Below are 129,034 nucleotides of genomic sequence, written 5' to 3' on the forward strand. Positions count from 1 at the left end.
AATGTTGGTGGCGACAAGTGTATGTAAGTGCTGAGTGTATCTGGACAGCTAGTGATTTTATTTAAAATTGGTATTGATTTAAAGAGTGGGAGAGTTGTCAAAATTAGTTTGGTTACAATTATTGACATTATTTGTCAAAACAGGAATTTGTTGGAAAAGCAAAAGATTTACGTCCCATTCGATGCAAAGTGAATAATAAAGAAGTTTTACTATGTGCTATGCGTGATCTATAACTTAAAAAACAAAAATTGTAAATAAAACACTTGTGTTTTTCCGAATTTTACTGTGAATTGACCGTTTTGGATTCGTTTAATTGCTCGTAAGTTTAAAAACCAAGCAAGTGGAACTAATAAATATGTTTGAATAAAAACGAAAAGACGACATTATCAACATCTCAAATTTCGAAGATTCTTTTTGTTTCATGTGCAACGAACGGCAATGATTGACATCTCAACGTAAGGGTTTCAATTTGAAAATCGAAATGAGCCAAGTCATAATATAAACATTACTTGCACCCAGTGCATCTTCTTATCAAAAGGCGGAAATAGATTTGCAAGAAATCTCGCCTGAGTTTCTGTCGGACAGTGCTGTTCCTAATGTAACTACCGCTGCAAGTTGACCCTCTGGAACTCGCGCGAGAGATTTTCTGTCCAGTGTATACAAGCATTTTTGATCTTGCTCAAGTTCTTTCAAATAAGGGGTCTGTGAGAAATTGCAAAAGCCAGAAGTCACCAGATTCTCGCGAGAGAAACTTGCAGTATTTATTCCAAACAGTGTAAACACATAAGCAAGAACTCGCGCTAGAAGTGTCGCAAGATTCTCTCTAATCTATTCCAGGCTTAAAGTGTTAAAAACTGGCACGATTAGATTAAGTTCAACTACAACCCGTTTGCTGTTACATTGGAGGTTTCATTATACCCAACCTAAAGTCACAATATTAAGACAGGAAAAGCTCTTCATGTAACGAACAACATTGACGATTAGTCTCTAAATTTGTGCAAAATCAAAAATAATTTCTGGTTTCTGACAGGTTGACGTGTTTGTCAATATTTCAGATATTAACAGCAAACCCAACAAAAGTAAAAATGTAACTAGGAGATACAGTCCTATACACAATTTCGTGTACAGTCCCAAAATTTGGGCTTGTGTTGAAGTTTGGACCACAGATTCAGTTGAAATATGGTGTATTTACTGCTTTAGAACGATTATAAGTTGGCCGAGTCGTAAATGGTACTTGCGTTTTGGGGTACCTATTTACGATGAACGGTTCCCTTTTCTTTTTTTGTTAAACTACAATAAAACGACCATCAGGACTTCTTAATCCCTTGTTAATTTATTGTTTTCGTCCAGTTCATATTTGTTTATTACGACTATCGCTGTGTGATGGTCGTTGTTTTAGTTGTGTGAAGAGGAATGCAGTGATGTCGATTTAGAATTAAGAATTAAATTATAAAGAATATTTTATTTATATCGTCAGAACAGAATAAGTTAGGATTTATTTGTAGATATGTTTTTTTTGTAACTTCTCCCCGTACCAAAATCACACGCTTGGAATAAAATTTAATTTAAAAAAACGAAATTGATTACACGTTCGTTTCTTTGATTATGCTTTAAGTAATAAAGTCTTCGTCACCCGAAAGCGGCGGTCCAGTTTGTTTACCACTTCAGATCCCAAGAAAAGAGGTAAAAAATACAGTAGTATTTGAAGCTTCGCTGTCAAGTTACAACAGGTACCAAATAGTGATTTTATGGCTTAATTGCAGTACTCACTATACAAAAGCATTAAACCAGTAAATTAGCAGATTCTGAAATTTTCTTATTTTTTACTCCTTTTGTGTAAAGATTTCCCGCATTTTTAGTCTCTCTGATATCAACGATTAAAAATCGACCGAGTCGTAATAAAATTCGATAATCGTCACGTTCATTTCATTTATCTGTTGTACTTTCGCATAATACTTGGTATTTATGCAAATTTTTTATACAGAGTATCAAGAAATGTTTGTCCATCAAATGATAATCTGTGATTAAATAATGAATTCGCGCTTGTAAATTGGAGTTTTGAAATATTCTTAAAGATTTTCAAGTGTAAGTTACACATACCCAAAACACACCTTGATGGTCAAAGAGATCCTGTATTAAAAATAAGTCGAATTCGATTAATAAATCAATCTCCGCTAATGTTTCCTTCGTTGCTCGAACCGATTTAAATAAGTGCCGAGAAAAAAAGCCGCTACCGTACTTGTTATGTATACAAAAAATCAGACCCTTTTGAGATGTTTATGACTGAGCCTCTCGACTTAATGGTCATGGTTTTGTCCCCACGAACATTAAAGCATTTTGAAACATCTACCACGTCAGCAAAGCCGGACGAACGAAAACGATTTTCAAAAGTCTCTCACGCGAAAAGCAAAAGTCGGAAAAGGACCAAACCACACCCACCGTAATCTCGGGAAAGTGTACGTTTGGGAAAGAAAAAATCGGTGAAAGAAGGTACTCGCGCAAAACTACGTCACTCGTTCGCCGGTATTCTCGTTTTAAAAGAGGGGTTGCGCCTGTACACGTTTTATATATATAGTAATTCGCGAGATTCTGTTGTATTTTTTTTTCTTGCTATGACGTGGTGCCCAAATGGGAGACTACACCGTGTGTCTTATATTTTTTCTTCTCATATTGTATGAGTAATAAAATTTGCAATAGGCTCAGAAACCACGAAAGACGAAGCCTGTCTGATTTTTTAATAGCGAAGCCCGTAGGTTCTTAAAACCTTTTATTCTTTTTTTGATTCTAATGTAGATTTTCCTACATTTTGCCATGCGTAATTAATTTGTATCAGAGTTTTAAAAAACGAAAACCACAAAATATGAAGTTATCTTAACACTTTCTTTGCTAAATGTTAAATGACAAAATGCAATTAACTAGATGGCCATCGGAATTCTTTAGAACTCGGTTTTTTTGTAAACCTAATTTTTTCGAGGCCATCTTTGTTTCATAGTATAACAAATAAACAATCTCAAATTAAAATCCAACGCCACGGAAAAGCGAGGTTCACGAAAAAAGCGAGTCTACAGAATTCCGAGGGCCACCTAGTAATATACTATTTTGCCATGACCGTAAAGTTACCGAACATCCTGTATAAAGAAATGAAATCAGCCACCGCACCTATCTAGTATAATAAAGGATCGATAAATTAAAAAATCACACGTATCTCAAAAGTTTAATTTTAAACATTAAATTACCACTTTTTTCTGACAATGAATTTAGATATAACAATTTCGCTTCGAAAATTGTCCGCATTTTGTTATTTCTGTTGAGTTGTGGTTAAGGACGCTTTTAAAATTCTCCACGATATGCGAAATAATTATGTCTATTTATAAAATGCAACATATAAAGTGAAATATGTTAATATGCAGATAATGGAGTTGTCAAACAACTAACGTTAGTCTGAATTCTCTTTACCGCCGTAAAATCCACTCTCTACTAATCACTCACCAATTTTAATAAATGTTTTGGATGAAGTAGCGTCGAGCGCATGGGAAAATTTTCTTTTGGTGACGTTACTACTCAGTCTATTGAAAAGTATCGATAACATATGCAGGTAAGCTGACGAATTTACTTTTATTACCTCATTATGAGCACCGAATTAATTCAAAATTTTCTTGAAGAAAGGAAAATGAATGGAAAAATGCCATAATTCCCACTAGTTGTTACTGTTATCGTGCTAAAATCTATAAAAAACAAAATGTAACGTTTTATAAAACAATTTTAACTTTAAGTAATTTGTCGGTTTATAACGCAGTTTACGACGGAGGTTTTATTTGCACGGCTCGTTTTTAAACGCTAATTTTTATTGTTTTATTTGTATCATTGTTTTTCCATTATTTCAAGTTTCGATTTTTATTTAGTAATATTTGGAGAAGCAAAGGAGGCAAATTCGTTCAGACCACCGTAACTTGAGAACTTCCTAATACATTATAATAATTATTTATCCAATCTAACGGTGAAATCATCACAATGCTAACCAACAATCTGTTTTTAAAATTATGAGCTTAGTCAAATAAGCAGTCACGCGTTATCTGCTAAAAAGATAAAATAGAAACGGTGTTGTTATCTAAATATTTCTAATTGTCTTGCAATTATAAAACTTTTATAGACATCCTCTCCTCCAGTTGTGCTTGAGTCTCCCAAACGCACCCAGTGATTCTCCAGTGCCAAAATGTCCGAAAACAAAGAAATAACACCCGTCATCGACAACGAAGTGACTGACATTGAACCCAAAGACGCCACTTTGGAAATCCCCGACAAAACCGCGCCACCAAAACCCAACAAAGTCATATCATGCCTAAAATCAAACATCTTAACATTAGCAACAATAGGCGGAGTCGTGCTTGGAGTGGTCGTTGGAGTAATTTTAAAAGAAACCGTGGGCACCTTCACTAACAGAGAGGTGATGTACGTTAGTTACCTGGGAGATCTCTTTTTACGAATGCTCAAGTCTTTGATTTTACCTTTAATTGTCTCTTCGCTAGTCTCTGCGATTGCAAGCTTAGATTTGTCATTGTCGGGTAAAATTGCTGCAAGAGCCATTGCGTTTTATTTAACCACCACTTTTGCTGCTGTGGTGCTTGGAATTGTTCTGGTGGCTACCATACAACCGGGGGCGAATCATGGCGGCGGGGATGCGGGCGAAGAGAGCGAAATTCAAAGAAATGTGCTCACTGTGGACACTCTGCTGGATCTAGTGAAGTGAGTCTCGGTCTGTTTTTGGTTTTGGGGTGAAATTTTCTGTTTTAGAAACATGTTTCCTCCGAATGTCGTACAAGCTTGTATCCAGCAGGTAAACATGTCGTTAGAATTTTTATTGCAGATATTGTTGTATTAATTGATTGATATTACTTGGGTTTAAAGTAAGCCGAAAATGAAACAATTACTTAAGATTTTAAGCTGAGATTAAGAGTAATTGGATTTCGTCATTTTTTATCTTTGACTTATTTTCAAATCTTAACATCTGGCGGATTTTGAAATTTTTTTTTTCGAATTTGCCGCTTTAGTTGGTCCATTAAAGTACTCAATTTGGAGTCGTTTATAGGTATCTATAAAAGTACTCAAAGTAGGAAATTTTGTTTTTTAAGAGTTGGCAGAACTAATTAGTCTGGCTGTCAGCTGTTGCCTGTCAAGTTTTTGGTCAATTTGGATTTTACGATTCGTGTTTAATAAATTGCTGCGTGAATAAAAAATGTATCAATATAATTGAATTGTCCCTTGCGGCCAACAATAATTGTACCTAAATACAATAGATGTGAATGGAGTGCGGGCACTACCGCCTGTAAAGTATGCAACCTCCCACTCTGGGGGATCAACAAGCCCTGCCGGTCCATTTAAATACCATTGAAAGCGTTGTTTAGATGCAGTATTTAATTATTTTTTGAATTGTAGTACTTAAAATGTATTGCCTTAATGATAATTTTGATCGGTGAATAATAAATGTTTAATTTCAGCCAGAATACAAGCTGCTATCTCTATTAATTTTTGGCATATTTTGTTAAATTTTGATAAAATCGTAAATTTCTTTTTTATGGATATGTATATGCAACTTGCAACTTTGCATAATCCATGACGATACTAAATACAGCAGATATGGCAAATTCAATCTATTAGGTTTTTTTAATAAAGCTATTTTTTTGTAATTTACTTCGCGTTAGGAATATCTCTAAAAATTAGGTATTATTCTAAAAGAAGTTGCTTAGAATCGAATTTTAAATTCATTTATACCAAAGGAGGAGTTTTTAAACGAAAAATTTCCTTTTTTTATCGCATACTGTTCTTTTAAGCAGTAATATATTGTATAACAAGAATTGCCAAACCAAAATCTTTAAATTTTGAGTTTCTATTAAGTATAATTTTATGCAAACTAAAAAATAAACAAAATCATTTTTTTAGCAGAAATGAACAAAATAATATTTCATTATCAATAATTAACGATCGAATTTAAAGATTTTAGTATCTTAAAAAAATCGAAATAAGAATCTTAAGTTGAAATTTTGTAAGGAATGTATTCTGAGCAACTTTTCTTAAAAATCGAAGATTTCCAACACCAAGGAAATGTTCACTTTATTCAAAAACTCGTGGACAATCAATCTATCATTTTCAAATAATATTTTCAAAATTTCTTCTAAAACTAAGGAAGATAAAAGCTTATTCATTTAAAGTACAAAGCACTGTATTATTTTTTTTGTCTAATCTGCAGATATTTTAATTTTATTTTAATTCGTTAAGTCGTCATTCGTTGGCGTTTTTGGGCCACTAATTACGCCAAAAGTGTCCTAAAATAAACAATTACTACTCAATGGCAGTATAGATAATACATATTAAAAGATTTCAACCCAACCATAGTAAAAACACAGTCAAAAATTATTAAATACTGCGTCCAAACAACGTTTTCAATGGTATTTAAATGGTTTGTTGATCCTCCAGAGTGGGAGGTTGCATACTTTATAGGTGGTAGTGCCCGCATTCCATACAGGTTGTGAGGTTAGGTTAAAATTCAGTGACAGTGAAACTCAATAAATGTCAAGTTTTAAATTGAATTTGAAAATCAAGTGGCAAGTCGTGGTTACAAAACCATTACCAATCGTGTAACACGAAATCTCTTAGAATTGGAAAATTTAAATTGTTTATTAAAAAAAGGGTGCAAATTCGAAAAAATAGAATAAAGAACTTGTTTTATAATGGCATTGGTGCACTCGTCCCATACAAAACTCCCTACGCCTACGGCTCGTTTTGTACCCCGGGAACTCGTGCACCACATTGGCCATTATAAAACACGTTCTTTAATATACTATTTTCTATTTCGCGTTCATAATGAAGATATTTCGATACGCGTTTGAGCGTATTTCGGTATCGTAATGGACCAATCCCGTGCCAATATTTCCAGGAACATATATTTTTCTTAGGTTGGCAGCAGACAAACCGTCAACCTGCTGTCAACGTTGACAATTTAGATTTTGGTTTTAACAAACAATGATAAATCGATCAATACACTATTATTTCTTGTTGTACTTGGCCTAATAACCTCAAAACGTCATACCTGTCAAACTGACTGAAATTGGATTTGGCTACTTCGATTTTTCCATGATGCCAACTAAAATTCCCTAGATTTCGAAATCAAGTTTTTTCGTTTAAAATAAGTCGAAATAGAAAAAATAGCGTATGATACTTGTTCATAATGCATTTTGCCGCACTTATTACTTTATGACGATTTTAAAACGTGCGTGCGGCAAAATGTTCATTATGAAACGCGTTTCATAATATACTATGTTGTAGTCCCGCACACACTTGGTTCCTCCGTCCGACAATGTCAACGAAACAGGTATTTCCTCAGTGAAACTCACATTTTTCCAACTGATTTTTTAGATTTGTACAAATGGGACATTGGAGAAGAGATTGTTAATGGCACTAATATCCTCGGACTGGTTGTCGTAGCTGTAGTAATAGGCATAGCCTTGGCACAATTAGGAGAAGAAACCAGAACCTTAGCAAATTTTTTCCACAACTTAATGGCGTTGAGCATGAAAGTAACATCATGGATAATTACGTTGTCTCCTGTTGGTATTCTTTTTTTGGTGACTGCGAAGATTATAGAAATGGACGACATGACAACAGTTTTGGGTCAATTAGGATTGTATTTTGCGACTGTTATGGTGGGACTGCTTATCCAAGGGGTCATAATTTTACCACTGATTTACTTCGCTCTTACAAGAAAGAACCCGTTTTCGTATATTTCCAATATGAGTCAAGCCATTGCTACAGCTTTTGGAACAGCTTCTAGGTGAGTTTGGAATTTTATCAAGAAATTTGATCCAATTTATTTTTATTGTTTAATAATCTGTGGTAATGAAAATAAAATCATTTTCTAAATGCCGTAATCATAATAAATTTTATCTACAAGGTGTTTATAAATGTTTCTAGCACCAAGAGTGGCTGTGCACTATTTTTCCGCTTTATTTTCATAATAAATTTTACTATCTTCAAAATTATTTGCTATGTCACTTTGGTCAGTTTAGTGTCTAAGTTTAGTGTCTAACTTCTTTGACATTTCATGAGCTCTTCTTTGCAAATTCAAGCCAGATGACAGCGAAAATCAGCGAGAAATCGTCGTTTTGCATCAAAATAAGCGGATTTCTCTAAGAACTTTGATGATTTCGTGCAGATTTCTGCTGTTTTCTGGCAATTCAGCCGTAGAATCTTGAAAAAAATTAGTGGTTTTGTAGATTTCGAGCTCTTCTTTGCGAATTCAAGCCAGAAAACAGCTAAAATCAGCGAGAAATTGTCGTTTTGCATCCAAATAAGCGGATTTCTCTTAGAATTTTGATGTTTTCGTGCTGATTTCTGCTGTTTTCTTGCAATTCAGTCGTTGAATCTTGACAAAAATTTGTGGTTTTGTAGATTTCGAACTCTTCTTTACAAATTCAAGCCAGAAAACTGGAAAATCAGCGAGAAATCGTCGTTTTGCATCCAAATAAGCGGATTTCTCTAAGAATTTTAATGATTTCGTGCAGATTTCTGCTGTTTCCTTGCAATTCAGCCGTTGAATTTTGATAAAAATTGGTGGTTTTGTAGATTTCGAGCTTTTCTTTGCGAACTGAAGCCAGAAAACAGCGAAAATCAGCGAGAAATCGTCGTTTTGCATCCAAATAAGCGGATTTCTCTTAGAATTTTGATGTTTTCATGCTGATTTCTGCTGTTTCCTTGCAATTCAGCCGTTGAATCTTGATAAAAATTGGTGGTTTTGTAGATTTCGAGCTTTTCTTTGCGAACTGAAGCCAGAAAACAGCGAAAATCAGCGAGAAATCGTCGTTTTGCATCCAAATAAGCGGATTTCTCTTAGAATTTTGATGTTTTCGTGCTGATTTCTGCTGTTTTCTTGCAATTCAGCCGTTGAATCTTGATAAAAATTGGTGGTTTTGTAGATTTCGAGCTCTTCTTTGCGAATTGAAGCCAGAAAACAGCGAAAATCAGCGAGAAATCGTCGTTTTGCATCCAAATAAGCGGATTTCTCTTAGAATTTTGATGTTTTCGTGCAGATTTCTGCTGTTTTCTTGCAATTCAGCCGTAGAATCTTGAAAAAAATTAGTGGTTTTGTAGATTTCGAGCTCTTCTTTGCGAATTCAAGCCAGAAAACAGCTAAAATCAGCGAGAAATTGTCGTTTTGCATCCAAATAAGCGGATTTCTCTTAGAATTTTGATGTTTTCGTGCTGATTTCTGCTGTTTTCTTGCAATTCAGTCGTTGAATCTTGATAAAAATTAGTGGTTTTGTAGATTTCGAGCTCTTCTTTGCGAATTGAAGCCAGAAAACAGCTAAAATCAGCGAGAAATTGTCGTTTTGCATCCAAATAAGCGGATTTCTCTTAGAATTTTGATGTTTTCGTGCTGATTTCCGCTGTTTTCTTGCAATTCAGTCGTTGAATCTTGATAAAAATTAGTGGTTTTGTAGATTTCGAGCTCTTCTTTGCGAATTGAAGCCAGAAAACAGCGAAAATCAGCGAGAAATCGTCGTTTTGCATCCAAATAAGCGGATTTCTCTTAGAATTTTGATGTTTTCGTGCTGATTTCTGCTGTTTTCTTGCAATTCAGCCGTTGAATCTTGATAAAAATTCGTGGTTTTGTAGATTTCGAACTCTTCTTTGCAAATTCAAGCCAGAAAACTGGAAAATCAGCGAGAAATCGTCGTTTTGCATCCAAATAAGCGGATTTCTCTTAGAATTTTGATGTTTTCGTGCAGATTTCTGCTGTTTTCTTGCAATTCAGCCGTTGAATCTTGATAAAAATTGGTGGTTTTGTAGATTTCGAGCTCTTCTTTGCGAATTGAAGCCAGAAAACAGCGAAAATCAGCAAGAAATCGTCGTTTTGCATCAAAATAAGCGGATTTCTCTTAGAATTTTGATGTTTTCGTGCAGATTTCTGCTGTTTTCTTGCAATTCAGCCGTTGAATCTTGATAAAAATTGGTGGTTTTGTAGATTTCGAGCTTTTCTTTGCAAATTCAAGTCAGAAAACAGCGAAAATCAGCGAGAAATCGTCGTTTTGCATCAAAATAAGCGGATTTCTCTAAGAACTTTGATGATTTCGTGCAGATTTCTGCTGTTTTCTGGCAATTCAGCCGTTGAATCTTGATAAAAATTGGTGGTTTTGTAGATTTCGAGCTTTTCTTTGCAAATTCAAGCCAGGAAACATTGAAAATCAGCGAGAAATCGTCGTTTTGCATCGAAATAAGCGGATTTCTCTAAGAATTTTAATGATTTCGTGCAGCTTTCTGCTGTTTTCTGGCAATTCAGCCGTTGAATCTTGATAAAAATTGGTGGTTTTGTAGATTTCGAGCTTTTCTTTGCGAATTGAAGCCAGAAAACAGCGAAAATCAGCGAGAAATCGTCGTTTTGCATCAAACTAAGCGGATTTCTCTAAGAATTTTAACGATTTCGTGCAGATTTCTGCTGTTTCCTTGCAATTCAGCCGTTGAATCTTGATAAAAATTGGTGGTTTTGTAGATTTCGAGCTTTTCTTTGCGAATTGAAGCCAGAAAACAGCGAAAATCAGCGAGAAATCGTCGTTTTGCATCCAAATAAGCGGATTTCTCTTAGAATTTTGATGTTTTCATGCTGATTTCTGCTGTTTTCTTGCAATTCAGCCGTTGAATCTTGATAAAAATTCGTGGTTTTGTAGATTTCGAACTCTTCTTTGCAAATTCAAGCCAGAAAACTGGAAAATCAGCGAGAAATCGTCGTTTTGCATCCAAATAAGCGGATTTCTCTTAGAATTTTGATGTTTTCGTGCAGATTTCTGCTGTTTTCTTGCAATTCAGCCGTTGAATCTTGATAAAAATTGGTGGTTTTGTAGATTTCGAGCTTTTCTTTGCAAATTCAAGTCAGAAAACAGCGAAAATCAGCGAGAAATCGTCGTTTTGCATCCAAATAAGCGGATTTCTCTTAGAATTTTGATGTTTTCGTGCAGATTTCTGCTGTTTTCTTGCAATTCAGCCGTTGAATCTTGATAAAAATTGGTGGTTTTGTAGATTTCGAGCTTTTCTTTGCGAATTGAAGCCAGAAAACAGCGAAAATCAGCGAGAAATCGTCGTTTTGCATCCAAATAAGCGGATTTCTCTTAGAATTTTGATGTTTTCATGCTGATTTCTGCTGTTTTCTTGCAATTCAGCCGTTGAATCTTGATAAAAATTCGTGGTTTTGTAGATTTCGAACTCTTCTTTGCAAATTCAAGCCAGAAAACTGGAAAATCAGCGAGAAATCGTCGTTTTGCATCCAAATAAGCGGATTTCTCTTAGAATTTTGATGTTTTCGTGCAGATTTCTGCTGTTTTCTTGCAATTCAGCCGTTGAATCTTGATAAAAATTGGTGGTTTTGTAGATTTCGAGCTTTTCTTTGCAAATTCAAGTCAGAAAACAGCGAAAATCAGCGAGAAATCGTCGTTTTGCATCCAAATAAGCGGATTTCTCTTAGAATTTTGATGTTTTCGTGCAGATTTCTGCTGTTTTCTTGCAATTCAGCCGTTGAATCTTGATAAAAATTGGTGGTTTTGTAGATTTCGAGCTTTTCTTTGCGAATTGAAGCCAGAAAACAGCGAAAATCAGCGAGAAATCGTCGTTTTGCATCCAAATAAGCGGATTTCTCTTAGAATTTTGATGTTTTCGTGCAGATTTCTGCTGTTTTCTTGCAATTCAGCCGTTGAATCTTGATAAAAATTCGTGGTTTTGTAGATTTCGAACTCTTCTTTGCAAATTCAAGCCAGAAAACTGGAAAATCAGCGAGAAATCGTCGTTTTGCATCCAAATAAGCGGATTTCTCTTAGAATTTTGATGTTTTCGTGCAGATTTCTGCTGTTTTCTTGCAATTCAGCCGTTGAATCTTGATAAAAATTGGTGGTTTTGTAGATTTCGAGCTTTTCTTTGCGAATTGAAGCCAGAGAACAGCGAAAATCAGCGAGAAATCATCGTTTTACATCGAAATAAGCGGATTTCTCTTAGAATTTTGATGTTTTCGTGCAGATTTCTGCTGTTTTCTTGCAATTCAGCCGTTGAATCTTGATAAAAATTGGTGGTTTTGTAGATTTCGAGCTTTTCTTTGCGAATTGAAGCCAGAAAACAGCGAAAATCAGCGAGAAATCGTCGTTTTGCATCCAAATAAGCGGATTTCTCTTAGAATTTTGATGTTTTCATGCTGATTTCTGCTGTTTTCTTGCAATTCAGCCGTTGAATCTTGATAAAAATTCGTGGTTTTGTAGATTTCGAACTCTTCTTTGCAAATTCAAGCCAGAAAACTGGAAAATCAGCGAGAAATCGTCGTTTTGCATCCAAATAAGCGGATTTCTCTTAGAATTTTGATGTTTTCGTGCAGATTTCTGCTGTTTTCTTGCAATTCAGCCGTTGAATCTTGATAAAAATTGGTGGTTTTGTAGATTTCGAGCTTTTCTTTGCAAATTCAAGTCAGAAAACAGCGAAAATCAGCGAGAAATCGTCGTTTTGCATCCAAATAAGCGGATTTCTCTTAGAATTTTGATGTTTTCGTGCAGATTTCTGCTGTTTTCTTGCAATTCAGCCGTTGAATCTTGATAAAAATTGGTGGTTTTGTAGATTTCGAGCTTTTCTTTGCGAATTGAAGCCAGAAAACAGCGAAAATCAGCGAGAAATCGTCGTTTTGCATCCAAATAAGCGGATTTCTCTTAGAATTTTGATGTTTTCGTGCAGATTTCTGCTGTTTTCTTGCAATTCAGCCGTTGAATCTTGATAAAAATTCGTGGTTTTGTAGATTTCGAACTCTTCTTTGCAAATTCAAGCCAGAAAACTGGAAAATCAGCGAGAAATCGTCGTTTTGCATCCAAATAAGCGGATTTCTCTTAGAATTTTGATGTTTTCGTGCAGATTTCTGCTGTTTTCTTGCAATTCAGCCGTTGAATCTTGATAAAAATTGGTGGTTTTGTAGATTTCGAGCTTTTCTTTGCGAATTGAAGCCAGAGAACAGCGAAAATCAGCGAGAAATCATCGTTTTACATCGAAATAAGCGGATTTCTCTTAGAATTTTGATGTTTTCGTGCAGATTTCTGCTGTTTTCTTGCAATTCAGCCGTTGAATCTTGATAAAAATTCGTGGTTTTGTAGATTTCGAGCTCTTCTTTGCAAATTCAAGTCAGAAAACAGCGAAAATCAGCGAGAAATCGTCGTTTTGCATCGAAATAAGCGGATTTCTCTTAGAATTTTGATGTTTTCGTGCAGATTTCTGCTGTTTTCTTGCAATTCAGCCGTTGAATCTTGATAAAAATTCGTGGTTTTGTAGATTTCGAGCTCTTCTTTGCAAATTCAAGTCAGAAAACAGCGAAAATCAGCGAGAAATCGTCGTTTTGCATCGAAATAAGCGGATTTCTCTTAGAATTTTGATGTTTTCGTGCAGATTTCTGCTGTTTTCTTGCAATTCAGCCGTTGAATCTTGATAAAAATTCGTGGTTTTGTAGATTTCGAACTCTTCTTTGCAAATTCAAGCCAGAAAACTGGAAAATCAGCGAGAAATCGTCGTTTTGCATCCAAATAAGCGGATTTCTCTTAGAATTTTGATGTTTTCGTTCAGATTTCTGCTGTTTTCTTGCAATTCAGCCGTTGAATCTTGATAAAAATTCGTGGTTTTGTAGATTTCGAACTCTTCTTTGCAAATTCAAGCCAGAAAACTGGAAAATCAGCGAGAAATCGTCGTTTTGCATCCAAATAAGCGGATTTCTCTTAGAATTTTGATGTTTTCGTGCAGATTTCTGCTGTTTTCTTGCAATTCAGCCGTTGAATCTTGATAAAAATTCGTGGTTTTGTAGATTTCGAGCTCTTCTTTGCAAATTCAAGTCAGAAAACAGCGAAAATCAGCGAGAAATCGTCGTTTTGCATCGAAATAAGCGGATTTCTCTTAGAATTTTGATGTTTTCGTGCAGATTTCTGCTGTTTTCTTGCAATTCAGCCGTTGAATCTTGATAAAAATTCGTGGTTTTGTAGATTTCGAACTCTTCTTTGCAAATTCAAGCCAGAAAACTGGAAAATCAGCGAGAAATCGTCGTTTTGCATCCAAATAAGCGGATTTCTCTTAGAATTTTGATGTTTTCGTTCAGATTTCTGCTGTTTTCTTGCAATTCAGCCGTTGAATCTTGATAAAAATTCGTGGTTTTGTAGATTTCGAACTCTTCTTTGCAAATTCAAGCCAGAAAACTGGAAAATCAGCGAGAAATCGTCGTTTTGCATCCAAATAAGCGGATTTCTCATAGAATTTTGATGATTTCGTGCAGATTTCTGCTGTTTTCTGGCAATTCAGCCGTTGAATCTTGATAAAAATTGGTGGTTTTGAAGATTTCGAGCTCTTCTTTGCGAATTCAAGCCAGACAACAGCAGAAATCAGCGAGAAATCGTCGTTTTGCATCGAAATAAGCGGATTTCTCTAAGAATTTTGATGATTTACTGCAGATTTTGTGCCGTTTTATTGCAATTCAGCCATTAAATCTTGATAAAAATTGGTGGTTTTGTAGATTTCGAGCTTTTCTTTGCGAATTGAAGCCAGAGAACAGCGAAAATCAGCGAGAAATCGTCGTTTTGCATCCAAATAAGCGGATTTCTCTTAGAATTTTGATGTTTTCGTGCTGATTTCTGCTGTTTTCTAGCAATTTAGCCGTTGAATTTTGTTAAAAATTGGTGGTTTTGTAGATTTCGAGCTTTTCTTTGCAAATTCAAGTCAGAAATCAGCGAAAATCAACGAGAAATCGTCGTTTTACATCGAAATAAGCGGATTTCTCTAAGAAATTTGATGATTTCGTGCCTTTGATGCTAGAAACATTCATAAACACCTTGTATCAATTATGTTGCACTCGAACCAAGTAAACGAGAAATAATTTACCAACGTAAATTCGGTTCTTACACTGTAGCAAGAAACGTAACGTGTTATTACTCACGTCTGGTACAAAAAACTCAAACACGTCTTGAAGGCTACAAAACTAATCTACTTTATTTAGCTCAGCGACCCTCCCCATTACCATTCAATGCCTGGAAGAAAAAAATGGAATTGACCCCAGAGTGGCCCGTTTCGCCTTGCCCATCGGAGCGGCCATCAACATGGATGGAACAGCTCTTTATGAAGCAGTTGCTGCCATTTTTATCGCCCAAGTTCGGCAGCTTGACTTATCAATTGGAAATTACATTGCCATCAGTATTACAGCCACAGCTGCTAGTATAGGAGCTGCTGGAATTCCTCAAGCTGGTCTTGTTACTATGGTCATGGTGTTGGATACAGTGGGGCTTCCTGCTGAAGACGTTTCTTTGATTTTGGCGGTCGATTGGTTATTGTAGGTAACATCAAAGAAAGTTAACAGAGAGACAAAGTTGGATTTCAGGGACCGATTTAGAACTGCTATCAATGTGATGGGCGATGCGTTTGGTGCAGGAATTGTGCATCATAGGAGCAAAAAAGAGTTGGGGAAAATTTCAAGTGATGAAGGAGAAGTCGAAGATAAATGATTTAGTTAATTCCACTCTTATTTGTGTCCCCGTCTATTGTTTTTTGCTAATAATAAGATATTCAAGTAGTATTAAATGTATAAGAAATTGAAACGATTTGAAGTGTGGTCATAAATTAACTATGACTGAAGTGTCTGCATGAAAACAAAACGATTTTGTAATATATGAGGGGATTTAGATAAGATTTGATCGGCCGGATTTGTACAAACATTGTTGCCATATTTTTTTACCAATCATAACAAAATAAAAGTGACAAATTGTTCATTAACTGCAATTTTTGTTATTTCTAGATTTGTTTCTTTAATTTTTGTTTATCTTTGCATCCTCCCTCCTTTTAAGTTCACATTTTCTTGGATCTTCAGTATTATCTTCTGGATTTTTTCAATTTTGAATCAAAGCCATCCTAGAATTTTTTTTTTATTAACGTCAAACTGACAGTTATTATTTTATACCAGCGGCGTAGTTGGTTCATAATTGTGAAAATAAACTTATTTGCAATACAATAAGGCTATCGTTATTACGGTGGTTACATGTTTGTATTATTAAAAATTTATGATGATATTAAACTTTTATTAAAAATTTTGTTTTCTCCATGTTTTTAAATCAAATTGCTGTAATTTTTCTTCCTCTTATTGACGCCACTGATTTCAGTGAGAAATTATTCATTTGATCAAAAGGTCAAAAGACTACTTGGATTTTTTAAAAATTCAAAATTGAATGAAATGAATGATTTTAAAGCCTTGTATATTTTCAAACAAAACAAAAAAAATTAAAAAAATGGCTGATTCTAAGATTCTAAGATAGTTTGGTTCGTTTTTGTTTACTTTACGCCATTCATACAAGACGAATAATTTTCTAAGAAACTCCCATTCGCATAATAATAATAATTTTTCCTGTTTTAAATGATTTTGAAGAAGTGTAAACTGTGTTTAACCTCCAAATTTAGTAAGAAAAAATAATTTATGCACTTGATTTCCTTTAATCTTTTATTGTTAATAAATTATTGGTTTGAAGAAATTTTGCTCTATTTATAAAGTACAAATTTTTATTATAAAAACGTTTCTGAAAATTTGAATCCTCTCTATTAAGCGGACACTTCCTCTCGTGTCCGCTTAAGAAAAGTTCCACTGTATACAATTTTCATGAGTAACTTGAAATTTTTAATTGCATTATTTATTTGTTCTAAAATTTCGACACTCCTATAATTAATGCTAATTAAATTGTGCTACAGCTCCCTTAGCCCTCCCCTTAGGTTCAGGTTTCAGAGCCAAATTAAGGTCGGTTAAGACTGCGGACACATTCTTTTTTTCTTTCCTTTAGATTGTTTTTAGATTTTCTATACCTAGTCAGATGTTTTACTTCTTACGATTCTCTTTACATTATCTCTACATTTTTTAGATGCATTTTAAATTTTTCATCTTCTTATTTTTTTATACTAGAATCTTCTTATTTAAATAGATTTTTTTTATTCTTCAAAATCTGAAAATTCAATTTTTTCAGTTAATTGGAATACCACAATGAAATCCGCTTATTTCGATGCAAAACGACGATTTCTCGCTGATTTTCGTTGTTTTCTGGCTTGAATTCGCAAAGAAGAGCTCGAAATCTACAAAACCACCAATTTTTATCAAGATTCAACGGCTGAATTGCAAGAAAACAGCAGAAATCTGTACGAAAACATCAAAATTCTTAGAGAAATCCGCTTATTTCAATGCAAAACGACAATTTTTCGCTGATTTTCGCCGTTTTCTGGCTTGAATTCGCAAAGAAGAGCTCGAAATCTACAAAACCACAAATTTTTATCAAGATTCAACGGCTGAATTGCAAGAAAACAGCAGAAATCTGCCCGAAATAATCAAAATTCTTAGAGAAATCCGCTTACTTCGATGCAAAACGACGATTTCTCGCTGATTTTCGCTGTTTTCTGGCTTGAATTCGCAAAGAAGAGCACGAAATCAACAAAACCATCAATTTTTATCAAGATTCATCGGCTGAATTGCAAGAAAACAGCAGAAATCTGCACGAAATCATCAAAATTCTTAGAGAAATCCGCTTATTTCGATGCAAAACGACGAATTCTCGCTGATTCTCGCCGTTTTCTGGCTTAAATTCGCAAAGGAGAACTCGAAATCTACAAAACCACCAATTTTTATCAAGATTCAACGGTTGAATTGCAAGAAAACAGCAGAAATCTGTACGAAAACATCAAAATTCTTAGAGAAATCCGCTTATTTCAATGCAAAACGACAATTTTTCGCTGATTTTCGCCGTTTTCTGGCTTGAATTCGCAAAGAAGAGCTCGAAATCTACAAAACCACAAATTTTTATCAAGATTCAACGGCTGAATTGCAAGAAAACAGAAGAAATCTGCCCGAAATAATCAAAATTCTTAGAGAAATCCGCTTACTTCGATGCAAAACGACGATTTCTCGCTGATTTTCGCTGTTTTCTGGCTTGAATTCGCAAAGAAGAGCACGAAATCTACAAAACCATCAATTTTTATCAAGATTCATCGGCTGAATTGCAAGAAAACAGCAGAAATCTGCACGAAATCATCAAAATTCTTAGAGAAATTCGCTTAGTTCGATGCAAAACGACGAATTCTCGCTGATTCTCGCCGTTTTCTGGCTTAAATTCGCAAAGGAGAACTCGAAATCTACAAAACCACCAATTTTTATCAAGATTCAACGGTTGAATTGCAAGAAAACAGCAGGAATCTGACCGAAATCATCAAAATTCTGAGAGAAATCTGCTTATTTCGATGCAAAACGACGATTTTTCGATAATTTTCGCTGTTTTCTGGTTTAAATCCGCAAAGAAGAGCACGAAATCTACAAAACCACCAATTTTTATCAAGATTCAACGGCTGAATTGCAAGAAAACAGCAGAATTCTGCACGAAATCATCAAAATTCTTAGAGAAATCCGCTTATTTCGATGCAAAACGACAATTTCTCGCTGATTTTCGCCGTTTTCTGGCTTGAATTCGCAAAGAAGAGCACGAAATCTACAAAACCATCAATTTTTATCAAGATTCATTGGCTGAATTGCAAGAAAACAGCAGAAATCTGCACAAAATCATCAAAATTCTTAGAGAAATCCGCTTATTTCGATGCAAAACGACGATTTCTCGCAGATTTTCGCTGTTTTCTGGCTTAAATCCACAAAGAAGAGCTTGAAATCTACAAAACCACCAATTTTTATCAAGATTCATCGGCTAAGTTGCAAGAAAACAGCAGAAATCTGCACGAAATCATCAAAATTCTTAGAGAAATTCGCTTATTTCGATGCAAAATTGCTCTCGAGCATTTGTGCAATCTTTCTTTGAATTTTGTTGATTTTTGTGTTTTGAGACTAATTGAATTTTTTATAAATTTCCTAAGGAAGTTTCTTTAGATTCCTCGTACTCTCAATAAACTCTGTCTAGACATAACATTATCTATAGAGTCTTTACCTATAATTACTTATTTCCGATTCGATTCTGTTTAAAAAAAATTTGTATCTCCTAAAGATTCTGCATAAGGTTTCATCTGATTTTCTAAATTTTAATTGTAATTGTAATTCTACATAATTACTCACTCAACTTCCAGAGTGAATCGATATTAATTTTTTATAATATAAAACCAATTTAAGCTTTGATTTGAGTGTTTTGTGAGGACTTTTTTTGCAATATTTTATTCGGGGACAGATAGTTAACATAACATAATTGTATGTTTGGTTGCTTAACCCCTCAAATCATTTTAAACTTTTAAGTATTTTGACCACTTTACCAAAACAAACTTTATACCCATACTTCTGTTTATATTTAGAAAAAATAAATAAAATTATTTATATGTTATTTTCGTACATAATTAATTAATTAATAACGCTAAATTTTACCTATTCGTAACGCAAACATGATAACGTTATTTGTTTAGAGTGCAAACTTCTACGAATATTTGAGACGTGTTTTATTGCACAAAAATGTATTAATAAATTCAGCGAACAACTTAAAATGTACGGTTGTGAAGTTTCAGGTTATTTTCCATTCGATCATTTTTAATATAAAATTCGGATGTATCGATCTGTTATATCCATAAGAACCTACAACTGAATCCAACCGCAATATCCTTATCTGGCGATAACCCCTGATTGAATCCCCTTTAGATAAATCGATGAGAAAATCAGCAATCCCCCAATAATTGCTTTTCCTCTTAAAGACTGATTCACTCATCTGTTTACTCCATTCAGATCCACTAAATCATTAAAACCCCTTATAAGTGTCATGAAATCCAAACAAAACATCGAGCGGCTTTCCACCCGTTATGCGCAACTCCAAGCGCCGCGACGCTGACATCAGCTGGGGTTTGACGCCCAGTCTCGGCAGGTGCACGGTGCCTGCAGCCGGCTGCCTCCATGGCAGTCCTCGCGCGATCCTAAAACATATGTGATGTATTCACTTCAACACGGCGTAAACCTGTCTCGTCGGGCTTGTAAGGTCGGTTTGATTCTGCTATGGATGTCCATGGCTGTTGCCAAACCACCCGACCATGCCTCCGACACTGTTATGCACCCTCCTGTCAACCGCGACGTCAACCCTCGCGACAACACTCTTTACATGGGGACGGTGGTGAATCCCAAAAAAGCGACGTCGGCGACGACGACGACGTCGACGACGGAAGCCACTTTGACCACGACTGAAAAAACAGTTGAAAGATATCCAGTGCTGTCGGTCTCTTTTCATAGAATCGAAACGCCATTCATCATAGGATTGTGGATATTCTGTGCCAGCTTGGCGAAAATTGGTGAGTGGAGGATGAAATTTTTATTACAAAATAGGTGAAGGCAGTCAGGCAAGTAATTGAAAATCGAACTTTCTTCAGGAATATCGTTTTTCGCTTAGTTTCCTACTATCCAATCAAAAGCGTTAGAATTATTTGTAAAATTATTGTCTGAAACCGATACACAAGGTGTTTATAAATGTTTCTAGCATCAAGGGTGGCTATGAAATGTCAAAGAAATTTGCCGCTCGTTACTAATATGGGTTCAGATTTTTCAACTGACATTTGTAGTTAACCTCAATCATTGAACAAAGTTAGTTTTAAAAACAAACTGTTCAAGTTGTGGTTTGAAGCCTGAAAATCTAAAATTTTGACACAAAACCGTAACTGAAAAGTCGTAGACGTAAAGTGACAGTTGAAATAATTGTGAACACTATGAGAACAATGCGGCAAAATAGCGCATGACAGAAATTCCAAAGCCCCCCCTTGATGCTAGAAACATTTATAAACACCTTGTATTTCATCTATAAGTTATTTAATTTTTGAAAAGAAACTATAATACATAAATATGTACATTAAATAAAGGAAATAATATAATATATATTTATATCTATTCAAAATTTCACTTATTTTGAAAAATATAGAAATGCCTGAAAATTAAGAATATAAAATTTTTATTCTAAACCACTTAACAAAGATATGAACTTGTTTCATTTTAATTACAAAATTAACGCAAAATCGACTTTTTCTTATTTAACATAGAATAGTAACCGTCACAAAAATATAGGTCAATTAAATAGTATATTATGTAACAAGTTTTATAAACGTCCTTTTAGTCACGAGTACATTTAGGCACGAGCGCATCGAGTAATTTATAAACGAGTTACATACTATATTTTTTCTACGACCTCAAATTGCTACTATACTAAATATTGAAACTAAAATATGAAACACCAACTTTATTATGCGACGTGTTTAAAATGATGGCAATTTAAAACGGTAAGATGTGAAAATTTGGAATAAAATTATTAATTTATATGTCTCAAATATTTGCGATATTTATCCGTTTGAATTTGGATTTTACTTTTTATTCTTCTCACAGTTTTTAGACGATACTTCGTTAGTCTCTTCATTATTTGAAATTTATTAAATTTATCTTTGACAGCGGAGAGATGCAAATCTAAATGTTTATAAATGTTTCTAGCATCAAGGGTGGCTATGAAATGTCAAATAAATTTGCCGCTCGTTACTAATATGGGTTTAGATTTTTCAATTGACATTTGTAGTTAACCTCAATCATTGAACAAACTTAGTCTTCAAAACAAACTGTTCAAGTCGTGGTACTTGAAGCCTGAAAATCTAAAATTTTGACACAAAACCGAAGACGTAAAGTGACATTTGAAATAATTGTGAACATAGTTATATTCGCTATGAAAACAAAGCGGCGCATGACAGAAATTCGAAAGCCCCCCTTGATGTTAGAAACATTTATAATCACCTTGTACATCGACAGTTATGAGCCATAATAGCCTCCAACTCTTTAAATTTCGAATCTACGAAATGGGCGACACATTTAAGGCTGTTATGGTTCATGACTTAATCCATTAACGCCCCCTACTAGAAATAACAATTTTTTTTTCATAAATTTTATATTTGAAGTTTAGTTTAAATACATTACATATTAACAAAACAGGTATTCTAAAAAATCACAGTGTGTTATTAATCTCTTTTCAAATATGCAATTTAAGAGCAAATTGCGAGTTATTGATGACTATTTATTTCAAATCGTGCGTAATAGTCGTAACCTTTGATCCAAAAATAATTGTTTCGGCATATTTTCACACTTGGTTCCTTATGCTTCTAAGAAATATTCAATTATCTAGACTTTAGCCCCACTTAGTATAAGAAACTTTCAAAAAAAATTAACAATGTTTTTACAAAAAAAAGGTATTACGTTATTAGATATAAAGGATATTAAAATTAACCGAAATTTAGCAACTTCTATGACTATTTAACTTTAAAAAAAACTCCCACAAATTTCGTTCTTGTGACACCAAAAATGTCGAAATTAAAGCGCGTTCAAGTTTTTTTTGTATTTTTTTTAGCTGCTCGAAATAAAAATTTCTACAAATTCTCCTTTTCGCTCTAAATTTTTCTAATTCGACACTCTTAATAAGACAGTCGAGAGTGATAATTTCCACAAATGTAGTTAAAATCGCATAAAAAGTAAAAAAAATACAAAATCTTAAAAAAAAATTGGCATATTTTTGGTCTTACAACAAAAATTTCTAAAAATTCGACATTTTGATCTAAATTTTTGTAAATAAGTGTTATTACTAAAACAAACAAAAGAAACAACATGCATAAATTTCGTTTCTGTCGCACTAAAAATACCGAAATTACAGTGTTGAAGAAAATTGACATTTTCACAGTTGTCCAAATAAAAAGTTCTAAATATTCCCTGTTTTGATCTAAATTTTTCTAAATCGGTACTTTTAATAAAACAGTCAAGACCTATAAACTGCACAAATTTGGTTATAATGGCATTAAAAATGAAGAACTTAAAGGTCATTAAAAATTTTTGGTGAAAAAACAAAAATTTTTTTTGACTTCTCGAAATCAAAATTTCTAAAAATTTTCTTTTTTGGTCTAAATTTTTCTAATTCGACATTGTTAATAAGACAGTTGAGAGTGATAATTTCCACAAATGTTGTTAAAATCGCATAAAAAATAAAGAAACTACAAAATTTTAAACAAAAGTGGTGAAATTTTTTTAGTTTTACAACAAAAATTTCTAAAAATTCGACTTTTTGATCTAAATTTTTGCAAATTAGTGATATTGCTAAAACAAACAAATGAAACAACATGCGTAAATTTCGTTTCTGTCGTATTGAAAATACCGAAATTACAGTGTTGAAGAAAATTGACATTTTCACAGATGTCCAAATAAAAAGTTCTAAATATTCCCTGTTTCGATCTAAATTTTTCTAAATCGGTACTCTTAATAAGACAGTCAAGACCTATAAACTGCACAAATTTGGTTATAATGGCATTAAAAATGAAGAACTTACAGGTCATTAAAAATTTTTGGTCAAAAAACAAAAAATTTTTTGACTTCTCGAAATCAAAATTTCTAAAAATTCTCTTTTTCGGTCTAAATTTTTTTAATTCGACACTCTTAAGACAGTCGAGAGTGATAATTTCCACAAATGTTGTTAAAATCGCATAAAAAATAAAGAAACTACGAAATTTAAAAAAAAAAGTGATGGAATTTTTTTGGTCTTACAACAAAAATTTCTAAAAATTTGACTTTTTGATCTAAATTTTTGCAAATTAGTGATATTACTAAAACAAACAAAAGAATCAACAATAAATTTCGTTCCTGTCGCACTAAAAATAACGAAATTACAGTGTTAAAAAAGAGACATTTTTCCCGTTGTCCAAATAAAAATTTCTAAATATTCTCCTTTTTGGTCTAAATTTTTCTAAACCGGTACTTGAAAAAAATTGTAATATGGCTGTCCTATATATAGGACACAGGGCGGTAATGGGTTAATTTCTTACTATCCGATCAAGAGCGTTAGAATTATTTGTCAAATTATTGTCTGAAACCGATGTACATCGACAGTTATGAGCCATAATAGCCTTTAAATTTCGAATCTACGAAATGGGCGACACTTTTAAGGCGGTGTTCACGTAAAAAAATGTGTTTTAGTTCTGTGTTCGCGTAAAAAAATTAATTTACGAAGTCTTCCTGACTGATAATTTAACCCTTTAACTGTTGTAAACGTAAATGCAAATGATAAAAACTTGAAATTTTGGGGACAAAAGTAAGCGGATTAAACGACGCTCAAAAAAATGGATTCGTATTTGCCGGAAGTGACAGTCAACTTGCTTATTTTAAATAGAACACCCTATATTTTATTGCAGTTTTGAATTCTATATGCAAATTAGAGATCACTTTCTAAAGTCCAGCTCATTGCTATCAGTCCACTCTCTAGTGTAAATTTTCAAAAATTTTTGGGTGTAAATCTGGAGTTCAATTCCTTAGGGATAAAATTTGAGGTTAACACGTTGTCAAAGTTAAGTGTATTAATCAATAATTAATTAAAAATTTGTTGCAAAAGAATGATTTTAATAGAAATTTAATAAGTTTTTTCAACCTTATGTAAACGCTTTTACTGCCAATTGTTATTATATTTTTAAGTTAAGATATTTTTAACACATTTATATTGAAAAATAAATAAATTAGGGGTTGATTTCACAAACCCTCCCGATTAGCTAAAAAATGCATATTTAAGACGTCGCGACGCCAAAACTATCAGTGATAAAAAACGAATTTTTGCGTCGGTTTCTAGAGCTTTGTCTACTATGAGCGTATGCAAATTTTCAAAATTTTATCTTTAAAATTAAAGATGATTTTAGGGGTGGACACAAGTGTTGCCGGACCCTGTATATGGGGTGTTCCATTTTAAATAAACAAGTTGTCTACTACTTTCGGCAAATATGTGAATATTGTCATTTTATTTCTTTTATTCGCTTATTTTTGCTCCCAAAATTTCAAATTCTCATATTTTGTAGTTTATGAGAAAAATGTCCAAACGTATATACAGGGTGGTTTTTAAAAAACGGCAGGCGTTGTAGAATTTTTATTTATGAACCGATTTCAAAAATTTAAAAAACAATTTGAATGGTTTTTAATTTACTATAAACTGATGATTTTAGAATTTTTTTAGATGTTTTAGTATCTTTTGGGCGATATTCAAATTTCTTATTTTAAATTGGCACCCAGAGTTTTTTTTCATAATTCGGAAGATATTAATTTTCTTGATTCAGAAATGTGTAGTATGTTTGACTTTTAGAAAAAATATTTTTAAAAAAATTATTAAAAATATATACCGTGCTATACCTAAATAGTATCATTTCTGAAATATCTCAATTTTTCAAAAAAAAATAATTAAATTTGCATTACAAAAAAATTTATTTCCACAAACATTTTTGAAATTTTTTTTATTTCTATTAGACCACCAAATTTGTTTATAAAAATTCCACATAAAACTGAATTGTCACCATTCCAAAGCATGCTTGAAAAAATTGGAAACAAGAGTAAAAACACTTTTTTTTTTCGTATTTTTAGAAGGCAATAGGTGTCCAATACAAAAAGTTAATGCAAAATTTCATTGTACGTTTGTATTTTGCTTATTTTTTTTTACTTATTTCGGAAAAAAAGTCACATCTACTGTGCAATTCTTTTAAAAAAATCAAGATATCTCTGAAATGGTTCAATTTATGTATAGCACATTTTACAAAAAGTCACCCTTAATTTGGATCTAAAATCAGAAAACGCAATAATATAAGGGGTGTTCGATTTTAAATAAGCAAAATGACTACAACTTCCGGCATAACCGGAAGTGTCACGAATATGTGAATATTGTCATTCAATTTGTTTTATTCGCTTATTTTTGTTCCCAAAATTTCAAATTCTCATCTTTTGTAGTTTTTGAGAAAAATGTAAAAACGTATATACAGGTGTCCCAGAACTCATGACCCCGAGAGCAAGGGAGGGTGCCGACAGCAATACAGATGGCAAATTTCTAAACAAAAATTAATTAAAATTAATAGTATTCGAGAAAAAATAAAAAATTAAGTACTAATTTTCAAAAAATTAGAGCATTGGCAAGTATTTTTTTGAAATTTTTATTTTAAGGATCGATAAAAAATACAAAATGTATTTTATCACTCTGCAAATCTGTAATTTATGAAGCTACAGGAGCAAAATTTCTGGACAGCATTTCCCTTATTCACAGTACTGTTTGTAAATTTTTTTTTAATTTTAGACTATTGACAAATTTTTTTTTATAATTTTATTTTAAAAATCCATGAAAAATTACAAAATTTGACTTATTACTCTGTAAAGTAATATTTATTATTTACGAAGCTGCAGAAACAAAATTGTTGGATTTAACTCCGTTTACCTTCAGTACTATAAGTACCAATTTCCAAAAAATTAGACCACTGGCAAGTATTTTTTTGAAATTCTAAAAAAAATTTAGAAAATTTGTCTCAACACTCTAAAAAAAAGAACTGTTATTTACGCAGCTAAGAATACAGAATTGCTGGTCATCACTCCTCATTTATTCAGTACCATTAGTACTAATTTTCAAAAAATTAGAGCATTGGCAAGTATTTTTTTGAAATTTTTATTGTAAGGATCGACAAAAAATACAAAATGTATTTCATAACTCTGCAAATCTGTTATTTATGAAGCTACAGGAGCAAAATTTCTGGACAACATCTCCCTTAGTACTTCCCTTAGTACAGTACTGTTTGTAATTTTTTTTTAATTTTAGACTATTGACAATTTTTTTTTATAATTTTATTTTAAAAATCCATAAAAAATTACAAAATTTGACTTATTACTCTGTAAAACTATTATTTACGAAGCTGCAAAAACAAAATTGTTGGATTTAACTCCTTTTACCTTCAGTACTATAAGTACCAATTTCCAAAAAATTAGACCACTGGCAAGTATTTTTTTGAAATTCTAAAAAAAATTTAGAAAATTTGTCTCAACACTCTAAAAAAAAGAACTGTTATTTACGCAGCTAAGAATACAGAATTGCTGGTCATCACTCCTCATATATTCAGCACCATAAGTACTAATTTTCAAAAAATTAGAGCATTGGCAAGTATTTTTTTGAAATTTTTATTGTAAGGATCGATAAAAAATACAAAATGTATTTCATCACTCTGCAAATCTGTTATTTATGAAGCTACAGAGAATTTCTGGACAACATTTCCCTTATTCACAGTACTGTTTGTAGTTTTTTTTTTAATTTTAGACTATTGACAAATTTTTTTTTATAATTTTATTTTAAAAATCCATGAAAAATTACAAAATTTGACTTATTACTCTGTAAAACTATTATTTAGGAAGCTGCAGAAACAAAATTGTTGGATTTAACTCCTTTTACCTTCAGTACTATAAGTACCAATTTCCAAAAAATTAGACCACTAGCAAGTATTTTTTTGAAATTCTAAAAAAAATTTAGAAAATTTGTCTCAACACTCTAAAAAAAGAACTGTTATTTACGTAGCTAAGAATACAGAATTGCTGGTCATCACTCCTCATATATTCAGTACCATAAGTACTAATTTTCAAAAAATTAGAGCATTGGCAAGTATTTTTTTGAAATTTTTATTGTAAGGATCGATAAAAAATACAAAATGTATTTCATCACTCTGCAAATCTGTTATTTACGAAGCTACAGGGGCAAAATTTCTGGACAGCATTTTCCTTATTCACAGTACTGTTTGTAATTTTTTTTTTAATTTTAGACTATTGACAATTTTTTTTTTATAATTTTATTTTAAAAATCCATAAAAAATTACAAAATTAAACTTATTACTCTGTAAAACTATTATTTACGAAGCTGCAGAAACAAAATTGTTGGATTTAACTCCTTTTACCTTCAGTACTATAAGTACCAATTTCCAAAAAATTAGACCACTGGCAAGTATTTTTTTGAAATTCTAAAAAAAATTTAGAAAATTTGTCTCAACACTCTAAAAAAAGAACTGTTATTTACGCAGCTAAGAATACAGAATTGCTGGTCATCACTCCTCATATATTCAGTACTATAAGTACTAATTTTCAAAAAATTAGAGCATTGGCAAGTATTTTTTTGAAATTTTTATTGTAAGGATCGATAAAAAATACAAAATGTATTTCATCACTCTGCAAATCTGTTATTTATGAAGTTACAGGAGCAAAATTTCTGGACAGCATTTCCTTTATTCACAGTACTGTTTGTAATTTTTTTTTTAATTTTAGACTATTGACAAATTTTTTTTTATAATTTTATTTTAAAAATCCATGAAAAATTACAAAATTTGACTTATTACTCTGTAAAACTATTATTTACGAAGCTGCAGAAACAAAATTGTTGGATTTAACTCCTTTTACCTTCAGTACTATAAGTACCAATTTCCAAAAAATTAGACCACTGGCAAGTATTTTTTTGAAATTCTAAAAAAAATTTAGAAAATTTGTCTCAACACTCTAAAAAAAGAACTGTTATTTACGCAGCTAAGAATACAGAATTGCTGGTCATCACTCCTCATATATTCAGCACCATAAGTACAAATTTTCAAAAAATTTGAGCATTGGCAAGTATTTTTTTGAAATTTTTATTGTAAGGATCGATAAAAAATACAAAATGTATTTCATCACTCTGCAAATCTGTTATTTATGAAGCTACAGGAGCAAAATTTCTGGACAACATCTCCCTTAGTACTTCCCTTAGTACAGTACTGTTTGTAATTTTTTTTTAATTTTAGACTATTGACAATTTTTTTTTATAATTTTATTTTAAAAATCCATAAAAAATTACAAAATTTGACTTATTACTCTGTAAAACTATTATTTACGAAGCTGCAAAAACAAAATTGTTGGATTTAACTCCTTTTACCTTCAGTACTATAAGTACCAATTTCCAAAAAATTAGACCACTGGCAAGTATTTTTTTGAAATTCTAAAAAAAATTTAGAAAATTTGTCTCAACACTCTAAAAAAAAGAACTGTTATTTACGCAGCTAAGAATACAGAATTGCTGGTCATCACTCCTCATATATTCAGTACCATTAGTACTAATTTTCAAAAAATTAGAGCATTGGCAAGTATTTTTTTGAAATTTTTATTTTAAGGATCGATAAAAAATACAAAATGTATTTCATCACTCTGCAAATCTGTTATTTATGAAGTTACAGGAGCAAAATTTCTGGACAGCATTTCCTTTATTCACAGTCCTGTTTGTAATTTTTTTTTAATTTTAGACTATTGACAAATTTTTTTTTATAATTTTATTTTAAAAATCCATAAAAAATTACAAAATTTGACTTATTACTCTGTAAAACTATTATTTACGAAGCTGCAGAAACAAAATTGTTGGATTTAACTCCTTTTACCTTCAGTACTATAAGTACCAATTTCCAAAAAATTAGACCACTGGCAAGTATTTTTTTGAAATTCTAAAAAAAATTTAGAAAATTTGTCTCAACACTCTAAAAAAAAGAACTGTTATTTACTCAGCTAAGAATACAGAATTGCTGGTCATCACTCCTCATATATTCAGTACCATAAGTACTAATTTTCAAAAAATTAGAGCATTGGCAAGTATTTTTTTGAAATTTTTATTTTAAGGATCGATAAAAAATACAAAATATATTTCATCACTCTGCAAATCTGTTATTTATGAAGCTACAGGGGCAAAATTTCTGGACAGCATTTCCTTTATTCACAGTCCTGTTTGTAATTTTTTTTTTAATTTTAGACTATTGAGAAGAATTTTTTAAAATGTTATTTTGAAAATCCATAAAAAAATACACAATTTGACTTATTACTCTGTAAAACTGTTATTTACGAAGCTGCAGGAACAAAATTGTTGGATTTAACTCCTTTTACCTTCAGTACTATAAGTACCAATTTCCAAAAAATTAGACCACTGGCAAGTATTTTTTTGAAATTCTAAAAAAAATTTAGAAAATTTGTCTCAACACTCTAAAAAAAAGAACTGTTATTTACTCAGCTAAGAATACAGAATTGCTGGTCATCACTCCTCATATATTCAGTACCATAAGTACTAATTTTCAAAAAATTAGAGCATTGGCAAGTATTTTTTTGAAATTTTTATTTTAAGGATCGATAAAAAATACAAAATATATTTCATCACTCTGCAAATCTGTTATTTATGAAGCTACAGGGGCAAAATTTCTGGACAGCATTTCCTTTATTCACAGTCCTGTTTGTAATTTTTTTTTTAATTTTAGACTATTGAGAAGAATTTTTTAAAATGTTATTTTGAAAATCCATAAAAAAATACACAATTTGACTTATTACTCTGTAAAACTGTTATTTACGAAGCTGCAGGAACAAAATTGTTGGATTTAACTCCTTTTACCTTCAGTACTATAAGTACCAATTTCCAAAAAATTAGACCACTGGCAAGTATTTTTTTGAAATTCTAAAAAAAATTTAGAAAATTTGTCTCAACACTCTAAAAAAAAGAACTGTTATTTACTCAGCTAAGAATACAGAATTGCTGGTCATCACTCCTCATATATTCAGCACCATAAGTACTAATTTTCAAAAAATTAGAGCATTGGCAAGTATTTTTTTGAAATTTTTATTTTAAGGATCGATAAAAAATACAAAATATATTTCATCACTCTGCAAATCTGTTATTTATGAAGCTACAGGGGCAAAATTTCTGGACAGCATTTCCTTTATTCACAGTCCTGTTTGTAATTTTTTTTTTAATTTTAGACTATTGAGAAGAATTTTTTAAAATGTTATTTTGAAAATCCATAAAAAAATACACAATTTGACTTATTACTCTGTAAAACTGTTATTTACGAAGCTGCAGGAACAAAATTGTTGGATTTAACTCCTTTTACCTTCAGTACTATAAGTACCAATTTCCAAAAAATTAGACCACTGGCAAGTATTTTTTTGAAATTCTAAAAAAAATTTAGAAAATTTGTCTCAACACTCTAAAAAAAGAACTGTTATTTACGCAGCTAAGAATACAGAATTGCTGGTCATCACTCCTCATATATTCAGTACCATAAGTACTAATTTTCAAAAAATTAGAGCATTGGCAAGTATTTTTTTGAAATTTTTATTGTAAGGATCGATAAAAAATACAAAATGTATTTCATCACTCTGCAAATCTGTTATTTACGAAGCTACAGGGGCAAAATTTCTGGACAGCATTTTCCTTATTCACAGTACTGTTTGTAATTTTTTTTTTAATTTTAGACTATTGACAATTTTTTTTTTATAATTTTATTTTAAAAATCCATAAAAAATTACAAAATTAAACTTATTACTCTGTAAAACTATTATTTACGAAGCTGCAGAAACAAAATTGTTGGATTTAACTCCTTTTACCTTCAGTACTATAAGTACCAATTTCCAAAAAATTAGACCACTGGCAAGTATTTTTTTGAAATTCTAAAAAAAATTTAGAAAATTTGTCTCAACACTCTAAAAAAAGAACTGTTATTTACGCAGCTAAGAATACAGAATTGCTGGTCATCACTCCTCATATATTCAGCACCATAAGTACAAATTTTCAAAAAATTAGAGCATTGGCAAGTATTTTTTTGAAATTTTTATTGTAAGGATCGATAAAAAATACAAAATGTATTTCATCACTCTGCAAATCTGTTATTTATGAAGTTACAGGAGCAAAATTTCTGGACAGCATTTCCTTTATTCACAGTACTGTTTGTAATTTTTTTTTTAATTTTAGACTATTGACAAATTTTTTTTTATAATTTTATTTTAAAAATCCATGAAAAATTACAAAATTTGACTTATTACTCTGTAAAACTATTATTTACGAAGCTGCAGAAACAAAATTGTTGGATTTAACTCCTTTTACCTTCAGTACTATAAGTACCAATTTCCAAAAAATTAGACCACTGGCAAGTATTTTTTTGAAATTCTAAAAAAAATTTAGAAAATTTGTCTCAACACTCTAAAAAAAGAACTGTTATTTACGCAGCTAAGAATACAGAATTGCTGGTCATCACTCCTCATATATTCAGCACCATAAGTACAAATTTTCAAAAAATTTGAGCATTGGCAAGTATTTTTTTGAAATTTTTATTGTAAGGATCGATAAAAAATACAAAATGTATTTCATCACTCTGCAAATCTGTTATTTATGAAGCTACAGGAGCAAAATTTCTGGACAACATCTCCCTTAGTACTTCCCTTAGTACAGTACTGTTTGTAATTTTTTTTTAATTTTAGACTATTGACAATTTTTTTTTATAATTTTATTTTAAAAATCCATAAAAAATTACAAAATTTGACTTATTACTCTGTAAAACTATTATTTACGAAGCTGCAAAAACAAAATTGTTGGATTTAACTCCTTTTACCTTCAGTACTATAAGTACCAATTTCCAAAAAATTAGACCACTGGCAAGTATTTTTTTGAAATTCTAAAAAAAATTTAGAAAATTTGTCTCAACACTCTAAAAAAAAGAACTGTTATTTACGCAGCTAAGAATACAGAATTGCTGGTCATCACTCCTCATATATTCAGTACCATTAGTACTAATTTTCAAAAAATTAGAGCATTGGCAAGTATTTTTTTGAAATTTTTATTTTAAGGATCGATAAAAAATACAAAATGTATTTCATCACTCTGCAAATCTGTTATTTATGAAGTTACAGGAGCAAAATTTCTGGACAGCATTTCCTTTATTCACAGTCCTGTTTGTAATTTTTTTTTAATTTTAGACTATTGACAAATTTTTTTTTATAATTTTATTTTAAAAATCCATAAAAAATTACAAAATTTGACTTATTACTCTGTAAAACTATTATTTACGAAGCTGCAGAAACAAAATTGTTGGATTTAACTCCTTTTACCTTCAGTACTATAAGTACCAATTTCCAAAAAATTAGACCACTGGCAAGTATTTTTTTGAAATTCTAAAAAAAATTTAGAAAATTTGTCTCAACACTCTAAAAAAAAGAACTGTTATTTACTCAGCTAAGAATACAGAATTGCTGGTCATCACTCCTCATATATTCAGTACCATAAGTACTAATTTTCAAAAAATTAGAGCATTGGCAAGTATTTTTTTGAAATTTTTATTTTAAGGATCGATAAAAAATACAAAATATATTTCATCACTCTGCAAATCTGTTATTTATGAAGCTACAGGGGCAAAATTTCTGGACAGCATTTCCTTTATTCACAGTCCTGTTTGTAATTTTTTTTTTAATTTTAGACTATTGAGAAGAATTTTTTAAAATGTTATTTTGAAAATCCATAAAAAAATACACAATTTGACTTATTACTCTGTAAAACTGTTATTTACGAAGCTGCAGGAACAAAATTGTTGGATTTAACTCCTTTTACCTTCAGTACTATAAGTACCAATTTCCAAAAAATTAGACCACTGGCAAGTATTTTTTTGAAATTCTAAAAAAAATTTAGAAAATTTGTCTCAACACTCTAAAAAAAAGAACTGTTATTTACTCAGCTAAGAATACAGAATTGCTGGTCATCACTCCTCATATATTCAGCACCATAAGTACTAATTTTCAAAAAATTAGAGCATTGGCAAGTATTTTTTTGAAATTTTTATTTTAAGGATCGATAAAAAATACAAAATATATTTCATCACTCTGCAAATCTGTTATTTATGAAGCTACAGGGGCAAAATTTCTGGACAGCATTTCCTTTATTCACAGTCCTGTTTGTAATTTTTTTTTTAATTTTAGACTATTGAGAAGAATTTTTTAAAATGTTATTTTGAAAATCCATAAAAAAATACACAATTTGACTTATTACTCTGTAAAACTGTTATTTACGAAGCTGCAGGAACAAAATTGTTGGATTTAACTCCTTTTACCTTCAGTACTATAAGTACCAATTTCCAAAAAATTAGACCACTGGCAAGTATTTTTTTGAAATTCTAAAAAAAATTTAGAAAACTTGTCTCAACACTCTAAAAAAAGAACTGTTATTTACGCAGCTAAGAATACAGAATTGCTGGTCATCACTCCTCATATATTCAGTACCATAAGTACTAATTTTCAAAAAATTAGAGCATTGGCAAGTATTTTTTTGAAATTTTTATTTTAAGGATCGATAAAAAATACAAAATGTATTTCATAACTCTGCAAATCTGTTATTTATGAAGTTACAGGAGCAAAATTTCTGGACAGCATTTCCTTTATTCACAGTCCTGTTTGTAATTTTTTTTTAATTTTAGACTATTGACAAATTTTTTTTTATAATTTTATTTTAAAAATCCATAAAAAATTACAAAATTTGACTTATTACTCTGTAAAACTATTATTTACGAAGCTGCAGAAACAAAATTGTTGGATTTAACTCCTTTTACCTTCAGTACTATAAGTACCAATTTCCAAAAAATTAGACCACTGGCAAGTATTTTTTTGAAATTCTAAAAAAAATTTAGAAAATTTGTCTCAACACTCTAAAAAAAAGAACTGTTATTTACTCAGCTAAGAATACAGAATTGCTGGTCATCACTCCTCATATATTCAGTACCATAAGTACTAATTTTCAAAAAATTAGAGCATTGGCAAGTATTTTTTTGAAATTTTTATTTTAAGGATCGATAAAAAATACAAAATGTATTTCATAACTCTGCAAATCTGTTATTTATGAAGTTACAGGAGCAAAATTTCTGGACAGCATTTCCTTTATTCACAGTCCTGTTTGTAATTTTTTTTTAATTTTAGACTATTGACAAATTTTTTTTTATAATTTTATTTTAAAAATCCATAAAAAATTACAAAATTTGACTTATTACTCTGTAAAACTATTATTTACGAAGCTGCAGAAACAAAATTGTTGGATTTAACTCCTTTTACCTTCAGTACTATAAGTACCAATTTCCAAAAAATTAGACCACTGGCAAGTATTTTTTTGAAATTCTAAAAAAAATTTAGAAAATTTGTCTCAACACTCTAAAAAAAAGAACTGTTATTTACTCAGCTAAGAATACAGAATTGCTGGTCATCACTCCTCATATATTCAGCACCATAAGTACTAATTTTCAAAAAATTAGAGCATTGGCAAGTATTTTTTTGAAATTTTTATTTTAAGGATCGATAAAAAATACAAAATATATTTCATCACTCTGCAAATCTGTTATTTATGAAGCTACAGGGGCAAAATTTCTGGACAGCATTTCCTTTATTCACAGTCCTGTTTGTAATTTTTTTTTTAATTTTAGACTATTGAGAAGAATTTTTTAAAATGTTATTTTGAAAATCCATAAAAAAATACACAATTTGACTTATTACTATGTAAAACTGTTATTTACGAAGCTGCAGGAACAAAATTGTTGGATTTAACTCCTTTTACCTTCAGTACTATAAGTACCAATTTCCAAAAAATTAGACCACTGGCAAGTATTTTTTTGAAATTCTAAAAAAAATTTAGAAAATTTGTCTCAACACTCTAAAAAAAGAACTGTTATTTACGCAGCTAAGAATACAGAATTGCTGGTCATCACTCCTCATATATTCAGTACCATAAGTACTAATTTTCAAAAAATTAGAGCATTGGCAAGTATTTTTTTGAAATTTTTATTGTAAGGATCGATAAAAAATACAAAATGTATTTCATCACTCTGCAAATCTGTTATTTACGAAGCTACAGGGGCAAAATTTCTGGACAGCATTTCCCTTATTCACAGTACTGTTTGTATTTTTTTTTTAATTTTAGACTATTGAGAAGAATTTTTATATATTTTATTTTGAAAATCCATAAAAAATTACAAAATTTGACTTATTACTCTGTAAAACTGTTATTTACAAAGCTGCAGGAACTAAATTGTTGGATTTAACACCTTTTACCTTGAGTACCAACTTCCAAAAAATTAGACCATTGGCAAATATTTTTTTCAAATTTTTATTTTGAAATTCTATAAAAAATTACAAAATGTGTTTCACTCTAAAAAAAAACTGTTATTTACGAAGCTAAGAATACAGAATTGCTAGTCATCAACACAAAAAAGTTAGGATATCTTGCTTTTCTTAGTCAAATTTTATTTTGTTTACTTCCTGTTTTCCTGTTTTAAATTAGTTTATAAGTTTTTCATCAAACCGGCACGTGTCTAAATCGCGCTGACAGAATTTGTCGTTGTCCACAATTTACGAAATAATAATAAATTAATTTTTCCGGCGATTGTTTGTTTTAGGTACTATTAATGCATGATTTGTCGGCTGAAATCATCCATTAACGTGGGCTATTTATGTGGGTTTGATTAGAAATTAACTGTCTCATTTTTATTAATGTAATTTAATTAATTACACTATAAATAATTTTCAATATATATTCAATAGTGCACGGCAGGAATTCCAGAGCCACCCTTGATGCTAGAAACATTTATAAACACCTTGTACAACTAAAAGAGTTTTTTTTTCAAAACTTACTTTTCTCCACGATTGAGGTTAACTACAAACGTCAGTTGAAAAACCTAAACCCACATCTTTAATGAGCGGCAAATTTCTTTGACATTTCATAGCCACCCTTGATGCTAGAAACATTTATAAACACCTTGTAGAATCAATTGACGAAAAATGCTTTATGTAAAAGTTTTTTCGTTTTCGAGATAAAATTAATTGAGTATTTAGTCAAAAAATCCATTTCGTCACTGGATTAAAGAATATAATCTTGATTGCTTAGCAACAATGAAAGGTTAGTTTGTTTTAATATCCATTCACAAAACATAAAAGTTACTATTGGTTGGCGATAAAAAATAACCCTAAACGGAACAGTTGGTGAGATTTGTACTTGTCTTCACCAATTACCGTCTTTTGTTTGGTAGTGTATATAAAAAACACCTTGTATATTAATTTTCTACTATGGCAATTAAAGGCTTGTAAAACATTCCACAATAATTTATATTCATACTGAAGGTAACATTTCAGAAAGTGTTAAAAGTAGACAAAGCAGATATTTATTCTTCTATTTTAAATCTCCCTAAACGTGTAAGTAGCATTTCATACAATTTGTGACGTTTTATTGCCTTTACCTAGATGACATTCAACATAAATTAAGCACAAAATAAAGATATACAGATTACGTTTTTATTATGTTTTTGTTTAAGATTTATACCTCAGTCGCCAACTGGTTTATGGCGGATTTCAACAGGAATTTAACAGAGCTAAATTTAAAATGAACTTTTCAATGATTCATACAAAATGACACTTAATATTAACTTTCAATTGCTATTTGCATCTTGTCTGTCATTTTTTCACTTTTCGCGAAATTTTGTGGTTTTATGGAAATTTGTTTGTCTTATTTTGTAATGTTTTGTGTTTGGCATGTTCGTAATTAATTTTATAATTGATTTCTATTTCTATGGACGGTTACATCTAGACTTTACACAATTATATTTATGGCTGCATCTGACGTGCGTTCAGTTAATTTTCAATTTATTTATGATATTAATAAGTAGGCTTTTATACAATTAATTTGTAAACAAAGGTCTCAATTTCCTTCAATTCAACTAACATTAAAAAAATAAAGATGATTTTGTCATTGACTTATTATGATTGATGAAAGGCGAATTCTAAAAATAAGAATTAGAGATATTAAAACCGAATATGTATACATTTAATTTACTTAGCTTATTAGTCAGACTTTTTAGAAATAATATGATTGTATTGTTTTACTTGCGTTACTTTCAACAATATAATGTATGGTAAATATTTTCCGTAAGGATTTAGTGAGAAACATAAAGAGAGATTCATATTGTTTCTTAAATTTTTCCTCGTGTTAGCTCTCTTTCACAAAATGAAGCGAGAAAAATCGACAAAACTTAAAACCTCAGTTCTTCGCTGTTCTGATTACTTCGTCATGCCATTAATTTTCATCGTCAAGCGACAAACGCCTGTAACTTTTTTTTGCGATTTTTAAAATATCAAATTTGGAAAGTTGTCATTCGTTGGCGTTTTTGGACCGCTAATTACGCCAAAAGTGTCCTAAAATAAACAATTATTACTCAATGGCAGTATAGATAATACATATTAAAAAATTTCAACCCAACCATAGTAAAAACACAGTCAAAAATAATTAAATACTGCATCTATAAAGGATGCAACCTCCCACTCTGGAGGATCAACAAACCGTGTCAATACCATTGAAAGAGTTGTTTAGATGCAGTATTTAATTATTTTTTGTATCGTAGTGGGTTGCAACTTCTGAAAATGTATTGCCTTATTGATAATTTTGATCAGTGAATGGTAAATGTTTCATTTCAGCCAGAATACAAGCAGGAATCTCCATTAATTTTTGGCACATTAAGTTAAAATTTGATAAAATCGTAAAGTTCTTTTTTAGGGATTTTTATTTGCAACTTGCATCTTAGCAAAATCCATGATGATACTAAATACAGCAGATATGGCAAATTCAATCTATTAGAATTTTTTGAATAAAGCTATTTTTTTGTAATTTACTTTGCGTTAGGAATATCTCTAAAAGTTAGGCATTATTCTAAGAGAAGTTGCTTAGAATCGAATTTTAAATTCATTTATACCAAATAAAGAGTTTTTAAACAAAAATTTTCCAATTTTAATTTTATCACATACAGTTCTTTTAAGCATGGTATAATAAGAATTGGCGAACCAAAATGAGCCATGATTTCTTTAGTACATACAATTCTCTTACACAATTTTGAACCACTTTCAACTTTAGATTTTGAGATAAACACCTGTAACAATTACGCCAAAAGTGACCTAAAATAAACAATTACTACTCAATGACAGTATAGATAATACATATTTAAAGATTTCAACCCAACCATAGTAAAAACACGGTCAAAAATAATTAAATACTGCATCTAAACAACTCTTTCAGTGGTATTTAAATGGATCAGTACGGTTTGTTGATCCTCCAGAGTGGGAGGTTGCATACTGCTAAAATGTCAAAATGACAGTTGAGTCAAAAATTAAAAGTTTGGTTATGAACAAACGTCCTCCGTAAGGCCCGGTTTAGAAATTATGACAATCAAATGACACTTCTGTCCAAGATTCAGTGTACACCATAGTACGATCGCGATAAAAAAAAATAAGACAAGATGTTCCTATAAACACTTCCAAAACTGAAATGTTCATGTAGACACTATTATAAATTTTCCTATTTGAGAGTTTCTTTCTATAGTTCGTACATTGAGAGATTAAAGGACCGAAAAGTCACTAAATTTACGCGCGAAATTTAAAATAACAAAATAAGCCCACTTACTGTCAACCCTGTCAACTCAGTTCGCGTAGGAATTTAGTGTTTTTAAGTGTATTTTGTAGCATAATTTGCTGCCAACCTATATGTCAACTGTCAAAATCTCCCAATCTCTCACCGGATATAAAGTGCAGCTTATTCTGCTCAGACGACTCCTGTGTAAATTTTCGAAAATTTTAGGGTGTAAAGCAGGCTTTCAATTCCTTAGGGAGAAAATTAGGGGAAAATCGAATGTATAGTTTGTACAGTGAGAGATTGAATGACCAAAAAGTCACTAAAATTACGCGCGAAATTTAATAACAAAATAAGCCCACATACTGTCAACCCTGTCAACTCAGTTCGCGTAGAAATTTAGTGTTTTTAGTGTATTTTGTAACATAATTTGCTGCCAACCTACATGTCAACTGTCGAAATCTCCCAATCTCCCACCGGATATAAAGTGCTGCTCATTCTGCTCAGTCGACTCTCCTGTGTAAATTTTCGAAAATTTTTGGGTGTAAAGCAGGCTTTCAATTCCTTAGGGAGAAAATTAGGGGAAAATCGAATGTATAGTTTGTACAGTGAGAGATTGAATGACCAAAAAGTAACTAAAATTACGCGCGAAATTTAAAATAACAAAACATACTGTCAACCCTGTCAACTCAGTTCGCGTAGAAATTTAGTGTTTTAAAGTGTATTTTGTAGCATAATTTGCTGCCAACCTATATGTCAACTGTCAAAATCTCCCAATTTCTCACCGGAAATAAAGTGCAGCTCATTCTGCTCAGTCGACTCTCCTGTGTAAATTTTCGAAAATTTTTGGGTGTAAATCAGGTTTTCAATTCCTTAGGGAAAAAATTAGGGGAAAATCGAATGTATACTTTGTACAGTGAGAGATTGAATGACCGAAAAGTCACTAAATTTACGCGCGAAATTTAAAATAACCAAATAACCCCAGTTACTGACAACCCTGTCAACCCATTTCGCGTAGTGTTTTTAGTGTATTTTGTAGCATAATTTGTTGCCAACCTAAATGTCAAGTGTCAAAATGTCCCAATCTCTCACCGAATATACTATAGATTGTTAAATTTGATATAAATTGCTGAGAAATTTTTGCTTGCACGCTTTTTAGAAACTTTTAATAGGCACCAAAATACCTAAATAAATATGGAAAACAGCAACGGTTGTGAAAAGCGAAAATTTGTGTAGGCGTTGCCGTTAATTTTGTAAAGTTTTTCGATCGTGAGTTGTCAATCCTAATAAAAATATAAACATAAGCAAAGCGGTCGTTATTGAATTGACCACCGGTCGCGGTCAGAGCCAAAGATGTCTCTAAATTTAATCCCCACGATTTAGATTTATTAGGTCGCTATATTCACGTGGTTACTTTGTGCCAGAATTTCACGTGTATTATACCTACACTGCAGAGTTTAAGGTCAGACTATATCGATCTTGTAGACGCAGTGTTCTTGCATCCAACAGATTGTCCTTCATGAAAGTTTATTTAGGTTAAATATTTAACAGGTAATTTTTAATCTAGCAAGGAAGAGGCCTATATGTACGATTAACTAAGTTTCCGCAAGTTAAAAAAATAAAAATTAATCGATAAGAAAGTATTAAATAAGCTTGTAATTTTTAAGATTGTCTTCTTTATTTTCAAGAAACAAACTTATTATTCTTAGTGATAACGATTTTATTTCACTTTTTATTCAGATTTTGGCGTTTTTATTACATTATTATTGTCGAGTACGTTTTAATGTATTTTAAGTATTTGATTATGTTACATAACGTATTCTGTAATATTTATGTAATTTTCTAAAGTACGATCAAATTGGAACTTCAGCAAAATATAAATGGTGATAATGCAATTCTTTTTCCACTTGTCAAATAAGATTATGTTATGTCACTCAGTTTTATAATTCACTACATATCGGCCGCTGAGTTTTGTTGTGGTCAGTGCATTTGTCTAATGTTTAAATTGCAATAATTAATTAATAAACGACTGATAATACTGAACATTTAATTTTTTATTAAGAAATTTTACGCTTCGTCTCGCTACTGCAATTTAATTGCTCGACAAAAAGTACCACTTTTCTGCCGTATAACAAAATCTACTATTATAAGGTCATTATAGCATTTTATAAACTTGAATTCGTGCCTTATAAAACTCCGTGTTTTAATACAGGTGTCCCAGAACTCATGCAACTCATGCACAGCAATACAGTTGGTAAATTTCAAAACAAAAATTGATTAAGTTTAATAGTATTCGAGAAAGTATTAAAAATTAACAACCAATCCCGGAAGCTTATTCTAGAGGTGGAGTAAAAAGCTCTCCCAATTTCCTAGGCAACGAGAGTCTGACCAATGGACGATAGTTTGTCTCCATAGTTACCGATGTTCAAATCCAGTTCAGCTTCCGGATTGGCTACCGTTTTTTTGTCTTAACTCGATTATTTTTTGAGCTAGAAAATTTTTGTTCAAAATTGTTGCCTTTTTTCTCTGGGTCACGAGTTCTGGGACACCTGTATACGGAGTGATAATTTTAATTTGTGATCCAGGCGGCTTTAACCCAAATTAACGTAGGCCTGCCACCAACAGTTTTGACAGCATAAATATTTTGATAAAACGGATTTATACAGGGCGATGAAAAAAGGCACCCAATGCTACTTACCATGTTGCAGTAAATTTTTTAATAATAAAGATAGAAGCTTTCTTTTTTAAACGACCAAATAGAAGTTGGTCATTATTAAAGAAACAGAAGAAATTCAGACATCAACAGTTTATGGTTGTTATTTTGCTTATTTTTGTTTGAAGAAATGTTTTTGCTCATTGGTTGAAAGCAAAGATGAGCACGTCATGAGTTGACCATGTGATGTCCAGTAGCCAATAGTAGAGAAGATGCGCAGACGCTACCGCGCAGAGCCCGGCAAGCTCGCGACGATTTCTGACTCGCGTTTTTCGACGCGCGGCATAGAAGATTGACCTCCTGTATACAAATCTCCTTGGTTCCAACGAACATCTCACGATAATAGTCGAGATTGGCCGAAGTAGTAATTCGTTCATCTGCGCTTAGTGTCGCTCTATTCGGCGATATTCTTAATTTTTTTAATGGATTAAATCGTCTTACTATTCCTTAATCGTCTATGCTTTTTACTACAAATATTCATAGCAATTTAGAATCCAACACCAACTTCGAAATCTGAAAAATTTATGTTTTTGATTCGATTTTCTGAATAATCGTGCAATAACATTGGATACTAATAAAAATGGTTGTCGAATGAAGAACCTTCTAATTAATTGATTGATTAATTCTTCCTTAGAGACAGTAGATATTTTAGCTTCAAGTAAATACATAGTTTCTTGGATTTTTAAGATTCTTCTTCTCAAGGTCTTACAACTCTTGAATACAAAATTTATGTTGAATTCTAATTTTAATTCTGTATTGTTAAAAGAATTTTGTTTTCAGGTTTTCACATGGCTCCAAAGTTAAGCGAAATTTTCCCCGAATCCTGCCTGTTAATCTTCGTTGGAGTGGTCATCGGTGTCATTTTAGTCCACGTAGCCGACAGCGTCCACATGTCTCCTCTTACACCAGATACATTCTTTTTCTACATGCTTCCACCCATCATTTTGGACGCTGGTTATTTTATGCCTAACAGACTGTTTTTTGATCATTTAGGCACCATACTACTGTTTGCCGTAATAGGAACTATTTTTAATACGTTAACAATAGGTAAGATATAGTATATTATAAAACAAGTCTTTTATACTATTTTTTCGAATTTGCACCCTTTTTTTAATAAAAATTTTAATTTTCCCATTTTAAGAGTTTTCGTGTTTCACGATTGGTAATGGTTTTCTAACCACGACTTGCCACTTGATTTTCAAATTCAATTTAAAATTTGACATTTATTGAGTTTCAGTGTCACTGAATTTTAAACTAACCTCACAACCTGTATTCACATCTATTATATTTAGATACAAATTATTGTTGGCCGCAAAGGACAATTCAATTATATTGATACATTTTTTATTCACGCAGCAATTTATAAAACACGAATCGTAAAATCCAAATTGACCAAGAACTTGACAGGAAACAGGTGACAGTCAGACTAATTAGTTCTGCCAACTCTTTAAAAACAAAATTTCCTACTTTGAGTTCTCTACTATAGTTTGTACAGTGAGAGATTGAATGACCGAAAAGTCACTAAATTTACGCGCGAAATTTAAAATAACAAAATAAGCCCACTTGCTGTCAACCATGTCAACTCAATTCGGGTAGAAATTTAGTGTTTTTAAGTGTATTTTGTAGCATTATTTGCTGCCAACTTATATGTCAACTGTCAAAATCTCCCAATCACTCACCGGATATAAAGTGCAGCTCATTGTGCTCAGTCGACTCTCCTATTTAAATTTTCGAAAAATTTTGGGTGTAAAGCGGGCTTTCAATTCCTTAGGGAGAAAATTATGGGAAAATTGAATGTATAGTTTGTACAGTGAGAGATTGAATGACCGAAAAGTCACTAAATTTACGCGCGAAATTTAAAATAACAAAATAAGCCCACTTACTGTCAACCCTGTCAACTCAATTCGGGTAGAAATTTAGTGTTTTTAAGTGTATTTTGTAGCATTATTTGCTGCCAACTTATATGTCAACTGTCAAAATCTCCCAATCTCTCACCGGATATAAAGTGCAGCTCATTGTGCTCAGTCGACTCTCCTATTTAAATTTTCGAAAAATTTTGGGTGTAAAGCGGCCTTTCAGTTCCTTAGGGAGAAAAGTAGGGGAAAATTGAATGTATAGTTTGTACAGTGAGAGATTGAATGACCGAAAAGTCACTAAATTTACGCGCGAAATTTAAAATAACAAAATAAGCCCACTTACTGTCAACCCTGTCAACTCAATTCGGGTAGAAATTTAGTGTTTTTAAGTGTATTTTGTAGCATAATTTGCTGCCAACCTATATGTCAACTGTCAAAATCTCCCAATCTCTCAACGGATATAAAGTGCAGCTCATTGTGCTCAGTCGACTCTCCTGTGTAAATTTTCGAAACTTTTTGGGTGTAAAGCAGGCTTTCAATTCTTTAAGGAGAAAATTAGGGGAAAATTGAATGTATAGTTTGTACAGTGTGAGATTGAATGACCGAAAAGTCACTAAATTTACGCGCGAAATTTAAAATAACAAAATAAGCCCACTTACTGTCAACCCTGTCAACTCAATTCGCGTAGAAATTTCGTGTTTTTAAGTGTATTTTGTAGCATAATTTGCTGCCAACCTATATGTCAACTGTCAAAATCTCCCAATCTCTCTCCGGATATAAAGTACAGCTCATTCTGCTCAGTCGACTCTCCCGTGTAAATTTTCGAAAATTTTTGGGTGTAAAGCAGGCTTTCAATTCCTTAGGGAGAAAATTAGGGGAAAATCGAATGTATAGTTTGGACAGTGAGAGATTGAATGACCGAAAAGTCACTAAATTTACGCGCGAAATTTAAAATAACAAAATAAGCCCACTTACTGTCAACCCTGTCAACTCAATTCGCGTAAAAGTTTAGTGTTTTTAAGTGTATTTTTTAGCATAATTTGCTGCCAACCTACATGTCAACTGTCAAAATCTCCCAATCTCTCACTGGATATAAAGTGCAGCTCATTCAGCTCAGTCGACTCTCCAGTGTAAATTTTCAAAACTTTTTGGGTGTAAATTAGGCTTTCAATTCCTTAGGGAGAAAATTAGAGAAAAATCGAATGTATAGTTTGTACAATGAGAGATTAAATGAGCGAAAAGTCACTAAATTTACGCGCGAAATTTAAAATAACAAAATAAGTCCACTTACTGTCGACCCTGTCAACTCAGTTCGCGTAGGAATTTAGTGTTTTTAAGTGTATTTTGTTGCATAATTTGCTGCCAACCTATATGTCAACTGTCAAAATCTCCCAATCTTTCACCGGATCTTAAAGTGCAGCTCATTCAGCTCAGTCGACTCTCCTGTGTAAATTTTCTAAAATTTTTGGGTGTAAATCCGGCTTTCAATTCTTTAGGGAGAAAATTAGGGGAAATTGAATGAATTAGTTAAGAATTAATCAAAGGTTAGTTCCAAAAGAGAGATTTAAATAAGGATTTAACAAGTTTTGGTTAACTTGCGCAGGACGATTAGCATCTGCGCATGTCACAATTGCTTCAACGTCAAACGATGTTTCTGCCAACTCTATAGACGACTCCAAATTGCGTACTCTAATGGACCTATTAAAGCGGCAAATTCGAAAAAATGTTGAGCAAAATTAAGGTCTGTTTTTCAAAGTGAATTTTTCCAGGTGCTTCCTTGTGGGCAGTAGGACTGACAGGCCTCTACTCCTGTGATACTCCGCTGCTAGACATGTTCCTTTTTGGATCTTTGATATCTGCGGTGGATCCAGTAGCTGTGTTAGCTGTATTTGAAGAAATTCAAGTTAACGAAATTTTGTACATAGTGGTGTTTGGTGAATCGCTCTTGAATGATGCCGTTACTGTAGTGTTATATCATCTTTTTGAGGCGTACACTGAGATGGGCCTAGAAAACATCATCTACAAAGACCTTCTTGCTGGTCTAGCAAATTTCTTTGTTGTGGCCCTTGGCGGTACTGTGATCGGTGTGATTTGGGGACTTGGAACGGGATTTGTTACAAAATTTACGAATGAAGTGCGTGTCATAGAACCTATTTTTATATTCGTTATGGCCTATTTGGCGTATCTCAATGCCGAGATTTTCCACATGTCAGGAATTTTGGCGTAAGTATATAAAGTGGACGAAAAATTCCCTCCTTGCTCCAATTTATGACGAAAGCCACCAAAGATGCAACAGCCCATTCCATAAATCAATTTATCAACTGCTGGTGGCACTCGCGCAATCTTTCAGAGGAATTTAATCAGACAAAGTCGTGGCTCCAAAACAGCGGCTGTCACGCTCTAGTTTCACGACAAATTATTAACTTCTTCGCTTGGAGTCCCTTTAGAACGATTGGCAGAATGGATACACGCAAGTGTGACATTTACGATGTACTAATCAAATTTATTGTGTGATGAGTACTTTCGACAGAAATAAAGAAGTTTGTGTGAGAAAACTAAACTAGTCGAAAAAAGTTAGAGATATTAAAAGAATTCACAAAAGACAATACATACTGTAACTCACTCGCCCTTAGCATAAAATCCATTTTAATAGAGCAAAAAAGTTCTTTACATAAGAAACACACTACGTGGAAACAAAATTTTATTTAATTATGAGTTTTTCTACTACGACGGACGCTTTAAAACTTCTTTCAAAAATGTCTGTTGTATAGTTTGTACAGCGAGAGTTTGAATGACAGAAAAGTCACTAAATCTACGCGCGAAATTTAAAATGACAAAATTAACCCCAGGGCTGCGTTCATAAAAATCACTCTGTGTAAAATGTGACACAAAAGCGTTCATAAAATGTACATTTTATAATATCAACCAGATTCTCCCGCTCCAATGATGTTGGTCAAATTCCTAAATCGAAAAAGAAGCACAAGATCTATCTAATGGCCAAATTTGAGATCGATCGTACTAATTAGAAAAAATGAGGAAAAATAAAAATCAACTTTTCGAAACTTTGATCGGCCATAACTCAGTTATCTGTTGTCGGATCTAAATTTAAATCCCAGATTTGGAATCTGCGTAAAATTCTACGTACACTGATGTATAATAACTTCAGTTTGCTTTAAAAAATAAGCCAAATATCGCTATCACACATTTGGCATAGTTTTAGTCATGAATTTTTGAGAAAATTTGCAAATTTCGACTTTTGAAAAATCTATGAACTTTTTCTTATGTAAAAAATCGCGAGAAGAACGATCCCGCAAACCGCATCTTAATATCTCAAATAGTTTCCGAGATATCGAGCACGAATTGTTTTCTAACCTTCAAAAATTTGGCTTTCTGGCGACAACCCAAAATTTCAAACGGCTATAACTCAGTTATTTGTTAACGAAAATTAGAAATTCTTATGTTTTTGGATTCAGCGTGACATTCTGCGTAAAATGAGACCCAAATTTGTAGAGTTTGCTTAATAAATAAACGAGGTATCGGCCAAAAACTGTTTTGGAAACATCATTTTAGGGTGATTTTCAATCAAGATTTTCAAAATGAAAAGGACGTTTAATAGCTTTAAATTATACATCAGTCGAAAGAGGAGCTCAAAATCTATCTAGTGGCCAAATTTGAGATCTGTCGGACAAATAGTTTACGATTTATGGCCAAAAATAAAAAAAATAAAAATTTTCATCGCTTGAGTCGGAATTTTTTTTCCCGAAAAATCGACTATCGAATTTTGGGCTTTTGATAACGTTTTCTAACGTAAAATGAGCCGAGAAAAAGAATGGCGCAAACCGCATCTCAATATCTCAAATAGTTTCCGAGATATTTAACTTTAAAAATTACGAAAAATGAGGAAAAATAAAAATCAACTTTTCGAAACTTTGATCGGCCATAACTCAGTTATCTGTTCTCGGATCTAAATTAAAATCCCAGATTTGGAATCTGCGTAAAATTCTGCGTACAATGATGTATAATAACTTAAGTTTACTCTTAAAAATAAGCGAGATATCGATATCGGAAATTTGGCATAGTTTTAGTCATGAATTTTCGCGAAAATTGCGTTTTGTATGTAGGTGATGTACCTATTTATCAAACATTTAAATAACCACGGAAACCGTTCATAAACGCAACAACACTCTGGCGAATCTCAGTGATAATCACATCACTCTGACGTCACACGCTCCAACAGACGTCCTTTATGAACACACCTCAGTTACCGACAACCTTGTCAACCCATTTCGCGTAGGAATTTAGTGTTTTTAGTGTATTTTGCAGCATAATTTGCTACCAACCTATATGTCAACTGTCGAAATCTCCCAATCTCTCACCGGATATACTATATTTCAATTAAAATAGACGAATTGAAACATAACCTCTCATATCACTTGTCACATGAACAAAAAATGTGGAAAACGGAAAAAGCCAAATCGGACAAAATTTAAGTAATGCCAATGGTCACTGGATTGAAAAATTATGTTATTCTACAGGGTGATTTTTTAAAAAACGCCAGGCGTTGTTGAATTTTTATTTATGAATCGATTTAAAAAATTTAAAAAACAAATTAAATGGCTTCTAGCTTAATATAAACTGATGATTTTAGAATTTTTCTAAATGTCTTAGTAGTAAGAAAGTTGGATATCGCCCAAAATATTTAATTTTTGACATTTCTGCAGTTCCAGACCTACCACATAGATGGCGCCACTTTTGAGTCAAAATAAGCGCTAAAATTCAAAAAAATTATGCAATTAACTTAAAAACCTGTAATTTTTGACATTTCCATAGTTCCAGACTTGAAACATAGATGGCGCCACTTTTGGGTCAGGTCAGGTCAGGTCAGGTCAGGTCAGACGCCTTAAAAATGTAATTTTTAGTTAATTGTGAGAGTTTGTGATATCAGCCCCTAATTTAATTTTGTTTTAATATAAATGTGTAAAAAATATCTCAGCTGTTGAAAATGCGGTTTTATCAAGTTAGTTTCCAATTTCATTACGTCAAATTTGGGAACTACGTTTACACCCATCTGTCAACATCTTGTGTCACTTTAGATTGTAACGAAAGTCTTGTTAATTAACGATTTCTGGTGTTCATAAAGTGCATCATGCCCGTGTTAATCAAAATTAACCTTTATAAGAGTGAATGAAGTGACTTGTGAAATTTTGGTGTAAACGTAGTTTGTCGCTGCGCTGTCATAATTTTGAAAACTAACTTGATAAAACAGCGTTTTTTTCGCAAATTTTAAACACAATTTGCATTGGATTTAAAATAAAAACTCAGATATTTGTACCACAGTTATGTTGAAAAAAAAATGAATTCGCGAATATTTCCACAAGAACTGAAATATCGCTAAAAATTATACTTCTTAGGCGTCGCGACGCCAACCAAATTTTGTCAACTTTGCTTGTCAACTATGAGCGAATTTTCAAAATTGTGACTTTAAAATTAAAGACGATTTTGGGGGTGGACACAAGTGTTGCCGGACCCTGTATGTATATATATAGAATTATTCTAAATTAAAAGCCATTTAAATCAATTTTTAAGTTTTTGAAATCGGTTCATAAATAAAAATTCTACAACGCCTGTCGTTTTTTAAAAATCACCCTGTATAAAAAATGATTTTCTATGTGATGAGTTTTCGATCTAGCACTGCTAAGTAGCACGACACCGAGATGAAATGTCAATCTACAAAAGAAAAATGTTTTTTTTTGTTAGTCTGGACTTTTTGAAAGCGAAAATGTGAGCGAGCAAAGTGTCCAGGGGCGCAGTGGATTTTGTTTTTGAGCTGGTTAAGTGGCGAAATGTGCTAAAAAATCCCAAAAACCGAGCAAATTGCGTATACGGCAACACGTCCAACGTAGCACTGGTTTGGTAGCAACAAATTAATTCGATTTTCCCGGCATTTTGCTCGCTCCAAAAAGTGAGCTCGGGCTAACAAAAATTTACTATGGTTTAATTTAAATCTGGGAACATCGAGTAAAAAAATCGATGTTGAACTTAATTTCAACAAAAGCACAATTACATCGATCTCCAATTCATCGGAGAAAACATCGATTTTGAAAAATAGTAAATAAAAAACTCAATATAGCATAGTTTATTGTGAAAAACAAAAATAAATAAAATTTCTAATAAAGCAACAAAGTAATAAGCAAATACGAGAAAAACAAAAATAAATAAAAACCTTTAGTAATAAACAAAATAATAAGTTAATAAATTATAAAAAAAAATAACAAATTCAATATTAATAAGAAAAAACAAGATTCTAAAATATAACTTCCTTAAATTAAATTCCAGTTTTCTTTATAAATATCACCAAAATCAAGAGTGTAAAATAAAATACATACATCGAAACCGCAATTATCGATTTTTAATGATACATACATCGAAAATAAAAATATATGTATTTAAAATCGATATTAATAAAAAAAACGATGTAAAAGTCCCAGATTTATTATAAATCTGGGAACACCGAGTAAAAAAAACCGATGTTGAACTCAATTTCAACGAGACCACAATTACATCGATCTCCAATACATCGATTTTGAAAAATAGTAAATAAAAAACTCAATATAGCATAGTTTATTGTGAAAAACAAAAATAAATAAAATTCTTAATAAAGCAACAAAATAATAAGTAAATAAATTATAAAAAAATAACAAATTTGAGATTAATAAAAATAAACAAAATTTTAAAATATAACCCTTCAATTAAATTCCAGTCTTAATAAATATCACTAAAATCTAGAATGTAAAATAAAATACATGCATCGAAACCGCAATTATCGATTTTTAATGATACATCGAAAATAAAAATATATGTATTTAAAATCGATATTAATAAAAAATGGATGTAAAAGTCCCAGATTTATTTAATATTGACTTATTTTCCACAATATTATTGAAAAAATCCCTAACTTTTTTCGATCAGTTTATTACGACCCCTTTTGAAAATAAGAGCTTTTATTGATATTATTGAATAAATTTCTCACCAGGTGCGATATATAAATTTGTTTGCAATCAGCGCTGGTCCCACTATTGACGGAAGTGCTTTGTATCAACTTCTTGCTATCAAGTTTGTTGTCATTTTCCGTGCTGTTTACATTATTGCTGCTATTTTTATCACGGGGATAATTAACAATTCATCTTTGAGACATTCTATAAAATAGCATCAATTTTTCTGTATTAACATCGCACAATAAATTTCCACCGTGTTCGTGTCCTAAATTGAACATTATTGCTTATAAAATAACAATTTTGTGCTTCGACCACACGTGATCATTAAATATACATTTCAAACATAATTGATTCGCCGAGATGAGCTTCCGCTGTAAATGTAAATCGTTTCTGACAAAAAACTTTGTTAAATTGATCATATTTTTGGGGTGGAGCAACAGTAATAGGACCAGGGTCGATAATTTTTGAAACCAAAAAAAATCTTAGTAGAATGAAACCTATTGGAAAATGTTGAGAATATTACAAAAATGAAAGGAAAAATAAATTACTGTCGATTCGAGATCGGGAAGTCGGAGAGGGTGGGTTTTTAAGGGTTAAAATCGTTTTATCTCGATTTCCGGCAAAACTACAAGTCTTATGGAAAAAAGTTAAATGGCAAAGTTGTAGGTAATAAAAAGATCTACAACTTTTGTAGTTACACTTTTTTTTCATAACCTCAAAATTCACATGAAAAACTCAAAAAACCACGTTTTTGGTTTTTTATTTTTATTTTTTACAATTTTTTTTTTTTATAAAATTTGATGAGAACTTACCTTTGTATATACCAAATACACAAGAATTTTTTGGATTTGAAAAATTCATTTTTTCTCCTTATTTTTATTTAATACCGAAAAAGCACCCTAATTTTTAATCGCAAATTCACGCGTCAAAATATCAGCTTTTTTAAAAAAGTTGGTGGGCTTTTTATTCGTTGAAATCTCTACTTTCTGATAGTGTAATAAAAAATATACGTCACTATGGAAAATATTTTCAAAAAATTTAAAAAACGAAAAATGTCGAATCGAAAATTTATTTTTCTATCATTATGTACAATTTTGAACTATTTATTAATATTGACACTGTAATTACTTATTTAGCGTATGATTCTATGTTACTTTGATAAACAAAAAAATTTTCAATCCATCAAACATTAAGATTGCAAAATAAAACATGGGAAAATGGTTGTTAAAAATATTCAAGATAGGATTTAAAAGGAATTTTATCTAAAAAATGAGGATATTATTTTTTTTTTTCAGTAAAAAGCTGGTTTATTACAGTTTTATTATATTTTTGTTATAAAAAAAATCTCATACTATATAAATGTTCTTCGGAATATTTTTTAGTTCAAAAATTTCTGTCTCTTTGATGATATTCCTTCGTCGTTTTCCGATTCTAGCAATGAAATTTCGGGAGGTTTTTAATCTAGACTTATTTATTAATTGTGCCAAATTACAAAATTATCGATCAAAAGAAACACATTTCGAAATTTTTTAAATTGATGGAACTAGAAATTTTTGAAAAAATATGTTAATGCTTGTAACTTTAACAATTTTAATGCCAAAGCAATTAAATTTGGCAAAGTTACTAATTTGGACTTAATTACTAACCATACGAAACTTTAAAGTTATGCAGCAAAAGATACTGAATTTGAAATTTTTTTATAATTTTTTTGAATGGACCAAAAACTGTAAAAATTATTTATTAGGGGTTTTATCTCGGTCAGTTTTAACGCCAAACAATAAAATTTGAGGAAGTTACTAATTTAGACTTATTTATTAACTGTGCTAAATTGCAAAAATATAAACCAAGAAAGTCAAATTTTGGATTTTTTATTTTGAAAAAGAACCAAAAACTTTTGGAAAAAATATATGGGTCTATTTTAATGACAAAACAATGAAATTTAGTAAGGCTATTATTTCAGATTTAATTACTAAATATGCCAAATTTCAAAATTATACAGCAAAAGGTACTAATTTTGGAAAATTTAATTTTTTGATTGAACCGAAATCTGAAAGAATTGTCTAATAAGGGCTGCATCTCTAACAATTTTAATGCCAAAGCAATCAAATTTGGCAAAATTACTACTTTGAACTTAATTACTAAGTCTGCTAAATTTCAAAATTCTACAACAAAACGTACTAATTTTGGCAAATTTAATTTTTTTTTATTAAACCGTTAACTGTTTAAATTATATATGTATTAAGGGTTGTATCTTTAACAAACATGAAAATTGAGGAAATTACTAATTTAGACGTACACTAATTAAAATACAATTAACTGCGAAAAAAAAATGCTATTACAGATCAAAAATGTCAAATTTTGGATTTTTTATTTTGGGAAATATAAACTTTTGGAAAAAATATGTTAAAACTGTAACTCTGTTAATTTAAATGCCAGAGCAATCAAATTGTAGATGTTTTATCAAATATACACATTATTAACTTAGTTGTTTGTTAATTATACTAGTATCTTTTGATTGAAAATTTTTTTGTTAATCAATGTAACTTAGAATCATACGCTAAATGAGTAATTACAGTGTTAATATTAATAAATAGCTCAAAATTGTACATAATGATAGAAAAATAATTTTTCGATTCGAGTTTTTTTCGTTTTTTAAATTTTTTGAAAATATTTTCCATAGTGACGTTCGATTGAAAATTAGGGTGCTTTTTCGGTATTAAATAAAAATAAGGAGAAAAAATTAATTTTTCAAATCCAAAAAATTCTTGTGCATTTGGTATATACAAAGGTAAGTTCTCACCAAATTTCATAAAAAAAAAATTTTTGTAAAAGATAAAAATAAAAAACCAAAAACGTGGTTTTTTCAGTTTTTCATGTGAATTTTGAGGTTATGAGAAAAAAGTGTAAATAGATAGTAGATAGTAGATCTTTTTATTACCTACAACTTTGCCATTTAACTTTTTTCCATAAGACTTGTAGTTTTGCCGGAAATCGAGATAAACCGATTTTAACCCTTAAAAACCAACCCTCTCCCGTAATTTATTTTTCCTTTTATTTTTGCAATATTCTCAACATTTTCCAATAGGTTTCATCATACTACGATTTTTTTGCACTTTTTACCTTTTTTAAAGGCTTTTCGACACTGGTCTATAAGATTTATCTTCTGCAAACTGCTATAATTGAGTTTTATTTTCAGAATTACTTTTTGTGGAATAACGATGAAAAACTACGTCGAAGCAAACATATCTCACAAGTCCCACACGACAATAAAATATACGATGAAAATGCTTAGTAGTTCGTCGGAGACTATAATTTTTATGTTTCTGGGTGTGGCAACTGTGAGTTCAGACCACGTCTGGAACACTTGGTTTGTCATTCTTACAATTCTATTTTGCTCAGTTTACAGAGCAATAGGTAAGTTCTCGTTGCGCTTGACGTCTTGCTCAACATGCTTTCCTTCTAGGTGTAATAATATTCACAGCAATAGCAAATCGTTTCCGGCTGCATCAACTGAGTAGAGTGGAGAAATTTGTAATGTCCTATGGTGGCTTACGAGGGGCGGTGGCGTTCGCCTTGGTTCTTTTAATCAGTCCAGAGATTGTGCCACTTCAGCCCATGTTTATGACCACGACCATTGCAGTGGTCTACTTTACTGTGTTCTTCCAGGGCATAACGATAAAGCCGTTGGTGAAAATCCTCAACGTTAAGACCGCCGAAAAAAGGAAACCGACGATGAACGAGCGGATACATGAAAGGGTAAGGGGAACGTGCATAACAGAGTGTGGAAACTAATTTTAATGGCTCGCTTCAAAAGCAAGCAAAAAAGGAGGATGTTTTATGAAAAGCTTTTTATCTTATCTACTTACTTATTTTCCTTCATCAATTATGGCGGTATTTTAATTTATGATTAGCAAACACCTGCAATAATGATGTATTTTTTCCACGACTATCTCAAATAGAACGTGTTTATAAATGATTCTAGCATCAAGGGTGGCTATGAAATGCAAGGAAATGTGCCGCTCATTACAAATGTGGGTTTCGATTTGTCAACTGACATTTGCAGTTAACCTCAAACATGAAGCAAAGTAAATTTGAGAACTAAAACCGTAACTAAAAGGTCATTGAAGTAAGTAACATTATAAATAATTTTCAAGATAGTTATATTCACCATGAAAACAAAGCGGCAAAATAGTGTACGACAGGAATTCCAAAGCCACCCCAGAAATATTTGAAATTTTCTAAAATCGAACTGAAATTAGATCTGCATTATTACTCATTAAAAAGGTTGAAATTGTACAAGGTGTTTATAAATGTTTCTAGCATCAAGGGTGGCTCTGGAATTTTGCCGCTTTGTTTTTATAATGAATATAACTATATAGAAAATTATTTATAATTTAACTTACATTCAGACCAGTTTTGTGTCCAAATTTTTGATTTTCAGGTTTTAAACCACGACTAGAACAGTTTATTTCTCCAAACTTACTTTGCTCCATGTTTGAGGTTAACTGAAAATGTCAGTTCAAAAATCGAAACCCAAATTTGTAATGAGCGGCAAATTTCTTTGACATTTCATAGCCACCCTTGATGCTAGAAACATTTATAAACACCCTGTATCTACTACAGGTATCAAATTTATTCTTTTCGAATCCTATTGTTGTTTTTTTGGTGATAATTATATTATCTCTGCACTCGAAAGAATCTAGACCGAAATCGCTGCTGATTTCAGCAGGTAGCAAAATATCGAAAAGTTTTTGAAAATATGGCAAAACCAAATAAAATATATTATAGAATTCCACCCTGAAAAGTACGTTATGTAACTTTTGCACAATGGAATGTGTTTATTAGTGCCATATAGCCTTAGCCCAGTCTTGATGCAGGTTATTTCAATTTCTAAAATTTGTATTTCTTGTTCTAAATTATGTAATTTTGTGTCGTTGATAAACAAATCGAGTTTAATAATCCCCTAAAATTTCATTATTTTATCATTAAAATTGACAAAGTTATCAAAGTCAATAAAATTTTAAGAAAAAAATTCCCTTCAAAAATAAAATTTTCTAAAATTTTTATGACTTGTTCTAAAATTTTCTAATTTAGCGCAGTCAATTAAGACTTTTTTAATTGTAAAGTCCCAAAATATCATACTTTTTGCGTTAAAAATGCAAAAGTTACAGAATTTAATAGCATTTTGTGCACTTTGAGATCGTTCAAAAAATAAAAATTTCTAAAATTTGTATTTCTTGGTCTAAAATTATGTACTTTGGCAACAATAATAAGGGAGTCAATTTGAATACCCCTCTGAAATTTCAATATTTTATAATTAAAATCGACTGACTTACAGAATATAATAAAATTTATGGAAAAAAACGGTTTGCACCAAAAATATTATTTCCTAAAACTTGTGTCTTGTTCTAAAATTTTCTAATTCAACACAGCTAATTAAGAAGTTTACATAGCAATATTTCCAATTTTGAAATTTATGCATTAAAATTGTGAGAGTTATAGAATTTAACAGCGATTAGTGCATTTTGAAGACGGTCTAAAAATTAAAATTTCTAAATTTCTTGTTTTAAAATTATCTAATTTCGAGTAGAAAATGAACAATAAAATTTTACTTATGTCCTAAAATTTTGTTCTTCTAGCATCAAAATTAGTAGAGTTACAGAATACTATAAAAATTTTGGAAAAACGATTCTTTCCAAAAATACAAAATTCTAAAATTTTTGTCTTTTGGACATTTTTTTTAATTTAGCACAGCTAATTTGAGTTTCTTAGATAGCAATAGCAAATTTTGAAATTTTTTATATTAAAAATGTGCAATTATGCACTTTGAGGTCGTTCCAAAAGAAAAAATTCCTAAAATTCTTAATTCTTGTTCTAAAATGATCTAATGTGACGTGAATAATAAACAAATCAATGTTACTAACGTCCTGAAACTTCGTTCTTCTACTATTAAAATTGGAAGGGTTACAAAATACTATAAAAATTTTGGAAAAACGAGTTTCCCCAAAAATAAAAATTTCTAAAATTTTGGTTTTTTGTTCTAAAATTTTCTAATTTAGCAAAGTCAATTGAAGTGCTTTAGATAGCAATATCTCCAAATTTCGGAATTTTTGCATAAAAATTGTGAGAGTTAAGGAATTTAACAGCAATTTGTGTATTTCGAAGTCGGTCTAAAAATGAAAATTTCTAAATTTCTCATTTCTTGTTCTAAAATTATATAATTTAGCCTAGATAATAAGCAAATCTATTTTACTAACGGTTTGAAATTCCATTCTTCTAGCATTAAAAATGGCGGAGTTACAGAGTTTAATAAAAATTTTGGGAAAAAACGGTTCGCTCCAAAAATAAAATTTTCTAAATTTTTATTTTTTGTACTAAAATTTTCTATTTGACCACAGTCAATTAAGGCCTCTTTAATAATGAAACCCTCAAATTTCTTATCAAAATCTTATGTCAAAGTTATGGAATTATTTGTGCATTTTGAGGTCGTTCTAAAAATTTCTAAATATGTTATTTCTTGTTCTAAAATTATGTAATTTGGCGTCAACAATAAACGAATCAATTTTAAAAACTTCCCAAAATTTCATTGTTCTAGCATCAAAATCGGCAGAGTTACCGAATTTAATAAAAATTTTGAGATAAAGTGGTTTGTTCTAAAAATAAAATCTTCTAAAATTTGTGTCTTTTGTTCTAAAAGTTTCTAATTGAGCACAGTCAATTAAGACTTCTTTAATAGTGAAACTTCCAAATTTCCTACATTTTGCGTTAAAAATGTTAAAGTTATGGAATTTAAGAGCAATTTGTGCATTTTGAGGACGTTCTAAAATAAAAATTTCCAAAATTTCTAAAATTTTTACTTCTTGTTCTAAAATTATGTAATTGGGCGTCGATAATAAGCAAATTGATTTTAAAAACTTCCCGAGATCTCATTCTTCTAGCACCAAAATCGGCAGAGTTGCAATCAGCAAAGCAAATAAATAATGCTTTCCTAATTGCGGAACCATTTTTCCCTATGTTCAATAATAGTATATTAAAGAACGTGTTTAATAATGGCCAATTTAGTGCCCGGTGTACAAAACGAGCCGTGCCATTATAAAACAATATTTATACTATTTTTTCGAATTTGCACCCTTTTTTAAATTTAAATTTTCCAATTCTAAGAGTTTTCGTGTTACTTGATTGGTAATGGTTTTGTAACCACGACTTGCCATTTGATTTTCAAATTTAATTTAAAATTTGACATTTTTTGAGTTTCACTGTCACTGAATTTTAACCTAACCTCACAACCTGTATTCACATCTATTATATTTAGGTACATATATTGTTGGCCGCAAAGGACAATTCAATATATTTGATACATTTTTTGTTCACGCAGCAATTTATTAAACACGAATCGTAAAATCCAAATTGAGCAAGAACTTGACAGGAAACAGGTGACAGCCAGACTAATTAGTTTTGCCAACTCTTTAAAAACAAAATTTGAGTTCTCTTATATTAGATACCTATAAATGAATCCAAATTGAGTAAAGTCCGTTTTTTTTTTAAACCACCAACACCGCAATCTTCCCCTGCATTACAACCGGCAACGTTGCCTAGATTTTTGGTGAGAAAATAATTGTCAAATTTTTGACATTTCTGAAAATTAGGCAGTGTTTTCGTTAAAAACGTTTCTTTTACACGTGTTGGTGGTTTTTTTAAAAAAAACGGACTTTACTTATAACACGTAAAAGAATCGACCGCTAAATCTTTTGGTTTTCAAAAACGCATTTGATCCAAAAATTTACTTAGCAACTTAACAACTTAAGCCGCCGATATTAAAAAGTGTGGAAACATAAGCGGATAAACTTTGCAATTTTGATTTTATGACAATGGAATTGACACTAAAAGAGCAGAATTGGACTAGCAAAATTAAAGGCCAAAGTTTGAATCGTTTTTTTTTCACTTAACTTATTTTTTTGTCATTTAACTTATAAGTATCCAAAAAATCCAAAAATTTTAATTAGGAGGTGAAATAAAAATCTAAAACAAATTGCACATAAATACACTTTAAAACTAATAATTCCCATTGAAGGCGCAGGACTGGACTGATTGCAGTTGGGCCCGAAATCTAATAAGTTGTTTAATTTTTTCCAATTTTCAATCTTGTATGCATGCATTTGTATTTTTTGACTTCTGTAAATTTATCTCAAACCTTTCTGAAAAACAGAATCGTAACCAAAAAATTAAAAATTATTAGAAATAGATATTTTAGCAATTTTTATTTTAAAATTACCAAAATATTCTGCCTATTTCTGCTAAATTTCGTAACTTTTGAAGTTCAAGTGGAAGAACAATGAAATTTAGAGACGTTACTATTTTAGATATGTTTACAAACTGTGCCAAATTACAACATTTTAGGACTAAAAATAAACATTTTAGAAATTATCGTTTTCAAATTTCCAAAATATTGTTATATTATATTCTGCCAACTGTGGTAACTTTTTTGGAAGTTTTAATATTTTGGATAATTTAGAAGCATTTGTATTGTAGTTACGTTGGTAAACTGTACCAAATTTCAAAATTTTAGGACTAAAAATGGAATTAAAAAAAAATTGTTTTGAAATTTGCAAAATAGGTCCACAATTTTCTGGTAAATTTCGTATCTTTCGTACTTTAAGTAGTAGAACAATGAAATATGGTGGCGGTGCTATTTTGAATACATTTTTAACAGTACCAAACTTTAAAAATTTTAGTACTAAAAATAAAAATTTTAGAAATTTTCGGACTCAAATTTTCAAAATATTCCTATAATTCTTTACAACGTAGGTAGTTTAGGTGGTAGAAAAATGAAATTTGCAGATGTCACTACAGATCTACTATTTGAAACCAGTGAAATAAAAATCTATAACAATTCGCAAATTAATACACGTTAAAACTATCTTTAGAATCCGAAATCCAGATCGTGAATTTTCTTTAATTGTAAGTTTAAAAATTACAAATGTGCTCAGAAACTTTGGGTTCCTGAGGTGTACAACTGTAGTTAAAATTTTAGGACCGTATTAGAAAATATTCAAAATTCATAACAATAAAATAATTTTTGGTTCTAATGGTCCAAATTTCAAATATTTTCGAAGGCTCTTTTACTTTTTACTTTTCTCAGATTTTCTGGGTTTTTAGAATGTTATTACAGTGGACCAAATAATAAATGAGTAGTAATGGGCAATTAATGCAGTTTCTAAGCAAACTTGCAATTTTGTTTAAATATCGCAAATTTAATCTTGGAATTAAAAAAAATAACGATCTGGATTTCGGGCCCAATTGTTACCAGTCCAGTCCTGCGCCTTCAATGGGAGTTATACAACTCTAAATACGTATAGATTCAAAATACATGTTTTTGCTATTTATTTTAGATTTTTATTGCACTTGATCCAAATTAAAGTGTTTAGATTTTTTGGAGACGGCACTGTGTTTTCCAAAAATGTTAGAAACCAACTTATAAGAGTCAAAAAAACACACAAGTCTAAAAACTGGAAAAAATTAAACGAGCCCTACTTTGGAATTTAATTTTGCTAGTAAATTTTGTAGTTTTGAGGAAATCTGAATTACAATTTAAGCAATGTTAAAAATTCAGCTACAAAAAATTCTACAATTTTTAAATTCATTTATTGGTGGTCAAGCGGATACTTTCCTCCGCCAAGCTTCAATTGAACAGTCTATTTATTATTAGAACCGACACGTGTTTGCTCGAACATTCTGATTCGTTGGTTATTGGTTTATAATTAACCTAAAAGCGATAATATTGGCATCAATTTTGATTTATTTTGTAAACATTCAGTGGGCGAATATTTATGTTAAGCTAAATTACTTCTACTGTTGCTACTCGTGGAATTTCTTGCGACCAAAAGGTGCTTTAGCCTTTGTTTTAAATTGAAAATTTTATATAATTTTCACAGCGTAATTTATATTTATAGTTATTTACATTTTACAGCGCGAAATCAATAATTGGGTTTTTCAAAATTCATGAGAACTGTCACATCTGACATTTATAAATTTCGTCATCTGTCAATTCTGTCAATTCTGTAGTTGGTGCACAAAAAATACACAAGATGGCGCTGTATAAAAAAAAATGTTTTAATATAACTTTAAAAATAGAAATATTGTCTTAATTGAGATAATAATTTAGGTAAATACCATTTTGGTGATCAATTTTCATTGTGGTAAAGTGATTTTAATTTATAAACGCACTGAAGAGAAGACGATTTGGGCAGTTTTTACCGCACCGCGTGTGTAAAAGTCCAAGGCGCTTGCAAATACAATGTCATTTGAATGTTAATTTACGTTTGGCCAAAAAATTATTTAAAATCTATGAACTTCATTTTGGGAGAAAAATTGAGGCCGCTAAAAGTAAAGAAAATAAACCTTGACAACGAACATACAGTGACCCAAATATAGCCAGGAGTAGAGATATTTATACTCCTTCTGTTTAGATCTTTGAGCTTGACAGAGTTCCCATTGAATGTTAACATTATTCAACAATAAATCATTTCTCTTCATGATTTCTGATTTTTAAACTATATTTTAGTTGATGGATCACGCCATGGCAGCGATTGAAGACATACTGGGTCAACATGGCAATTACCACATCAGAGATAGGTAAAGAAGTTCCTCCAATTCCCTCTTTTCTGACAGTTTTTCTCTTAGATTTAAGCGATTTGATAAAATTAAAAAAAAATATGTAAATTAACCGAAAAACTTATAATTTTTGACATTTTTAAAGTTTCAGACTTGACACATAGATGGCGCCACTTTTCAGTAATAATAAGCGCTAAAATTCAAAAAAAAAATTTGTAAATTAACCTAAAAACTTGTAATTTTTGACATGTCTGCAGTTCCAGACCTGGCACATAGATGGCGCCACTTTTCAGTCAAAATAAGCGCTAAAATAAATTCAAAAAAAATATGTAAATTAACCTAAAAACTTGTAATTTTTGACATTTTTGAAGTTCCAGACTTGACACATAGACGGCGCCACTTTTGAGTCAAAATAAGCGCTAAAATTCAAAAAAAATATGTAAATTAACCTAAAAACTTGTAATTTTTACACGTCTTCAGTTCCAGACTTGACACATAGATGGCGCCACTTTTGAGTCAAAATAAGCGCTAAAATTAAAAAAAAATCTGTAAATTAACCTAAAAACTTGTAATTTTTGACATGTCTGCAGTTTCAGACCTGGCACATAGAGGGCGCCACTTTTGAGTCAAAATAAGCGCTAAAATTCAAAAAAAATATGTAAATTAACCTAAAAACTTGTAATTTTTGACATGATTGAAGTTCCAGACTTGACACATAGATGGCGCCACTTTTGAGTCAAAATAAGCGCTAAAATTAAAAAAAAATATGTAAATTAACCTAATAACTTGTAATCTTTGACATGTCTGCAGTTCCAGACCTGGCACATAGAGGGCGCCACTTTTGAGTCAAAATAAGCGCTAAAATTCAAAAAAAATATGTAAATTAACCTAAAAACTTGTAATTTTTGACACGTCTGCAGTTCTAGACCTGGCACATAGATGGCGCCACTTTTCAGTCAAAATAAGCGCTAAAATTCAAAAAAAATATGTAAATTAACCTAACAACTTGTAATTTTTGACATGTCTGCAACTCCAGACCTGACACATAGATGGCGCCACTTTTGAGTTAAAATAAGCGCTAAAATTCAAAAAAAATTTGTAAATTAACCTAAAAACTTGTAATTTTTGACACATCTGCAGTTCCAGACCTGGCACATAGATGGCGCCACTTTTCAGTCAAAATAAGCGCTAAAATAAAGTCAACAAAATATGCATATTAACCTAAAAACTTGTAATTTTTGACATTAATGAAGCTCCAGACTTGACACACAGATGGCGCCACTTTTCAGTCAAAATAAGCGCTAAAATTCAAAAAAAAAATATGTAAATTAACCTTGAAACTTGTAATTTTTGACATTTCTGAAGTTCCAGACTTGACACATAGAGGGCGCCACTTTTGAGTCAAAATAAGCGCTAAAATTCAAAACAAATATGTAAATTAACCTAAAAACTTGTCATTTTTGACATTTCTGAAGTTCCAGACTTAAAACATAAGCGCTAAAATTCAAAAAAAATTGTAAATTAACCTGAAAACTTGGAATTTTTGACATGTCTGCAGTTCCAGACCTGGCACATAGAGGGCGCCACTTTTGAGTCAAAATAAGCACTAACATTAAAAAAAATATGTAAATTAACCCAACAACTTGTCATTTTTGACATTTCTAAAGTTCCAGACTTAAAGCATAGATGGCGCCACTTTTCAGTCAAAATAAGCGCTAAAATTCAAAAAAAATATGTAAATTAACCAAAAAACTTGTAATTTTTGACATGTGTCTGCAGTTCCAGACCTGGCACATAGCGGGCGCCACTTTTGAGTCAAAATAAGCGCTAACATTCAAAAAAATATGTAAATTAACCTAAAAACTTGTCATTTTTCACATTTCCAAAGTTCCAGACTTAAAGTATAGATGGCGTCACTTTTGAGTCAAAATAAGCGCTTAAATTAAAAAAAAAATGGGAAAATTAACCTAAAAAGTTGTAATTTTTGGCATTATTGAAGTTCAAGACTTGACACATAGATGGCGCTACTTTTGAGTCAAAATAAGCGCTAAAATTCAAAAAAAATATGTAAATTAACCTAAGAACTTGTAATTTTTGACATTTCTGAAGTTCCAGACTTAAAGTATAGATGGCGTCACTTTTGAGTCAAAATAAGCGCTAAAATTAAAAAAAAAATATGGGTAAATTAACCTAAAAAGTTGTAATTTTTGGCATTATTGAAGTTCAAGACTTGACACATAGATGGCGCTACTTTTGAGTCAAAATAAGCGCTAAAATTCAAAAAAAAATAGGTAAATTAACCTAACAACTTGTCATTTTTGACATTTCTGAAGTTCCAGACTTAAAACATAGGATGGCGCCACTGCTGAGTCAAAATAAGCGCTAAAATTCAAAAAAATATGTAAATTAACCTGAAAACTTGTAATTTTTGACATGTTTGCAGTTCCAGACCTGACCCATAGATGACGTCACTTTTCAGTCAAAATTAGCGCTATAATTAAAACAAAATATGTAAATCAACCGAGAAACTTGTAATTTTTGACATTTTTGAAGTTCCAGACTTGACACATACAGTATGTCCCCGGATTGAGTTCACAAGAGGGGAAAAAAGTTTATTTTCCATTTTACAAAAAAATGACAAAGAAATAACATTTTTTGCGTATTTCAAAACAGATAAATCTGCAATTAAAATTTCAAAATTATTAGTTTGTACTCTTAAAATTAATTTTTTCATTATTTTTATTTATTAAATTTTGTAATCGTATTTAAATAATAGCAGGATTCACAATATCAAATAGTGCGTTAAATATTAAAGAAAAATTTACCCAATAATGTGTCAGTATTAAAAAATGAGAAAAAAAATGCAATTGCATTCTTAACAATAATTGAGAAAATTCGAAACAGTCTTAAAGAATTACGAGTTAGAATTGAACTATGTGCTAAAACAGGTAATGGGTCAATCAAATAGTGCAATTCGGTTTGAGTTAAGGAACAAATTTCATTCCTTTGACACTTTTTGCAAATTTAAAAATAAAAAAGTTCTTCGTTATTTTTTGTTTTTTCGATTTTAAGAACACAGCTTCATAATATTAAAGTTCTAATTAAAGATTTATTTATTTTAAATTAAGCAAAAAATATTATTCCTTTGTCATTTTTTTGTAAAATGAAAAACATTTTCTTCTTGTGAACTCAATCCGGGGACATACTGTAGATGGCGCCACTTTTGAGTCAAAATAAACGCTCAAATTCAAAAAAAATATGTCAATTAACCTAAAAACTTGTCATTTTTGACATTTCTAAAGTTCTAGACTTAAAGCATTTGAGTCAAAATAAGCGCTAAAATTCAAAAAAAATATGTAAATTAACCTAACAACTTGTAATTTTTGACATGTCTGCAACTCCAGACCTGACAGATAGATGGCGCCACTTTTGAGTCAAAATAAGCGCTAAAATTCAAAAAAAAATATGTAAATTAATCTAAAAACTTGTAATTTTTTTCTTAGGTTTAAGCGATTTGATAACCAATTCATACGGCCTTATTTACTACGAAATCATCAAGGAGCTGAACCGAAAATCTTGGAAACTTACTCGAAACTAGCCATGAGGGACGCTATGGAATATATGCGTAGGAATGCCTCGACCATAGGTAACATTTCTGGTACTGAAAGCATGTCGGCTATTTTCAAGAATTATACGGCGGGCAACCTCAACGGCAGGTGCGCCACCACATTACTAACCTGGTAAACTAACAGCACTGACCACTTAATAGATAGAGTTAAAAATGTTCATTTTATAACAGTACTCGCTGTAGTCAGTGCTTTTATGCCTTTTGTTTGTTGTGTTTATTTGTTCTTGCAAAGGTGAGTTTAGCAAACTAAATCTAAAATTAGACTAGAGTTTGGTGGAGGCGCGGGTATACCAGGCCAATTCGAAGACGATCTCTCTTTTAATTCTAGTAGTCTTGCTTAGTGGTTGCTTTTGGTGTTCGCTGCTTTCGTCTTTCCAAAACTCATTGCTCCCATTTTTACAGCTCCAGTTTTAGCCATCTAGATACAAGCACCTGGAACATTGACATGCAAGAGTTGGAGTACAACCCTTCGAAGAAAGACCTCACAGACGCCAAGATCCATCATCTCTTGGCCGAAGAACTCGTCAAACCGTCCCGAAGGGTAAGAACTTTCCACGTGTTGTCAAAAAATAAGCGCTCTTTTCAGCATCGGAGATTGAGCTACAGTCGACATGCTGTCAACGACCGCGATCTTACCACACAACAAGTCAATTACCGCATGCACTTCAACATGCGGCGGCTGGTCGCTGACAAGAAGCATCACCATAAGCGACACAGCAAGAAGATGAACAAAGTAAGTAGCGGAAAATGTCATGTCAGGGTGCAGCAAAAGACATGAAGATCTTAATTTGTGAATGCGCACTATGTTTATTTACATAGCCGTGAATTCATGAACGCCGATTTTGGCAATCATAATAACCAATTGCCAAGTTTGCTTACATTTGTAATTTAAATTGCTGAAATCTCATGATTTTGTTGCTTTCTTGAGTGGAAAATTTGACTTTTTCGAAAAAAAAAAATCATGATTAAAACTATATCTTCTGCCCTTTTTTTGAGCAAACGTGCGTTATTGGGGCTCATTTTACGCAGAACATTGCTCAGATTCCAAATCCGGGCTCAAAAACTACGGTCGACAACAAATAATTGAGTTTCAGTTCCGAAATTTTTAATGCTCATTATTTTTGAAACTACGACAAATAATACCAACTCCAGCGTAAATACATATAACGTGTATAAATAACGTAAAATTGTAAATAACATTGTAAAGCAAAACATACAAATTTAAAAAAAATATATTTGTAAGAAATACTAAAAATTTTCGACATCCTCTTCCAAAATTCGTAATTTTGGTAATTTTAATTCTACAGCGACGAAATTTTAAGATATTACTACTTTTTAGTAGTGTTTACTATAATAAATTGCAAAATTTTAAAGCAAAAAACACACATTTTATAAATTTTTGTTTGTAAGAAATATCAAAAATTTTTGAAATCCGCCACTAAAAGTTCTATTTTTGGGAATTTTAGAGCTACAGTTATGAAATTTGGAGAAGTTACTACTTTTGAGAAGTGTATTAATTCTACTAAATTGTAACATTGTAGAGCAAAAGACACGAATTTTAGAAATTTTTATGTGTAAGAAATACCAAAAATGTTTGAAATTTTTCACCAAAATTCGTAATTTTGGTAATTTTAGTTCTACAGAGACGAAATTTGGTGATATTATTACTTTTTAGTAGTGTATTCAATCTAATAAATTGCAAAATTTTAAAGCAAAAAACACACATTTTATAAATTTTTGTTTGTAAGAAATATCAAATTTTTGAGATCCGCCACTAACATTTGTAGTTTTGGTAATTTTAGAGCTACAGCGACGAAATTTGGGGATGTTACTCCTTTTTACTAGTGTATTCACTCTAATAAATTGCAAAATTGTAAAAGCAAAAAACACAAATTTTAGAAATTTTTGTTTTTAAGAAATATCAAAAATTTTTGAGATCCGCCACTAAAATTTGTAGTTTCGATTTGGAGAAGTTACTACTTCTTAGAAGTGTATTTACTCTAATAAATTGCAAAATTTTAAAGCAAAAAACACTGATTTTAGAAATTTTTGTTTGTAAGAAATATCAAAAATTTTTGAAATCCGCCACTAAAAGTTCTATTTTTGGGAATTTTAGAGCTACAGTTATGAAATTTGGAGAAGTTACTACTTTTGAGAAGTGTATTAATTCTACTAAATTGTAACATTGTAGAGCAAAAAACACAAATTTTAGAAATTTTTATGTGTAAGAAATACCAAAAATGTTTGAAATTCTTCACCAAAATTCGTAATTTTGGTAATTTTAGTTCTACAGAGACGAAATTTGGTGATATTATTACTTTTTAGTAGTGTATTCACTCTAATAAATTGCAAAATTGTAAAAGCAAAAAACACACATTTTAGAAATTTTTGTTTTTAAGAAATATCAAAAATTTTTGAGATCCGCCACTAAAATTTGTAGTTTCGATTTGGAGAAGTTACTACTTTTTAGAAGTGTATTCACTCTAATAAATTGCAAAATTTTAAAGCAAAAAACACTGATTTTAGAAATTTTTGTTTGTAAGAAATATCAAAAATTTTTGAAATCCGCCACTAAAAGTTCTATTTTTGGGAATTTTAGAGCTACAGTTATGAAATTTGGAGAAGTTACTACTTTTGAGAAGTGTATTAATTCTACTAAATTGTAACATTGTAGAGCAAAAGACACGAATTTTAGAAATTTTTATGTGTAAGAAATACCAAAAATGTTTGAAATTCTTCACCAAAATTCGTAATTTTGGTAATTTTAGTTCTACAGAGACGAAATTTGGTGATATTATTACTTTTTAGTAGTGTATTCACTCTAATAAATTGCAAAATTGTAAAAGCAAAAAACACACATTTTAGAAATTTTTGTTTTTAAGAAATATCAAAAATTTTTGAGATCCGCCACTAAAATTTGTAGTTTCGATTTGGAGAAGTTACTACTTTTTAGAAGTGTATTCACTCTAATAAATTGCAAAATTTTAAAGCAAAAAACACTGATTTTAGAAATTTTTGTTTGTAAGAAATATCAAAAATTTTTGAAATCCGCCACTAAAAGTTCTATTTTTGGGAATTTTAGAGCTACAGTTATGAAATTTGGAGAAGTTACTACTTTTGAGAAGTGTATTAATTCTACTAAATTGTAACATTGTAGAGCAAAAAACACAAATTTTAGAAATTTTTATGTGTAAGAAATACCAAAAATGTTTGAAATTCTTCACCAAAATTCGTAATTTTGGTAATTTTAGTTCTACAGAGACGAAATTTGGTGATATTATTACTTTTTAGTAGTGTATTCACTCTAATAAATTGCAAAATTTTAAAGCAAAAAACACACATTTTAGAAATTTTTGTTTTTGAGAAATATCAAAAATTTTTGAGATCCGCCACTAAAATTTGTAGTTTCGATTTGGAGTAGTTACTACTTTTTAGAAGTGTATTCACTCTAATAAATTGCAAAATTTTAAAGCAAAAAACACACATTTTAGAAATTTTTGTTTTTAAGAAATATCAAAAATTTTTGAGATCCGCCACTAAAATTTGTAGTTTCGATTTGAAGAAGTTACTACTTTTTAGAAGTGTATTCACTCTAATAAATTGCAAAATTTTAAAGCAAAAAACACACATTTTATAAATTTTTGTTTGTAAGAAATATCAAAAATTTTTGAAATTCGCCACTAAAAGTTCTATTTTTGGGAATTTTAGAGCTACAGTTATGAAATTTGGAGAAGTTACTACTTTTGAGAAGTGTATTAATTCTACTAAATTGTAACATTGTAAAGCAAAAGACACAAATTTTAGAAATTTTTATGTGTAAGAAATACCAAAAATGTTTGAAATTCTTCACCAAAATTCGTAATTTTGGTAATTTTAGTTCTACAGAGACGAAATTTGGTGATATTATTACTTTTTAGTAGTGTATTCACTCTAATAAATTGCAAAATTGTAAAAGCAAAAAACACACATTTTAGAAATTTTTGTTTTTAAGAAATATCAAAAATTTTTGAGATCCGCCACTAAAATTTGTAGTTTCGATTTGGAGAAGTTACTACTTTTTAGAAGTGTATTCACTCTAATAAATTGCAAAATTTTAAAGCAAAAAACACTGATTTTAGAAATTTTTGTTTGTAAGAAATATCAAAAATTTTTGAAATCCGCCACTAAAAGTTCTATTTTTGGGAATTTTAGAGCTACAGTTATGAAATTTGGAGAAGTTACTACTTTTGAGAAGTGTATTAATTCTACTAAATTGTAACATTGTAGAGCAAAAGACACGAATTTTAGAAATTTTTATGTGTAAGAAATACCAAAAATGTTTGAAATTCTTCACCAAAATTCGTAATTTTGGTAATTTTAGTTCTACAGAGACGAAATTTGGTGATATTATTACTTTTTAGTAGTGTATTCACTCTAATAAATTGCAAAATTGTAAAAGCAAAAAACACACATTTTAGAAATTTTTGTTTTTAAGAAATATCAAAAATTTTTGAGATCCGCCACTAAAATTTGTAGTTTCGATTTGGAGAAGTTACTACTTTTTAGAAGTGTATTCACTCTAATAAATTGCAAAATTTTAAAGCAAAAAACACTGATTTTAGAAATTTTTGTTTGTAAGAAATATCAAAAATTTTTGAAATCCGCCACTAAAAGTTCTATTTTTGGGAATTTTAGAGCTACAGTTATGAAATTTGGAGAAGTTACTACTTTTGAGAAGTGTATTAATTCTACTAAATTGTAACATTGTAGAGCAAAAGACACGAATTTTAGAAATTTTTATGTGTAAGAAATACCAAAAATGTTTGAAATTCTTCACCAAAATTCGTAATTTTGGTAATTTTAGTTCTACAGAGACGAAATTTGGTGATATTATTACTTTTTAGTAGTGTATTCACTCTAATAAATTGCAAAATTTTAAAGCAAAAAACACACATTTTAGAAATTTTTGTTTTTGAGAAATATCAAAAATTTTTGAGATCCGCCACTAAAATTTGTAGTTTCGATTTGGAGAAGTTACTACTTCTTAGAAGTGTATTTACTCTAATAAATTGCAAAATTTTAAACCAAAAAACACTGATTTTAGAAATTTTTGTTTGTAAGAAATATCAAAAATTTTTGAAATCCGCCACTAAAAGTTCTATTTTTGGGAATTTTAGAGCTACAGTTATGAAATTTGGAGAAGTTACTACTTTTGAGAAGTGTATTATTTCTACTAAATTGTAACATTGTAGAGCAAAAGACACAAATTTTAGAAATTTTTATGTGTAAGAAATACCAAAAATGTTTGAAATTCTTCACCAAAATTCGTAATTTTGGTAATTTTAGTTCTACAGAGACGAAATTTGGTGATATTATTACTTTTTAGTAGTGTATTCAATCTAATAAATTGCAAAATTTTAAAGCAAAAAACACACATTTTAGAAATTTTTGTTTGTAAGAAATATCAAATTTTTGAGATCCGCCACTAACATTTGTAGTTTTGGTAATTTTAGAGCTACAGCGACGAAATTTAGGGATGTTACTCCTTTTTACTAGCGTATTCACTCTAATAAATTGCAAAATTGTAAAGCAAAAAACACACATTTTAGAAATTTTTGTTTTTAAGAAATATCAAAAATTTTTGAGATCCGCCACTAAAATTTGTAGTTTCGATTTGGAGAAGTTACTACTTTTTAGAAGTGTATTCACTCTAATAAATTGCAAAATTTTAAAGCAAAAAACACTGATTTTAGAAATTTTTGTTTGTAAGAAATATCAAAAATTTTTGAAATCCGCCACTAAAAGTTCTATTTTTGGGAATTTTAGACCTACAGTTATGAAATTTGGAGAAGTTACTACTTTTTTTAATTCTACTAAATTGTAACATTGTAGAGCAAAAGACACAAATTTTAGAAATTTTTATGTGTAAGAAATACCAAAAATGTTTGAAATTCTTCACCAAAATTCGTAATTTTGGTAATTTTAGTTCTACAGAGACGAAATTTGGTGATATTATTACTTTTTAGTAGTGTATTCACTCTAATAAATTGCAAAATTTTAAAGCAAAAAACACACATTTTAGAAATTTTTGTTTTTGAGAAATATCAAAAATTTTTGAGATCCGCCACTAAAATTTGTAGTTTCGATTTGGAGTAGTTACTACTTTTTAGAAGTGTATTTACTCTAATAAATTGCAAAATTTTAAAGCAAAAAACACTGATTTTAGAAATTTTTGTTTGTAAGAAATATCAAAAATTTTTGAAATCCGCCACTAAAAGTTCTATTTTTGGGAATTTTAGAGCTACAGTTATGAAATTTGGAGAAGTTACTACTTTTGAGAAGTGTATTAATTCTACTAAATTGTAACATTGTAGAGCAAAAAACACAAATTTTAGAAATTTTTATGTGTAAGAAATACCAAAAATGTTTGAAATTCTTCACCAAAATTCGTAATTTTGGTAATTTTAGTTCTACAGAGACGAAATTTGGTGATATTATTACTTTTTAGTAGTGTATTCACTCTAATAAATTGCAAAATTTTAAAGCAAAAAACACACATTTTAGAAATTTTTGTTTTTGAGAAATATCAAAAATTTTTGAGATCCGCCACTAAAATTTGTAGTTTCGATTTGGAGTAGTTACTACTTTTTAGAAGTGTATTCACTCTAATAAATTGCAAAATTTTAAAGCAAAAAACACACATTTTAGAAATTTTTGTTTTTAAGAAATATCAAAAATTTTTGAGATCCGCCACTAAAATTTGTAGTTTCGATTTGGAGAAGTTACTACTTTTTAGAAGTGTATTCACTCTAATAAATTGCAAAATTTTAAAGCAAAAAACACTGATTTTAGAAATTTTTGTTTGTAAGAAATATCAAAAATTTTTGAAATCCGCCACTAAAAGTTCTATTTTTGGGAATTTTAGACCTACAGTTATGAAATTTGGAGAAGTTACTACTTTTTTTAATTCTACTAAATTGTAACATTGTAGAGCAAAAGACACAAATTTTAGAAATTTTTATGTGTAAGAAATACCAAAAATGTTTGAAATTCTTCACCAAAATTCGTAATTTTGGTAATTTTAGTTCTACAGAGACGAAATTTGGTGATATTATTACTTTTTAGTAGTGTATTCACTCTAATAAATTGCAAAATTTTAAAGCAAAAAACACACATTTTAGAAATTTTTGTTTTTGAGAAATATCAAAAATTTTTGAGATCCGCCACTAAAATTTGTAGTTTCGATTTGGAGTAGTTACTACTTTTTAGAAGTGTATTTACTCTAATAAATTGCAAAATTTTAAAGCAAAAAACACTGATTTTAGAAATTTTTGTTTGTAAGAAATATCAAAAATTTTTGAAATCCGCCACTAAAAGTTCTATTTTTGGGAATTTTAGAGCTACAGTTATGAAATTTGGAGAAGTTACTACTTTTGAGAAGTGTATTAATTCTACTAAATTGTAACATTGTAGAGCAAAAAACACAAATTTTAGAAATTTTTATGTGTAAGAAATACCAAAAATGTTTGAAATTCTTCACCAAAATTCGTAATTTTGGTAATTTTAGTTCTACAGAGACGAAATTTGGTGATATTATTACTTTTTAGTAGTGTATTCACTCTAATAAATTGCAAAATTTTAAAGCAAAAAACACACATTTTAGAAATTTTTGTTTTTGAGAAATATCAAAAATTTTTGAGATCCGCCACTAAAATTTGTAGTTTCGATTTGGAGTAGTTACTACTTTTTAGAAGTGTATTCACTCTAATAAATTGCAAAATTTTAAAGCAAAAAACACACATTTTAGAAATTTTTGTTTTTAAGAAATATCAAAAATTTTTGAGATCCGCCACTAAAATTTGTAGTTTCGATTTGAAGAAGTTACTACTTTTTAGAAGTGTATTCACTCTAATAAATTGCAAAATTTTAAAGCAAAAAACACACATTTTATAAATTTTTGTTTGTAAGAAATATCAAAAATTTTTGAAATTCGCCACTAAAAGTTCTATTTTTGGGAATTTTAGAGCTACAGTTATGAAATTTGGAGAAGTTACTACTTTTGAGAAGTGTATTAATTCTACTAAATTGTAACATTGTAAAGCAAAAGACACAAATTTTAGAAATTTTTATGTGTAAGAAATACCAAAAATGTTTGAAATTCTTCACCAAAATTCGTAATTTTGGTAATTTTAGTTCTACAGAGACGAAATTTGGTGATATTATTACTTTTTAGTAGTGTATTCACTCTAATAAATTGCAAAATTGTAAAAGCAAAAAACACACATTTTAGAAATTTTTGTTTTTAAGAAATATCAAAAATTTTTGAGATCCGCCACTAAAATTTGTAGTTTCGATTTGAAGAAGTTACTACTTTTTAGAAGTGTATTCACTCTAATAAATTGCAAAATTTTAAAGCAAAAAACACTGATTTTAGAAATTTTTGTTTGTAAGAAATATCAAAAATTTTTGAAATCCGCCACTAAAAGTTCTATTTTTGGGAATTTTAGAGCTACAGTTATGAAATTTGGAGAAGTTACTACTTTTGAGAAGTGTATTAATTCTACTAAATTGTAACATTGTAGAGCAAAAGACACAAATTTTAGAAATTTTTATGTGTAAGAAATACCAAAAATGTTTGAAATTCTTCACCAAAATTCGTAATTTTGGTAATTTTAGTTCTACAGAGAGGAAATTTGGTGATATTATTACTTTTTTTATTTACTTTTTTTTAGTGTATTCACTCTAATAAATTGCAAAATTGTAAAAGAAAAAACACACATTTTAGAAATTTTGATTTGTAAAGAAATACCAAAAAATTTCGAAATCTTACACCAAAATTCATAATTTTAGTGATTTTAGTGCCATAGTTAGGAAATTTGGAGAAATTACTACTTTTGATTAGTGTATTAACTGTACCAAATTGCAACATTGTAGAGCAAAAGACACACATTTTAGAAAACATTCATGTGTAAGAAATACCAAAAATTCTCTCAAACAAAATTTGATGGTCGATTATTTCGCAAAAAAAAAATCCGACTCAATGAACAAAATTTTTCGTTTTTGACCGCCACTCGACCTACCGATCTGAGATCTAGCCAGTTGATACGTCTCGAATTGCTCTTTCGATTGATTTTAACTCAAAGGTATTTAACGCGCCTTTTCGTCCCGAAAAAATTCCTTGAAAATCACCCAAAAAAGATTGAAAACAGTTTTTGGTCAAATGTCTCGTATATTTGTGACGCAAACTTAAGCTATTGGTGCTCATTTCACCGAACTGTACAGAATCTAAAACTGTACGAATTTTTAGCACAAGTACGTCAACAAGTAACTGAGTTATGGCCGATTAAAGTTTTGGGCAGTCGAAAAAAAAATGACCAAAATTATTTCGATTTCTCGCTTATTTTTGGAGGAAATTTGCGTTATTGGCGCTAATTGTACGCAGATTCCAAACCCGAGTTCAAAATTCACGTTCAACAAGCAGCTAAATTTATGAATCCACGGCTGTGTAAAAAAACATAGTGCGCATTTACAAATTAAGGTAGGTATGTAAAACAACATTAAAACGAAATTTTACAAACGAGCTCATTTCTTTTGCTACCGACTGTACTACAGAAGGATCAATTTAATTACTTATCTACACGGCTGGCACTGCAAACGTCTGTTTGAACTTGAGGTTTAAATGTCAAATAAGTGACATATCTTAAGAGGAGGCGACCCAAAATATGACCTTCAGAATCCACCAGATTCTGGCAGCTGTCAACCACCATCGATACCCCTTAGGCTAGATTGTAAACGTCCAGATATAATTTATGGCAGTTTTGGTCGGCCAAGTGCAGGTAGTAAGAATTTGTCCTCAAATATTGTATTTTTACCCGACCTGATGGTTTCAGACCATTCGTTATTATAAGTTATTACGAAAGAAAATTTTGAACTTTTTCGCGCCAAAATTACGGCGCCAAATTTAAAATTCAACTTTTAATTTTCTTTAAATTTTGGTTCCAAAATTGATTCTGCAGATGCGAAGTAACTGGTAGGCAATACCAAAAACGGTACCTTAACGAAAATAGAAAAAAAAAAAAGTAAAAATGTAAATGTAAAAAATCTAATTTTGTTTTTGTTAAAAAGTGGAAGTGCTTCAACATGTAGATATTTCTAAGAAATTTGAATATCTTGAATTACACACATCCGTATTTAATTAGCAAATTTCACTACTAAAAAACTTCATTTTCCTTCTTAAATTAATTAGACTATTTTTTGAATTTTTAGAAATTTCCTGAAGGTAAATTAAATCTTCAAAGTATTTGAAAGATTAATTTAATTAAATTATTGTGTTAACCGGTCCATACTTACATAAGTGATATTTTAATTAATTATACTTATTCAAATGAATGGTCTCTTGCATACTGTAAATCCAGTTGACATACACCTAGTAAATTTTATGGCCACATTATGAGAGGACCGGGCAGTACTAATCCTTGCGGTTGGGGACCATAAATGAGTACGAAATGAGTCCGGGCCTGTTCAACCATCGGTCAACCCTCTACCTAGAAATTTGTAGGCTGCAGTTTACAACACCCAGTTTTATTGCTATGGGTGGTTTGACTTAAGCCATAAAATGTTTACTAGGTATATGTCAACTGAGGTTACTATATTTAAAAAGAATTGAAGAAAGGTCTGGTCTACTTGCAAGGGGCGACCGCCATAAATGAACAATAGATTAAGTTTACAGTTTGTGGTCAACTTCTAATAGCTGTGGTCACAAATTACCAAAATTCAGACAAAATTTCAATCAAGAATTTAAAAATTGCCTCATTTAGTTATAAATAAATAGCTCATTTAGTTATAAATAAATTAGAACGCTGTTTTTGCATATCAATTCACAATTTGGAAATCTAGACATTTTCCGGAGTCGATTTTTAATTTTTCTTTTACTTACGGGTGTACTGGAAATTTGGGTTGCTGAGAACAAACATCAAATTAATTTTTAGGTGAATAAACATCTTTTTTAAAATTTTGCCCCGGATAATGTCTAGAAAATATTTTGGACATTCCATTCGTTTTTATTTTATATCGATATCTTTCATAGTAACGAAGATATCGTAGTTTGAAATTGCAATTGCAAGACGGGTCGCCTCCTCTTAAGGGATGTCGGACATTAAGACATACGTTCACAGAGTAACAGCCAACTACAAAGTGTTTATAAATGTATCTAGCATCAAGGGGGGCTTTGGAATTCCTGTCATGCGCTATTTTGCCGCTTTGTTTTCATAGTGAATATAACTATGTTCACAATTATTTCAAATGTCACTTACGTCTACGACTTTTGTGAGAAAAATTTTAGATTTTGCAAGCTTCAAACCACAACTTGAACAGTTTGTTTTCAAAACTAACTTTGTTCAATGATTGAGGTTAACTACAAATGTCAGTTGAAAAATCTAAACCCACATTAGTAACGGGCGGCACATTTATTTGACATTTCATAACCACCCTTGATGCTAGAAACATTTATAAACACCTTCAAAAAAAAGGTTGAAAGTAAACGGTGATTCTTATTAATATTAATCAAAGGGTGCGTTGACATCTTTTAGACTTGTGTTTTTTATAGCATAACGATAAGACAAGCTCATAAAAAGGGTTTTTCTCCAAACGTAACAAAAAGTCACTATTTTTTAGGTGTTTTTAGACAGTCAAGTAGGCAAAGGCTCGATGACATGGAAACACTTTGTCTGCCTAGGCAGAAAAAGTACTTTTTGTGCCGGCTACTATTTGAGACTTACATTTTGTATGGCACTTGCACGATCTTAACTTTGAAACTGTTTGAAACCAATATTTTTCACAGTAAATGTCATCAATGACAGCTACATGCACAGCCGTCCATGTTTTTAGTTCAATTTGCGTTCACTCATTGTCGGTCGTGGAACTGAACTTAACGCTACTGCAATTTAATTGCTCGACGAAAAGTACCACTTTTCTGCCGTGTAACAAAATCTACTATTATGTGTCTTGTAACGACCACAATCCGCAAATCTAACACTTGCACCTGACTTGACAGATGACAGATCAGTGACAGCGAAGTTTGAGCCCATTGGCGTATCATCTGGCAATATTTCGCGGTAAAACAAATTGATTTGAGATGTCCAAATGTGCTTTGGTCACACTAGATTCGCATCATTTCAGTTCGCATTAATGGTGCATAACAAGAAGCAGTCGTTCGATGTTCAATATTGCCGAAAAATAATTAATTAATACACGCACCCTAACCCCTGTCAATTCTACGCCTATGAGTAACACATTCAACCTACGTCAAATCGTCAAAATTTGCAAAGCCGTCTATGATTAATATTAATAAGAATCACTGTAGATCCGCTTGTAGTGACTAATAAGAGATTTTTTGCCAAGGAGGGTAAACAGAACCACGTGAGCTTCCCCGAGTTCCAGCAGAATGGTACAGCCAAGCAGTTCTCTCACGGTAAGTTTCTTCGATGAGCGCAGATTTCGGCCCTTTAGCACACAGGTTACATTTTTTCTTCCTATTAGATTACATAAGCGAAGTCTTGCACGAAGACGACAATGAACCAAAATCAACGAAAGAAGAGTGGGACAGCCCTATAACGTTCACAGCAAAGTCGTCTCGTGAGTATTAGTGTATTTTGTTAGGTTACAAAGCAGATTTCAGTGGAGGAGATGCTCGGGCTGATTGTTCTAACTCTGCTTTGAAATGGCTGTACTGAAGAAAAAGCATGCTACTTCTATTCTAACGACACCCAAAGCTTATTCTTCAGTGTTGACATGCTTTGTTTGTATCTTAGCTGCATTTCTAAGGCTGTTTAAAATGTACCTAAGATAATAGAGATGTTCAACTTTCCTTCCGCTGAAGGCGGTTTGAAGCTCGTGTTTTACCACAGATTTTAACGAGCTTCGTTATTTTAGCAAGCACGGAAACGGATGTCAGCGGGAGTTTTGCTAGTCAATTAGTTCCTTTGATGGGAATGAAAAGTAAAAAACCAACGGCGGCTGAGGATTGTCTCCCTTGGAGAAGGGAGCATTCTAATGTTAATGGTACGGTTTACGTAGAGCGCTTTTTAGTTCGATTTTTATTGATTTTACAAATATCTGGTATAACTCTTCAGCAGTTCCACACGAACTGAACCTGACACATTCAAAACTAAAACATCTTGCAGAAACATAATTTTGTTAAAAATCGAATATATCAATCTTAAATTAACCAAAACCATGAATGGTTGAATTGTTTGCTTCACCTTCTTTTAACTACACTTTCGTTCATCTATTTCAATTAAATTTTTCGCTTAACTTCACTTATTTTTTTTTCACGCAAAATATAAATGCCAAGAATTTAAAATTAGTGGACAAATCAGTTTGAACTATTTACTTAACACATCAGATACTGAATACATAAAAAAGTAATTTCATTATTTGTTTTTGAATTAAAACTTTGTTAAGAAAATTTGTCACACCCGTGACAATATTTTAACAAAAGTTGGCAAAACTGGTTGAAATCTGTGGAGTTGAAAATTGATAATTTGTATACAAAGTAACAAATTGATAATGCAGTTTTTACACTTTTTACACTTCTTACCCTTTAACTGTTGCAAACGTATATGTACGTTTTGCTATTTTTCTCACAAAATGCAAATGATATGAATTTGAAATTTTGGGGACTAAAGTAAGCGGATAAGATGAATCTAATAAATAGATTTACGTGACACTTCCCGTTATAAACTTGTTTATTTTAAATGGAACACCCTATATTTCATTGCATTTTTGAATTCTATATGCAAATTGAAAATTACTTTCTGTATACCGTGTTATACCTAAATTGTATCATTACTCGATTTTTCAAAAAAAAAATAATTAAATTTGCATTACAAAAAAAATATTTCCAAAAACAATTTTTGAAAATTTTCTATTCTATTTCTGTTCCAGGGGTTAATACTTCTCAAAAATGGCCTACACTTGACTTCCTCTGATTTCCTTGTGATTTCGTACAACCTCTACTTATTTCCTTGTAATTTCGTCTAAATTTTCCTGATTTCCTTGTATTTTCGTCCAACTTCCCCTTATTTCCTTGTTATTTCGTTAAACTTCCCCTGAATTCCTTGTGATTTCGTACAATTTCTACTTATTTCCTTGTAATTTCGTCTAGTTTTCGTCCAATTTTCCCTTATTTCCTTGTGATTTCGTCCAACTTTCTCTAATTTCCTTGTTATTTCGTAAAACTTCCCCTGAGTTCCTTGTGATTTCGTAAAACCTCTACTTATTTCCTTGTAATTTCATTTAAATTTTCCTGATTTCCTTGTATTTTCGTCCAACTTCCCCTTATTTCCTTGTTATTTCGATAAACTTCCCCTGAATTCCTTGTGTTTTCGTTCAACTTCCCACTATTTCCTAGTGATTTCGTCCAACTTCCCCCTAATTTGCTTGTTATTTCGTTAAAGTTTCCCTGAATTCCTTGTGATTTCGTCCAAATTCTATAATTTCGTCTAAATTCCCCTGATTTTCTTGTGTTTTCGTCCAACTTCCCCTTATTTCCTGTGATTTCATCCAACTTCCCCCTTTTTTGTTTGTTATTTCGTTAAAATTCTCCTGAATTCCTTGTGATTTCGTCCAAACTCTACTTATTTCCTTGTAATTTAGTCTAGTTTTCGTCCAATTTTTCCTTATTTCCTTGTGATTTCGTCCATCTTCCCCTTATTTGCTTATTATTTCGTAAAACTTCCTCTGAATTCCTTCTGATTTCGTCCAACCTCCATATCTCTTTGTAATTTCGTCTAAGTTCCTCTGATTTTCTTGTGTGTTCGTCCAACTTCCCCTTATTTCCTTGTAATTTCGTCTAAATTCTCCTGACTTCCTTTTGTTTTCGTCTAAATTCTCCTGATTTCTTTGTGTTTTCGTCCAACTTCCCCTGAATTCCTTGTGATTTCGTCCAAACTCCACTTATTTCCTTGTAATTTCGTCTAGTTTTCGTCCAACTTTCCCTTATTTGCTTATTATTTCGTAAAACTTTCCCTGATTTCCTATTGATCCCCCCTAATGTCGTAATGATTTCCCCTGATTTTCTATTGATTTCCCTGGTTTCCAAACGACTTTCCCTGATTTTCCAAGCCTGATACACTGATTGCCTAGGGAGGTTAACCTCTACTTTAACCTACTTCAACTTCCCAATATTTCCTAGTGATTTCGTCCAACTTTCCCCTTATTTCCTTGTTATTTCGTTAAACTTCCCCTGAATTCCTTGTGATTTCGTCCTAACTCCACTTATTTCCTTGTAATTTCGTCTAAATTCTTCTGATTTTCTTGTGTTTTCGTCTAAATTCCCATGATTTGTTTGTGTTTTTATTTAACTTCCCCTTATTTGCTTGTTATTTCGTAAAACTTCCCATGATTTCCTATTGATTCCCCCTACTGTCGTAATGATTTCCCTTGATTTTCTGTTGATTTCCCTGATTTCCAAACGACTTCCCCTGATTTCCTAAGCCTGATTACCCAGGGAGGTTAACCCCTCGTTCCTATTAGACCACCAAATTTGTTTATAAAAGACCGGAAGTGTCACGAATACGTAAATATTGTCATTCGATTTGTCTTATTCGCTTATTTTTGTTCCCAAAATTTCAAATTCTCATCTTTTGTAGTTTATGAGAAATATGTCAAAATACCTTTATAAAGGGTTAAAGTTAAAAGATAATTAGAGAAATACTGAAAATAAATGTCACGGGTGTGACAATTGTTAGATCGAACTTTCCAAATATGATGATTTAAGGCTTAAACATGTACACACAGTTGGTTTTAACAACTCCTATTAAAATGCTCACATGTTAAAGAAACTCTGGAGGCACAAGTAAACGTATCGTTCACAGAAAGGCAATCAACAATTCTGTTAAGGATTTCTTCTTGAAAGCAAAAAATCAATTAATAATATAAATATTTTGTATACTGGTGAATTCAAAGTCAAAATATCTGAATCAACTAAGTAAAAATATTCAAGCAATCAATACCAAATATCCAACAATATCTCATATTTTGTCCAAATAAAGAAGTTAGTTTAGGGTGGATGTAGGTATGTCTAGCGCATATAAATACACTCGACCAATTTGTGAAACCGAAACTGGGGGCTGTGGGCGCCTTCGCCTGTGTAAAATATAACTTACTTTGTTCAAAATGTTACAAGCATTAATAAAATTAGTCTTTCTGCTACATTATTTTCATTTTTTAGCAACGTTTATTTAACAAGTTTTGCTTTGTCACGCCCGTTACAGTTTTCTAAAAAATACAGTGCACAATTGAATTGGTTATTCTAATTGCAAAGAGGCTTAAAATGTGTGCCTATAGTTCATATATTTGTGTACTAAAGGAGAAGGAATCTGACTTTTGTGATTCGCAGAAATATAGAAAAATGTTATTAAAAACAATAAATTTAATTTGTACGCGTCACACCCGTGACACCACAAATTAATTTGCTGCTCTATGATCTGCAATCGCAACTTAACAAATTTTATTTAGATAATTTGCAGCACTTTAACCTACCTCATCACAGTGTACTTCTGCTTGAAAAAGCTCTTAGTCGTAAAGAAATTAAAAAAATGTTGTTATTTTGTCACACCCGTGACATGGAATTGCTGTCTTGTTAGACCAGTTATTATTTTAGCGCTTAGTCAAATTAGAATAGACTTGTCATCGATCAACGAACGAAAAGCGACATTTAGCGCACTGTACCACCGTTTCATCCACAATCTTGTTATCTATGGTGCTATTTGAGCTTGACCATTAACACACGAAACTTAACAAACTCTCATCAAACTTCATTTCTATAAAATCATCAACTTTTGCATGCAGCTGCATTTTTTTTTTGTAAATAATGAGTGTTACATCACAATGTTCGTCACGTGGACTGTGGTTATGGTGGAACACTCAGCGCATATTTTACCCATTTTTGAGCACTATTGTATGTTTAGTTACAGATGAGAGTATTTTCTCAGATACAGGAAAACGCATGTCCAGAGGTTCCATAGATGGTATGTAGACAATATTTCACGTTCGCATGTTGTGTTTTAAAAGTTAGTCTTTTGGGCTTGCATAAATCGCATTTATTGCAACATAGGAAAAATTAGGAAAGCATTATTTATTTGCTTTGCCGATTGCAACTCTGCAACTCTGCCGATTTTGGTGCTAGAAGAATGAGATGAACGACCGCAAAATGCACAAATTGCTTCCATAACTTTAACATTTTTAACGCAAAATGTAGGAAATTTGGAAGTTTCACTATTAAAGAAGTCTTAATTGACTGTGCTCAATTAGAAAATTTTAGAACAAAAGACACAAATTTTAGAAAATTTTATTTTTGGAACAAACCACTTTATCCCAAAATTTTTATTAAATTCTGCCGATTTTGATGCTAGAACAATGAAATTTTGGGAAGTTTTTAAAATTGATTCGAGTTAACGCCTAATTACATAATTAAAACAAGAAATAACATTTTTAGAAATTTTTAGAACGACCTCAAAATGCACAAATTGCTATTAAATTTCATAACTTTGACATAATATTTTGATAAGAAATTTGGGGGTTTCATTATTAAAGAGGCCTTAATTGACTGTGGTCAAAGAGAAAATTTTAGAAAATGTTATTTTTGGAGCGAACCGTTTTTTCCCAAAATTTTTATTAAACTCTGTAACTCCGCCAATTTTAATGCTAGAAGAATGGAATTTCAAACCGTTAATAAAATAGATTTGCTTATTATCTACGCCAAATTATATAATTTTAGAACAAGAAATGAGAATTTTAGAAATTTTCATTTTTAGACCTACTTCGAAATACACAAATTGCTGTTAAATTCCTTAACTCTCACAATTTTAATGCAAAAATTCCGAAATTTGGAGAGATTGCTAGCTAAAGAACTTCAATTGACTGTGCTAAATTAGAAAATTTTAGAACAAAAAACCAAAATTTTAGAAATTTTTATTTTTAGAACGACCTCAAAATGCACAAATTGCTCTTAAGTTCCATAACTTTAACATTTTTAACGCAAAATGTAGGAAATTTGGAAGTTTCACTAGTAAAGAAGTCTTAATTGACTGTGCTCAATTAGAAAATTTTAGAACAAAAAACCAAAATTTTAGAAATTTTTATTTTTAGAACAAACCACTTTATCTCAAAATGTTTATTAAATTCTGTAACTCTGCCGATTTTGATGCTAGAACAATGAAATTTTGGGAAGTTTTTAAAATTGATTGGATTATTTGTTAACGCCAAATTACCTAATTTTAGAACAAGAACTAACATTTTTTTGAAATTTTTAGAACGACCTCAAAATGCACAAATAGCTATTAAATTCCATAACTTTGACATAAAATTTTGATAAGAAATTTGGGGATTTTATTATTAAAGAGGCCTTAATTGACTGTGGTCAAATAGAAAATTTTAGTACAAAAAATAAAAATTTTAGAAAATGTTATTTTTGGAGCGAACCGTTTTTTCCCAAAATTTTTATTAAACTCTGTAACTCCGCCAATTTTAATGCTAGAACAATGAAATTTCAAACTGTTAGTAAAATAGATTTGCTTATTATCTACGCCAAATTATATAATTTTAGACAAGAAATGAGAATTTTAGAAATTTTTATTATTAGACCGACTTCGAAATACACAAATTGCTGTTAAATTCCTTAACTCTCACAATTTTAATGCAAAAATTCCGAAATTTGGAGAGATTGCTAGCTAAAGAACTTCAATTGACTGTGCTAAATTAGAAAATTTTAGAACAAAAAGCCAAAATTTTAGAAATTTGTATTTTTAGAACGACCTCAAAATGCACAAATTGCTCTTAAGTTCCATAACTTTAACATTTTTAACGCAAAATGTAGGAAATTTGGAAGTTTCACTATTAAAGAAGTCTTAATTGACTGTGCTCAATTAGAAAATTTAAGAACAAAAAACCAAAATTTTAGAAATTTTTATTTTTAGAACAAACCACTTTATCTCAAAATGTTTATTAAACTCTGTAACTCTGCCGATTTTGATGTTAGAACAATGAAATTTTGGGCAGTTTTTAAAATTGATTCGATTATTGTTAACGCCAAATTACATAATTTTAGAACAAGAACTAACATTTTTAGAAATTTCTAGAACGACCTCAACATGCACAAATTACTATTAAATTCCATAACTTTGACATAAGATTTTGATAAGAAATTTGGGGGTTTCATTATTAAAGAGACCTTAATTGACTGTGGTCAAATAGAAAATTTTAGTACAAAAAATAAAAATTTTAGAAAATTTTATTTTTGGAGCGAATCGTTTTTTCCCAAAATTTTTATTAAAACTCTGTAACTCCGCCATTTTTAATGCTAGAAGAATGGAATTTCAAACCGTTAGTAAAATAGATTTACTTAATTTAATTTTAGAAATTTTAATTTTTAGACCAACTTCGAAATACACAAATTGCTGTTAAATCCCTTACTCTCACAATTTTAATGCAAAAATTCCGAAATTTGGAGAGATTGCTAGCTAAAACACTTCAATTGAATGTGCTAAATTAGAAAATTTTAGAACAGAAAACCAAGATTTTAGAAATTTTTATTTTTGGGGAGACTCGTTTTTCCAAAATTTTTATAGTATTCTGTAACTGTACTAATTTTAATGCTAGAAGAACAAAATTTTATTGTTCATTATCTACTCGAAATTAGATAATTTTAAAACAAGAAATTTAGAAATTTTAATTTTTCGGCCGTCTTCAAAATACACAAATTGCTGTTAAATTCTATAACTCTCACAATTTTAATGCAAAAATTTCAAAATTTGTAAATATTGCTATGTAAACCACTTAAATTAACTGTGTTAAATTAGAAAATTTTAGAACAAAAGACACAAGTTTTAGAAAATATTATTTTTGGTGCAAACCTTTTTTCCCACAAATTTTATTATTTTCTGTAAGTCAGTCGATTTTAATTATAAAATATTGAAATTTCAGAGGGGTATTCAAATTGGCTCCCTTATTATTGTTGCCAAAGTGCATAATTTTAGACCAGGAAATACAAATTTTAAAAATTTTTATTTTTAGAACGATCTCAAAGTTCACAAAATGCTATTAAATTCTGTAGCTTTGGCATTTTTAACGGAAACAGTATGAAATTGGGACTTTACAATTAAAAAAATCTTAATAGACTGTGCTAAATTAGAAAATTTTAGAACAAATCATACAAATTTTAGAAATTTTTATTTTTGAAGCGATTTTTTTTTTAAATTTTATTAACTTTGATAACTTTGTCAATTTTAATGATAAAATAATGAAATTTTAGGGGATTATTAAACTCGATTTGTTTATCAACGACACAAAATTACATAATTTAGAACAAGAAATACAAATTTTAGAAATTGAAATAACCTGCATCAAGACTGGGCTAAGGCTATATGGCACTAATAAACACATTCCATTGTGCAAAAGTAACATAACGTACTTTTCAGGGTGGAATTCCATAATATATTTTATTTGGTTTTGCCATATTTTCAAAAACTTTTCGATATTTTGCTACCTGCTGAAATCACCAGCGATCCCGGTCCAGATACTTTCGAGTGCAGAGATAATATAATTATCACCAAAAAAACAACAATACAGATACTTATTTGAGTTAAGTTAGTTTTATGGGTGCTACTATATACCCTTAGCTCAGTTTGATTACTATATGTCATTTTTCCTGCAGAGAATTTACCGATTTACAAAGGAGCAATTTTAGATATCAGCAGGATTTGAAAGGAATAATAATATTGTGTAACTTGTCCTACTAAACGACCAATCACAGAACCGCATTTTAAATTTGGCGCTATTAGAGTTCATTCTAATTGGTCCACTTATTAAAAGACAAAAGTTGAAGCAGTTTCTAGCAATTATTATTGGTATCAGTTGACAGTAAACGCGTTTAACCTTGACGCAAGTGACGTGCGTAGAAGCTAATCATCCTAATTGCCAAATCATTTAGAAATCAAATTAAATTAATTAATTGTTAATAATTTGATAGACCTAACTTTGACAACGGGTTATTAACCTCAAAACTCGCTACATTCAATTTATCCCTAAAGAATTGAAAGCCTGATTTACACCCAATTTTTTTTTAAATATACACTGGAGAGTGAACTGATAACAAAGAGCTCTATCAAATTTAATCCCAAAAAAGTTTTTTAAAAATGGTGGATGCGCTGGGTTAATTTAAGTTGATAGCTCTCTAATAATAACATTAAATAAAAAACGAAAATTTACAACTGAATGGTCGTTCTCTTCGATGTTGAGGTACTTTTGCACCTATTTAATGCTTGGAGTTTGGGTTTTCACAACGGCAAAATAATTTCGATTAAAAACACATCTGAAATGCCATTGGACATTTTTTTTTTGGATTAGTTCCTGTTTTTTTTGATACCTTGAATTCAAGAAATTTTTGCAGCTATATACCTATCCTTGTACGAATTTTTTGCATTCTTTATGATTACGATTCTTTGGTTTTCATTTTATTGACTCTTCAAATTCTTCGAAGCCTTTGAATATCGTTTCAATTTGTTGTTAACTTTTTTATTTATTTGCTACATACAAAATTATGCCTTCATATGGCCCATCTAAGACTTTTTTTGTAATTATTATTGTCTTTTGTTATTAATAATTTCAAAAAAAATGCCGATCCTTTCTGTTATTTGCTGCTTTTTGACATTACAATAACGGCATTCTTTTATTTGACACCATGCACCTAGATTTTATTAACTTTTATTGCCTAAATTTTTTCAATTTTGATAATTTTTTTAAAAATATTTTTTGTAAAAGTAGAACATATTACACATTTCTGAATCAAGAAAATTAATATCTTCCAAATTATGAAAAAAAAAATGGGTTCCAATTTAAAATAAGAAAGTTGAGTATCGCCTAAAAGATTTTTTAAATAATCAGTTTATAGTAAAATAAAAACCATTTAATTTGTTTTTTAAATTTTTGAAATCGGTTCATAAATAAAAATTCTACAACGCCTGCCGTTTTAAAAAATCACCCTGTATGTTTCTGTTGCAAATGTCGCAATGGCATTGTTATGTGAATTAGAATTAATCTTAATAATTAATCAATTATGTAACCTTGGTGCACAGCAATTTTCATGTCAAAATTGACAAATGTCAAATTTTGGGGGGACAATGCTGCCAACATTTCCAAAGTTAATTCATCAAGATTCCAACTACAAGGTGTTTATAAATGTTTCTAGCATCAAGGGTGGCTATGAAATGTCAAAGAACTTTGCCGCTCATTACAAATGTGGGTTTCGATTTTTCAACTGACATTTTCAGTTACCCTCAAACATGGAGCAAATAAAAAAAAACCTGAAAATCTAACACTTGGACACAAAACTGTAACTGAAACGTCATGAATGTAAGTTTCATTATAAATAATTTTCAGGATAGTTATATTCACTATAAAAACAAAGCGGCAAAATAGTACACGGCAGGAATTCCAAATCCACATATTGTATTAATAAAGAAACAATCTTACATCTTCAAACAAACTAAAGGAATATAAATTTGGATAAACTGACAATTTTAATATCTAAAAACATTTTCGTCATTTCTAGCTTGTTTCCTTGAGGGCAAACTAAAATTGCAAAAATCACATAACCACAGAGCTTGAATTTCCAGCATCCCACGTTTTGGTAACAATAGATAGTCGTGTTGATTAGCACAATGACACTTGTAATTCAAGAATAACCATTTTATCCACCCACGTCCTGAACTTCTTGTATTTCTTTTATATCAATTATTGTAACAGGTGGAGATTTGATGCGCGTCACGACGCCCACCGCCACAGAAACGATGTTACCGTGGAAACGAGAAGAAGAAGAGGGTTCTGTACCTTTGCAGCAATCGGAATTTCCCGCGTGGGCTTCGAACAAAGAATATTTAGCTTACAACTCACCATCGGCTACATTTTTAGGTAAAAATACAGAGTAATCACTCAAAATATTTATCTAGTCGACTGGGACGTCTTCACAGTCAACTAGATAAATGATTCAAGTAAATATTACTACCATTTTATAATACCAGAGCTCATTACTGTCGGTCCACTCATTAAAAAGTTAAGTTGGCAGCAGCCCCTAGTAATTTTTATCAGTAACAGTTGGCAGTAAGATCGTTTGACCTTGACGCAACTGTGGCATGCGTAGAAGCTAATCTTCTTGCACAACATTGTCAACAATGTCAATTACAATTTCCCCTAATTTTCTCTCTAAAGATTTGAAGCCTGATTTACACCCAAAAAGTTTCGAAAATTTACACGTAGACCAGGGTCGATAATTTTTGAAACCAAAAAAAATCGTGGTAGAATGAAACCTATTGGAAAATGTTGAGAATATTACAAAAATGAAAGGAAAAATAAATTACGGGAGAGGGTTGGTTTTTAAGGGTTAAAATCGGTTTATCTCGATTTCCGGCAAAACTACAAGTCTTATGGAAAAAAGTTAAATGGCAAAGTTGTATGTAATAAAAAGATCTTCAACTTTTGTATTTACACTTTTTTCTCATAACCTCAAAATTCACATGAAAAACTCAAAAAACCACGTTTTTGGTTTTTATTTTTATCTTTTACAAAAAAATTTTTTTTTTTATGAAATTTGGTGAGAGCTTACCTTTGTATATACCAAATACACAAGAATTTTTTGGATTTGAAAAATTCATTTTTTCTCCTTATTTTTATTTAATACCGAAAAAGCACCCTAATTTTCAATCGAAAATTCACGCGCCAAAATATCAGCTTTTTTAAAAAAGTTGGTGGGCTTTTTATTCGTTGAAATCTCTACTTTCTGATAGTGTAATAAAAAATATACGTCACTATGGAAAATATTTTCAAAAAATTTAAAAAACGAAAAAAACTCGAATCGAAAAATTATTTTTCTATCATTATGTACAATTTTGAGCTATTTATTAATATTAACACTGTAATTACTCATTTAGCGTATGATTCTATGTTACATTGATAAACAAAATTTTCAATCCATCAAACATTAAGATTGCAAAATAAAACATGAGAAAATGGTTGTTAAAAATATTCAAGATAGGATTTAAAGGGAATTTTATCTAAAAAATGAGGATGTTATAATTTTTTTTTCAGTAAAAAAGCTGGTTTATTACAGTTTTATTATATTTTTGTCATAAAAAAAATCTCATACTATATAAATGTTCTTCGGAATATTTTTTAGTTCAATAATTTCTGTCTCTTTGATGGTATTCCTTCGTCGTTTTCCGATTCTAGCAATGAAATTTCGGGAGGTTTTTAATCTAGACTTATTTATTAATTGTGCCAAATTACAAAATTATCGATCAAAAGAAACACATTTCGAAATTTTTTAAATTGATGGAACTAGAAATTTTTGAAAAAATATGTTAATGCTTGTAACTCTAACAATTTTAATGCCAAAGCAATTAAATTTGGCAAAGTTACTAATTTGGACTTAGTTACTAACCATACGAAACTTTAAAGTTATGCAGCAAAAGATCCTGAATTTGAAATTTTTTTATAATTTTTTTGAATGGACCAAAAACTGTAAAAATTATTTATTAGGGGTTTTATCTCGGTCAGTTTTAACGCCAAACAATAAAATTTGAGGCAGTTACTAATTTAGACTTATTTATTAACTGTGCTAAATTGCAAAAATATAAACCAAGAAAGTCAAATTTTGGAATTTTTTATTTTGAAAAAGAACCAAAAACTTTTGGAAAAAATATATGGGTCTAATTTAATGACAAAACAATGAAATTTAGTAAGGCTATTATTTCAGATTTAATTACTAAATATGCCAAATTTCAAAATTATACAGCAAATGGTACTAATTTTGGAAAATTTAATTTTTTGATTGAACCGAAATCTGAAAGAATTGTCTAATAAGGGCTGCATCTCTAACAATTTTAATGCCAAAGCAATCAAATCTGGCAAAATTACTACTTTGAACTTAATTACTAAGTCTGTTAAATTTCAAAATTCTACAGCAAAACGTACTAATTTTGGCAAATTTAATTTTTTTTATTAAACCGTTAACTGTTTAAATTATATATGTATTAAGGGCTGTATTTTTAACAAACATGAAAATTGAGGAGATTACTAATTTAGACGTACAGTAATTAATATACAATTAACTGCGAAAAAAAATGCTATTACAGATCAAAAATGTCAAATTTTAGATTTTTTTATTTTGGGAATAAACTATAAACTTTTGGAAAAAAATATGTTAAAACTGTAACTCTGTTAATTTAAATGCCAGAGCAATCAAATTGTAGATGTTTTATCAAATATACACATTATTAACTTAGTTGTTTGTTAATTATACTAGTATCTTTTGATTGAAAATTTTTTTGTTAATCAATGTAACTTAGAATCATACGCTAAATGAGTAATTACAGTGTTAATATTAATAAATAGCTCAAAATTGTACATAAGTACATAAGTACGTTTTTTAAATTTTTTGAAAATATTTTCCATAGTGACGTATATTTTTTATTACACTATCAGAAAGTAGATATTTCAACGAATAAAAAGCCCACCAACTTTTTTAAAAAAGCTGATATTTTGACGCGCGAATTTTCGATTGAAAATTAGGGTGCTTTTCCGGCATTAAATACAAATAAGGAGAAAAAATGAATTTTTCAAATCCAAAAAATTCTTGTGTATTTGGTATATACAAAGGTCAGTTCTCACCAAATTTCATAAAAAAAAAAATTTTGTAAAAGAAAAATAAAAAACCAAAAACGTGGTTTTTTGAGTTTTTATGTGAATTTTGAGGTTATGAGAAAAAAGTATAAATACAAAAGTTGTAGATCTTTTTATTACCTACAACTTTGCCATTTAACTTTTTTCCATAAGACTTGTAGTTTTGCCGGAAATCGAAATAAACCGATTTTAACCCTTAAAAACCCACCCTCTCCCACTTCCCGATCTCGAATCGACCGTAATTTATTTTTCCTTTCATTTTTGTAATATTCTCAACATTTTCCCATAGGTTTCATTCTACTACGCTTTTTTGCACTTTTTACCTTTTTTGAAGGCTTCGACACTGGTCTAACAGTGGACTGATAGCAATGAGCTGGACTTAACTTTTTGATTCTTTTTAGGCGGTTTGGAGAACCCGCGCTCTTCGGTAATCGGTCTCTTCCGTCGCGAGAGCATCGGCTCTGAGCACCTGAGCAGCACCGAGTCGACTCCCCAAAAAGAGCGTCGCGATTCTCTCGGTCGCAACGCCGTTCTTCTGATCGAAGACGGAGAAAGCGACCCATTGGGTGTTCTTCAGAAAACTGGTACCATCCCGCCCCTTCCGCAACCTCCTCAAACTCCAGGACAAAGGAGACAAGCCCGTCGCGGTTCCATGCTGGAACTTAGCGGGTGTGTTAACAATGATGAGGTTACTCATATGTGACACTTGTCCGATGTAAGAAATGAAAACACCGTTGTTATCTGTTGTTCTTGTTCTGAAAATAACACTTTTTTCACTAGACGGCACAAGGAGTAACGAACAAAGTTTCTGCTGATGTCAATTAACATAAAACGTAGAGGGGATAAATTCAGTTGTTGACGTATTTTTACACTTTGCACTGTCAGTAGTCGGCAGACAGAAGAGCAAGAATTTCGCTTAAACTCACTACACCATCACGCGTGCTAAAAGTAATGAAGACTCTACCTTTTATGCATACTAATTTTACTAACAATACCAACTTTTTCTATTTTCTACTTAACCTTGATGGGGAGCTGGGCGCGCTCGTTTCTTTGGAATAAACAATATTGTTCATAAAATCAACGAGCGTGCCCTGGTGGATTACCTTAACGGTCGCTTTATAAACTTCAGGCAGTATGACAGCATTAATAGCCAATGAAAATCATCCAGGATGCTTAGTCTGATGTCATTGGCTAGCTAGAAAGAATCCGCAGTTATGGTTACTGCAGCTGTTGCGGTTGCTGCGGAAGTTTATAAATGAATATGTTGTGGACCAAGTGATTAATTGGACAATATGAAGAATGACCAAAATGATTGGGCAACTGGATAAATTTGTCACATTGTCTGGGCGTTACAAATACAGGGTGATTTTTATTACGAGTCACCAATGCCATTATAAAACAAGTCCTTCATACTATTTTTTCGAATTTGCAACCTTTTCGTGTTACACGATTGGTAATGGTTTTGTAACCACGACTTGCCACTTGATTTTCAAATTTAATTTAAAATTTCACATTTATTGAGTGTCACTGTCACTGAATTTTGACATAACGTAACCTAACCTCACAGCCAGTATTCACATCTATTATATTTACGTACAATTATAGTCGGGCCGCAAAGGACAATTCAATTTTGATACATTTTTTATTCACGCAGCAATTTATTAAACACGAATCGTAAAATCCAAATTGACCAAGAACTTGACAGGAAACAGGTGACGGTCAGACTAATAAGGTCTGCCAATTGTTAAAAAACAAAATTTCCTACTTTGAGTTTTTTATAGATACAACGTGTGTATAAATGTTTCTAGCATCATGGGTGGCTATGAAATGTCAAAGAAATTTGCCGATCATTACAAATGTGGGTTTCGATTTGTCAACTGACATGGAGTACGGGCACTACCGCCTGTAAAGTATGCAAGCTCCCACTCTGGAGGATCAACAAATCGTGTCGGTCCATTTAAATACCATTGAAAGCGTTGTTTAGATGCAGTATTTAATTATTTTTTGTATTGTAGTTGGGTTGTAACTTCTTAAAATGTATTGCCTTAATTATAATTTTGATCAGTGAATTGGTAATTGTTTAATTTCAGCTAGAATACAAGCTGGTATCTATTAATTTTTGGCATATTTAGTTAAATTTTGATAAAATCGTAAATTTCTTTTTAAGAGATATTTATATGCAACTTGCAACTTTGCAAAATCCATGACGATACTAAATACAGCAGATATGGCAAATTCAATCTATTTTTTGAATAAAGCTATTTGCTTGTAATTTACTTAGCGTTAGGAATATCTCTAAAAGTTAGATATTATTCTAAGAGAGCTTGCTTAGAATCGAATTTTACATTTATTTATGCGGAGTTTTAAAACGAAAAATTTCTAATTTTCAGTTCAGTTCTTTTAAACAGTAATACATTGTATAATAAGAATTGGCGAACCAAAATGAGCCATGAATTCGTTAGTACATATGTACAATGTTGTCCATGCTGTCTTACACAATTTTGAATTACTTTTAACTTTAAATTTTGAGTTCCGATTATGTATAAATTTATGCGAACTAAAAAATAAACAAAATCATTTATTTAGCAGAAATGGACAAAATAATAACATTTCATTATCAATAATTATCGATCGAATTTAAAGATTTTAATATTTAAAAAAAAATCGAAATAAGAATTTTAAGTTGAAATTTTGTAAGGAATGTATTCTGAGCAACTTTTCTTAAAAATCGAAGATGTCCAACAGCAAGGAAAAGTTCACTTTATTCAAAAACTCGTGGACAATTTATCATTTTCAAATTCTTTCTTCTAAAATTAAGGGAGATAAAAGCTTATTCATTTAAAGTACAAAGCACTGTATAATTTTTACCTCTAATCTGCAGATATTTCAATTTTATTTTAATTTTCATCGTCAAGCAACAAACGCCTGTACCTTTTTTTTGCGATTTTTAAAATATTAAATTTGGAAGTCGTCATTCGTTGGCGTTTTTGGGCCACTAATTACGCCAAAAGTGTCCTAAAATAAACAATTACTACTCAATGGCAGTATAGATAATTCATATTAAGAGATTTCAACCCAACCATAGTAAAACACAGTCGAAAACAATTAAATACTGCATCTAAACAACGCTTTCAATGGTATTTAAATGGACCGCCACGGCTTGTTGATCCTCCAGAGTGGGAGGTTGCATACTTTACAGGCGGTAGTGCCCGCACTCCATTTGTAGTTAACCTCAAACATGAAGCAAAGTAAGTTTTGAGAAATAAACTGTTCTGTAGTATATCCGGTGAGAGATGGGGAGATTTCGACAGTTGACATATAGGTTGGTAGCAAATTATGCTGCAAAATACACTAAAAACACTAAATTCCTACGCGAAATGGGTTGACAAGGTTGTCGGTAACTGAGGTATGTTCATAAAGTGAGACGTCTGTTGGAGCGTGTGACGTCAGAGTGATGTGATTATCACTGAGATTCGCCAGAGTGTTGTTGCGTTTATGAACGGTTTCCGTGGTTATTTAAATGTTTGATAAATAGGTACATCACCTACATACAAAACGCAATTTTCGCGAAAATTCATGACTAAAACTATGCCAAATTTCCGATATCGATATCTCGCTTATTTTTAAGAGTAAACTTAAGTTATTTACATCATTGTACGCAGAATTTTACGCAGATTCCAAATCTGGGATTGTAATTTAGATCCGACAACAGATAACTGAGTTATGGCCGATCAAAGTTTCGGAAAGTTGATTTTTTCATTTTCATTTCATATGATTAAATATCTCGCAAACTATTTGAGATAATGAGATGCGGTTTGCGCCATTCTTTTTCTCGGCTCATTTTACGTTATAAAACGTTATCAAAAGCCCAAAATTCGATAGTCGATTTTTCGGGAAAAACAATTCCGACTCAAACGATGAAAATTTTTCATTTTTTTTATTTTTGTCCATAATTCGTAAACTATTTGTCCGATAGATCTCAAATTGGGCCAGTAGATAGATTTCGAGCTCCTCTTTCGACTGATGTATAATTCAAAGCTATTAAACGCCGTTTTCATTTTGAAAACGTTGATTGAAAGTCACTCTAAAATGACGTTTTCAAAACAGTTTTTGGCCAATGCCTCGTTTATTTATTAAGCAAACTCAACAAATTTTGGTCTCATTTTACGCAGAATGTCACACTGCATCCAAAAACATAAGAATTTTTAATTTTCGCCAACAAATATCTGAGTTATGGCCTTTTGAAAATTTGGGTTGTCGCCAGAAAGCCAAATTTTTGAAGGTTCAAAACAATTCGTGCTCAATATCTCAGAAACTATTGCAGATAATAAGATGCGGTTTGCGCCATCGTTTTTCTCGCGAGTTTTTACATAAGAAATAGTTCATAGATTTTTCAAAAGTCGAAATTTACAAATTTTTGCAAAAATTTATGACCAAAACAATGCAAACTTCTGATATCGACATCTCGCTTATTTTTTCGAGTAAACATGAGTTATTATACACCAGTGTATGCAGAATTTTCCGTAGATTCCAAATCTGGGATTTAAATTCAGATTCGACAACAAATAACTGAGTTATGGCCGATCAAAAACTCAAAAAGTTTATTTTCATTTTTCTTCATTTTTCCTAATTAGTACGATCGATCTCAAATTTGGCCATTAGATAAATCTTGTGCTTCTTTTCCGATTTAGGAATTTGACCAAAATCATTGGTGCGGGAGAAGCTGGTTGATATTATAAAATATACATTTTATTAACGCTTTTGTGTCACATTTTACACAGAGTGATTTTTATGAACGCAGCTCTGGGGTTATTTTGTCATTTTAAATTTCGCGCGTAGATTTAGTGACTTTTCTGTCATTCAAACTCTCATTGTACGAACTATAGTTGCGGTTTAAAACATGAAAAACTTGGATACAAAACCGTAACTAAAACGTCATTGAAGTAAGTAACATTATAAATAATTTTCCTGATAGTTATATTCACTATGAAAACAAAGCGGCACGATAGTGTACGACAGGAATTCCAAAGCCACGCTTGATGCTAGAAACATTTATAAACACCTTGTACCTATAAACGACTCCAAATTGAGTACTCTAAGGGACCTATTAAAGCGGCAAATTGGAAAAAAGTGTTTATGTGTCTTGTAACAACCACAATCCGCAAATCTTACACCTGACTTGACAAATGACAGATCAGTGACAGGGAAGTTGGAGCCCAATGGCGTATCATGAGGTAATCTTTAGCGGTAAAACAAATTGATTTTAGATCACCAAAATGTGCTTTGGTTATACAAGGTGTTTATAAATGTTTCTAGCATCAAGGGTGGCTACGGAATTTCTGTCGTGCACTACTTTGCCGCTTTGTTTTCATAGTGAATAAAACTATTTTAAAAATTATTTATAATGTAACTTACGTCAACGACGTTTCAGTTGCGGTTTTGTGTTCAAATTTTTGATTTTCAAGTTTCAAACCACAACTAGAACAGTTTTCTTTTCAAAACTTTGCTTTATGATTGAGGTTAACTACAAATGTCAGTTGAAAAATCTAAACCCACATTTATAATGAGCGGCAAATTTCTTTGACATTTCATAGCTACCCTTGATGCTAGAAACATTTATAAACACCTTGTACTAGATTTGCATCATTTCAGTTCGCATTGATGGTGCATAACAAGTAGCAGTCGTTCAATGTTCAATATTGCCGAAAAGTAATTAATTAATACAAGCACCCTAACCCCTGTCAATTCTACGCTTATGTGTATTACATTCAACTAGTAGCGATTTGCACTACGCCCTACGTCAAAATTTGCAAAGTCGTCTATGATTATTGATTAATATTAATAAGAATCATTCTGTAATAATATACCTGTATACAGGGTGTTATGGAAATGAGTACGCAAAATTAAACTAGGAAGAGACAACTTTTATTAATATTTTTTTTCGAAAGCGCATTTTAATTAACCAATTTTTAACATTTATAAATATTCTTCTTTTTAGTCTAAATTTTTCTAAATCGGTACTCCTAATAAGACAATCAAGACTTATAAACACCACAAATTTGGTTATAGTGGCGTATGCTACAAGGTGAATATAAATGCTTCTAGCATCAAGGGTAGCTATGAAATGTCAAAGAAGTTTGCCGCTCATTATAAATGTGGGTTAAGATTTTTCAACTGACATTTGTAGTTAATCTCAATCATAGAGGAAAGTAAGTTTTGAGAAAAAAACTGTTCTAGTTGTAGTTTGAAACCTGAAAATCAAAATTTTGGACACAAAACGGTAACTGAAACGTCGTTGACGTAAGTAACATTATAAATAATTTTCAAAATATTTAAATTCACTAGAAAAACAAAGCGGCAAAGTAGTGTACGACAGGAATTCCAGAGCCACCCTTGATGCTAGAAACATTTATAAACACCTTGTACAATTTCAACCTTTTTAATGAGTAATAATGCAGATCTAATTTAATTAATCTAACAACTAGAACAGTTTATTTCTCAAAACTTATAGTAGAACCTCGACTATCCGGTCCTCTATATTTTTTGTGTTTTTCGATATATTATATCATCCGAGTGACCTCTGCAACAAATAATCCGGATAATCGAGGTTTGTACTTTGCTCCATGTTTGAGGTTAACTGCAAATGTCAGTTGAAAAATCGAAACCCATATTAGCGGCAAATTTCTTTGACATTTCATAGCCACCCATGATGCTAGAAACATTTATAAACACCTTGTATTACTGGTTGCATGTGTCATTCGTTAGGGTCGTAAAGTTACCCGAATCAGACTGTATAGTGATGTGGAAGGGATAAAATTTATTTAGTCACGTGTAACATACAATTTTTTCCAATTTTAAAGGATTTTCAAAAAAATACCCTCTTTACTTTTTTTCGTAAATTAATTTTGATACTGCAGCTTCTTTCAGAACGTTTCTATAGGATACTTTTTTCCTAATTATTTATTATTTCAAATTCACATTCAGACTCAAAATCCGAAAAATAAAGAATTGGCGTGACATATTTTGCTCCTCTGTAGCAATGAAAATTTCAAATGTAGTGCCAATTTTTATTTCGCGTTGTTTACAATGTTTATTAAATTCGGCAACTCTGCCGATTTTGATGCTAGAACAATGAAATTTCGGGAAGTTTTTAAAATTGATTTGATTATTGTTAACGCCAAATTACATTTTAGAACAAGAAATAACATTTTTAGAAATTTTTAGAACGACCTCAAAATGCACAAATTGCTATTAAATTACATAACTTTGACATAAGATTTTGATAAGAAATTTGGGGGTTTCATTATTAAAGAGGCCTTAATTGACTGTGGTCAAATAGAAAAGTTTACTACAAAAAATAAAAATTTTAGAAAATTTAAAATTTTATTTTTGGAGCGAACCGTTTTTTCCCAAAATTTTTATTAAACTCTGTAACTCCGCCAATTTTAATGCTACAAGAATGGAATTTCAAACCGTTAGTAAAATAGATTTGCTTATTATCTACGCCAAATTATATAATTTTAGAACAAGAAATAAGAATTTTAGAAATTTTCATTTTTAGACCGACTTCGAAATACACAAATTGCTGTTAAATTCCTTAACTCTCACAATTTTAATGCAAAAATTTCGAAATTTGGAGATATTGCTATCTAAAGCACTTCAATTGACTGTGTTAAATTAGAAAATTTTAGAACAAAAACCCAAAATTTTAGAAATTTTTATTTTTGGGGACTCGTTTTTCCAAAATTTTTATAGTATTTTGTAACCCTGCCAATTTTAATGCTAGAAGAATAAAATTTCAGGACGTTAGTAACATTGATTTGTTTATTATTGACGTCACATTAGATCATTTTAGAACAAGAAATAAGAATTTTAGAAATTTTTTCTTTTGGAACGACCTCAAAGTGCACTAATTGCACATTTTTAATATAAAAAATTTCAAAATTTGCTATTACTATCTAAGACACTCAAATTAACTGTCCAAAATAAAAAAAAAATTGTACAAAAGACAAAAATTTTAGAAATTTGTATTTTTGGAAAGAATCGTTTATCCAAAATTTTTATAATATTTTGTAACTCTACTAATTGTAATGCTAGAAGAACAAAATTTTAGGACATAAGTAAAATTTTATTGGTTATTATCTACTCGAAATTAGATAATTTTAAAACAAGAAATTTAGAAATTTTAATTTTTAGGCCGTCTTCAAAATGCACAAATTGCTGTTAAATTTTTTAACTCTCACAATTTTAATGCATAAATTTCAAAATTTGAAAATTTTGCTATGTAAACTACTTAATTAACTGTGTTGATTTAGAAAATTTTAGAACAAAAGACACAAGTTTTAGAAAATTTTATTATTTTCTGTAAGTCAGTCGATTTTAATTATAAAATATTGAAATTTCAGAGGGGTATTCAAATTGACTCCCTTATTATTGTTGCCAAAGTACATAATTTTAGACCAAGAAACACAAATTTTAGAAATTTTTATTTTTTGAACGATCTCAAAGTGCACAAAATGCTAATAAATTCTGTAACTTTGGCATTTTTAACGCAAAAGTATGAAATTTTTGGACTTTACAATTAAAAAAGTCCTAATTGACTCTGCTAAATTACAAAATTTTAGAACAAATCATACAAATTTTAGAAAATTTTATTTTTGAAGCGAATTTTTTTCTTAAAATTTTATTAACTTTGATAATTTTGTCAATCTTAATGATAAAATAATGAAATTTTAGGGGTATTATTAAAATCGATTTGTTTATTAACGACACAAAATTACATAATTTAGAACAAAAAATACAAATTTTAGAAATTGAAATAACATGCATCAAGACTGGGTTAAGGCTATATGGCACTAATAAACACATTCCATTGTGCAAAAGTTACATAACGTACTTTTCAGGGTGGAATTCAATAATATATTTTATTTGGTTTTGCCATATTTTCAAAAACTTTTCGATATTTTGCTACCTGCTGAAATCACCAGCGATCCCGGTCCAGATACTTTCGAGTGCAGAGATAATATAATTATCACCAAAAAAACAACAATACAAATACTTATTTGAGTTTAGTTAGTTTTATAGGTGCTACTATATACCCTTAGCTCAGTTTGATTACTATATGTCATTTTTCCTGCAGAGAATTTACCGATGTACAAAGGAGCAATTTTAGATATTAGCAGGATTCGAAAAGAATAAATTTGATACCTGTAGTAGATACAGGGTGTTTATAAATGTTTCTAACATCAAGGGTGGCTATTAAATGTCAAAAAAAGTTGCCGCTCATTAGTTGTAGCTAACCTCAATCATAGAGCAAAGTAAGTTTTGAAAAGAAAATTCTTCTAGTTGTGGTTTAAAACCTAAAAATCAAAAACTTGGACACAAAACCGTAACTAAAACGTCATTGAAGTCAATTTTCATGATAGTAATATTCACTATGAAAACAAAGCGGCAAAATAGTGTACGACAGGAATTCCAAGGCCACGCTTGGTGCTAGAAACATTTATAAACACCTTGTAGTAGTGTGAATGATAGACACTTACAGAACAAGTGAGGAAAGTGCAGAATTTCACACGAGTTAATTGTACATCCCCGAGGCGTTTCTGACGTAAGTCAACTTTGATGTACGAAAATATCAACTTTATTAAACCGTTCAATAATAGTGGTAATTTTTGATATTGTCCGAATTATTCACATGCTCAAGAGTCTTTTTAGTCGTATACCCAATTCCATCGCCACTCTTCTATTTCATCTCTTTGTTTAGGTCGATAACACGAGACACAATTCCGGAAGAAAACTTCGCCGGCTCATTAAGACGACCATCTTGGCTGACTCAATCACGTTTACCTCCGCGCGCCACGTCTTCAAAACAAACTTTAGGAAGCACTTTGATGGGAAACGTGCCATCTCCATCTTCGTCTTCTGAAGATGACTTAGCAGACGAAGATATAGAATGTTTAATGAAGGTTGGATTTTGAAAAGTTGACAAATTTTAGTGATCTACTCACACTAGTCTAGTTGAAGTAGTTAATGATATTCTAAGAAAAGTAGATTAGGAAATTTAGTCTGCTTACCATCTACGTCATGGCTAATCAAAAGCAAATTCTTGCGATAGAGGGGTCTTTTATTTTTGTATTCAGAAGGATTAAGAGTAGGTTAAGTCAAACAAAAATCAGAATATTTCAGAGATTTTTTTAAATCAACAATCGAAAAAATCTGATTATATAGGCTTGCTTTTGGAGCCGACCGTGCGTCCTGAAACAGAAAGTGTCTCATTTATAGCCATATTCACGTAGCGTTTATAGTGTTGTTTATTACTAAGTCAAATTTGTAAATAAGTAGACAGTAACACCACGTAGTAATTGTTTACACACTCAAAGTTATACGTCCTTTATGGCATTTTACAGAAGTTGTTGGACTCTGTATATAATTACGTTTTTTATACCTTTCTGTGGGCTTCTAGACTAATTATGCAATGTAATAAAAAAGAACTTGAATGCACCAACATTGCTGCAGTTTTAAGGAATTTTTTTTAGTAAAAGCTCAGAGGTTAGGCTTGAAATGCTACAGAGGTGCCATTTTGAGGACCAAAATTTTACATTTTAATGTTTCCAAGTTTATAATTTTCAAAAATCTAACATTTTAAGGCTCTCAAAGAATCTAAAACATTCCGAAAACAATCTTCATTGTTAGCTTGATCTAATTTCTTTTTCATGAAAAAAAAAAAATTTTGAAAGGAATTTTTGCACACTTAAAAATGGCCCCTCTGTTGCACTTCTATGTTTTGTAAATTTATTTCTGAAACAGAAAAAACGACAAACACAATGACACAATAAAAAATACACAAACTTTCTGGCAATGATTTAATTACACTAGTCAATAAAATTTTGTACTGGAGAAGTAACAAGTCATTTCTAAAATAGAATTGTCTCCCGATTCCAAGCCTGAAGTATTCGACCAAAAACTTTTTTAAATTGCCGCATCATTTTTTTTACGATATTTCAAGTCGACCATTTCATATGCAAGGTGTTTATAAATGTTTCTGGCATCAAGGGTGGCTATGAAATGTCAAAGAAATTTGCCGCTCATTACAAATGTGGGTTTCGATTTTTCAACTGGCATTTTCAGTTAACCTCAAACATGGAGCAAAGTAAGTTTGGAGAAATAAGCTGTTCTAGTTGTGGTTTAAAACCTGATCTGACCTGACCTGACCTGACCTGAAAATCAAAAATTTGGACACAAAACTGTAACTGAAACGTCATTGACCTAAATAACAATATAAATAATTTTCAAGATAGTTATATTCACTATGAAAACAAAGCGGCAATGTAGTGTACGACAGGAATTCCAGAGCCACCCTTGATGCTAGAAACATTTATAAACACCTTGTACAATTTCAACCTTTTTAATGAGTAATAATGCAAATCTAATTTCAGTTCGATTTTAGAAAATTTCAAATATTTCTGCAGGAACTGATTCTACCGACGACTTCTGGAAAGTTTCATAAGTAGCTTAATCAGTCGATTTTTTAAAGGAATACAGGAATTTAAAAAAAAATTATTTTTAGAACGATCTCAAAGTGCACAAAATGCTATAAATTCTGTAACTTTGGCATTTTTAACGCAAACAGTATGAAACTTTACAATTAAAAAAGTCTTAATTGACTGTGCTAAATTAGAAAATTTTAGAACAAAAAACCAAAATTTTAGCAATTTTTGTTTTTGGGGAGACTCGTTTTTCCAAAATTTTTATAGTATTTTGTAACCCTGCCAATTTTAATGCTAGAAGAATGAAATTTCAGGACGTTGGTAACATTGATTTGTTTATTATTCACGTCACATTAGATCATTTTAGAACAAGAAATAAGAATTTTAGATATTTTTTCTTTTGGAACGACCTCAAAGTGCACTAATTGCACATTTTTAATATAAAAAATTTCAAAATTTGCTATTGCTATCTAAAACACTCAAATTAACTGTGCTAAATTAAAAAAAAATTGTACAAAAGACAAAAATTTTAGAAATTTGTATTTTTGGAAAGAATCGTTTTTCCAAAATTTTTATAGTATTCTGTAACTGTACTAATTTTAATGCTAGAAGAACAAAATTTTAGGACATAATTAAAATTTAATTGTTCATTATCTACTCGAAATTAGATAATTTTAAAACAAGAAATTTAGAAATTTTAATTTTTAGGCCATCTTCAAAATACACAAATTGCTGTTAAATTCTATAACTCTCACAATTTTAATGCAAAAATTTCAAAATTTGTAAATATTGCTATGTAAACCACTTAAATTAACTGTGTTAAATTAGAAAATTTTAGAACAAAAGACACAAGTTTTAGAAAATATTATTTTTGGTGCAAACCTTTTTTTCCCACAAATTTTATTATTTTCTGTAAGTCAGTCGATTTTAATTATAAAATATGGAAATCTCAGAGGGGTATTCAAATTGACTCCCTTATTATTGTTGCCAAAGTACATAATTTTAGACCAAGAAATACAAATTTTAGAAATTTTTATTTTTAGAACGATCTCAAAGTGTACAAAATGCTATTCAATTCTGTAACTTTGGCATTTTCAACGGAAAAAGTATGAAATTTTGGGACTTTACAATTAAAAAAGTCTTAATTGACTGTGCTAAATTAGAACATTTTAGAACAAATCATACAAATTTTAAAAATTTTTATTTTTGAAACGATTTTTTTTCTTAAAATTTTATTAACTTTGATAATTTTGTCAATCTTAATGATAAAATAATGAAATTTTAGGGGTATTATTAAAATCGATTTGTTTATTAACGACACAAAATTACATAATTTAGAACAAAAAAATACAAATTTTAGAAATTGAAATAACATGCATCAAGACTGGGCTAAGGCTATATGGCACTAATAAACACATTCCATTGTGCAAAAGTTACATCACGTACTTTTCAGGGGAATTCAATAATATATTTTATTTGGTTTTGCCATATTTTCAAAAACTTTTCGATATTTTGCTACCTGTTGAAATCACCAGCGATCCCGGTCCAGATACTTTCGAGTGCAGAGATAATATAATTATCACCAAAAAAACAACAACAATACAGATATTTATTTGAGTTTAGTTAGTTTTATGGGTGCTACTATATACCCTTAGCTCAGTTTGATTACTATATGTCATTTTTCCTGCAGAGAATTTACCGATTTACAAAGGAGCAATTTTAGATATCAGCAGGATTCGAAAAGAATAAATACCTGTAGTAGATACAGGGTGTTTATAAATGTTTCTAGCATCAAGGGTGGCTATGAAATGTCAAAGAAATTTGCCGCTCATTACAAATTTGGGTTTCGATTTTTGAACTGACATTTTCAGTTAACCTCAAACATGGAGCAAAGTTAATTTTGAGAAATAAACTTTTCTAGTTGTGGTTTAAAACATGAAAATCAAAAATTTGGACACAAAGCTGTAACTGAAACGTCATGAATTATAAATAATTTTCAAGATAGTTATATTCATTATAAAAACAAAGCGGCAAAAACATTTGTAAACACCTTGTACAATTTCAATTTTTATTTTAGATTTTAGAAAATTTCAAATATTTCTGCAGAAACTGAAAAGTTTCATAATTTTGTTAAGCACAAAAAACAAGAAAAAAGGCTTTGGATTAAAAATCAGTACGCAATTCTATTTTCCAAAATTTGCTGACTAGTGTTATCTACAACTCAGCATTACAACGAGATTAACGATAGCTTATCTCACACGTTTTACGCTTTGTAATTCCAGTTATAATCGTTTCAAATTTACAGTAAAATTAGCAATTAAGTAGCTTTCAGTCGATTTTTTAAAGGAAACAGTTCTTTGTGTTGCATAGTACATTCAGATTGGAATAATATTAATATTGGTCTTAACTATTAACTAGAACTAGAGTATTAAGTACTGTAACGTCAATAATAGACAACAGTGAGTGAACGTGTATTTATGTAGGATTAATTAAAGAGACGCTTAAATTTAACTGTACGTCTTTCTTATTTTAACTATCGATAAATGAATAATTTAAAATATTGAAATTAAAGTACTGTAAGATTTGTAACTCAAAATCTGTATCTACTTTGATACCTTACCTAATATTTTTATAAAATCGCAACTTTGTAAGCTAATGGCTCAACAATTTTAAGAAGTTATTTTTTGTTATCACTTTAATTTGGCAGTCATCACTACTCAATATTTCATTTGATCTCATGATATGACACCATCAACACGATAATATAGGATGAGTAAACCAACAATTGCAAAATTTTGCACAATCGAGTTCGAGCTTATCCAAATTGGGTCAATTGAAATTGTTTTAATTTTACATAACTACAGAAAGTGTTGGAGAAATTGGATCTCAAGAAATTGAGCAATGAATATTTTGTTTAAAATAATTAGGTAGGAAATGTTTACCTTATAACTGGTAGTATTAACTTATTGATGGTGCCTCATTAATTAACGACCTGTTAGAATTTAGTCATTAGCATTGTTAAGCACTAACTGACCACAATTTCGTAAACAACAGTGCAGTTGGTAAGTTGTATGCTTGTATATATTCTTGTAGAAAAATATTTTTTCAGCTGACAATACTTGTAATATTTTCAGTTATGTACTTATTGTAAAAACTGACTTGTTAAAGTTGAAATTAATAAATTGCAATTAATAAGTTTGTACTTCTTTATCGAAAACTTCACTGACGGAAAGATATTTTTTGATTTATAATTGTATCTTCTATCTTGATCCCACACATAGATTACAAAGGCATTTATAGACCACTGTCTGTTCTGGTTTGGTGCCAATGTCAGATAACCTTTTGATCACGTTTCAACAAGTTAAACAGTCAAATTCTCTTCCTTTACTAAGCAAACCAAAAGTAAATATTAAAATTATGTTAAAAGTTTAGAGCACATGCAATAGTTATTTAATAAACTAGTTTGTTAATGAAGGCTATTAATAATCGAAACTGAGATTATTAATCGCCCATTAACTTCTTGTTCTTGAAAAATCTGAAGCTTCAGAAATGAACTTTGCTATTTCATGCTTTTCCAAGATCTTTGATTTTTTTGGACGTTTTATAAAGGAAATTACTTAATATTTGCTTATATCAATGTTTTGTTTTATATCATGTGAGCCACAAAATTTTTGTTTAGGGTAGGCCATGAAAGAGAGAGACAAACATAGATGTCATTTTGTTTTTGATATAACCTCAATTTTTTGATGAAAATATGTAATATTACGAAGTGCAAATAAGAGAAAATGTAGCGTGTCTCTTCAGAATCAATGATGTATTGAGAACTAATTGGAAATTAAATCAAATGACAAATGTCAAACTACTGTCAAATTTTCTGTCGAATTACCTAAATTTTGTCAAAGCCTACCCTAAATTACAATTTTGTGGATCACACGTTGACTTCAACATTGAATATTTAGACCACAATGAGGCCAGCAACCCTTTAAGACACTTTTAAGACACTTTTAAACACCAAAAACGAGAGAACACAAAGAAAACGCAATTTTTTGTTGTCGGACCGAAAAACACAAAGCCGTTTGTTAGGTTAGGTTAAATAATAAAGACGAATCAAGATGGCTATATCGATATTGGAGTGTATAAAGTCCGTTTTTTTTTAACACTCTCCCAGCACTTTACAACCGGCAACGTCGTCGATGGTGACTTTTTGGTGATAAAATCAAATAGGTTAGTTGCCTAATTGACAAACGGCCTTTCAGGCTCTACCGAGTCTTTTCACTATTAAATCCTTTGATTTGCAATCCAACAGGCTGTAAAAGAAACGTTTTTAACAAAAACACTGCCAAACTTTCAGAAATGTCAAAAATTTAACAACTATTTTTTCACCAAAAATCTCCCTAGGCAACGTTGCCGGTTGTAATGCAGGAGAAGATTGCGGTGTTGGTGGTGTTTAAAAAAAAAACGGACTTTACGTATCCGGTGAGAGATTGGGAGATTTTGACAGTTGACATATAGGTTGGCAGCAAATTATGCTACAAAATACACTAAAAACACTAAATTCCTACGCGAACTAGGTTGACAGGGTCGACAGTAAGTGGGCTTATTTTGTTGTTTTAAATTTAAATTTCGCGCGTCCGGTACACTTTTTATCGCCTAGATTTAGTGACTTTTATGTCATTCAATCTCTCACCGTACGAACTATAGTGACATTTCTATCAACTTAATAAATGACAGTAACTAGCGTCGCTAGCAGATTTATTTTGGACGTCAAATGCTAATAAGTCAAACTTGAAAATTCTAATTTCCTAAAATGTCAAATTTCCTGTAAAACATAGAGCACAGTTAAATTTACAGTTGATGACAAAAACTACAAAACTTTTGTTAGACAAATGTCAAATTAGGTTGAATTGTATAGTATCAGGTGACACATTTTGACAGTTGACATATAGGTTGGCAGCAAATTATGCTACAAAATACACTAAAAACACTAAATTCCTACGCAAACTGGGTTGACAGTCAGTGGGCTTATTTTGTTATTTCAAATTTCGCGCGTTAATTTAGTGACTTTTCTGTCATTCAATCTCTCTCTGTACGAACTATAGTGACATATCTATCAACTTAATAAATGACAGTAACTAGAGTCGCTAGCAAATTTATTTTGGACGTCAATGCAAATGACATATCTGCTTGGTAAAGTGATTCATTAACGCATTCATTTTCGAAAGAAATCTTACAAATAAAGAAATTTTAATGTTAGATCGTCGGAAAAATATGTTACAGTAGAAACCGAAAATAAATTAATAATGATAATAATAAAAAAAAATGCTAATACTGAAATTTTCTTCAAAAGGATTTTCTTTTTCCATATTAGGATCACTGGCTGTTTTTAAAGTCTTTTTTAACGGTCTTAACGTTTGATTTTCCTCTATTATTCGTGTTTTTTAATTAAACAAAATTGTGAACTTTGGCTACTTCACACTTTTTGGCCAAAGTTGAAACAGTAAAACTTGCGTGTTCTTTAAAAATGTTTAACTTTTCTTGCAATTGTTTTGACAAACTGGCATCTGCAGCGTATTCACTCAACATTCGAACACTGCAAAATACAAGGTGTTTATAAATGTTTCTAGTATCAAGGGTGGCTATGAAATGTCAAAGAAATCTGCCGCTTATTACAAATGTGGGTTTAGATTTTTCAACTGACATTTGCAGTTAACCTCAATCATGGAGCAAAGTAAGTTTTGAAAGAAAAAACTGTTCTAATTGTGGTTTAACACCTGAAAATTATACATTTAAACACAAAACCGTAACTTAAAAGTCGTTGACTTAAATGACATTATAAATAATCCTTGATGGTAGAATCATTTATAAACACCTTGTATGATTCTGAGGGGATAAAAACGGGTAGAAAATTTTTGGAAATCAGATTTGACACAAATTGCATAAAATTGAACAAAAAATATTCATTTGCGTGTTTAGATTATTGTTTTAATGACAGTAAGTTCACATTATGGCGTTTCTACTGTATTTTTAAATGATTTGACTCTTTCGAGTACCTTTTTTTGTTGTACTGGGACAAAAATTATTGCTTTCACATTATCATCAAGTTATCAAACAAGTTGTTATCAATATTATCGTCATTTTTGACGTAGCGAGAAATTATTAGGTAGGATCAATTTTATTATATTAAATGGCTCCAAATAGGTCTAGGTCCTTGAAATTGATCACATTTTTAATAAATACTTCAGATCTTCCTGATAGTTCTTAAATTAGATAATGTAGGTTTTGCAAATTTCGTAAATGCAGATTTTACAGATTGTTCAGGATCATCGAATTTGATTCCCAAGTCTTCCTGATCCTTGTTAATAGAAACTGATTTTTTTAATTAAGTTTCTGTGAATGTTTTTTTATTCTGTCACTTTTTAAAATTGCTCAACTTTTTTTATTTTTAAATATTTTGAATCACTCATAGCCTTTAAATTCCAGGCATTTATCGATTTATTTCTTTGGATTTCTTTCCATTTTTCAAATGTCTAAGATTCTTCAAATGTTCCATATTATACATACAGGATGATTTTTAAAAAACGACAAGCGTTGTAGAATTTTTATTAATAAACGATTTCAAAAATTTAAAAAACAAATTAAATGGTTTTTAATTTACTATAAACTGATAATTTTAGAATTTTCTAAATGTCTTAGTTTTTTTGAGCGATATTCAACTTTCTTATTTTAAATTGGCACCCATATTTTTTTTTTCATAATTTGGAAGATATTAATTTTGTTGATTCAGAAATGTGTAATATGTTCTACTTTTAACAAAAAAATATTTAAAAAAAAAATTATCAAAATTGAAAAAAAATAGGCAAAAAAAAATGAATAAAATCTAGGTGCATGGTGTCAAATAATAGAATGCCGTTATTGTAATGTCAAAAAGCTGCAAATAATAGAAAGGATTGGCAATTTTCTTTTTTGAAATTATTAATAATAATTTATTTATTTATTTATTATTATTAATAATAATTTCAAATCAGAAAAAATATCTACCTAATTTAAATAATTCGTGCATTGTAAGGTGTAGCCCTATCTTGTTGAAAAAAAACTTGTTCTTTCTGTTATTTGCTGCTTTTTGACATTACAATAAAAGTATTGTGTTATTTGACATCACGCACCTAGATTTTATTAACTTTTATCGCCTAATTTTTTTCATTTTTGATAATTTTTTAAAAAATATTTTTTGTAAAAGCAGAACATATTACAGATTTCTAAATCAAGAAAATTAATATCTTCCAAATTATGAAAAAAATTAATGGGTTCCAATAATTTAAAATAAGAAAGTTGAATATCGCCCAAAAAATACTAAGACATTTAGAAAAATTCTAAAATCATCAGTTTATAGTAAATAAAAAACCATTTAATTTGTTTTTTAAATTTTTGAAATCGGTTCATAAATAAAAATTCTACAACGCCTGCCGTTTTTTAAAAATCACCCTGTATATGTATTTCGATTAATTGGATTCTTTAAAGAAACAAGGAATTTTCTGCCACTGAACGCTTACAATTTTTTTTCTAAGATGAATTTCAATGTCCAGAAAGTCATTGCGTCTAAATCACGGTTAGTTTAAAACAATTTTGACTGAAATGCTTTTGTATTTTGAAAATATCTTTCGAAAATTGTGTGACTATTGACGCGTTTAACTTGACGCTAAACCTGCAACAAAACCCATAGTTTTGACGTCGCGACGCCTTAAAAATGTAATTTTAGCTAATTGTGAGAGTTGGTGAAGTCAACCTCTAATTTATTTTTTTTTAATATAAATGTGTTAAAAATATCTCAGTTGTCATTTTAGATTTAACGCAAATTGTATTCAAAATTTGAGGAAAAAATGTTGTCTTATCAAGTTAGTTTCCCATTTCATTACGTCAAAATTGGGAACTACGTTTACACCCATCTGTCAACATCTTGTGTCACAAATGTCATCTATCCTTTGGCTCGCTTTAGATTGTAATAAAAGTCTTACTTGGTGAAAATGGCGCTGTGTCAATGTTAATTAACGATTTCTGGTGTCCAAAAAGTGCAACTAACCATAAAACAGCGTTTTTTTTCGAAAATTTTAAACACAATTTGCATTTTAAACTCAAAAATCGCTAAAAATCATATTTTTAGGCTTCAAAAGTGGCCTAAAAGTTAGTCTTTTCTGGCCGCAAACATTTTTGGCCGATCTATGATGGCGCCATCTATCCATAGTTTTGCATATTACATAAAGATACCGACAATACCCCCAATTTTATAATTATTTGGGTAAAATCAAATCGACAAACTGCTGTAAAGTGCAACAAGAACGTGTTGAATTATTGAAAATGAACATGTCTGGCAGTGCTGCTGCAACAACATCAAAAAGCACATCAAACTCAAACCTAATTCATACAAATTGTGAAGCTACACATGCCGAAACTGCAAATGTAAGTAAAGAAAATATGAACTTTTCTGAAGGATTCATAAATATTTACAATTATTCAGTTGCTATAAATGATTAGATGAATAAGTCATAAAAAAAATTAATTAACTTGTAAATTTAATGATGATTTTCTTTTTGGCCTTGTTACACAAATAACTATTATTTAAGTTTAATTACATTTCTGTATTTATTTAATGTTTTATTTTGTTATGCTTATTGTTTATGTTTAATGATTTACACAAAAAGGATTTGTGCACTACTTGTTTTTCAATTATCTTTTATGCTTGAAAATAAATTATTGGTTTGAAGAACAACTTTTTTGAAAATTTGTACCCTCTCTACTAAGCGGACACTTTTAAGCGGATAAAATCTTGACTCCTATTGAAGTCCGCTTAAGAGAAGTTCCACTGTTCTTGATACAATGCAATGAAAGACAAATTAGACGAACGGGCCCTGATAGAACAACAAACAATATCATGGAGAATTAACTCAAATGGGTGCAAAACTGGTGCGATAAAATCAATAGCCACGGGGTTCATAAGGTTTAATTGAATTCAGCGCCAAATTCTGCTTGTAAGCAATAACATAAGTTTGCCTCAATACAAAATTAGATATTGAACTATATAAGTTTTCAGGAAGTCATTTTGGAGTAATTTTCAAGGAAAACACATTTTGAAAGGTCCATTGAAGAGCTTTACGGTGGAATACGTTTTTTTTTTGTTTCGACTCTCAAAAAAAAATTAGAAACGAATAATAGTAATAAACTGTTGGAAGAAAACACTTTCAATTTTTATTAAATTAGTTATTTTCTAATTGGGATTCGAAATTAAATAAATACATGTAAAGCTCTTTAATAGAAGCCTTTCAAAAGAAATATAATGTCTTAACAAACAGTAAAATCAACGAAATACGTAAAATTAGTAACCTCTCTAATACTGAATGCTGTGGCGTTAAAATTACTAGAGTTACATCTAAAATAAAAAATCGCAGTTATCGATTTACCAAAAAATAAAATTACTAAAATCAATCGCTTCTGTTCTATGACTTTGAAATTTGGTACAGTTAGGAAGTAAGTTCAAATTAGTAATCTTCCTAAATTTGATTGCTGTGGTTTTAAAATTACAAAAGTTACGCTTTTAATTGAAAAAAGTCGCAATTTTTTATTTATCCAAAACATAAAAATTATTAAAATCGATTGCTTCTGGTCGATTACATTGAAATTTGGCATAGTTTGGAATTAAGTCCAAATTAGTAACCTTTCTAATATTGAATGCTGTGGCGTTAAAATTACTAGAGTTACATCTAAAATAAAAAATTGCAGTTTTCGATTTACCAAAAAATAAAATTACTAAAATTAATCGCTCAATAAAAATTACTAAAATCGATTGCTTCTGGTCGATTACATTGAATTTGGCATAGTTTGGAATTAAGTCCAAATTAGTAACCTCTCTAATATTGAATGCTGTGGCGTTAAAATTACTAAAGTTGCATCTAAAATAAAAAATTGCAGTTTTCGATTTACCAAAAAATAAAATTACTAAAATTAATCACTTCTGTTTTATGACTTTGAAATTTGGTACAGTTAGGAAGTAAGTTCAAATTAGTAATCTTCCTAAATTTGATTGCTGTGGTTTTAAAATTACAAAAGTTACTCTTTTAATTGAAAAAAGTCGCAATTTTTTATTTATCCAAAACATAAAAATTATTAAAATCCATTGCTTCTGGTCGATTACATTGAATTTGGCATAGTTTGGAATTAAGTCCAAATTAGTAACCTCTCTAATATTGAATGCTGTGGCGTTAAAATTATTAAAGTTGCATCTAAAATAAAAAATTGCAGTTTTCGATTTACCAAAAAATAAAATTACTAAAATTAATCACTTCTGTTTTATGACTTTGAAATTTGGTACAGTAAGGAAGTAAGTTCAAATTAGTAATCTTCCTAAATTTGATTGCTGTGGTTTTAAAATTACAAAAGTTACTCTTTTAATTGAAAAAAGTCGCAATTTTTTATTTATCCAAAACATAAAAATTATTAAAATCGATTGCTTCTGGTCGATTACATTGAAATTTGGCATAGTTTGGAATTAAGTCCAAATTAGTAACCTCTCTAATATTGAATGCTGTGGCGTTAAAATTACTAAAGTTACATCTAAAATAAAAAAATGCAGTTTTCGATTTACCAAAAAATAAAATTACTAAAATTAATCACTTCTGTTTTATGACTTTGAAATTCGGTACAGTTAGGAAGTAAGTTCAAATTAGTAATCTTCCTAAATTTGATTGCTGTGGTTTTAAAATTACAAAAGTTACTCTTTTAATTGAAAAAAGTCGCAATTTTTTATTTATCCAAAACATAAAAATTACTAAAATCGATTGCTTCTGGTCGATTACATTGAATTTGGCATAGTTTGGAATTAAGTCCAAATTAGTAACCTCTCTAATATTGAATGCTGTGGCGTTAAAATTACTAAAGTTACATCTAAAATAAAAAAATGCAGTTTTCGATTTACCAAAAAATAAAATTACTAAAATTAATCGCTTCTGTTTTATGACTTTGAAATTTGGTACAGTTAGGAAGTAAGTTCAAATTAGTAATCTTCCTAAATTTGATTGCTGTGGTTTTAAAATTACAAAAGTTACTCTTTTAATTGAAAAAAGTCGCAATTTTTTATTTATCCAAAACATAAAAATTATTAAAATCGATTGCTTCTGGTCGATTACATTGAAATTTGGCATAGTTTGGAATTAAGTCCAAATTAGTAACCTCTCTAATATTGAATGCTGTGGCGTTAAAATTACTAAAGTTACATCTAAAATAAAAAAATGCAGTTTTCGATTTACCAAAAAATAAAATTACTAAAATTAATCGCTTCTGTTTTATGACTTTGAAATTTGGTACAGTTAGGAAGTAAGTTCAAATTAGTAATCTTCCTAAATTTGATTGCTGTGGTTTTAAAATTACAAAAGTTACTCTTTTAATTGAAAAAAGTCGCAATTTTTTATTTATCCAAAACATAAAAATTATTAAAATCGATTGCTTCTGGTCGATTACATTGAAATTTGGCATAGTTTGGAATTAAGTCCAAATTAGTAACCTCTCTAATATTGAATGCTGTGGCGTTAAAATTACTAAAGTTACATCTAAAATAAAAAAATGCAGTTTTCGATTTACCAAAAAATAAAATTACTAAAATTAATCGCTTCTGTTTTATGACTTTGAAATTTGGTACAGTTAGGAAGTAAGTTCAAATTAGTAATCTTCCTAAATTTGATTGTTGTGGTTTTAAAATTACAAAAGTTACACTTTTAATTGAAAAAATCGCAATTTTTGATATATCCATAATATAAAAATCACTAAAATTAATTGCGAAAAATAACGAAAAAAGCGAGATCTACAGAATTCCGAGGGTACCTAGTACCTCAGATATTTGTTGCCATTTGTAGATTTTGAGCCCGGATTTGAAATGTGTGTAAAATTTAGCATACAATTTTCACCCATAACTTGAGTTTGCTCCAAAAATAAGCGAAATATCGACCAAATATCGAGACATTTTAATTCGAAAAAAAAAAAATTTTGAGCTCCGGAAATTGTAAGAACGGCTATTTGTATTTTATTTAAATTACAAGTGTAAATGAACAGTAATCAAAATAATAAAACCAATTTTAAGATATCAATAACAATACTTGTTATATTTTTATGATAGACAAGCAAAGAAAACTATGCGACATCATGATAAGGTCATAAACGAGATAACCGATGATATTCACTTTATTTTGGATGTTTTTGATATTTTCACAACTTTCTGCAATATTGAACGTTTAGAACTTTAACTTCGAATGTTTCCACCTTTGCCTTTATACTCCTAATAAATAAGAAATGAGAGAAATACAATGATAGTGCATTTATTTTCTAGTTCCAAATTCTTTTATAAAAATATTGGAGAAACGAAAATTTTTCGTGCTGTTTGTACTGCACCCCTTGTCAACCGTTTCCAAGAATATTGAAACTAAATATAAACCATTTTTCCAATCAATACTAGAAAAGTTGTCACCAAATCCATAATGTGTGAAGTCATCGATTTAATCATTAATCTAAACTCAGAAGCAGTCTGATCTGATTACAATGCTCCATGACAATGCTCAAAGTTTAATCAAAGTGATATAATCCCGTTATCAGATTAGATTGGTCGAATGTATTATATTAACCATAATGTCGATGAGAAGTCATTGTTTCATAGTCTTTAAAGTTGGAAGTTACGCGAATTTATCGATGGTGAATTGTGGTGATTTTGAAGAATTCTGAACAATTCAGTAAGTAGAACAGATTTTATGAAGAAATGGAGAAAAAAACACGGAAATTTTGAGTCCAGCGGAAAAATTATTTAAACATTTTTTTAGATTGGGACAATGGGGAAAAACAAAAAGTATTCGCTTACGTCAAACGAAACTAACACCAAAAAAAATTCTCTTGCAACGTAAGTAAAATTGATCGGAATTTGCTCACTTTAATCATCTCAATTGCTGATAAAACGATATCAGCGATCATATAAATTTGGCACGTGTTAATTAAAAGTGGTTTCAGCGAGTTTACGGAGCCTAAGAATGAAGAAAAAGATGAAAAAGATGAAAAAAAGGAGAAAGTCGAAAAAGATAAAGCACCCCCCGTCGGGCTCTTCCAATTGGTGGGTTCAATCCATGTTGGGGTTTGTCTTTCTTATTCGTATAATTTTAGTTCCGATATGCCACTGGTATGGAGGTCTTCCTTATGATAATAGGAATTCTTGCAGCTATAGGAACGGGAGTTTTACAACCCTTGAACACGCTTCTCTTTGGTACTTTAACAGGAAACATCGTCGATTTTGCAAGAGCTTTAGAATCCAAGAACCAAACTGCAATCGATATAGAAATAGATATTTTCATCGGCCACATCACGGATTTTGCTATTTACAACAGTCTAATTGGTGCCGGAATGTTTGTCTTAAGTTACATCTCCACTGTACTTTTCAATTACACGGCTCTTAAACAGGTGAGAAGTTGAGGAGTGGTAAACTTACCCCACGATTTTTGCAGATTTTCAGAATCCGATCATTGTACCTAGAAAAAGTCCTCAATCAAGACATTTCATGGTACGACCTCAACAACACTGGCGACTTCTCCAGCAGGATGTCCGAGTAAGTTACTCAATTTCCAAGTTCTGTTTTGACTTCTTCCTTCCAGCGATCTCTCTAAGCTCGAAGACGGCATTGGTGAGAAAGTCCCAATGTTCGTTAACTTCCAAGGAGTCTTCATAGCGTCGCTCATCATGGCCCTGGTCAAAGGATGGAAGCTCGCGCTTATTTGCCTGACTTCGCTGCCAGTTTCTATGATCGCCATCGGGATAATCGGAGTTGTAAGTACGAACGACTTAGTGAAAACCTCTCTAACACCCATTAGTTGTCTTCGAAAATCGCCAAAAAAGAACAAGACGCCTATGGCAGCGCCGGGTCCATCGCAGAAGAAGTGCTGACTTCAATTCGAACAGTTATAGCCTTCGGTGGACAACACAAAGAAATCGCGCGTTATGACGTCGAGTTGGAATCGGCCAAAAACAACAATATCAAGCGGCAATCCATGACTGCCACCGGTTTTGGACTGTTGTGGTTCTTCATTTATGGCAGTTACGCCCTGGCGTTTTGGTACGGTGTTAAACTGGTGTTGGATCCGGAGGAAACGTCGTACGATCCCGCCACTATGGTCACTGTAAGTTCGATTTCTAAACTCCAGCTCATTGCTATCAGCCTAAATTGTTAAAATTCTTGGGTGTAAATCCGGCTTTCAATTCTTTAGGGAGAAATTTAGGGGAAAATTGAATAACGATTTTTGAGGTTAACACGTTGTCAAGGTTTAGATCTCACATTAGTTTAGAATTAATCAAACTTCCAAAAGAGAGATTTAGGTAAGGATTAAACAAGTTTAGGCAAACTTGCGCTTCTACGCATGTCACAATTGCTCCAAGGTCAAACGCTTTCTGCCAACTGTTTTCGATAAAAGTTTCTAGGGGCTGCTGCCAATTTTACTTTTAATTAAGTGTAATAGCTCTTAGTTTATCCGGTGAGAGATTGGGAGAATTTGACAGTTGACATATAGGTTGGCAGCAAATTATGCAACAAAAAAAACACTAAATTCCTACGCGAACTGAGTTGACAGGGTTGACAGTAAGTGGGCTTGTTTTGATATTTTAAATTTCGCGCGTAAATTTAGTGACTTTTCGGTCATTCAATCTCTCACTGTACAAACTATATATTAGATTTTCCCCTAATTTTCTCCCTAGGGAATTGAAAGCCTGCTTTACATCCAAAAACTTTTCGAAAATTTACACGGGAGAGTTGACTGAGCAGAATGAGCTGCACTTTATATCCGGTGGGAGATTGGGAGATTTTGACAGTTGACATACAGGTTGGCAGCAAATTATGCAACAAAATACACTTAAAAACACTAAATTCCTAGGCGAACTGAGTTGACAGTAATTGGGCTTATTTTGTTATTTTAAATTTTGCGCGTAAATTTAGTGACGTTTCGGTCATTCAATCTCTCACTGTACAAACTATACATTCGATTTTCCCCTAATTTTCTCCCTAGGGAATTGAAAGCCTGCTTTACACCCAAATTTTTTTGAAAATTTACACAGGAGAGTCGACTCAGCAGAATGAGCTGCTTTTATATCCGATGAGAGATTGGGAGATTTTGACAGTTGGCAGCAAATTATGCTACAAAATACACTTAAAAACACTAAATTTCTACGCAAACTGAGTTGACAGGGTTGACAATAACTGGGCTTATTTTGTTATTTTAAATTTCGCGCGTAAATTTAGTGACTTTTCGGTCATTCAATCTCTCACTGTACAAACTATACATTTGATTTTCCCCTAATTTTCTCCCTAGGGAATTGAAAGCCTGCTTTACATCCAAAAACTTTTCGAAAATTTACACGGGAGAGTTGACTGAGCAGAATGAGCTGCACTTTATATCCGGTGGGAGATTGGGAGATTTTGACAGTTGACATACAGGTTGGCAGCAAATTATGCAACAAAATACACTTAAAAACACTAAATTCCTAGGCGAACTGAGTTGACAGTAATTGGGCTTATTTTGTTATTTTAAATTTTGCGCGTAAATTTAGTGACGTTTCGGTCATTCAATCTCTCACTGTACAAACTATACATTCGATTTTCCCCTAATTTTCTCCCTAGGGAATTGAAAGCCTGCTTTACACCCAAATTTTTTTGAAAATTTACACAGGAGAGTCGACTCAGCAGAATGAGCTGCTTTTATATCCGATGAGAGATTGGGAGATTTTGACAGTTGGCAGCAAATTATGCTACAAAATACACTTAAAAACACTAAATTTCTACGCAAACTGAGTTGACAGGGTTGACAATAACTGGGCTTATTTTGTTATTTTAAATTTCGCGCGTAAATTTAGTGACTTTTCGGTCATTCAATCTCTCACTGTACAAACTATACATTTGATTTTCCCCTAATTTTCTCCCTAGGGAATTGAAAGCCTGCTTTACATCCAAAAACTTTTCGAAAATTTACACGGGAGAGTCGACTGAGCAGAATGAGCTGCACTTTATATCCGGTGGGAGATTGGGAGATTTTGACAGTTGACATATAGGTTGGCAGCAAATTATGCTACAAAATACACTTAAAAACACGAAATTCCCACGCGAACTGAGTTGACACGGTCGACAATAAGTGAGCTTATTTTGTTATTTTAAATTTCGCGCGTAAATTTAGTGACTTTTCGGTCATTCAATCTCTCACTGTCCAAACTATAGTAAAGTCCGTTTTTTTTTTAAAACCACCAACACCGCAATCTTTCCGCTGCATTACAACCGGCAACATTGCCTAGGGAGATTTTTGGTGAGAAAATAACTGTCAAATTTTTGACATTTCTGAAAATTACGCGCTGTTTCCGTTAAAAACGTTTCTTTTATACCCTGTTGAAAGGCAAATCAAAGGATTTAATAGTGAAAAGACTCGGCACAGCCTGAAAGGCCGTTTTGTGTGATCAAATTGTCAATTAGGCAGCTAACCTATTTGATTTTATCACCAAAAAGTCACCATCGACGACGTTGCCGGTTGTAAAGTGGTGGTTTTTAAAACAAAAAATTCACTAACCGGCGATTTTCAGGTGTTTTTCAGTGTGATGACTGGAAGCATGAATTTTGGAATTTCGTCGCCTTATATTGAAGCTTTCAGTGTGGCGAGGGCTGCAGCTGCTAAAGTGTTTCAAGTTATTGATAATGTCCCCATTATCAACCTGTCGAAGGGAAAAGGGGATAAAATTGGGGATATCAAAGGGAACATTTGGTTTAAAGATGTCGAGTTTTATTATCCTTCGAGGAAAGACGTTCCGGTGAGTAAAAATTATAAAGATTTATAAAAAAATGATCTGTGAATCATAAAGTTTTATCAATTTATTTGGAGTTACAGACAAATTCATTTGTAGGACAGTAACAATGATAAATTTTCGTTGACGTGTTATTTCAGATAAGTACGAGATAATTTGAAGATAATTCTAAATTATTGCAGTATGACTAAGAGTTATCATTTTAAGTCCTATTATTTCTAATATAACTAGACTTCTCTCGGTTATGGATTTTTTTAATTACCTTCTGGTTTATTGTTAGTAGAAAAATTCTAAAATTTGTTTTTGCTCTACATTTTCTAAAAATTCCAAAATTTTTCTTTTTTTGACTAACAATTTTGCAATTTAGTACCTAATAAGCAACTACAAATTACTAATTAACATAATGTGGCGTTAAAGTTAACAGATTACAATTTTTAACATTTTTTTTCAAACGGTTTTGGTTTATTCTAAAAACAAAAAAAAATGTTTTTTCAAATCTATGTATAATTTTGAAATTTAGAACAGTTTAAAAGCAAATTTAAATTGATAACCTCGCAAAATTTGATTGCTGTGGCATTAAAATTAACAGAGTTACACGTTTAATAAAAAAAAATGTTTTCAATTTACCTAACATAAAAGTAAAAATTACTAAAATCTAAGGTTTTACTCTAAGATTTTGAAATTTGGCACAGTTTGGAATTAAGTCCAAATTAGTAACCTCTCTAATATTGAATGCTGTGGCGTTAAAATTACTAGAGTTACATCTAAAATAAAAAAATTGCAGTTTTCGATTTACCAAAAAATAAAAATTAGTAAAATCAATCGCTTCCGTTCTATGACTATGAAATTTGGTACAGTTAGGAAGTAAGTTCAAATTAGTAATCTTCCCAAACTTGATTGCTGTAGTTTTAAAATTACTAAAGTTACACTTTTAATTAAAAAAAATCGCAATTTTTGATTTATCCAGAACATAAAAATTACTAAAATTAATTGCTTCTGTTCGATTACATTGAAATTTGGCATAGTTTGGAATTAAGTCCAAATTAATAACCTCTCTAAAATTGAATGCTGTGGCGTTAAAATTACTAGAGTTACATTTGAAATAAAAAAATTGCAGTTTTCGATCTACCAAAAATAAAAATTACTAAAACCAATCGCTTCTGTTCTATGACTTTGAAATTTGGTACAGTTAGGAAGTAAGTTCAAATTAGTAATCTTTCTAAATTTGATTGCTATGGTTTTAAAATTACAAAAGTTACTCTTTTAATTGAAAAAAGTCGCAATTTTTTATTTATCCAGAACATAAAAATTACTAAAATCGATTGCTTCTGGTCGATTACATAGAAATTTGGCATAGTTTGGAATTAAGTCCAAATTAGTAACCTCTCCAATATTGAATGCTAGGGCGCCAGCGTTAAAATTAATTACCAGAGTTAAAGCTGTAACAAAGAAAACGCCAGTTTTTGGTTTATACAAAAAATAAAAATTACTAAAACCGAACGCTTTTGTATTATGATTTTGAAATTTGTCATAGTTGGGAACTAACAATAAGTTCAAATTAGTAACCTTTTCAAATTTGATTGCTGTGGCGTTAAAATTACCAGATTTACTAAAAAAAAATTTTCCTTCAAAAACTTTTTTTAACAATCCCCAGATTCTGCAAGGTCTGACGCTAGAAATAAAAGCCGGCGACACTGTCGCCCTCGTCGGCAGTTCCGGCTGCGGCAAATCAACCTGCATTCAACTAATCCAACGTTTCTACGACCCAATCTCTGGCGACGTCTCCCTCGACGGAAAAAATCTAAAAGATCTCGACCTCACCTGGCTGCGCCAAAACATCGGCGTCGTCGGCCAAGAGCCCGTCCTCTTCGCCACAACAATAGCCGAAAACATCAGATACGGCAACCGTGACGCCACTGACAAAGAAATAGAAGCAGCAGCCATAAAGGCCAACGCGCATGAATTCATCAAAAAGCTTCCTGCCGGTTATGGCACTCTTGTTGGCGAAAGAGGCGCGCAATTATCCGGCGGTCAGAAACAGAGAATTGCTATAGCGAGAGCTTTGGTGAGGAACCCCGCGATTCTTCTGTTAGATGAAGCAACTTCAGCTTTGGATACTAACAGTGAAGCGAAAGTGCAAGCGGCTTTGGATGCAGCCAGTCAAGATCGCACGACGATCATTGTGGCGCATCGGCTGTCGACTATCAGGCATGCCAACAAAATTGTTGTTATTTCTAAGGGTAAAGCAGTGGAGCAAGGAACTCATCATGAGTTGATGAATCTGAAAGGTGAATACTATAAGTTGGTTACCACGCAAGTCCACGCTGCTGCAGATGCGGAAAACGCTGCTCACGACGAAGATAAGAAGTTGGTGGAGGTCGAGTACCTTCGAAAGGAGTCCGTGATTGATGAGGAACAAGTGAGTCTTTAAATTGACGATTAACTAATGATAATCAATTCAATTAATTAGGTGACTGAGGAAGAAGCATTCGAGGAAGAAAAACGAAAAGTCTCTATGTTGTCTATCGTAAAAATGAACAACCCCGAATGGGTGTACACTCTTGTAGGGTGCATATCTTCCGGAATCATGGGATGTTCAATGCCAATGTTCGCGGTCATTTTCGGTGATATCATGGGCGTAAGTACCCATCAATCTCAAAAAAATTCTTGCAATTTTACTCTAGGTGATATCCGGTACTGATGCCGACTACGTTCAAAGCCAAACTAACAAATACTGCATTTACTTCGTCATTGCTGGGGTTGTTTCCGGAATAGCCACCTTCTTACAAGTGAGATGACTTTCGAATTATTTTCCTCTTCATGATCCTTTCTTCCAGATCTTCATGTTCAGTATAGCCGGTGAGAAACTCACTTGCAGACTTCGAGGCACAATGTTCAAAACCATGTTGAAACAAGAGATGGGCTGGTACGACCGCAAAGAGAACGGCGTTGGCGCTCTCTGCGCGCGCCTCTCCGGCGAAGCTGCGCACGTCCAAGGGGTACGACTTTCCATTTTGTTAAATTTATTTCACCGGTTTTTTTCAGGCAACTGGTCAAAGAATCGGTACGATTTTGCAGTCAATAGCCACCTTGGGGCTCTCCATAGGACTCTCCATGTACTACCAATGGAAACTCGGGCTTGTCGCTTTAGCTTTCGCTCCTCTTATCCTCATCGCTATCTTCTTCCAACACAGATTGATGACTGTAGAGAACGATACTCATCACAACTCGTTGCAACAGTCCACAAAGCTTGCTGTGGAAGCTGTTGGTAACGTGCGCACTGTTGTTTCTCTAGGACGTGAAGAAACTTTCCATACGCTCTATATTGAACTGTTAGTTGACCACCACAAGAGGTCTCTAAGGAATAACCACGTCCGAGCTCTTGTTTTGGGGTTGGCTAGAAGTCTGATGTTCTTCGCCTATTCAGCTTGCATGTACTATGGAGGATTTCTCATTAGAGATGGGTTGGCGTATTCAGATGTCTTCAAGTAAGTTTATTCCGAGCACAGAACTTGAAATTGCTCTACAATTTAACAATTAATAGGTCCATTATATGTCTAATTTATCCGGTGAGAGATTGGGAGATTTTGACAGTTGACATATAGATTGGCAGCAAATTATGCTACAAAATACACTTAAAAACACTAAATTCCTACGCGAACTGAGTTGACAAAGTTGACAGTAAATGGGCTTATTTTGTTATTTTAAATTTCGCGCGTAAATTTAGTGACTTCGGTCATTCAATTTCTCACTGTACAAACTATCCATTCAATTTTCCCTAAATTTTCTCCCTAAGGAATTGAAAGCCTGCTTTACACCCAAAAATTTTCGAAAATTTAGACGGGAGAGTCGACTGGGCAGAATGAGCTGCACTTTATTTATATCCGGTGAAAGATTGGGAGATTTTGACAGTTGACATATAGGTTGGCAGCAAATTATGCAACAAAATACACTTAAAAACACTAAATTCCTACGCGAACTGATTTGACAGGGTTGACAGTAAGTGGGCTTATTTTGTTATTAAATTTCGCGCGTAAATTTAGTGACTTTTCGGTCATTCAATCTCTCACTGTACAAACTATACATTCAATTTTCCCCAAATTTTCTCCCTAAGGAATTGAAAGCCTGATTTAACCCAAGAATTTTCGAAAATTTACACAGGAGAGTCGACTGAGCAGAATGAGCTGCACTTTATATCCGGTGGGAGATTGGGAGATTTTGACAGTTGAAATATAGGTTGGCAGCTAATTATGCTACAAAATACACTTAAAAACACTAAATCCCTACGCGAATTGAGTTGACAGGGTTGAGAGTAAGTGGGCTTATTTTGTTGTTTTAGATTTCGCGCGTAAATTTAGTGACTTTTCGGTCATTCAATCTCTCACTGTACAAACTATACATTCGATTTTCCCCTAATTTTGTCCCTAGGGAATTAAAAGCCTGCTTTACACCCAAAAATTTTCGAAAATTTACACAGGAGAGTCGACTGAGCAGAATGAGCTGCACTTTATATCCGGTGAAAGATTGGGAGATTTTGACAGTTGACATATAGGTTGGCAGCAAATTATGCAACAAAATACACTTAAAAACACTAAATTCCTACTCGAACTGATTTGACAGGGTTGACAGTAAGTGGGCTTATTTTGTTATTAAATTTCGCGCGTAAATTTAGTGACTTTTCGGTCATTCAATCTCTCACTGTACAAACTATACATTCAATTTTCCCCAAATTTTCTCCCTAAGGAATTGAAAGCCTGATTTAACCCAAGAATTTTCGAAAATTTACACAGGAGAGTCGACTGAGCAGAATGAGCTGCACTTTGTATTCGGTGAGATTGGGAGATTTTGACAGTTGACATATAGGTTGGCAGCTAATTATGCTACAAAATACACTTAAAAACACTAAATTCCTACGCGAACTGAGTTGACAAAGTTGACAGTAAGTGGGCTTATTTTGTTATTTTAAATTTCGCGCGTAAATTTAGTGACTTCGGTCATTCAATTTCTCACTGTACAAACTATACATTCAATTTTCCCCAAATTTTCTCCCTAGGGAATTGAAAGCCTGCTTTACACCCAAAAATTTTCGAAAATTTACACAGGAGAGTCGACTGAGCAGAATGAGCTGCACTTTATATCCGGTGAAAGATTGGGAGATTTTGACAGTTGACATATAGGTTGGCAGCAAATTATGCAACAAAATACACTTAAAAACACTAAATTCCTACTCGAACTGATTTGACAGGGTTGACAGTAAGTGGGCTTATTTTGTTATTAAATTTCGCGCGTAAATTTAGTGACTTTTCGGTCATTCAATCTCTCACTGTACAAACTATACATTCAATTTTCCCCAAATTTTCTCCCTAAGGAATTGAAAGCCTGATTTAACCCAAGAATTTTCGAAAATTTACACAGGAGAGTCGACTGAGCAGAATGAGCTGCACTTTGTATTCGGTGAGATTGGGAGATTTTGACAGTTGACATATAGGTTGGCAGCTAATTATGCTACAAAATACACTTAAAAACACTAAATTCCTACGCGAACTGAGTTGACAAAGTTGACAGTAAGTGGGCTTATTTTGTTATTTTAAATTTCGCGCGTAAATTTAGTGACTTCGGTCATTCAATTTCTCACTGTACAAACTATACATTCAATTTTCCCCAAATTTTCTCCCTAAGGAATTGAAAGCCTGCTTTACACCCAAAAATTTTCGAAAATTTACACAGGAGAGTCGACTGAGCAGAATGAGCTGCACTTTATATCCGGTGGGAGATTGGGAGATTTTGACAGTTGAAATATAGGTTGGCAGCTAATTATGCTACAAAATACACTTAAAAACACTAAATCCCTATGCGAATTGAATTGACAGGGTTGAGAGTAAGTGGGCTTATTTTGTTGTTTTAGATTTCGCGCGTAAATTTAGTGACTTTTCGGTCATTCAATCTCTCACTGTACAAACTATACATTCGATTTCCCCCTAATTTTGTCCCTAGGGAATTAAAAGCCTGCTTTACACCCAAAAATTTTCGAAAATTTACACAGGAGAGTCAACTGAGCAGGATGAGCTGCACCTTATATCCGGTGGGAGATTGGGAGATTTTGACAGTTGATAGTTGGCAGCAAATTATGCTACAAAATACACTTAAAAACACTAAATTCCTACGCGAATTAAGTTGACAGGGTTGACAGTAAGTGGGCTTATTTTGTTATTTTAAATTTCGCGCGTAAATTTATTGACTTTTCAGTCATTCAGTCTCTCGCTGTGTAAACTATACATTCGATTTTCCCCTAATTTTCTCCCTAAGGACTTGAAAGCCTGCTTTACACCCAAAAATTTTCGAAAATTTAGACAGATAAGTCGACTGGGCAGAATGAGCTGCACTTTATATCCGGTGGAAGATTGGGAGATTGGGAGATTTTGACAGTTGACATATAGATTGGCAGCAAATTATGCTACAAAATACACTTAAAAACACTAAATTTCTACGCGAATTGGGTTGACAGGGTTGACAGTAAGTGGGCTTATTTTGTTATTTTAAATTTCGCGCGTAAATTTAGTGACTTTTCGGTCATTCAATCTCTCACTGTACAAATTATAGTAGAGAACTCAAAGTAGGAAATTTTGTTTTTAAAGAGTTGGCAGAACTAATTAGTCTGGCTGTCACCTGTTTCCTGTCAAGTTCATGGTCAATTTCACCATTTATTCATTGAACAAAAAATGTATCAATATAAAGTCCATTTGAATAAATTTAGCCGCTAGCTCTAACTCAGTACGCTATGGACCAAAATTGTCAGACTGACAGATTCAAGTGGCAAAAAATAGTAGTTAAACTTGGGCAGACCTGGGTGAAATGTATTCGTCAAAAATTATTATTGGTTTATTGTCTTTGCGTTAGAAATAACTATCATTTGTTGAAGAATTAAGTGATTTTAGGCAAAGGAAAAGCGAATTTCCTAAAATCCAAAAATTTCCAATGCATCGAACTTTTTAGAACCACTCGAATCTGTCAAAGTGACAATTTCGCTTCACAGAGTACTGCGTTAGACCTAGCGGCCAAATTTATTCAAATGGACTTTAATTGAATTGTCCTTTGCGGCCAACAACATGTACCTAAATATAGTAGATGTGAATGCAGGTTGTGAGGTTACGTTCCTCAATAAATGTCAAATTTTAAATTGAATTTGAAAATCAAGTGGCAAGTCGTGGTTACAAAACCATTACCAATCGTGTAACACTAAAACTCTTATAATTGGAAAATTTAAATTCTTTATTAAAAAAAGGGTACAAATTCGAAAAAATGGTAGAATTTGTGCCCTTTTTTTAATAAAGAATTTAAATTTTCCAATTATAAGAGTTTTATAATGGCATTGGTGCACCAAATTGGCCATTATAAAACACGTCCTTTAATAAAGTCCAGCTCATTGCTATCAGTCCACTCTCCTGTGTAAATTTTCGAAAATTCTTGGGTGTAAATCAGGCTTTCAATTCTTTGGGGAGAAAATTAGGGGAAAATTGAATGTGGCGATTTTTGAGGTTAACACGTTGTCAAAGTTGATTGTATTAATCAATAATTAATTAAAGATTTGTTGCAAAAGAAAGGTTTCAATAGAAGTGTCGATTAGCTTCTACGCATCCACTGTTGCGTCAAGGTCAAACGCTTTTGCTGCCAATTGTTACTAATAAAAATCGCTAGGACTGTGGCCAACTTAACTTTTTAATGACTGGACTGATTTATTTATTCTATTCCAGAGTGTCGCAGTCGCTTATCATGGGAACAGTTTCAATAGCCAACGCATTGGCCTTCTCACCAAATATGCAGAAAGGAATCAACGCCGCCACCAGAATCATACGACTAATCAAACGAGTGCCTGCTGTCAGAGACGAACCAAACGCCAAAGACCAAGAATGGGTAAGACAACAGGAGTAAAACGAGCAAACTCTTACCGATCTGTTTCAGTCAAATGGTACCATAGAATACAATCAAATCTACTTCGCCTACCCAACTCGGCCAAACATCACAGTCCTCAAAGGTCTAAACCTGTCAATCTCCAAAGGCAAAACCATTGCCCTCGTTGGACCAAGTGGGTGCGGAAAATCCACAATCATTCAACTTATAGAAAGGTTCTACGACCCTGCTGAGGGCACCTTAGTGGTCGATAACGAGGACATTAGAAACATTAAATTGGAATCGCATCGATCGCATTTGGGCATCGTGTCACAAGAGCCGAACCTCTTTGATAAAACAATTGGAGATAACATTGCGTATGGTGATAACTCACGTCATGTAGACCGAGAAGAAGTTATAGAAGCAGCGAAGAATGCAAATATTCACACGTTTATTTCTTCTCTTCCTTTGGTGAGTCTTTCATGGTAGAAAAAAATGTGTACTGACTATTCCGTGTTAGGGTTACGACACTAGGCTTGGAGAAAAAGGAACACAGCTTTCAGGGGGTCAAAAACAACGAGTGGCCATCGCTAGAGCTCTGGTTAGAAACCCAAAACTACTTCTTTTAGATGAGGCAACTTCGGCTTTGGATACAGAGAGTGAAAAGGTACGTTATTTTTATAGAATTATTTGTTGTAACCACTGAGATTTTCAGGTTGTGCAAGAGGCTTTAGACAACGCAAAGAAAGGCAGGACATGTATCACGATAGCTCACCGTTTGACGACAATTCAGGACGCTGATGTCATTTGTGTGATTGACAAAGGAGTTGTTTCAGAAATGGGGACACATTCGGAACTTTTGGCTCAAAACGGACTGTACCACAAGTTGCACTCTTTGCAAAACAAGAATTAGGAAATTTAAGAGATTTTGTGAATTGACAAAGATGTACAAATGTATTTATTTTTTATGTGGGTTTGTGTAATGAGTAAATAAACTTATTTTTATATGCGAGATTATTATTATTCATTGCATTAAGGTAGGTGCCCAGATTTGATAAAGATTTTAAAATAATTAAACAAATCTGGCATTATTTTATTGCATAACAAAAAATGTAAAAATAAAATGCGTTTCATTACTTACAAGAGTGTTAGACATTGGGGCTTGTTTCAGTTTACGATAGACTTTTAGTTTTTCTTCCTCGAATACTTAAAGTCCGTTTTTTTTTAAAAACCACCAACACCGCACTTTACCCACCACTTTACAACTGGCAACGTCGTCTGGTAACTTTTTAGTGATAAAATCAAATAGATTAGTTGCCTAATTGACAATTTGATTACACAAAACGGCCTTTCAGGCTGTGCCGAGTCTTTTCACTATTTAATTCTTTGATTTGCCATCCAACGGGATTTAACGGAAACTGTGTAATTTTCAGAAATGTCAAAAATTTGACATTTATTTTCTCACCAAAAATCTCCCTAGGCAACGTTGCCGGTTGTAATGTAGGGGAACATTGCGGTGTTGGTGGTTTAAAAAAAAACGGACTTTACTCTTCATTGATTTAATCAATTGAATTAATTATAATTAGTTAATTGTGAAACGAAGACTTAATGACCGTTTTATTTTTTTAAACCACCAACACCGCAATCTTCCTCTGCATTACAACCGGCAACGTTGCCTAGGGAGATTTTTGGTAAGAAAATAGTTGTCAAATTTTTGACATTTCTGAAAATTAGACAGTGTTTCCGTTAAAAACGTTTCTTTTACAGCCTGTTGGATTGCAAATCAAATGATTTAATAGTGAAAAGACTCGGCTCAGCCTGAAAGGCTGTTTTGTGTAATCAAATTGTCAATTAGGCAACTAACCTATTTGATTTTATCACCAAAAAGTCACCATCGACGACGTTGCCGGTTGTAAAGTGCTGGGAGAGTGCGGTGTTGGAGGTTTTTTTTTTAAAAAAAACGGACTTTACTTTTTCCTCATCAGTCACAGACTTCATTTTTTTTGTAAGTACCTAAATATTTTCTATTAACTTCTTAATATCGTCCTGACCGCAGCGTGGCCTAGTGTCACATATCGTGTGATCAATATTGTTCGTAATCGAGTCAGCCTTGCAAAATTATTTGTCGATATGTCTTTGCTAGATTCGTACTGACAGCTGTCAAATGGTTGTCAACTGACTGCAATGCCAAAAGTGGGCAAATAGCGAATCAACTTTGAATTCTGTGTCTAACACTTTCCA

General features: G+C 31.2%; 3 protein-coding genes across 9 annotated transcripts; all 3 read left to right on the forward strand.

Annotated features, from left to right (window-relative positions):
• Positions 1-3,441: 3,441 nt before the first annotated feature.
• Positions 3,442-16,031, forward strand: LOC148178142 (excitatory amino acid transporter 3-like). Of its 2 annotated transcripts, none has more exons than XM_088029209.1 (7): positions 3,442-3,595; positions 4,151-4,743; positions 4,792-4,834; positions 7,321-7,366; positions 7,411-7,825; positions 15,038-15,367; positions 15,416-16,031. In XM_088029209.1, the coding sequence occupies exons 2-7, from the start codon at positions 4,214-4,216 to the stop codon at positions 15,537-15,539; spliced, it is 1,488 nt and encodes a 495-aa protein (XP_087885335.1). In that variant the 5' UTR covers positions 3,442-3,595; positions 4,151-4,213; the 3' UTR covers positions 15,540-16,031. The 2 variants fall into 2 exon arrangements, with proteins under 2 accessions (XP_087885335.1, XP_087885336.1); XM_088029210.1 differs by having other exon boundaries at positions 4,167-4,743.
• A 3,844-nt stretch (positions 16,032-19,875) lies between these two features.
• Positions 19,876-105,256, forward strand: Nhe2 (Na[+]/H[+] hydrogen exchanger 2). 6 transcript variants are annotated; one of them, XM_088050429.1, is made up of 16 exons: positions 19,876-20,322; positions 42,550-42,816; positions 45,395-45,848; positions 53,817-54,034; positions 54,084-54,376; positions 61,182-61,252; positions 64,735-64,971; positions 65,262-65,400; positions 65,446-65,592; positions 77,238-77,307; positions 77,376-77,471; positions 77,769-77,897; positions 81,809-81,868; positions 87,642-87,806; positions 90,974-91,241; positions 100,336-105,256. In XM_088050429.1, exons 1-16 carry the CDS (start codon positions 19,968-19,970, stop codon positions 100,547-100,549), a joined length of 3,183 nt encoding a protein of 1,060 aa, XP_087906555.1. In that variant the 5' UTR covers positions 19,876-19,967; the 3' UTR covers positions 100,550-105,256. The 6 variants fall into 6 exon arrangements, with proteins under 6 accessions (XP_087906555.1, XP_087906556.1, XP_087906557.1 ...); XM_088050430.1 differs by lacking the exon at positions 77,769-77,897; XM_088050431.1 differs by lacking the exon at positions 77,769-77,897 and having other exon boundaries at positions 81,833-81,868.
• A 9,447-nt stretch (positions 105,257-114,703) lies between these two features.
• On the forward strand, positions 114,704-127,805 carry Mdr50 (Multi drug resistance 50). The gene is made up of 17 exons (XM_088029725.1): positions 114,704-114,822; positions 114,910-114,986; positions 115,094-115,193; positions 115,244-115,537; positions 115,582-115,682; positions 115,729-115,900; positions 115,945-116,250; positions 118,688-118,912; positions 120,561-121,325; positions 121,377-121,544; positions 121,591-121,695; positions 121,744-121,905; positions 121,952-122,394; positions 126,658-126,817; positions 126,866-127,264; positions 127,314-127,460; positions 127,509-127,805. The coding sequence occupies exons 2-17, from the start codon at positions 114,919-114,921 to the stop codon at positions 127,704-127,706; spliced, it is 3,813 nt and encodes a 1,270-aa protein (XP_087885851.1). The 5' UTR covers positions 114,704-114,822; positions 114,910-114,918; the 3' UTR covers positions 127,707-127,805.
• Positions 127,806-129,034: the final 1,229 nt, after the last annotated feature.

The sequence above is a fragment of the Gnatocerus cornutus genome, chromosome 2 (genome assembly GCF_029298725.1).
Source record: "Gnatocerus cornutus isolate USDA-ARS CGAHR chromosome 2, icGnaCorn1.1, whole genome shotgun sequence".
In the NCBI taxonomy this organism is placed as follows: Eukaryota; Metazoa; Arthropoda; class Insecta; order Coleoptera; family Tenebrionidae; genus Gnatocerus; species Gnatocerus cornutus.

Bases quoted from the DNA above. Each gene is read 5' to 3' on its own strand.
- LOC148178142 (XM_088029209.1), top strand. From the start codon at position 4,214: ATGTCCGAAAACAAAGAAATAACACCCGTCATCGACAACGAAGTGACT. The intron at 4,744-4,791 runs GTGAGTCTCGGT...TTTCTGTTTTAG, and splicing joins ACTCTGCTGGATCTAGTGAA to AAACATGTTTCCTCCGAATG. The intron at 7,367-7,410 runs GTATTTCCTCAG...CTGATTTTTTAG, and splicing joins CGACAATGTCAACGAAACAG to ATTTGTACAAATGGGACATT.
- Nhe2 (XM_088050428.1), top strand. From the start codon at position 19,968: ATGTATTCACTTCAACACGGCGTAAACCTGTCTCGTCGGGCTTGTAAG. The intron at 65,593-77,237 runs GTAAGTAGCGGA...TTTTTTGCCAAG, and splicing joins ACAGCAAGAAGATGAACAAA to GAGGGTAAACAGAACCACGT. The intron at 77,308-77,375 runs GTAAGTTTCTTC...TCTTCCTATTAG, and splicing joins AGCCAAGCAGTTCTCTCACG to ATTACATAAGCGAAGTCTTG.
- Mdr50 (XM_088029725.1), top strand. From the start codon at position 114,919: ATGGGGAAAAACAAAAAGTATTCGCTTACGTCAAACGAAACTAACACC. The intron at 127,265-127,313 runs GTGAGTCTTTCA...ATTCCGTGTTAG, and splicing joins TTATTTCTTCTCTTCCTTTG to GGTTACGACACTAGGCTTGG. The intron at 127,461-127,508 runs GTACGTTATTTT...TGAGATTTTCAG, and splicing joins TGGATACAGAGAGTGAAAAG to GTTGTGCAAGAGGCTTTAGA.